This window comes from Brugia malayi (assembly GCF_000002995.4).
Source record: "Brugia malayi strain FR3 genome assembly, contig: Bm_v4_ChrX_scaffold_001, whole genome shotgun sequence".
NCBI classification, from domain to species: Eukaryota; Metazoa; Nematoda; class Chromadorea; order Rhabditida; family Onchocercidae; genus Brugia; species Brugia malayi.
The window spans coordinates 12,450,398-12,593,652 of record NW_025062479.1 but is presented as its reverse complement, the minus strand read 5'-3'; the positions used below and the strand labels follow the sequence as shown (position 1 = coordinate 12,593,652).

Below are 143,255 nucleotides of genomic sequence, written 5' to 3'. Positions count from 1 at the left end.
TTTAGTATTCTCAATTTTTTTTATTCAGACTTCTGATCGCCGCTCTGCTGATATAATTAGTCGTTCAACAGTTGACTCTGCTGCACTTTCGGACAACGGTAAGTTAATTATTTGGAATTTAAAACAGTTTATATTATTGTTCAACGGCAGCGGCAGATGGTAACAGATACACTGTGGATGAAAGAATACCATTCGGAAGAGCTGCAGCCACTGCATTCTGTTGTGCATTTTGCAATGCAGCAAACATAGCCGCTTGTGTGGTTGCCTCACTCACTGATTATGCAATGCATTTTTCGAAATGTCCTGAGATTATCTTAAAACTTTGCATGACTTATGAATATTATCAATTAACTTTAGTTTATATAGGAATTAGTAATTGCATTTTTTTTTTTTGATGGATAGGTTCCTCTGTACGATCAGATGAAGCAAATAGTGAAGGAGCTGGACGTAGTGAAAGCTCAACACCAACGCAACGTGTTTTGGCTGGTACTGCACCATCACCCCTTTTGCCAGCTTCTACCAGATGCAACCTTTGCGAAGTCAACTACGAATCTAGTTTTGATTTGCAGGTAGATCATCTTAGCAGCCACTTGCTTTTTTATGTAATTGAATTTCCGAAGTTTAATGAATATTAATGCCATTTTAAGCTCTAAGATGCATATTTACTTGCTGATTTTTACAGAAACCAACAATTTGAAGTTACGGGATTTTGAACCATTGCAAATATGATCCAATAATAAAAATTACCCCAAGAAAAATTAATTGTTGCTGTCTGCCGTGTGTTATTAATGAAGATCAGTTTAGGTACATCTTCATGCTGATCATGTAATGCTACGGGATGGGAAAGATTTTTGCTGCCCAAAGAAACAGTGTGACAAGGTCTATCCAAGCCGTGAAAATCTCAGGCAGCACATCGCGGCACATTATCATGGCAGTGTTATTACATCGTTATCAGGTTTTGTTTCCTCATTGTTGGGCTTAGAAGGAAAAACATCAGACATGGAAATTTTCTTTTTTATCTGCTGCAATTTGAACTTTGATAATTATTTTATAATTTATATATATATATAAATATATATATCGTTTACAGAATTCGGATGTGATAGTTCCAACATTATTTTTTAAGACAGTCGGGATGAGATCGAGAGTGCAGTCATGGTATTGTCAGATGTAAGCGATACATCCATAGTTCTGCACCGTAAACCAACGAATCTAACACATGGGCAACACATGCATTCTCTACCGAATCACAATCCGAATGTACTAGAAGAATCTCATGCAGCTTGTTCAAAAACATCTAATTGCAGTTCTACTGTAATATTATCGATTGATTCTGGTGTTGCGAGCAAGGAGACTGCTGTAACGAGGTTTAATCTTTAGTAATAAGAAAGGAACTTCAATAATGCGTCATGGAGAGATAATTGAAGACTCTTTTTAACCTACTATTTTATGGTACAACTGAACAAGACACAAAGAAGATTAGGATAAGAGGGCTTAAAAAATAGTTTTTTTACGCTTTTAGGTCCTTATCCAGTTATGTTGGACTTTTTGCCTTTGATTTGCGGTGAACTTTATTTCGTTATTTGCAGCAATGGATTAATAAAACAACGCCAACCAACAAAACTGAATGAAGTGGAAAAAGCGAATGGATGCGGAATTTTAGATGCTGCTATTCAAGTAAATTTGAAATCGTTATAATCTTCTTTCTTTTATATCAGTGATATCATGATATCGGTGATATACCATACATAAGATCTACATATCCGACTCATCAGAAGTAGAATGCAGCTTTTGAGTGGTATCGGAGTGGTGTCTCTGTGCATATGTGTTTGATATACCATGTATTAAATCATCATGCCAATTTGAACATTTAAAGTGGGATGTTATGTGGTCATTTGAATATTCAGGTTTGTTATTTTGCTATTTAATCGAATTGTTTTGAACCAGTTATCTTCAAATTTAGGATCGAAAATGGTCAACGTCTACGCAAGCAACTGTAACATCTACATCATTCATAAGTGCCGCAACAATATCGGCAACTTTACCTTGTGCCATCTGTGGACAGTCATTCCCGGATGCATTTGCTCTGCAGCGACATTGGCTTTCGCATGTTTGCGATCGACCACATATTTGCAAGCAGTGTGATGCTGGATTTACTACTGCCGACGCTTTAAACAGTCACACATTGACGCATCAAAACAACAGACGTGAGCGCTGATGTATATGCATGCATATATATTTATACATGTATAGATTGTTACAAAACGAGCAAAATCATGAGTTGCTGATTGTATCAATTTAAGAGATATTTGCATAGTATCTTCCAATTTATCTAATCGGATCAAACTTCAGTTAATATCTTTATAATCATTCCAATATTCAATATTTTTGTGAAACTAAACTTTGTTTGTTTCGAAATCCAAATATTAATGAATTCTTATTTCAACCTTAAACTGACTTGTAAGATCGATAAAGAATGCTGGCAGTAGTCTCCAGTATCCTGATATTGTCATATATATATATATATATATATACTTAATAACCAGGCATTATGTACGCTTTAAATTGCTTGAACTGAGTGGTATGCTCTTTCTATTCTTTTTACAATTTTAAAATCTGACTCTTATAGCGAAGTTGATTGGCTGATTATTGATGATAGGTTATACTTATTTATTCTTTATATCCTTTAATTTTTTATTATAAATACACATGGAATGATGGAAAAGCTCTAACAATACCAATAACTATTCTTTGCAGTGCAGGAATAATACAAATTCCCAAATAAAGCTGCCCTTGTTGCTCATAAAATCCGTTGCAAAAGTTTGTTGTCCTTTCCCTTTTCACTTTATGTTTACAAATTTCATGAGTACATTATTCACTGATGATTTTTACTGTCCGTTTATGAGACATTTATGAATTGTCATTCATTATATTTTTTTACGCAACTCGAATATTTGTGCACTTTTTACCCTTTTTGTGCATACCCACAGCCCTTTTTGGTAGCAGTGGATGCTCTTTAAGGACATTTCTAACATATCTTGCAAGGTATTAGCTATTCCAGATATTGTCACATATCTCATAATTTTTGTTAACCAACAAATATGTAAGTTATTAGATCTGGATGTATGCTACAGACTTTGCCTACATTTTCTTTTCCTGAAACTCAGTTTTTAATTGAGCTGCTGATTGAATTAGTTGTTACAGATAGGCAAATAATTACGGAACGTCCGGAAAGTTCCTAATAGTCCTGGTAATTGTTCTTTTACAATACAAAAGTAAAATACTAATAGCATTGTAATCTTTTTCCGGAAGTGCCACATTTCTAAATCTTTTCATAATTAATTTTTTGTTCCTTTCAATCATGTTTATTGACACGGAATTGTTGTACATTTCTGGCTACCGCTATTAATATATTTACACTTGAATGCTCATTTTCATATTACGCGTTTTCATTTGCCGGTGTTTTTCCCTATTCCACTTTTCGCGTTTGTTTGTTTTCCGAAATTTCAAGTTTGTGTTATTGACTTACTAATATAAGCAGTTTTTTTTCTTGATCTCCGAACGCTTCTCATCTTTTTAAAGTTGGTGCACATTGGCACTTGGGAAATGTTCATTCTCTTTTTCGGTTTCAAGTAATATTAACCTTACAAATGTGGAATTACTTTTAAAAGGGTGCATTATTAAGTAAAGCAGTACTCGGAACATGGTGCTTCATGTTTAGATGAATCAGGACCCCGTTTTATTTCTTCCCGTCTCAGTTAACTGTGGTTGCCATTATGTATCATGGAAAGTACATCGCATGTGCAACCTTTCAAAATAGGTATTAATCATTCCAGGAACAAACTAATCAGCTGACTTCTACTTCGAGGATTGTTTAAATTCTTCAACATTCTGTGATGGTTCATTTCTTCTGAGTAAAAGTATAGTCTTCTGACTGTGGTTGTTTCAAAATCTTCAAAATATTTCTGAATGGTCGTGTAGGCGACTAATTGCACTTCATATTGTCAAGATTTCGTGTAACCCTTACCCCCAAAGACGTTGCTGAAGGAATGGGATACTTAAGTTCATCAGTTTGGGAACTGAGGCCTTTTTTTGGGAGATCACATTCGAAGGCTATAGAGGAGTCGCGCGGTATTTCGTGAATTTTAAGATTTCTGAAATATAAATGAGGGGAATGATATGTGAAGCGTTAAAATATTTGTTGGAAATGTTCTGTGTCTTTGTACGTTTTAAACATCTTTGTTATTTTATATAAATGTATATACTTTGAGTGTTAGTTATCACCTGAGTAATTCTTTCATCAGTTATTTCAATTGAAAATTAATGAACTGCAGTGAAGTGTCTGAACCTTTAACAAGGATCAGTCCCAGTGCCACTGCAAAACTTTATTTCTTTGGGCCTCGCATTTCCGGATGTTTGCAACGTCTCTACAAGTTGCTTGCCTGTTGAAAGCAAAATAATTTTTATCCGTTCTTCAGAAAATTTAAATGCCCTCCGATAATGGAAACATGAGTAAGGTGCTAAAATTTACCAGAAAGCGAAGTTTGGATCTATTTGTTACATTAATTTAATTCTTCAGATCTCCAGTACGATCGAGAAACGCATGTCTTATGGAAAAATACGGAGTGTTTTGACCAGCCGAAGGAAATCTTAAAATCAAAGATAATTCATCCATCCATCACTGAAATGAAGAGAAGGTGCTTTTCAAGCGAATCAGTTATTCCTCTTCAAAAAGTTGGACTTCGAGAAGTGAACCATTGCCACTACTTGAATTTATCTAACTTCATTTCACAAACCGACTGGAAAATTAATATTTTTCATTCCTTCCAACTGAAAACAAGATGGATTTCCACGTGGAATATATAACCCCGGTTAACAAAATGACCATCTGTAATCTTTGATTGCCATAATAAAATAAAGTATGGAATTACCTGACATACAGAATGAACTCTAAAGACCATTTTACAGTGAAAGTTGGAAAGACTTGGCATCAAATTTTACTTCGTAAACGTAAGTAAATAGTAATAAGCATTCAGCAGATAAGGCATCATTGGCAAATAAGCTAATAGATACAGAATATTCGGATGAAATGTGATATAAAATTTAGATAAGGAACAAAGTATACGACTACTCAATTTTGAAGAAAATATGAAAGTGTTGCTAATATTTATAGGTTATTTAGCAGTAACCTCATTTTAGATACAAGTTAACATTCAACGACATCGTACGATATGCTAAAGGATAAAATAATTATCACTGAAGCATATTTTTCTATTTCAAATTCAAGGATTTGCATTTAAAATTCTTTAAATATATCGCCTGAATATACAATCATTTCCATCTTCATCTCGTTCCTATTAGCACTAACAATTCACAAAAAAAATGATGAATTCAAAAAAAAGATAAAACGTACAAAATGACAAATGTCGGTTAATAACTCCCACTGTTTTATTAGTCAAGTTTCTGATGATTCTAGAGGAATCAATGAAAATCGTGAAACTGAAACATTTGAAATGTAGCAGATACATAGCAATTTGGAAAATGAATGAATGGTGGCATTTCATTACTGAATGAATCATAACAGTCGTAACTCTGGTAACTTTATTGTATATGTCTTTTTTTGGAAAAAGGTAGAAGACATGGTAAATATATTTGGAAAAATTCAAGTTAAACTTGTGAAATGCTATTTAAATTTCTAAAAAGTCACTTGAATCACACCTAGATTATTTTCTGCGACAAGGTGTTAGTCATGGAATTCCTTTAATTATTTTTAAAACCACTGTGAGACTGAATTCCATTGGTAGTTAGACTTGTTTTTGTAGAAGTGATGTCAATAAAACTTGAAAAGGAATAAAAAAAAAGTAGGACATCTGGAAAGAATTTAAAAAATCCCCAAAAAAGTAAGCGATATAACAACAATACACCGGTAAATTAGGCTAGCAAATGACTTCAACCATATGGAATAGTGAAGGTAAAGCAGTAAAAGCCAAAATGCCTCAACAAATAAGCAACTGGATATTGAATTACGCACAACTGTAGGATGATGCTGTGAATCCATCGGAAATACACCACTCTCATAGTATTTTTCCAGCAATTCATCCTTTAAAAAAAAAATTTCAAAGAAGATAAAACTGTAAGTGCTCTTGAGGAAAATAAAGGAGATAACATATATGAAAAAAATCCTAATTAAATTTTTCTTTTGTTCGTGGAAGTGAACTCAACTTACCTTTTTTTCATAGATGTCATACAACCAATGTCTTAGCATATTTTCGTCTTTCCACTCAGGCCTTATTCGATAAATCTGCAGCTGAATATATTTCAAGCACCAGGAGAAGTTAATAAATCAAAGATAATTGGCTGATTTTAACATTATGAAAATTCGTTGAATGCGTGTGAAACACTACGTTCCTCAGTCACCATACTCTATAATTAAAATCCGCAAGGAATGTCAATCGAATATATTAAAGAATTGGATAGTTTACTAAATTAGATCATAGTTTTCAAGGGATGACTAGCCTGTTAAGTATCTTATCCTCGACTATTTAAATAACAAATAAAGTATCTACAATCCAGATGAAAACATTGAGTAGTTTATATCCGATTTACATCGAAGTTTAAAAGAAAATTAAAACTGAAGTTAAAAAGAATGTACGCGGCATGAAGCAATAAACAAAACTTACTTTATAGTGAACAGCAACATTCGGAATTCCATTCGGTAAATCTCCGAATAACCAGTTACCGATACTGGGTACATCGCCGTTCTGATATCCCAAGGTACAATCAATAATGTATTCCAATGAATCGCCGGTATCCTCAACTGTTGCTGAAAAAGTATGAATCCAAAAGGAACTGTTATGTAGTCTGATTTCATAAAGTTACCATAATTAGCAGTTGTCGTTGTTTCGATTGTAGCATGAGCAGCGCCAGTCCGTGGTAAAGCACAATGCCGAAAGATCTTGTAACCTTCACGAGCTGCGTATCGTGCATTACTTTCTTTAATCCGATATAGTCTTGCTCCTGAAATTAAAACTGATAACTTTTACTTAAAAATAGAAGCATTATAAGAATGATAATTCTAAATATGAATCACGTCAATGCCGCTCATAACGAACAAGAAAAGAAAGATTCATTTTATCCATGGAATTTTTTGACCTAAATGAACATGCTTTTTTTTTTTGCAAACTGCTTCTAGGTAATGAAATCCAATGAAGTCCCACTGAATTTTAACACAGTTATCCATTGTGTCGACAGAATCTCATTCACTGATAAAGATCGATGAATCGTCATGCTACAAATTTTCTGCTAAGTTAGCGAGGATTTTTTTACAAACTAAATAGAAGTAAAAAGTCTATCAAGAAGTGAAACGTAATGTTATTACCTTCCGGGTACATAATAATCCATCGATGATCATATTTCCAATAATTTCTTTTCAAATGTGTTTTGAAATCTTCTATCATTTGGTCTCGTTTTGCAACACCACCGTCAACAAAGTAATTGCCGTGAATCATCCACATCACACCCAGTGGTGTCATTTTCCATATATTGTATATAACCCAAAGATACTGAAGTAATTCGAACGATAACAAAACAATAACATTTTTTTTAAAAATGACATTTTTTAAAAATTTAATTTGTTTGGATTTCTAATTAACACAATTTCCTATGGGGAAAAGAGTCGGAAATAGCAAATAATGCAAAAGCTGTATTAAAAATACTTCAATTGAAAATGTGCACCTTCTCAACAACAGTTCCTTTGTTTCGTAACGCTGACATAATCACGAAATGATCAGCAAGACCCAAATGATTAGCAAGAAATAAAACCCGTTTTTCGGAAAGCTGAAATATTTTGGTTATTATGCGCATTTACGCATTTAAATTTAAAAGTTATTTAAGTTTAATGTGAATAAATTAAGCCCTCCAATTAAGTCACACTTCATATGAAGTTTTTTGCATGACCACCAAATCAGTAGTCAAGGATGAAATCTGAAACAGCGACCCCATTATGTTACGTGAAAATAAGTGACGCTCAGCACAACCAGTTACGGAAAAAGTAATTAGACGACAAGACATGAATCGAGAAATATGCGAGCTATTAGCATAAGTGGAAACAGTCTGAGAATTTTTAAATCTATAAGATAAAAGAAACCTTTGAAATATCATCGCCGTACTCCACAATATTAATACCTGCAATTTGTATAGCAGAACTCCAATGACCGTTTACCATACGGCAAAGCTTGTGATCAAGCCAGTTAAACCATGAAACACTGGAATGCTTATGGAAGATGAGTAAACAAATTCCTGACTGAGTTCAGTCATGTGACGTAGTTAGCTGTGAAGCAACAGACCAACCTGATACAGAGAACAGGTATCATGACGGTAAGGAATGTTGCAGTAATGATACCGGGAACAACAAAAACAGTCATAATAGTCCAGTAGAATGCACCAATCAGGGCAATAACTTTCCTCACATCCATCGAACTGATCATCACTTTTGTCAGAAAGCCATCCTCCGCTGTGACAGTTGGTCCATCCAGACCGATTCGAGCATCACCCGTTTGCAACATTTCCTAGTATTGGAGCAAATTTACTGTATCAAGTAATCGGGCAGATGTCACATTCATTACAGATGCAACCTACATCAAATCACGGAATCTGACGGATACTACAAATAAAATGCCCGCTCTTTGTAATGTTCCAATTATAAGTCTCTTCCAACACATTATTTTACTCACTGCATCCCGTATCAACTAAATTTGATGTACTGTGTGTGAACCGTCAAGAATGGCGAACTGCTCAGTAGATCTCTTAGCATAATTACTACTGATAACCATACAATTCTTATCAAACATACACTACTGCTAGCAAAATCTAGAATTACACAACCGCTAAGTGTGGACGATGACAGAAAACATCTGATTGGTTTCAAAACAACAGGATATCGAGCAACTCCATAACTGCACCGTGCTGTGTGGAGAATTCAATAACTCTACGTCACTCGATTTAGGAAGAGAAGTGTAGGGGCAGAGATAGTGACTATTTTCGGAGGTAATGCTGATATGACGGTGGCAGAGAATTACCTTCACGACAAATTTGTTTTCAAGAAACAAAGAGAAGACAGTGGGAAGAATCGGAAGATAGGAAACTAAGTAGTGGGAGAATGAGAAATAACGAGGAAAAGATCTGACGGAATATCTTGAAATGTTTCACTTTCAAATTCAATCGAATCGATTTCTAACACTATATAGCACGGCTAACACTGAAAATGTATGGCTTGGAAAAGTTTCTCTAACTTACAAACATTCCTCCAAACCATTTGATAACTCATCCGAACAATTTAATTAGTTTGAACAGTGTAAGTACGAAGCTATCAACTGTTTTGAATGGAAGATGAGAGCACATTGAGCAACATCCCAAAAGAGAATATGAGGGAGAGAGAGAGGAAGCCTAGGAGAAGGTCGAAAAGGGTATGTAGGATGATTCAGAGAGGCTCAACAATACTTCTATTTTCCTGCCGGCTCCTGTTGTTGCCACTATCGATCTTACGCTTCTTGCAGTCTTTCTCATCATCACTTACTGTCAACAATTTGTTTACCGATACAATCGCCACTAGTGATAGTGGAGGCCACTTTCTTGAATCATTACTAATATGATCCTTGAGAAGACATAGCATTTCCGTAAAGTCATATCATCGCTCTTCCGGTCCTTTGATCCCTTTAATCTATACAGCTTTTCCACGATACAACTGTTGCTTATTTGCTTCGTAGTAAGCTATCACAATTTGATATCTCACAAAGTGCAAATAAAAAAAAGTAAAAGGGAGAACGAAACCCGAAGAAGTTATCTACTCACCACCAATCAATCATTACACTATATGTGGCAGTTACCTGTCGAATGAGACCTAATGAGTGATTGTATAATAAATATTTGTTCCAACTATTGGGCTCCACTGAATTATGCGCTTATGATAGGTGGAGGTGAATGAAAGATGGAGGAATTACTAGCCGATGGGTTATTAGAGGAGACTTCCGGGAAATACAACGGAAGTAGCAGGAATAAATTAGCCAATGTCGAGTCTCTTTCATGGCTAGCTTACATAAGAAACGCCACACAACGGAAAATAGTTTTGGACACAACGTCGCTTGTTGCCTCTAAAATAGTCCTGTCGGGTCCAAATACTTCCAGCCAGATTGCCAGGTATATGTACTACGATGTCCCTGGAAATGGCACCGACCAGCCAAACAGAATACATTTCCACATTCGTCTATCCTAGGTCATCCTGGATTTGCCACTATTCGCTGTCGTAACCTGAAAATATATTCCGCCTATATTTAATTAGTTGAATACATCGACAACTATTACAGGAAGAAAGCATATTTCTGAACTGTTCAAGTTTCAGAAATGGTACTGGGACAGCGCATGATCATTTTACCACTAACTGCACTTCATATCGGATTACTTTTTTCAAAATCATTAAATAAGGAAGTATTCTTCAAAGAGAACTTTTTTTCTAGACTCTTTCTTTTCCGGAAATTTGACCGGAACACCCGGTAGAGAACATGTCACATTTCTGACTCTGACAATTGAATATGAAACTACACTTCCTCAGCTCAGTTCTATTTAACCGCATATCATGATACTGTGACAGGAACAAAATTTGTTTAAGCTTTGAAACGGCAATTAGAAGCAAATGAAGAGTTTAATTTCATATTCAACGATGAACTTTTTGATAGATTTTTTTTTTTTTGTTTTTTTTTTTTTTTTTGATGCAACAAGTTTTCGGGGAAAGAATAAAACAGTTGGTCTCTTCCTCCAAACAAAACATATATTTCAAACAGAACACTCCAAATACACTTTTCTTCTTTACAAAACTATCTGCTGAAAAAGTGAAACGTTGAAAACACCTCGAAGTGAACTTTTAAGCATCACTACTACTGCTTATCTATTTCGTATTTTTCACTCTACAAAAAAGGCTATAACAAATCTTACGGTTTCAATGCATGGTTCCTTACATATGTTCTTTTTATCTGAATTTATGCTAATATTATTACGCCAGCTTTTGTTAGTACAGGGCCGCTCACCTGATGCTTTTAATTTTGTTGAATTTGAAATATGAGTAGCATCTTTGAGTGGTACTTTTAATCTCAGCTTTAGAGCAACGTTTACAAAGAGAACATAGTGCAATTCAAAGCTAGGAGTTGGGTCGGACTTCGAGGACAATTGGTAAGTCATTTGAGATCAGCGAACACAACACAGTTGACAGTTAGTCACTTGAGAATGTGGTAAGCGCAAGTCGGGGATGAGTGGAAGGAAAACGACAGTGACTGTCAGAGTGATTTGTTGCTATGAAAGGCGAGAAGAGAAGGTAAAGGACATACTTCCGCACTTCTGCAGTGTGTGGAGGAATATAAATTCATCTTTGGAATGGAATAAACGAACTAAAAAAAACAAATTGTTTGAAAAATACGATTCGATTTAGAAAGTGAGGGTGAATTTCTCATGAGGAATGTGATGATGACAAGGTGAAGGTGGGACTCTTACCGGTCACTACGACAAAAAGTGAATAGGAGTTTTGAGATGGAACAAAGAAAGCTACGTCACGCAGTTTACCTTCCTCAAATCTCCACACCTATTAACATGTTTCTCCTTCCTGAAGACAATGAGAAGTATCAATTAAAGCCTTCTGGATATGTCCACTTGAAATCTTAAATAAAACAACTATGAACAGTTCAAACAGCGTGCACCATCTATGTTTATTGGGCTTTAAAAGACAAGAACGATATGTAAACAAACATTTGATACGTAAGCGTATATTATCTATTCATGCACGCATGTAGCCTACGCATTATTGTAACACGTAGAACCGAGATATCTCAGATCAGAAAAGTGACAGAACTCTCTCGCGCTATTGAATTAGTGATGAAGTAGAAAAAGGAGAGAGAGAGAGGAGGAGAGGAGAGGCGAGAAGAGTGGTGGTTCAGTTTTGTGCTGGAAAAAGGACTGACATTGACCGATGGAGGCTGTGACACTTGGAGCTTGCTTGAATCCATTTTCGGTGTGCGAGAATGAGTGAAGGGATTTGAAAGTAAATACTGACTGCAGGCACTGATAACGGTTGATGGTATCAAGGACGTAGTGTTCTTCAAGTGATTTTATCAGTTGTTATAAAAGTACAAATGTGTTATCAGTGAATCAATATCTCAAATTATCATGATTTTATTAAACAGTGTATTCAGAATATTTCTTCGGAAGTGTATTCTGTCACCCTACATATTCTGTAGTGTTGTGATGTTGTCGTTGCATTCTGTGTCATCGTTAATGAATCTTCTTTCCCGTTTCCTAAAAATGGAAATAATTGCCACTGGAAAGATAAAATGGTCATCAAGAAGTTGACATGAAGCAATGATCACATTGCATGCTTAGAAATTGGAAACATAAGACGATGTGACAAATGAAATAATTAAATTTAAATCTCTAGTTTCATAAATTTCACTGCACCAAACTCACCGGTTTTCGAATTCTGTTAATATGATGATAATGACATAAGATATGTTCTGAACTACAGCTCCAAAAAATACATTTCAATTTCTGATTATGAACAATTGCATATCTTATCACAATATTTATTACAGATGAGGCATTAATTACGGACGATACATGTATTGCCAGTCGTAGAAAACGGATATTTTCACGAATCTCAAAACGCGTGATCAAATACTTTGCCCTCACTCGGTACAAACAATGTGACAGAACTGTTGGCGAAAGCTCATTTTACCTCTCTGTGATAACCTCTGGCATAACGACTGATGCAAATTCAATTGTTATCTTATAAAGGCATTAATTGTACCAATTCTTTAATACTATTTGCAGATTGTTCCAATAAACAAAGCATTCGAGAATGAGTTAAACATGAAATGAAAGAGAGTCATCACTTAATGCACCCTGTCGGACCTACTTGATAGCGCATCGCCAGACTGCACTGACTGCTGGTCATCTTTCTTTTCAACTTTCTGTTGTATAGTGATAAAGGAAATGATATCACTGATTAAAACTGAGTAGGAAACGATGCAATAACGATATAACTTATTCGTTGCACTCAAAACACAAGTGGACCGAAAATTGGTTCCAAACTGTAACACGATTTTACTGTTCGAACAATTCTATCACCATCAAACCCAAAGATAAAACGCCCATCGAGCAATTCTGATTTCTAGCTAACTTTGCAATAGATGACAATTTGTTCTATGCTCCATGGAAAGCTTGTTTGCCTCCCAAATTGCCTTATAATGTATTCATTAATATATTAAGAAAGCTTTTTTAAACGAGTAATTTTCGACTGTCATAGCTGTCCGATGGCTTAAAAAATAAGTATCAATCCTCCAGAACACCACTGATAAATTATTATTGTAGCAATAATAAAAGTATCTTTTCGCTTTTCGTAATGGTCCAATCTTGAAAGCATTTAGAATGTTAACTTTTTTGTAATACAACAAAACTTTTGTTTTCCCCCATTCATCTCGACTTCAGATAGATGTAAAGACTTATGTCAAGGTCAAGCAATGGGACTGTGTCCTGTTCCAAAAGTTTCGAAGCAAAAATAAATGGTTTTTTATTAAAATTAGCAGGTTGGACGTCACACTTCAAGAATTGAATTCACACCCACTGCTTGGTCTGCCTTTTTACTTTTGCTAACTGCAGTGGAACTCTTTATCCATTGTTTGTTGAAGAATGTTCATCACAGGGACGCGTCACCAAAAAATACACTTACTTCACGGTAGCAAACAGTCATTCAATGGGAAAGGTCAGTACTGACGTGTGAATATTGAAAAAACCCAAAACAAGCGGTGCACGAATGATAAAACACTCGGTGTAAGGCATCAGAAGGACACAGGGTTGACTCAGTGACTTGCTGGACAAATGAATTTTGTATGCCGTCGTAAATGTTCCACCAAGACTGAGCAAAATTGCAGATATATTCATATTTTGTAAAAGTACGAGCGAATTTCTGTAAATTGTTTCTGCTTTTGGTAGGTGACACTAGTTTGTTTGGTAAGGGAGGAGGCAGACATCCGTAGCTCATTTATTCAGATGAACTCACTACTGTTCTCTCAAGGTGTCTGGATTATTCTGAACTAGGCTCATCCCAGCCAACTAGGCACATTTGCTTCTTCCCATTCTCGAAGTACCTTCTATCCTGAGAGAAAAAGAAAGGCTGTTTACCTGTGTAATACTATATGTTTCACCTCAAACAAAGCGAATTTTAGTATAAAAAAGGTCGTTATTAAAACAACGGTAAGTAGTGAAATATTATCATTTTATGTCATGCGAGGGCTTTCAAGCACAAATCATTCCCGTGTAATCGGGTCTCTAACTGAAATACAAATAACCAGTACAAAAGGGTTTTCCCATCTGATATTCACTGTTTTTCGATTTATTGGTTTTTTCTGATTCAACGACATCCCTCCTTTTGCGTTTCTCGGAATTGACAGATTAGACAAACATTTGTTAGAGGAATATATTTCCGTCTTGCAGAAATGTATTACACTGAGTTAATTGCTAATGAATTCCTATTGCAACAAGTATTTTCGCAACAAATCTGTATTCTTAGCGCATTAAGTGTCAGTGTTTTCTTATCATCGATTTTCATTGTTTACAGTTTTCTCTATTGCTTTAGCTTCAAGTACCTCATTTTCCACATCAACGATTACATCCTTATCATTTCCAATAGATGTCGTGAATTTGAAGTAACTTTTTAGTCAGAAGAGTAGATGATTTAGGCTAGTTAAGTTCACTTGACTCACTTTAAATTTGTAGAACTTGAACTGAACCTTTTGCTTCTCATGTGCGAGCGAGATCGACTCAGGTATCGTTTATTTTCTTTATAGATGTGAATGGATGGAAGGAATAAATGGTATTATTGAATAGGAGGTTGAGAAGACTGCCACCGATCGTGTCTATTTTATCAACTAATTAGAGAAGATTTTTAAAGATATAGGAAGTGGGTTAGCTTAGCAAATTAACATTTATAATGAAGACAGATGTATATTTACTATTTGAGGTTTAGATAAAGGATTCGCTGTTTCAAAAATGAGAAATAACAAAGGAATAACGAATTGGTTCATAGAAATGAATCTTTAACATTATTCTAAACACTTAATTTTTTTATTTTTTTTGTCTGATATTTTTTTGGTTTTCACTAATAAATATTTCTTTCCAGTTTTTCACTACGAAAATTTTGTCATAATTCCACAACGTCGGCGGTCATAGCTTTACTGTTCTTTCACGATACCCTACAATGTCGCGTTTGAACAATGATAGGAAAGGAACGACAAGGTGGACATTAAATTAGACCAACAGTCCACTAATTTCTTCTAAAATCATTGGTACTGCTATTGCTAAACGTCGTTTCCTGGAAGTAAATTGAGATAAAAGCAAGTATATGATTATACTGAGTAATGAGATGTCACTCTCACATGATCTTTACTCTTTATGATGTTGTGAAATAGGGATGAGTAGATTGTAGAGCTGAATAGTTAATGCTGTGAAGAGAAAGCAACCTTTATTTTATTGTGATAAAGATTATCGTTGACCGCAGTTATTGAACAGTATTAGAAAGTTTGAGCAAGTAGTGGAAGAGCGGTGAATGTTATCATTTTGCTAAGTAGAGAGCCTAACCTCAGTAAAGGTTATACAGTAAGCATTAAGACGCATTATTTTCAATACCACAGTGGAAGTCAGCTAAACAAAGTGCTGTTAACCTTGTCAAATTCTAATATAATTTACAGTTGTTAACAATAAAAGGGGTCAACTAAATACGGAGCTGGTAATGCTACAAGGAAGATGAATTTCAGATAAATGATCTTTTAGAACATTTGTCCAAGGAATATTCAAATAATACAATCCTTAGTTCTATGAATTTAATATAATTTCTACATATTATAATTCTATTTTTCCGATATGGGAATTGGTTTATACGCCAATAATAAAAGTAACTATTAAACTGGACAATCTCTATAATATTTCGATATACAGCACCTCTACAATAACCACTATAATAATTAACATTGTACGGATTATAACAAGGAAAGTTAGTTGAGTAAAGAATTGACAATCTTTTAAGAATCGAATTAGAGCAATTGACAATATATTGGTTAATGCATATAAGCTTAGTTACAATAAGAAATAATAAATGATGATAAATGATTTCTACTTAAGATATGAAATTGCGATAGCTTGATGCTTGTCTAGAAAATATTCAAATAAGATAATTTTTGATCTAGAAATTTCTATCTTATGGATTTGATACAAAATTATTTCCATGTATTATGGATTATTTCGTTTTGCGATAGATGTTTGTAGATGTATTCGATGATGATTCCTGTTTGTCTCATCTGAAATTCAGAGAGCAGTGAAATTTATGAAACTAGAGATTTAAATTTAATTATTTCATTTGTCACATCGTCTTATGTTTCCAATTTCTAAGCATGCAATGTGATCATTGCTTCATGTCAACTTCTTGATGACCATTTTATCTTTCCAGTGGCAATTATTTCCATTTTTAGGAAACGGGAAAGAAGATTCATTAACGATGACACAGAATGCAACGACAACATCACAACACTACAGAATATGTAGGGTGACAGAATACACTTCCGAAGAAATATTCTGAATACACTGTTTAATAAAATCATGATAATTTGAGATATTGATTCACTGATAACACATTTGTACTTTTATAACAACTGATAAAATCACTTGAAGAACATTATGTCCTTGATATCATCAACAATTCCTTGTTTCCAAATCAGACTACTGAGGGAAGTAGGCTATCACTTTTTTGATGTTTTTTTTCCTAAGTCTAATCCTTATCAGTGCTTGCAATCGATCCTTATCACTTTCAAATCCTTTTACTCATTCTCACAGCAATTATCCATTAGAAATTAATTTGCTGTTAAAAAAAAATGTAATATAGCAATTTATGGCGGGCAATTTCTCTTTTATGTGCAGTCTTTTAAGGAAATTTATCTGCTGAAGAAAATGACAGTTACTAATTTAAGAAAAAGATGTTTTGTTCAGAATTCTAGTTAGGTATTGTCTTCGTAGTGAGAAATAAATCTGCAATGATATTCATTCATCTTTGGTCGTCCGTGAAGGAAGAAAATTTTTTTGGCAAGTGTTAATATTCTCTGAAAGGCCGTGCTATCCGATGTCTTAACCAGTCTAATAATTACTGACGATGAATATCGTATGGCGAACATCTGCGCAGATGAGAGATGGAGAGACATAATAACGTATTCGGTGTGCACTCCGACGTCAATGTAGAAGCAATCACATGGATGAGTGAAGCCAAGCACTTATGAACGTACAAACTGAAGGGATTAAATTCAATAGTGTTTAATGCTAGTGCTCTTTGTTTAGTGCTACTATTAATTTTGCGAAGATTTCAATAAGAAATGTTGAAATGTTTAATTCATGCAGTTATAGATCACTGTTATCAGTAGATATCGTCGAATGACATTATCCGAATGTTAAAGACACTTATTCTTTTAATAAGATTACCAGAACAAAGAGGAAGTTTACAGTCAACAAAGACTGTTTTGGAAAATTCATAACTAGAGAATATTTCATAAATAAATGCTGAAAGGTACTCACCTAAAGTACAACTCACCAAAAAATATCTGAGGAGAGGGAGAATTGCACTGAGACAAAGAATAAATGAATCTTTCCTCAGTCTCATATCGCTTTGCTTAAGAATTATTCATCCATAACCAAGCTATATTCAGTCAAAGAAGTTAACACTAATCAGGCGATTATGAGGTGAGTTAAGCTTTAAGCCAGCATTAACAATTTAGGCCTGATAATCTCAAAAAGTTATTAAACGCACATACTAGTCACATTATTGCCGTGAGAAATGAAGTAGCAGCGTGTACACTTGAGGGTATTTAACAGACCGTTCCATTCTTGTCATGTTCTGACTTCTTAAACTATACGTTGTCTGCTCGTACGTAAGAGAGGTTTTGGTCGTGTCATGCACTTCCTGAAAGAGGTACGTCATACTGTCTGTCGGTAAGTTTCGAATCGCGGTGCTTCTGATCAGTGCCAAGCGAAACGGAGATCTTAAGGTCATGTACGAATAGCCTTACCTTGAGAAAAAGTTTTGCTAAATTGTGAAGAGAAGGTGAGTGGTGGGGCGTGGAGAGTGATTTATGGTTGACAGACTTAGAGCTAATATTCTGACTGTCGAGTCGAGCTGGGCTGAGTGTTGGCACGGCCTGGAGAACGAGAGCTAAGGAAGCATTGTTCACTTCTGGTTTCTTCGCCTGTTTTGTTTCTTTCAGAAAAGCACGTCTTTTTAGCAGAAAGCTCCTTCACTGGTGCACGGCAGTCTCTTCTAAACACACACAATGCTGTTACTCTGTGATCTGTTCTGTTCATATTGTTGAGATTAAAATTGTTTTCCCGAAGTTAGATTTTTTTAAATCTAATTCTTTCTGTTCGATAAATGACTCAGATGTAAACAATTTCTTCCAGATGACAGCAAGCTCTTGTAGTTCTTTTATTGCATGGAATATTCTTGTAGAACAGACGGCAGATATTGTGAACACATTTGTCACTGGAAATTGCTGACCTCATATTGCACGTATTACTTCACTTTTACTTACGCTACGAATTCCTTTTTTCATTTTCTGAAATTGCTTGACAACCGTTTATTCTGTCTTTCGGCTTAGGAAACCAGTCTTCCATTATTGTAGTGCGTGTATAATATATCTGTTGAACTCATCATTTGTTCCCATACAGAGCTGTGAACCTTTTTTCACTTCGTCATGAAATAAGCATTGAAGGAACTTTTTAACAGTGGTTTTATCCAGAAACTAGTCCAGAAATTGTGAAAGAATGAGGGCGACAGCAAATTACTTGCATCTTTACAATTCTTATGTTTAATCAGTAGCAAACAGATGAAAATTTGTTTTTCAAAATATCGTTCGCGTGAAGAAACCTGTATTTACTGCAGTTGGTAATCATGGTTGTATCTCTTCTCATAAAGCGTACTGGAGTATGGGATGAAACTTTTAGCAGCTGTTCAACTTCTGATTTGTTTGTTTATATTTTCATTTTAAGATTAATAAGCTGACATTAGGTTTTAATGTTGTAATAAGACAAATGACTTGATGGAATAAACAACTTCTAGGGTTTTTGTCTTACGTTTCGATCTAATAAGACGGTGAACCGTTCTTAAAGACACTGTAGTATATTAAAGACATATACACTTATTTAGATAAAACTGTGATTTGTACGAATCAGCGAAGAGTTTTCGGTGAAAGGAGCCTTATCCAGAAAAAGTGTCATTAATGGTCTGCGGTGGAATGGATAGTGTGATCAATGGTGATTTGAGCTCTGGTTTCGAGAATTTAACATGTGTACGGTGTCATGATGGCTTCGATTTGAATGAACAAATTGTAAATTCTTCCGGACAGGTGTGGCATTCTGATTGTTTCGTGTAAGTTTTGATCATTTTATGCGCATCAGTTTTTGCTTTTGCAAGGCTTTAAAATAGACTATAATTTCATTATTTTTTTTCTTTAGCATACATTTGGTAAATTTTTGAGAAGTTACATTTATGAAATTGAAAATTACATATGAAGTTTTGCGTTGCTTCTATGTTCGTATTCGAATGGGGACTTTTATTTTGTTAGTTGCTTTTTAGAAATCTCAGATACTTGGTAACTGACATCAGTGTTTATGTCGGTTTCTTTTTTATTATTTATTGATAACTTCTGTGCTGAATGTCGTTCACAATTCTAGTACAAAAATCGAATAAAAAATCTTCACATATGCTTAAATTTTGCGTTTTATAGTTCAAGTCATTATTAGAAAAGATTTAGCCTCGAAGAGGTGCCGTACAGTACCCTTAGAAGCATATAGGTATTGAACTCCTCTCTTTCGCTTCACAGTACTCTGGTAAGTGTTAGAAAGAGAAATGGCGGTATCAGTAGTTCAGCTGCTGCTATATTTTTGTGCTTATTTCTTCCATTCACTGCATATTTTCTTTTCGCTTTACTGAATTGGTATATCACAGTTGTTCGCAATGTTTCGAGCCATTTCCGGATGGCATATATTTCGAATTTGACGGGCGAAAATACTGTGAGCATGACTTTCACGTATTGTATGCGCCGTGCTGCAATAAATGTAGTATGTTTTCTAATTGTTCTTTTTTTGACTTCGTGCTGCATTATTTGATGCGGAGTATTGATTTGAGTTTGAAATCTTAGATTTTTCTTATTCTATTAAATTTTTTTTTCTTGTTTTTTCCTCTTCCCATTATTTATATATGGGTATCCGTCAAAAATAACATCTAAACGATATCCTAAAACGTTTCATATACAAACATTTCAAGTAAAAAATATTTATGTTGAACATTAAGAAAGCTTTTGTTATTGCATTTGTTATGTTCAGACGAATTTATTGTGGGCCGAGTAATAAAGGCAATGAACGCAAATTGGCATCCGCAGTGTTTCCGATGCGAATTATGTAACAAGGAACTTGCTGATATCGGATTTTTGAGGAATTGTGGGAGGTATGTTTGAATTCATCTTCAAAATCAAAATAATAGAAGTTAATAATAGAAAAACAAGAGAAAAAGGATAAATGATGAATTTAAAGTTATTTTATGGAAGCAATGCTTGTAAACATCACACTATTTTAGATGTATTACGACAATCGCCAAAAGAATAATACTATTATTTTAGAGCGCTTTGTCGTGAATGTAATGAGCGAGAAAAGGAAGCAGGTCGAGGTCGTTATGTATGTCATAAATGCAAAGGCATTATTGAAGATGGTGGCCATATTAAATATCATGGCGATAGCTTCCATCCATATCATTTTAAATGCAAATGTTGCGGGTAATTTCTAACTCGAGTAACCAGAATTAATTAATTTCAATTAGGATTCAAATAAACAGAAAAAGGAACGATAGATTGTGAGAACTAATGTTATCAGAAGAAGAAATATAGTTGATAACAAAGTGATCGAAGTAATATATGAAGACTTAGGAATAAAATGTCAGTATGTGTTTTGCATCTTCTAGTGTGGAACTAGAAACAAATTCACGTGAAGTCGGTGGAGAATTGTATTGTTTGAGATGTCATGATACGATGGGTATTCCGATTTGTGGCGCATGCCACAGACCGATTGAGGAACGTGTAGTTACTGCATTAGGCAAGAACTGGCATGTTGAGGTTTGAACATATCATTGGATTGTTACGATAATATTATCCCACATTCTTATTCTATTCTCATAGTTTAAATGGATATGACAATTTGAAATGTAAGAAAAAAAACAAAAAATTTGCAGCATTTCGTTTGTGCTGTTTGTGAAAAACCGTTTCTTGGTCATCGTCATTACGAGAAGAAAGGATTAGCTTACTGCGAGCAACATTATCATAAGGTTAATTTCTTAATTATTCATAGTTGTTTGTCAGAAGGCTTATATAGTTGCACAGCAAAGGAAAAGAGATACGCATTGGTGAGCATTGTTGATTTCCAGCTTTTTCCCCTCATACTTGTTATGGTTGTTTATCCATTTTTGTTCCTAAAGGTGTAAGTTTGAAATTGGATTGTCATCTGAATATTCTATTCATGAATATGACAATAAAAAAATTTCCCAGATTTTAATATATGCCTACCACCATAGTATATCAGTGAAAAGAGAAGAAACTGCCCAATAAATCATTAATCAAATACTAGTAGTTGTGATGTGTAATGGTTTTGCTATTATTTTATTAAATACGATTTGCTATTATTCAAGATCGTACTATCGATTTGAATAATTTCGAAATTTAGCTATACGGTAATGTATGTTTCAAATGTGGTAAAATATGCAGTGGTGAAGTATTCCAAGCGCTCAACAAATCGTGGTGTGTTGATTGCTTTGGTTGCAGTCTTTGCGACAAAAGAATGGATCATAAGTATGTAATTTTTTCGTTTTTTCACTTTCAAAAAGAAGTCTTGCGCTATATTTACATTTAATGCAGACGGAGAAAATCTTAAGTACGTTAGTTTAGCGTTAGTTTGCATTTTGTTTTTGTATAATATGATTTATGGTTTTTTGACAAGTGACCAGTTGTGATTGTTGTTGTGTTTTAGATAGAAATAAAAGGGTAGTTTTCATCTGCGCACTCTTTAGTAGATTTCAATAGATCTAATTCACGCTCATTTTTATAAAAAATGGTTTAAAGTAGAGTGGATATGACTTTTTATCCAGTGATCAATTTATTCCGTTTTAAAATTCTGTTTATGAAATTTCAGGACAAAATTTTATGAATTTGATATGAAACCAACATGTAAACGTTGCTACGATCGTTTTCCAACGGAATTAAAGAAAAGAATCAGTGACAGTTTGAAAGAACGAGATCTAGAAAATGAGAGAAACAAAATGATGTTGCAAAGGCGATCCACGAGTCCATTCCAACAGCAAACAAATACCTCTAGAAGATGACCTACAGAGCTGGAACTTTCTGATCACCAGTTTCCATCAACTTCTATTTTGGCGATGTTAGCGTAAGAAGTCATCTTCTTACTGAATCTGCTTTTATGATTAGAAAAAGAAAAGGAGCACGGAGAAAAGTGAATTAATTTGTAAATGGGTTATGTTTTCTAGAGTGCAAGATGTAATGATAGAAAAATTAGATTTCTGCTGTTAAAATTTGCAGCGCAATTCTTTTCATACCTACGCTCCTTTTTGTTGGTCTCTTCCTTGCATGACATGTGCTTTTTGACTCGCGAGACTTATTTTCCAATCATTCGGAGAAATTGCCAGTTTGTAGTACACGGTGTCATTGTCGAATAGATTGCCTAAACACTTTTTTTTTTTTTATCACATGGCAGAAAACTGTCACCGGTTATAAGAGATAAAAGTGGTAATAATTTTGCGCATCTGCTAATGAATCTTTTTCTGCTGTTTAGAATTTGGAAAGCATAGAAGCAAATTTCTTTAGTTGCAGACATGCGTCTTGCTGAATGCACCAGTGCTGCCACTAATGCTTGTTTCAGGTTGCTGTATAGCTAGCATCGCTTATCGTATTTATCCTTATGTTTCTTTCACAAAACTATTGCATTTAAATCTATAAATGGCATAATATTACAATTTTTCACATTTCCTCACATCATTGACTTTTTTATGTTTAACCTTCACCGATTATTAAGCTAACGTATTAATGGCTGTAAATCAATAAATTTAATTTTTGCGACCAGAGCATTTTAGTTTTTCTTTAAAGAAAGGAACTTTTACTTCTTTATTTGTGTATGTATTTTTTACAAACCTATTCAAAGCTAAATAAAAACCTAAATCCCTCATAAACTACGGTAATAACCACTTCGATATCGGTTATTAGTGATCGGTCATTTTCCGTACTTGACATCTGGCATCGAATGAGAAAAAGGGGAAAAATTCATTACTTAATACATTTCAGTACTGTTCGTCTAATTTCATGGCATTTTAAGAGTTGAAATTGTTCATAACATTTGTTAAGCGTACTTAGAGGATATGGAATTACGCAGACTGCAATAAATGTACGAGAAAAGGATGAAACTCTGAGATGGTTCTAATGAATTTTATCCACGTAACAACATTCGATGGTTTCATTGTTGAGGTTAACGAAAGCGTTTCACCGACAGCACCTAACTGGTGTGGATCTTTTGTGCAGGAACTCTGGATTTGTAATTTTTTGAGAAGGAAATGTAGAAGTTAAAGAAATTAGAGAGTCGAAATTAGGTGAACCAGTTGACTCCATTTCCAGCAGTGTTGTTGCGTGGGACATGTCTTATGGTGTAATAATTGACAAAAACTCGGACTTGTGGGTTTGGTTAAAATATTGAAAAGTTAAAATTCATGGATATAGAATTTGAACAGTCTCGAGCGATTCCGGAACTATAAGTCTGCAGCAAAAGCAAAGGGAACAAGCTGGTACAAACAACGTTCTGAAGCACACTGGACGGACCACATATTAACCTGTGTGAAGTACTGTCCGAGAGCGTGTGGCTCTTTGAAAAAGCAGGAGGTAGAGACGTGTGCTCGGTTGAAAAAGGTGCTCGTATGCTCGTAAAACAATCAAGTGTGGCAATTTGAATTGTCACTGAGAACTTTATGAAGGCTATCATATCTTTTGGCTTAGTTTTTTGATGTAAATCATTCAGAGTGTGAATAATCATGAGGAAATTGATAGTTGTTCTTATTGGATTAATTGTACTGGTCACTTTCGTTGGATCTAAAATTCACCATCTTGCTTTAAGAGTAAGTTTGCTTTCACAATACTTTTACGACAAGTGAAACGTGAAATGAGTTGACGTACATCATTTGTGGATTTTTATAAGACATGTTAATATACTATAGATTGTGCTGTAGTGCTGTGATGAGTTTTTATTTCATATATTCAGTTCCTGAATTCTAAAAATGTTAATCAAACAAGGAGGGATAGAATCCGTACGAGTTAAGTTTTTAGCACTGAACTTTTATCTGGAATTTGCGAAACGCTGTTTACCTAAAGTCGATTCAAGAAAACAGTCATTTCATTTGATTTTTTTTATTTTTCCGTCTTTTGCAAGAGAAATAATGGACAAAAAAAATTTTCATTATTATCATTATTAACACATCTTTGAATGAAGTTATTCCTTATATTTGAGATCAGCTTTTCGCTGATAACGATAAGAACACGAACAAATAATTTGGCAAATAAGCAGAGAGAAAGCAGTACAATAATGATAGCTGTTGTGTCATTTCCTTACAAGAATTTCAGATTCTTTCAATGTAAATTTAGTATAACTAAGAAAGTTTATTTTCCACTTTATTATAGAATGATGCACGCAGGAATATCTTACTGACAACATTCGGATATAATAAAGGTGGTACATTTATCTTAAAACTGTACAATTTCACAGTTCCAGCAGAATTGGTGTCACCTGATGTGACACGTGAACAGCGTAATACTGATCGATTCGTTCGTTTTACCCTTATTCTCCTCCTATTTTAACCATTATTTGCATATAGAGGGATTTTATTTAAAAATGATGAAACTGCCAAAAAGGACAAAAAGATATATGACGGAGACATAGAATAGATTTTCACATTTTAGATGTAGGTAATTACACCCAGTAATTTTATTTACATTTTCTAAACAACTTAAAGGGCAATGATTTTGAACTCTGTATTCGTTTTAGGGTGTTATTGGTTTTACACTGTCACGAGGCAAGGACATACTGAATGGTGTTAGATCGAAACCACATGTATGTCAATTATCACAATTTGATCAAGGTGATACTTTACCAAAGATTTTAAGACTCATTTTTTCCTAATTTTTATGCACTATAGACTGCAAACTTTTTCTTTAAAAAGTTTAAACACAATATGAACAGTTACTGACAAATCATTGTAGATTTTGATGCACTTTTCTTTGTCTTCAACTTTACCGAGAACAGTCTGAAAGTTATACGTACAGGTTCAGCCTACGATTTGCAACTGTGTAAAAATTTAGAAAGGTTACTGAATTTTTCACTTATCATTATTTTTGGGAATTTTTCACTTATCATTATTATTATATTTTTTTTTTTTTTTTGAGTGAATGGATTACTAAAATTTCTCATTTCGTTATTGCATTGTTTTAACCATAGCATTTAGCACACTTTTCAAAAGAAATAATCTCTTAGGTATTGGCACAAGTGCTGAAAAAGGGAATAATAGTTAAGGCCTTGTGTTCCCACCAATTAAATTAGTTTTAAAATGTCGTTTGGTTGGTTGAAATTTAAATGATTTCATTGCAGTTGTCCAGATAAAGTAGAACGAACATCATTAGAGGCATCACCCAGGGATGTCGATAAGCCATCTGTCAAAGTTCGTTTCTGCCTCCATCTTAGATTTCCAAGAATTCTAAAAACAAAAAACGCATTTACTTTAATTAAAACAGTTGAGAACTTGTTTTCATTGTCATTTACTAGAAGTAATTGTTGCAGGGCTCGCCACATACATCTGGTTTTTTCGACAAATTACACGACATATTATTCCGAACGACTGCCACAAAAATACCATATAAAGATTATCTTCCTTTAAACCTTTCTGGAGATCAGTATTCTACTTCGGTTAGTGTTGTTCAGTGAGTGATTGAAAATTTTCAATGAATAAGTTTATAATGCTGGCTGATTTGGAAAATAAATACGGAAATGTATTAAATTTGTCTGTTTTGAGGTTTGAAAGATGAGAATTTAAGGTTGCACTAAAATTCGAGGAAGGGCAACAAGGCCGTTATAGTTTCATTTACCACAACTGTTTCAATTACCGAGCGCATGGTTACAGTAACCAAGTTGCTGTGCATTTTACCGTTTGTTATTTTTTTCTCTTTATTGTTTCATCATTAAATCCACTGATAATATAAAACGATATTTGATCAATCACTACCACTCTTCACTCAGTAGCGAAGCATACTTCTCTTTCACTTACCTTTCCAACATGTTCTCTTAACTCTCTACTCCTTCCTGAACTTAGAGTGTGATGCATCTAAAAAATTGAAAAATTGAAGGTTGACATAGTCGAACGTAATCCAGGATCATATCTTCCTGCTGGTGATGTAGCAAAGCCAAAGTTGTACTTATATATGGCAACAATATTTGCAGTTGCTGCATGCGTATGGATACGTAATATCTGTCATTCAAGGTAATGCATGTTCGTTACTTCGATTACAAATTGATCTGAATATTGATATAGAGCAGTACGTTCTAATTGTTTCCTTCATTTTAGTTCGGGTACGATTTACAAAGTGCATCATTTAATGACAGCATTGGTTATCCTAAAATCGTTGTCTTTATTTTTCCATGGTATCAACTACTATTTCGTCTCAGTATATGGACATCAACGCGAAATTTGGGCTGTCATTTATTATATCACACATCTGTATCTTTTTATTTACATCTTAATTTAACTTACTTGGAAGTTTTACAGTACGGTTGGAATTTTGTTTAATTAATTATTAGTTATGTTAGCGGAAGATAGAGTTGTGAACATTTCCAAATTGATAGGAGCAACTTTCATTTTTTTACTGATTTCATTTATTTTTTTTTTTACAGATTAAAAGGTGGTATTTTATTTGGAACAATAATTCTGATTGGTACAGGTTATACATTTTTCAAGAAATTTTTGACCGATCGTGATAGAAAATTGTTTATAATTGTTTTACCACTTCAGGTTAGTTTGTTCGGGCATGGTGTTTTGCTGGTTTATAGATTGTTAAATTTGTTTTGTGAATAAGACTGTCAGAGTTGGTAAGAATTCCAAATAACAGTTGTGGTTTTATTACATCATGCAGTTAACGTTTTAATATAAGATCGGAGCGTAACAGTCATCATGAAGTACAAAATAACAAAGCTAGGCAATAAATACATTTTGATTGTATTTATTATCTTTAATAATTTGGACTAATGAAATTGCGATGATTGGTGTGCTTGAATTAGATCATTTGGAATTCCATTTCGAATTCGAAACTTAGCGAAGTATGTTTCTAAGAGATTATGCGAAAGATGGAGGTGCTGCTGCATGCATGGATCAAAATATGCCGCATAAGTGATTTGTGGATGAATTGAATACGAAAGTTTGATCTCTTTATATACTTTTTTTGGGATTATATTCAAATATTGTTGAGATTATTCTCAAGGTTGTAGGTGATCGACAATATTGCAATGATTATCATTGAAGAAAGTGAATTCGGAGAGCAGAGTTATCAGTTCTGGTTACAAGTATTTATATTTTTCGATATTGTCTGTTGTTTGGCAATAATTTTTCCAGTCGTATGGTATGAATCATCTGTTGTTACTTTTTGTTTTTGTATGAGTTTACACTTAAAGAGGGAATTACGGGTATTAGGAATTATTTATTATCATGCATAATGATCAAACACAATCGCGAAGAATTAAGATGAGCTGTAGTGAACGAACTAAAATGAATAGAGCAGTGTCGATTTAAGTTAGTTGACAAGAATTGATATTACTAAATGCAATGAGAGTGAAAATCCGAGAGTGGCTATTTGAATTTCGTGCCAAATCGTGCTCACAAATTAAAGGATTGGCTCTAAGAATAGCTAGACGAAATTGGATTAAAATGAATTTGAAATTCATGATACAAGTACATCAGTGTTTGCAAAGTTTTTGCTTTAATATGTTCTGTGTTCTTCAGGTCGATGCGTCATTTGCAGGAAGGTGCTCGAAGCGATGGAAAGGCAGCTTTTAATTTAGAGAAATTAAAATTATTCCGACATTTCTATTTGGTTATTATTGGTTATATATACTTGACTCGTGTTATTAGGTTCGTCATTGAGGTTAGCATTTTCCTACCTATTTCTTCATTGAAACTAATATTTCTTACTTTTTAGATTTTAACATACTTTTGCATCTGTACTTTTCCTGAAGTTTTCGTAACTATGGAAATTCTTTCTTGCTTCACATAAGGTCAGAGTGACTAAAGATTTTGAAAACTTATAGCGTAGTCATATATTATATATTATCGGATATTATAACATAATTGTCACTTGGCTTGTTTTTTAAGTATCACATTTCTGTACTCATTTAAAAGTGAAAGTTAATTCCACCTTGAATTATTGTGAGAGATGTATTTTGTTCTGGGGTGCAGAACGAAACCCGAACTTTGGTTGTTCGTACTTCGTGAAACCATTATAATAGAGCAAAAAAAAATTTTTCAGGCTGTAGTACCGTTTAATTATGATTGGGTAACTGATTGTGTGGTTGAATTCTCAACGCTCGTATTTTTCTTAACTGCTGGCTATCAGTTTAGGCCACAAGAAAAGAATCCGTATCTAAAATTGGCTCAAGATGATGATGATGACGAAGCGTTTGTTACTTACGTGTTTTTTTTTTTTTTGGAAATTTCAGTTTCACTTATACATCTCCAACTTTCTTTAAAACTATGTTGTTGCATATTTTTTTAATGAAATATTATCAGCTTCATATTCCTCCCCCAAAACTACTTATTCAGCAAAATGTTTGCTTGTCAAACAACTTTGTATCATTTTTCAGTAATGAATATGTATTAATAGTTTTAAGTGTTGTCATTCAATTTCAGGTTAACAAAAAATGGTATTTTCGAAAACATTTCACGTCTGAAACGAGTCTCTGTACATGATGGAACTCTAGGTGATATACCGGTTACAGTGGATGTGAATGATGCGGATTCGGAAGATAGTGCTCCAGAAGATATATTCCAGGAACGAGGGACGAAATCAACCGCAAAGTCATCAATGCTTTAAACTTTGGTGAACTTCTTGGGTAAAAAGTAATGTTCATTAAGATTTATCAACAAATTATTTAAAATTATGTTTAATATTTGAAGAACGTTGCTATGCTGCAATACAGTTTAGTAAGTAATATATATGTTTTATTATTGAAGTTCTAGTTGCATATGCACTAGCAACCATTGCAATAGGTTTATTTAATCTTGTTTACCTTTTTCTCTTTCTTCCACTCGTTTCATTTCTTAAATCATTAGCATTATTATTTAATTGACTTGCATTTACGAATTGGAATGAAATCCTAAGTTCCTCAAATTATTGTGTTATTTTGTGTGAATAAAAACTGTGCAGTTGAAATATTAAAATATAGATCCAAACTCTTCAATTTCAGTCACTCCCTAAAAATTATGATTTTTGCTTAGATAACCATTTCAGTTCAAAATTATGACATTTTTATTAATTTTGGTCTCAACAAAATTTCATAAAATGATGCGCGCATATATTGCATATCATCATGCAATAAACCTCCAATACTCATTTCAGCAAGGTCTTCGGAACTTAAGGGGAACTGAGAATTAGAAACATCTGAATGTATATGCTAAGCATATGTAAATACTGACAAATACTTATTCATATTTCCTAGCTAATGCTTCATCCTTTCCATATTCTAAAAATTAATGCAAATTTATCTTTGTTTACGTAAATCATCATTTCGATGAGGTACACGAAATTAAATAAATACATAGAAAGTTTTAAATCATGTATTTTATTACATAATTTGTTCTAATACTAAGAAATTTGTTAAAGATGAAGATAAGATCAAGTTGATAATGCTGTTTTCCTACACTTGTCACCAGTTGTAATATACTGCACTTTTTTCTTTTTTTTTTTTGCATTTATTTTTTCTTGCGTAATTCGATTGCTATGATTGCAGTTAAAGCTTGGTACAATATTAGATTTCTTTCCTCTTCATTTTTTTTTTTTTTTTAATCGCGATAAAATAGTCATCTTTAAGTGTCGGAAAACCTGCGAACGAACAAATGCTAGACATTCGGGTATCGAAATGAAATGATTAAAGATAACGGAGTCAACAACTGATGAAAGTGATGGTGTAGCGGCATGGGTACACCAGTTTTTATTAGATATTGCGAATTAAATGAGCGTTTTGTAAGATACCACTTTTCCCTTTTTGGAAATGTTTTTGTTTCATTTTTTATTTATACAATCCAATGGAAGCATTTTGTTAGACTTGGATCAAAAGAGAGAAGGCGAATATTCTTCCTTTAGATATAGGAAAAGGTTTTGATTTATATGCATGTAGCACTAATTTACATAAAGTTCAGGTCATGTACTGATATGCGAATGGATGTGGAACTAAATTTGAGATTGATATATTAATCATTATTTACTCAGTGTCATTTAGGTTCATAATTTTAGAATGAATTTCGTTTCACATACACTGGTCAAATTCGCAAAGATTTGTTAGGATTTCTCTCCTCTGTTACTTTCTCACCTGTACGACGATTGTTGCTCATTGATATTTCTATCACTCTTACGGCTAATATAACCACGGTAATATCTCTGAAAAGGCTTTACCTACTCCATTATAACTGTGGAAGTGTCTTGCAGATGGAGTGGGAATAGCTAACTTTACGAAAGCTTGTAACTAATTAACGACACTAAAGTTCAGGATATGAACAGACTAACAGTATCTTTAAAATTTCTCCAGACGTAAAATATATTTTTAGTTAATAAATTATTTTGAAAAAGAACTTTAGTCTCTTGATTGTGCATTAAGCCTTTAAAAGCGGGAAATTTCTAAGGAAATGAGAAATATCAGCGCCGCAGTACTTCAGTTCTGGAATAATGCTATGTTACCTGTATCATGCAAGCTGTCTTCATTTTCTTATTCTCTTCTAAGCGTTCGTCTTAATTTGAATTGAAATAGTGAAAAACTGAATTCAAGAAAACTGAATTAAACAAAGCTCACAATATACAACCAATGATGACAAACCTGTATAGTAGAAGCTGCTTGGCGCTGCCTAACAATTATATCCATTTCCATACAGTTTCCAAAGATTCGACAATTCGATGGCGAAGTCTAGAATAGCAATGAGTTCAGCTTAAATTTAAAGTGAAATCCCATCCTACGATTTAAAAAAAATTCTATAGCTTACAAAAACTGATGAAAAATTCAATCAATTTGCAAGTTAATTAACTTCTAAATGCCTGAATGCTTTAAATACGATGAGTAACTATAAAAGCTGCTCATGGGAATGCATGATTATTGTAAATGTGCTGAAATTAAATCAGGAGACAGGAAGTTTCACGTCATTTACGTGTTAGTAACATTGCAGGAGAACGATGTTGATAATTAAATCGGAGTTGCTTTGAATAAAAATTGTTGATATTCTTACTGCGATAAAATAGACGAATGGCAAGTGACAACAAGGGATGAGTGAATGTATCACATGGTCGATTCCTTTAAACTGAAGCGAATTTGATTAGAATAGAACTTTCCCAACAACCCTTCATAAGATACTTTGCCAAGTTCTATCATTATCTATGGGTAAAACTCCTTCATCTCTGCTAAATAAGCAGAGATGAAGGAGTTTTATTCAAATACAAAATAAATGTATGTTTATTCTTTTAAGTTCAAGATTCGTTGAATTGAAATTAGAGACAGTGACTGATCATTAAGCAAGATTTGATAGCAAATAACTGATTTCTGAACTTTATTAGATTAGCACTAATATAGATAGAAATACAAAAAGAAGGCTAGCAGCATCTGGTTCACTTCTCCACGACATCTCATCTCGCCTGCACAACCAATTAAATGCTAATGGAGACGTGGAATAAGCAGTAGCAGCTATATCATTTTATTTCACTCACACCGTAAACAAACAGATAAATTCGATGCTTGTTAATATAATTATCTCTTTCTTTCCTAACTGAAGCAGTCTGGAGGATCGGGAAGACCAAACAGGCGATCGATCGATTCCTTTGTCGTTTAGTGGTTATCAAATGATCGCGCAATGAAGTAGGCTTTTTACCCGAATTATCCAACTGCACGTGTAAACAACAGAATGTCAGTGTATAGCAGCAATTGATGATGCAAGCGTGTGTATATGGGTAGGAATAGGACGGAAGTGAGGATAGTTTACAAGGAACTCTACGTAACACTCAAATTGAAATCAGTATTTGAAAATTATTTTAAACTACAAAATTGTGATTTAGTGCAATAAATTACAGACTTACAGTGATTGGTTGAAATTGTTTCATATCTGCCCACAATGAATAAATGTATCCAGGAATGCTCCACTTAACTCACGGATGATATGGCGACCAAATCTGTGGTTTAAGGATTAAAAAGAATGTTTGTTGTTTACTAGAACAGATCTCATTTATTTTTGAAATAAATACGAATGCGAGAAGAGTAAGAAGAGGAAAATGAGGTGGTCAAGGGTATTTTTCTTCTTGGATTTATTCCCAGTTCATCAGTTTGGTAAACAGTTATATCTGCTTGTTCATTTAGTAAATAAAGGACGTAAGAAGAGCTCTGGAACAAAAGCAGTTATTTCGAGAGAGGTGCCACGAAGTCACCAATTTCCTCGTGATCATCCCAATGAGTTGCAGCGGTAACTGTGAAGTAGCTGGAGAGGACATATTACGCAACTTCCGGGTCATCGTCTATTGTGCAACCACCAGAACCATTTTCCAAATCATTCAAGTAGCGGTTATGATTTCCCAATTACATTTGGAACATATTTCGTCACTAAATGTTTGATTGACCAAATGAAACAATCTTTCAAATCTATAAGTCGTAAGCTAAAGCTTATCATAATAGGATAGCAGCGGTGTTGGTTCAATAATAACGATATCATATTCGATTTACCTATCATTCTAAACCCACAGGTACTTTAAAAAAAAAAATTGTTGTGGAAATGGGAATGGAAGCAGAGTAAAAAATGAAAAGCGAATGAGAGAAGGGAAGCCATTTTTAAGTTGGAAGGTCGATAGCTTTACCAACAAGAATGAATCAGTTTACCAACATCTAAGCCTTTAGTTTAATGTTGACAACATATACCAGTATAGCGGTTGATTTGCATCAACTAAAGATAGATTACAAGTTACATGCCGTGTCTTTTTATAATAAAATCTATTTGCTGCAGTAGTCCGCATCCTTCGATACTTTAAATTTCTTCCTCAGTGTTTTCCTTTTTTATAGCTAAGTACTTCCAAATATTCGATAAACATAGGACTGTAAAAATCTTTAATATGTCAACTACAATCGTATACATAAATACTAAAGTTATACGGTGATTCCGCAAACATTCAAATGTGTGTTTATGAAAACTTGAATAGTGATCGGTGAATGATAAGATTCCATCTGTCTTCAAAGTGAAATACTAGAAAACTAAATATTGGTCATCTCTTCCTTATAGTTACAGCATGTGAATGACTGTACTGAGAAATTTTGTACTTCTAATAAAAAGCACAAAAACACAGAAGCAGACAAAGCAAAACAAAAAAGTGTAATCACTTTTTAGCTTCAACCATGATGATGTGATAACCGAACTGTGTTCTCACTGGTGGGTCAGTATATACAGGCCTATCGACAGTACTGTTCGGAAGAGCAAATGCTGCATCCTGGAATGTACCCACCATTGATCCACGAGTCATCCAACCGAGATCACCCTGAATTAGTACGGACCATTGACATGAAAAAGATTAAAAGCAATTGTAAGCATTGCAAGTGTTCTGATCGTGTGTCTACTGATAACTGCTTATCAGAGAACAGAGAATGCAGGTATGAGTTGGAACAATAACTCCTGTCATTGTCACCACCAATACCAATCAAGTACGGTCGAAATGATGGAAAAAGAAACTAGTGTGTATCCGCATTTCCAAACCCGGAAACTAATATAAAAACGGTAGACGCATTACCCCCAACTTAGCCTTATCTTCACTGTAATTTGCAGCTACTTCATTGAATTTTGAACCAGATTTCAATTTCTCGATGGCTTCCATTGCTTTTCCCTGCAGTAAGGTTTTCATATATCCACCAAAAAAGTACCACAACACATCCATGGAGAGACAGTGATGCAACTGTTTTTTGAAAAGACAGCAAAACCAGAGATTATCAAGGAGAAAAAAACCCACCTGTTTTTCGCATAAAATATGTCTGACTTTGACGGCGGTACCACCTTTGGATTCCTTCTTTACCAAACCACCTCCTTCCGAAGTGCCATTTCCAGCAGCTCCCTTGCCACCACCCTTTTTCGACGGCATTTCTAAGATGGACTCAAGTTCTTAAGGAATCATACAAATACATAAGGAGCACTTCATTCTCTTAATGCAACAATGCTTCACAAAGCATCGGATAAACCAAATGACTGTAATTTGAATCATGCTGATCTTTTTTATGCCAACAAATGATCAATTTTCTCTCAAGCTTAAAACTGCTTTCGAAAAAGACATCATATGTTATAGTCATCCAAAAATGGCCATAATGAAGAAAGATTTGGGTCCGGTTCTATAGAACTCACTTGTTAATTCGACAAATATTCCAAGGTAATTTCAAAATATGTTTATAAACATGCTTTAAAGATTGGAATAATAACATTCCTACTGAAAGTCCAGTTCTGTACTACTTCAGAAAATCAGATAAATCTGATGGAATTGTTTTTCTAACAACAATTTTAATGCATAACAAGCATCAAGAACAAATTATTAACATTTGTAGATTAAAAGGAAATTAAAGAAAAGGTGCAGGAAGCCTTTAAAATTCATAATTATCTTTACACCGACTACAAATGTCAGAGAAAAATGAAATATACAATTCACCCAATACTCAAAACGGTTTTAGAAAGCTATTGAGAATTTCACACAAATCAAGAAATCTGAAAGGATCCAAAGCAAAACATTGTGCAATGAAGTATCATCATCTCATGAAAAAAGGAAAGATGAAGGGAGTTATTAGTTTATCACAAAAAACTCAACGTTCCTAACTTTCATGGCGCTGCAAATTCGGCCACGACAAACTACTAGCACTCATACATACCGCATATATGCAACAGAAATCCTGTTAAAATCTCGAGTGAGATAACAGATATTTTCGAGTAGTAATAAAAGTAGCAAAGTATTTCACTGTTTGATCTTACAAGCATCCTCATATGGTAAACGTAAAATTCTTCCTTTAGCGAGGCTTTCATCAAGGCGTAAGACCACGGCGAACTTCTTTTCTTCAATCGCTTGCAACACAGCTTTCGTTCCACGATACGCTCCGTTAACAATCAACATCTCACGTCCCACTGCCGGTATCACTGTCTCTACATTTTCCTGGCTCACCTTCAGTGAACAATCTAAATCAGTCTGATAAGTCAACTCGTTAAGCTGTTAGGGAAATGAACATATGCGCTGCTGATGTTTATTTACAACACAAGAAATCACCTCCCTGTGCAAAAAATCTTCGAAATATTAATAATTAAATATGAAATAATTAAAGTACTACTAATCTAATTAAAACTTGAAACTAAAATTAAAAAGTAAACTGATTAAGTCACAGTAAACTAGTGATTCATGAAGGATGAAAACTTCAGGCATGTCATCTTCAGTTTCAGTAGAAATGCATGTGCCAGTACAAACTTTCGCTTGTAATATTGAGAATTCTCAATGAAAATTTGAGAACTGTTATATATTAAATAGCATACATTCTAAAGTTCTCGATTAAAAAAATCTTTCACCGTGGATTTCGCAAAACGGAAAGCTGTAAATTCATGACGGAAGAAACAGGCCTACCGTTCACATCCAGAATGGCGGTGAAATCGTCCACTAATTGTTTTACCACACCTTTCGCTTTGTAAAAATCATTGCCAAATTTCTTCGTAATAATCTAGAATTCCAAAAGCAAGAAAAAAAAAAAGTATAAGAAAAATATTAACCAGATTTCCAACAACATTAATCCCACAGCCATGGCTTAAATATATCACACTCATACGAAAATGTCTTGAGGAAAAGTTCATCGTATAACCAATATCATACCAATCACTGTTTATGCTATATTGATGAGTACTATTAGACTTCCATTACCATTATTCTACCACCAATTCATGATGTACTGAAGTAGGACTTCATACAAACCTCACGATATGCCATTTGTTCAGATAAAGTAGAAAAAAACTCACTTTTACAACAATCCCTTCATGAAGCCAATTGTCTCGTCTATTCCGTTTTTCCTTACGACGCTCTTCCATTTCCATAATTTCATCCAAGACATTTCTTTTTGACTTCAGATCTTCTCTCCGACTTTTATTTGACCCAACAGTCGAATCATCTAGAGAATGCAGACAATAAAATATAACAGAAACATGAAACTATCTATTAAAAACAGACTCCAATTATTAAATATTACTTTTAGGAAACAAATACTTACATCGATCAGTATCACCGAAACGTCTCCACATAATAGATCGAGTATATTACAACTATAATTTACAAAAAAGAAACAAGAAGTACGTGCAGCTGTTGCAAGAAAATTTAATATTTAATTTTAATTACAATACTGAATTAATTTAATTACCATGCTCTTTCCGACAATAACTCTTTATTTCTCTCTTCAAGGTTGCTGCGCTGAACAAGTTATCCCATTGTTGATGCTTTTTAGATTTATCCAGAAATTCTAGTTCAAGCTTTGTTTCTCTTTTGATTTTGGTGTGAAATATAGAATAAGACGTCGCAAAAACCGACGTACATGGTCTAGTCAGTTCCTATAAACTTATATTAAAATATTAAGTAACTACCTGTTAGCAGGCACCCGGAGCCATTACATACTTGACTGGCTGTGCACTTCAAAAAATATAAAAACTTAAAAGTCACGTCACCAAAGCCGAAAAAAACTATATTAAAAGAAAAAAGTCAATCTTCCAGATGAAAGCAGAAATTTAATAACTCTCACCTCATCAGTTAGCTTCTTTGTCGTCAAAGAAAAAGTGACTTTCGAGTCATCACCAGCACGACGTAACTCTGTGGGATGGTTCTTGCTCATATCTGATGATTGCTGTCGTTTTTCACGAGCTCTTTAAAAACTGATACATTCTATCAGTAAAATTAAGAGTTGAAGGCATGCTCTTCCACTTCATAATTTTTAAATTTAGATTTATTATAGAGAATATAACTTCACTGAGAAAAAACAAGAGTTCCAAATCTTCTCCAAGATTTCTGCAAGTGCTACCTAGTAATAGATAGATACCTTTCTGCTTGCTCTTCCAATAACTGTTGTAATCGTTCTTCATCATCATGTATTGCTTTGACCTTATGCAATGCTTCCTGCTTTCTCAGCTCTTCTTGTTGATCAATCCATGCAATAAACCAACCTAAAGGATCATCCTGCCCACTTTTGAGATCCCAGATGATATTTACGGGAAAGCAATTATTCAAACAACTATAGGAAGGCTGTGAAATATCATCTCAAATTCATCTGCACGACTATTAATATAATTTCTTTTTTGTTTTTTTCACTGAAAAGGTTAAAAGAATTGTTCAACAAAACATACTTCTTGTTGAGAAAAGCAACAATATAAAACAAGTGAAATAAGGATTGAGAAACTCTAGCAAAGCGACATTTTAGAACTAATTTGCAACATACTGCAAACATTGAGTACATAATCAGTACCAAATGCACAAAAGAATCAAAGATACATAAAAATGAAGCATTAACCTTTTTCTGTCTGATCGACGTGACATTTGCCAGATTTCCCAAGATAAATAACAAAATTAGTTAAAGTATGCCACTTTGTTGAATTCATATGCGTATGCATTTTATCACGAATGTATTCTTGATAAACTTCATTGGCACGAACGCGTTTCGTACCAAAAGTGCTTCGTAATACCTGGAATAGATATATCAACGTTTAATAACATTTTTCCTTCCTATTACACTCTTTCTCATCTTCTGTTCCGTAACTTTCCAGAAAACAACTTCAACAAACTAAACTAATTCATCATTACAACACTGATGAAAAAAGAACAGAAATATTTGACGATTACAATAATTGCTAAGCTATGTCAAGCACAGCAAACTTAAACGAAGACATAGGCTGGTTAATCTAAAGCTCCAATATCCCAGAATCATATATACCGTGTGCAACTATGATTATACCAATGAAAAGAGCAAGAAAAAAGAAAGAAATAAACGGATAAGTCTCAAAATTTTCCAATAACTCAAAAATTGCATAAAAGTCTGCACAGAATCAGTAAAGCGCTACCTTCAAAAAGTTATTTTCAAACTCTTCGCTGTATTCTTTCAGATAAGTATTTGGGTTTTCGGCAAACAGTAATAACTGTCGCTGATGAGTTTCACTCGTTAAATGACATTTGAAGCCGTTCTGGTCGCGACACTGCTTTTTGCACATCTGGCAAAACCTGAAATATTACAAAGCGGACTAATGAATTAAGGCAATGCAAGATCTATTCGTTTTAGCTGGTACAAGAAATTCAATATAATAATACGAATTCTTGTACCATCTCAGTTTTTGCAAGCCCTTTGATTTACATCGATTGGCAATTTCTTTCGGTGTTCCTTTCTCGTATTTGCCCATTATTTATGCAAACACAATCACATTGATGTGAATCCCATTAAATCTGAAACAAAAATATAACATAGAAAACAGCCTCACCATTTCCCCACAATGTGCTTGAATTTAACTTACCGCAGCTCTGTCTCGTATGAAAACTTCCAATCCCGCAACCATTCGGGCAACAATATGAGGAGTATTGACGTGTTGCGTGGAATTTTGTTCAGGTGAGTGTCACATGTTGTACAGCTGACGTTAGTGTTGCCGCCGGAACACGACCAGCACCGTTTAAAATCCATCTAATCTTAAAGATTGTTGCTGGGGAAAGTAAAAAGTGACCAAAAGTGGATTATCAAATTTGCGATTAGCCTATTACGATTACCGTTTTCATCGAAAAAAATGGTACCAGACTAAAATATACTCTTTTCTGAATTTCTTGCACATAGAACAAAGTTTTCCACTACTGCACATCCGCTTCCTGCAGAACACCGGGCTGTAAAGAAAATGCGATCTTCAGTAGTTGCCAGATGAAGTAGGATTCACTAGCTACGGTTGAGGAAATTCAGATCCTTCTCTATCATTTCTGAATTCAGTACCAATGGTAAAACTATATCATTTTCCTACCGCTCTCCCTGTTTGAACAACCGCAGTGTTATGATGATCTCTGTGATAAAGGCCATGGACCTAGATTGGTGCTGCAGTAACCTGGAGGTGGTTTCAATTAAAAGTTTGAGCTTATGTCGTTGGCGGTGGAATACCTGAAGATAATTCCAACTGATGATAATAATTTAAATTCCTTATATCGAGAAATTTTAGTTATTTCATTTGTCATGCGTCAAACTCCAACTTTATAACTCGAAGATTCCGATCATTCTGGTCTTACTGTTCTCAATGGAATCCTGTCACAGTTGCAGAAAAGAAATTCGTTTGAGTTTTTTGAATAAGTTTTAAAAAATGAAAGCGCTTTTATTCTCTTAATTAAAAGCAGTGAATGAAATGTTTTTAGTTGTAAAATGAATAAAATAAAAAGGAGAATCATTCCAATTATTATTTGTCAAATTCACTAAAATCTCAAATTGAAAGCAGTTCGATCGAATTTTTTAAGTCGATAAAAAAAACAATTATATGCAACCATTATTGTTTTGACAAATATCTTTATTGCTGTTGAAAGTGCAAGGGAAGGCTGTTGACTCATCTAGAGTGATCATCAACCCACCTGTCGATATTTTTCCGAAGCTTCGTCTTCTCATAATGTGTCCACTATGTCCACGCAAAGTCATTTCCATCTTCCTTCCTCGTCATCTCGCGTTCATTGCTGCTATGATTCTCGCGTTAAAGTTAAATGTTGATTGCTGCAGTATTCAGATTTTGTTGATAAGAATTTTAATCTTCAATTATTGCATTTTATTATTAGGACAGAAAAGAAGTGCACAAATTAATCAATGTCAACATCCACTGATAACAAATCGAGATCGTCATGTTGTGAAGAAGAGTCTGAGAGTGGTGAACTGGAAGAGCCAAGTTAATAAGAACATTTGAAGAGAGTCTTAACATGCAGAGTCATGTAATCAATTTTGATTGATTCAGTTCTGATTCAACTGATCAGGTACTAATGATTATGTAGAAGAAAATATCTTCTTGTACATGCAATAACTGCTCATCGCATCTTGTGTTTACTTCTAATTGCTGCAAGTTATAATCACAGTAATTATAACAATTGAATAATTTTTTCTATTAAAATTCAATCTGAGTGATATCGGTGTAAATCAGTCTGAGTGATATTGAAGAGAAAAGGATGTTTTTCAATATTAGTACGTTTGTATTTTTGAACTAAAAAGACTTCATTTTTTTCCCTTCCACATTTTTTGAAAATTTTTAATTTCCATAAGCAAAATTTGATGAATCAAGTTGCTATAAGGAATGGAAATAAAATTAGTTATTGCATTTTCAGGAAATACTTCCCTTTATCTGTGAACTTTATAACAGCAATTACTTTTACCAACTCAATAATTGCATGTCATTTTTTGATTGCTGCTGAGTTCTTTTTGTGGGTAGATTTCGACGTTTTATTGATTACTTCAATAATAATTATTCAAGTAATATTCAGAACTGGATATCATTCTCCGAAGCAATTACAAAAACTGGATTACTTCTTTTCTTACTCTCATCGCTACAATGCATGCCAGAAGCCCGGCCAGCATCAACCATAGCGTGCAGCTCCAGAATAGAAGTACCCATATCTGATGATATCCTTAATATTTGTGTCACTGTTCATTTTACTTCTATTTACACTACTAACTTACATCCTACGCACGCAAACGATGACTGGGTATTGAATCTGAACTCTAGTCAGGTCTTTCGTTTTCAGATTCCTACCTTAACTTTCCCGTCTCTGTCCGGACTTTATTCAATTCCTTCTTTTTTTTCTCAGTTAATGTAATTTTTTCAGTTAATGTAAAAGCTAATGTTTTCTCAGTTAATGTAAAAGCTAATGTTTTCTCAGTTAATGTAAAAGCTAATGTAATTTTCCCAATTTTGAAAGAGTCTGAGGTGTCAAAAGAACTACAATTCAGATTTACTATCATGTGTTTATGATCGAAGTGTGTCGATAAGTCACAGTGATATCAAAAAGTTTATCAACTCTTACCGTTGGTTCAGCCTTTCGTGAAAGAAAGGAAAAGGCTCCCAGTGATTTTTAATGGTCACTCTAAACATAGAAAGAAGGGAAAAGAGGATTTAATGATGGAGAGGAGCTGGAGGATTGTAGAGATTAATGAGGTCATGGCTGTTGAGAAGGTAGAGAAAAGGAAGAAGGAAAGAAACAAAAGGTCAGAAAATACGATCACAAACGATCTTTGCGGTAAAATGCCGCAGGTAGTTTCGTCCTTGTCGCATCTCACTCGACTTCTCTTCCTGTTCTGCTCTCTACTATCGTCATTAAAGTTAGCGTCTTTTAAATGCTTTTGAAAGTTTGTTTCCAGTTATCCAAATTTGTGATCTCTTCTCATTTTTCTTCATCTAAATTCCTTGTATATGAATGATGTGCGACTAACCGTTGAGAATAACCTTTGGAATAATTCTCAAGTTCATTTAAATGCATCATTTCAGGGGACGTAACTCACACTACACAGAGAGGACAAATCAAGCGAACCTGCTATTTTCACCTCACTTTCACTTAATTATGAATTAATTTCCTCTACAGTTTGCTGCCCCAAAAATCTCTCCAAGTTTAAGGATAAGCGGAGTTGTGAGAAATGAATTTGAATTTTATTTTATTTATCGCCTTATTTTCGTTACCTTCGTTAGTAATACTGCAGAAGTCTATCTCAACGTTGATCGAATTACGAAGTTTCATTTAATTTTCATATTGATCCGTACGTAGTATCCATCTGATATTTGAAGCGAATTTAAGAAAAGTAGTACTTATGTTGAGAAAGCCTCGTTTTTGTCTTTCCTTCTTATCTTCCGTATTCATTGAATCAGACTGAACTTTTAAGTTTTAATATTGATTCGCATTTAATATTCATCTGTTTACAACCTGAAACTAGCAGGGAAACACGAGAGAATTCCGGTTTCTCATGTAATGCTTAAAAACAAATTAAAATTCGCAAACTTTGTGGTTCCTATTCCTTCCCATTTTTACGCTCAGATCATATATCATTAAAATTAGAATTGTAGCGCTGAGATTGGATTCTGATTTGGTACTGCTCTGTTTTTAGTGAGCGTGCTCCTGATTTGTATTCAAGAACAAACGTTTTGCCGAATACCAGCAATAGCGACCATCTATCGAGCTACTGGAAAGTAAGGATGCCAGTTATAAGGTGATCGAGTGTCACCTGAAACTTTTGGAAATTACTCTTAAATAGTTGTCCTAAATGCATTAAGAGAGATTGCTTATAATGCTTACCGGACGACAGTCAGATTCATCGTTCTGTAAATAATAATCGTTCGATATTGTAATCATTATTTACCGATTGGCAGACAGAATAAATTGCATACGATTTAAGGCAAAGAAGTTGAAAATTTTTAATGAAATTTAAGTATCGTTATGAACAGTGCTATAATCCAGAAACAGGCCAGTGAAGTTCTTTCCGGCAGTTCAGTCCTAGAACTCAGTTCTCCTTCTTGCTTATACTAAATTTTCATTCAGATTAACAGCTAGGACTACATCTTAAATATTCAATTTTCCTTCCATGCAACTGTTCGATCCTTCTTGCGTCATTTCCCAGCGAAACTATAAATTTCCTTCAAAATTATAGAGGCTTTCTGTTTTTTGGATATGATGAGACTTTCTGTTTCCGCATTTTAACCGTAAATGTTTATGCCATAAATTTTCTAATTTTTAATGAAATATCAATGAATAAATAAGCGGAATGATTGCAACATTACGATTTACCTACTTTTCCACAGAGCCGGGAAAAGACGAAGCACTCGGGTTCATTCTCTCGATTGCCCCTTTGCATGGACATACGACAATTAATCGTATCATTGTAGGCGCTGTATTATCAGTTGTCAACAAGCAAATGCTCAATTTTGTTTTAAATCACATTAAACTTTTGGATAGATGATTCTCTTCAATTGTTAGAATAAAGTTGAAGGAAAACGACGGTGCAGAATGGAATACGCTTAAGCGGTACACGTGGGTTCATCTGGATGAGTAGATTATTCGATCACCTAATGGAATAAAATGGTAGTCTAATATATTTTTTGCTTTTCTTCATCATCTTTTTGGCTATTTATGCAAAATATCACTTTCAAATATATTTTGTATTTTGCTTTTTTCTATTACTTTTTTTGGAAGAAATCAAATTAAGGGAGATGAGTTAATCTTCTGTTTGCAGACCCATAATTTATTCATTTCACCATTTCAGAATTAAGGCACTAGAGGAAAGTTTATTAGATATATTCCTTTATTGATAAGATCGTCAGAATAAGATCACAGAATATAATCATAGGAAGTTAGGAGTATAGTATGAACTGAATGAAGTTTGTAGATAGGATCTTAGTTTGGAAATTAGTTTCAAGATCGCAAAACCGATGCAGTTAGAGAGAAAAGTAATGCCTTTGTCCCCTCACTTTCCTCTCTAGTGACTTTTATTAGTGTCTTCTAAAAGCACTGACCACATTGTCCACTAAGGTCTGTTTTCTCTCGTTGAGTCATGCTTGGTAATTGTTGTTGAAAAAGAAACTATCCATTTACTCCAGATTTCTCGAGAGCTGTAATTTGCAATTTATTCAAAATTATAAATTTAAACTTTTCAGAAAAAAATCCCCAACTTTATGACTTTGTAAATTGATCACTTCTTTGCTGGACACTCGTGATTAAAGGGAAGCCGCAACTTTTGCTTCACGACACCGTAATCAATTTCAATTTAATAGGAATGGTGAGAGAGTCATACTGCCGAATTTTTATTTTAAATATTAATCTTGGAATCTGCGCCAATCATCAGACATTTTCAAGCAATTTAGAGAAATTGCGAGATATTCTGTCTTTATTTTCTTTCTTTTTTTCATGTTCCTTATTTTTTTAACTATATATTACAATCGAAATCACATTGCATTATCTGAGTTTATTGATCAAAAATTCTCAAACAATCAATGTAAATTTCTTTCCATTAGCTAGAGAGAAAGTATCTATTTTAATCAAATACATTCATTAATTTGAAAAATTTCTTCCTCGGATCCAACCACATATTGAAGTAACAAATTGAAGTCATTTTCAATTACTTAATGTAAACCGTATTGCAAAAATCTTTTTGCAAGTCTTATTTGAAAAAGCAACGTGATTTTGAAGTTATTGGCTGTAGGCGAGGTGAGATTGGAAAAGGAAGAAAGTGGAACAAAAATGAAATTAAAGGATTTTGTGGCAATAAAATGGGATTGAAATTAAAATCGAATTGGCAGAGAACAATACAGTAAGTTCAGTATTCTCCGTAAGGCAAATAATCATATTTGGGAACAAAGCATGAAAGAAAAGAACTTTCTGGTATTAAATATATTTTAAAATTAATTTCATACTTGCGACAACTTTCTCTATCTCACTGTGTAGAATTCAAACCATACTTAAGTTAATAAAGCAGTTGAAGCTAATTTTTCTCTTTTATACATATTTCATATTTTTCACTTATTCTTACGAATTCCAATTAATCTTAAACAAAGAAAAGTTCAGAAACCAAAAGGAATTGAATATCATTAGCTCTCATTCCGTTTAGCGTAGAACTGTTTGGATGGAAGCGAATCAATTGTCGGACAATGCCATAAAATTAAAGGACCCAACGGTAAAATAGATTCAGAAGAATAAGAATGGAAAGTGCTTTTAATATTAAATTCATTGGATTCCTTACAAATCATTAAATTAAAATAGTATCTACCTCAGGAAAAAGAAGTTAGTCAGGATGGCCAACACATACTCTCCTCTCTTCTGTTTGTGCGTCTGCTAGGCAATGAACAATCCTTTGCCTTTTTAAAAAAACTTAATTTGAAAATTATTTCAGTCACTCTGCAAATTATTTTGGAATTGTAATGCTAGCTTTTCTGGGATTCTATTTGTTATAGAATTTTAAAAAATCCATTTGAAATGAATGGACTTAAAATTCCTTTTTAAATTATCGATCTGTCAGCCATTATTATTGAATGAAGAATGCAGTATAAGAAGAGGTCTGAAAATTTGTTTCACACTTCAATTTTCATTGGTGTACACCGTGGAATATGCTTTTTCTTTCGCTCAACGGTGAAATAGAACTGACATGCTTCTTAGGTAAGAAAGTATTCATAAAACTTTCACCTCCGAAATATTCATTAGACAGGTAGGGAAGACACGACAGAAAGAGGCAGCACGGTTACTCCTCTAATTTGATCCAGTCTTAGACATTTTGAACCTACCGACTTATTCCATCGATCAAATTCAGAGCATTCCAAATTTGTTCGACACATCCGCTTGTCACCAATAAACCACCCTATTCATTCTAATCATTCCTCCTGGCGCTCAACTGGACAGTATTGCAAGGATTGCTTGAGTGTTAGCAACAAATTTTATTAGAAATTTACAATAGAAAAGAACTGACAATTAAATTTTCGGTAATAGTTAATAGTACTCGGAAAGGTGACATTCTTTCTCTTATGCACTTAGTATTTGCTAATTCTTAACTGTATTTTTAATCTTAATTACCCGGGATAGCTGTTCTGTGCAGGTTATGTAGCAAATCGTCTCCTTCTCCATTCCTCTTTAAGTGTCACTTAGTACTTTGATCTCAGATTCGACCGTAGATCAGTCCTTGTTAACACTTTTTTCTTGAAATTTTGCAAATGATTACACTAGTTTTACTGTTTGTTTCCAGTTTAATTATCTTTTTGTTACCTTTTCTGGAAGTTTTCTTACATCTCGAGGAAAGAAGACCTTAAGTAAGCCTTCTGGAGGCGGAAAGCTTCGCTGTTTCTGAACCAATTCTTGGCTTATCGCTTTGCATCTAAATACACAATGCACTGATGCATTGAGTTCAGTACTTGTCTACCACAAATTCAGAAACATTGGCAGAATGTTAGCAGATTTTTTGGAATATATGTAAACATTTATTAAAGTGACAGAAATTTTTTCAATTTCAAATTAAAAAAAAATCTGAGTTCTCCGAGAAATTTACTTGCCATCCATTGTTTTACTTCTTTGTTGAGTACAAAAACTTTTTCTCTATATGAAAGGAACATGGAATATATTTCTAGCAGTTTTAAGATTTCGAGAGAATGCCCTGTAGACGATTGCTTTAAAGTTTAGAATTATTAGAGTATATCAAAAAGGCATTTGACGAACAAGTATTAGGAACTGATATGATAAATAGTTTACACATTTTGTCCCAATCAGGAGGTACGTTAACTAAAGTGAATTTATCTCTGCTTTAGTCTTTCTACATAACTCATCATTATTTTTCACGCATAAAGAAATGCTCGCGTTTTAAAATCCTCAATTATTATTTACTTTATATTTCAATTAGCATTAAAACATATCGGAAATAATCATTTGAGATATATCTCAACGTTCCTGACATCCATGTTTGTTTATCGCTTCCAAAAATGACACTCACTAAGAATTTGATCTGTAAAAAAATTCATCTTCACGTGAAAGGTTTTCTCTTGCGAACGGTGAATGACTGCTTGACTGATGAAGTCCTACCGGAAGGCAAACAACCATGTGTAAATATATATATTAAGGCGGTTGTGAAGAAGTGTTGAAATGCAGATTTAGATATATTTGGAATGAAAAGTTAATATGAAAATTTTCAATTTGTCAAAAATTTGATTCATTTTCGGTTCTGCTAAATTACATTGTTGAATATGTATGTCATAAAGCGCTGTGAGTTTTGCAACTATCACTGCCTCAGTTAGTTCCATTTATGCCAGCTGAGTTTTATCACTTTGTGTAACAAATGATTTGCAGCTGTCGTCTCCTTTCATAACTTCGCTCACTCTCCCTCTCCTATGCTAACACTGCCCGCTAATCAAACACTACGAGTTTGCATATGTGAACATATGTAGTTCGTACACATTTTCATTTGTAAATTGGACAAACGGATTAATTGGATTGAAAAAGTTTGGTTAAGATATCGTGTCACATTATACATTCCTTTGTCGTCTTCTTCACCGATTCTTCATCCTCTCTCTCTTTCCATCATTTCTTCCTTCCTTCTTCTTCCACTATAAGTCATTTATGTTAATTGTGCCCTTGTCAAAAAGTTTCGAAATAATGGACTGTTTATTTGGCTCCCTGTTGAACCTATTCAAGCGATTTCGACATTGATAGCTGAGACAACATCGCTTCCAATGATCCGTCAACCATACATTTTTCCATTGTAGGCATTTCACCAATTTGACAATAGTCAGTCATATCGTGACGACCCGTTCGGTTTTTGCTTCATTAATTTACTGGAAGAATAAAAAAAGTATAAGAAGTAATTATAAATAAGAAGCGAAAACCAACTTTGGTGGTACTGTTTTTCTGGTTCTCCAGTGTGAATAACTGTTTATCGGTGGCACCATCGAATAATGCCCTAGTCGGAGACATTGCGACTTGTTTTATATTTCATTACATCAGTGTGATGTAGCATTTCAAAGCTTTTTCCTGCGAATTAGTTGTGCTTGGTTCTCCGTCAGTGTTTCTGCTTCCTTTCATCTTTTTTCAAATTAGGATTGGGTGCATTCCTTTGTCATTCCACAATTGAGCTATTAGCCAACTATTAAGAAAGACTATGTTCAACTCTGATGATCTCTTGTCGCTTTGCTCGTTTCGTCTTGTCCAGCCTCTGTGTCTATCTTTCCTGCTTGCGTAAATGTCCACATCAGCAGTGTGAACTGACGTGTACATCTTCCCTATTAAATGTTACCTGGAAGAATTAGAAATTTGAAAAAAGAGAATTACTCATTTGCTACCTTTTCTATTTCGATAAAGTTGATGAATTTAGTTCATTTTGAGGTCACACATATTATTTACATTTGGAATGAACGAATGATTTACAATTAGAGATTAAAATATTCCATCCATTTATCTTTCTTATAACGACCTTTTTCTTTGATTGTACTGTGACCGACCTCCATTTCTTTTTACCATTTTTTCCTCATCGAGTCACCATCCATTCTTACTGCATTTCAATAATTTATTTAAAATTTGAACTGAGTTACTATAATACGCGAACATTTTGACTGGTAAATGAAATATGGGTAGATCGGCTGGTTACGGCAGAAGTAGCATTATAGCCTTTTTTCAATTGCCATTCTTTTGAAAATTAACTTTTTGGGCAATCAGTTCTGCTGATTCATTTACACTCCGTCATCCTTCATATATTCACTTATCTTCTTTCATGGAATTATTTGGAGGATCAAATCATATCGAATTAATGAAAAGGTCACCACACGGAACTGAATCTGCCATTATCACACAAATTAAAACTGATTTAAAATCAAATCGTTTTTATCTTTAGCAAGGAATGACAGCACTCACAGATATTTTAGCATAAAAATTAAGTGTCAGATGAGATGATATTAGCAGAAATGACTCATTCCTCAAATGAATCCTCATTTCGATAGCTAGTGACCAAGCCTCATGAGAACAATATTTCGTGTGACGATGATCACATCTGTTCACACTCTGCGGCTTATTGTAACACTACATTTGATTTCATTGTTTGTGCTTCACATATGAACTTCTCCCGACGAAAGAAGCTGGAGTGTGGTCCATGACCTGCGCTAATAGACCAATTTTCAGTCTAGTTGCAGTAACTTTGGAAAAGAATTTTTCAGGCTAATTTATCTGTTATCGTAGCTTGAAGGGACTGCAATAATTAGAGGTCGGAAAGTGGAGAAAGAAAAAAATAGTCATCTAAAAGGGCTGATACAGTGGATCAGATTAAAATGGGTCAGGAATGCAGAAGTTCCCTACGTTCAACTAACGTCCAAAACTGGAGGTATATGGAATGAAGATTTTTCAAAGTAATTATTCTAGAAATTCAAATCAAAATATCAGTCACCTCATCTTTATTCATTTTTGATTATGGCCTTGATCGTGGAAACAATTAGGGTAGCAAAATTTACTATAAAACGAACAATTCGAGGGGCAGAATTGCGGAATTATTTAATCCAGTGTGCAATGCATTGAACATCTTACAAAACAGAATTTTAACGTATCTTCTTGAAGTTAATCCTGAAATTAATACAACAATTAGTAACTCTATAGCATAAATAAAACTGCGTTAGGTATTCTGAAATGGTGTTGAGATGAATGTATATTATTTATTAATAAATAACTGTATATAACGGGTTATTTAATTTAGTCTTATCAAATCAACTGAACTTCTTTTCGGTCCGATTCAAGTTTGCATTTATCTTCAATTAATTCAATTCAAGTAAGTTTAATCCAGTCAAAATCAATTCCTCTTCCTTCCATCAATTTGTAATGGATTTGAACTTTGAAGAATGTCTTTCAATTCTGCCTTCACGTTGCCGTTACTTATTTTTTGTTTATTTCTATTACTCCCTTAAATCCATCAGTCTTGCAACTAAGCTTTTCTTTGCTTTCATTTTCATTTCGTTCTACTCTTATCTTACTTTTCCCAAACTCATTCAAAGTTTGTAGCATATGAAATGTTCCAAATTGATTGACTATCAGTTTTCTGTTTTGCTGCTTTCTTTCCTCATACAAACAAATTATTTGCCAATCATTACTTCCTAAATAAATAAGCAGTTTAAGAACTTATTTAAAATTTGAGAATTATATGCCTTCAAATCCAAACAGGTATTTACTGAGCAAGTGAATACCGATTAAGATTTCGGGAAACGATTTATCTTGGCAGACGAATTATTTTAAGAGAATTGATCTTCTCCTCTCTCTTATCAATTCGATTTTCAGCGATTAATTTTCTTCCCTTTGTTTGCTTCCACCAAATTATGTCGTTCATATTATGTTAACTTCTGATTTCTGTTTATATTTTTAGTTTTTGAAAATCATAAAGAAATACTATGTACTTTTAATCCCAAATACTAATCATCCAGAATTGAGGGAAGACAGAAGACGTCACAGAAAGAACCTGAAAAGAAAATGGTAATTCACTACCACAATCCTAGAAACAATCAAGGATGACACAAGAATTTCTGTACAACCACTTACACTTACGGCTGAGAGTTCTTCTTTCATTACTTAGCCTTATCTCTCTGTGCATTCCTTATCACTATCTCAATAGACACTGCCAATGAGATTGTTGACCATTTCGCAAATTGACTTTCGTTAATATTTAATGTTTCAACGGAAAGTAAAGTTGCAAAAGTGCCGACAAAGCAACTTGCGGAAGTTTGCGCTTAAATGTTCAAAATAAGAATATTGTGAAGAAGGAGTGGGCACGCAATTTTCTCTTTCAAGACAGCAGCATCTTTCTATTCTATTCTATTCATAATGTGTTCTGGTGATATTGATGGCTGGTATTATATTTGGTGGTGCAGAAGGTGACATGTCCCATACATGTTTTTTTCCGCTCCTTCCGGTTGCTCCTGTCACTGCATACTTGTCCAATGGAAACTTCAGGTTTGAATTGGAGTAACATAACATATATTCAGAGATGGCATCATCCCTCGTAGCACTATTCTCGCTTCAAGCTTATTATTATTACTTTCCATAAATTCGGATACTATGAGTTAGTGGAGTTAAACAGTAAGGAGTTTTTTAAATAATAAATAAAAATGATAAAAGAGCTCAAATCGTGAAATTGTAGTATTATCTTGTAACCATAAAAATAATCAAACAATCGGAATAACCAATTGAAATGACTTGGGACGGCGATTCAACCAATAATAGCTATTTTGAAAGAGCGCAGCCAATATGTTTGATGCTATTTTCTCTTCGATGAAATTGTTGGCACATAGAAAGGCCGTCAAAGTTCTTTCTTTCAGTGCTCTGAGCAGTAACAACAAAGAAGAGCAATAATTAATCCATATTAATTAGATGTGTTAAAATTGTGAATTAATTGGTTAAGTGCGGGCTTCCGATCACTTCGTTATATTATCGCAATTGTACACATCAACTGCAATTGAACATTTATTCATTAATGACACAAAATCTAAGATTTTTTGTCTTCAGTTGTTGGTTCTACAGTTGTTTCTTTATTGGAAGTTTGATGCTATTCAAGCAAAGTGGTTTCATGTGAGAAATACAACCGGAAATGTGTTTCCGGAAGTAATTTCACATTATCATTCTGTTCTGTTTATTCATCCATCATCCACAATGCCAGCTCATTCGGTTTATTTCATCTAACAAGTGATTTGACAAATAATGCTTGAAGTTTCTTCTTAAAACTAATAATTAGAAAATGGAAGCAACCAGATTTGTGGGCACTTTTTGTAAAATCAAAGCTCAAATCGATAACTTTGTTCTCATATATAATTTAAATACTTTTACAAACATAAAGGCTTTTCTTTTCGTCCTTTCTGCCAACTGATACCTTGACTTCTATAAGATATACTTTATAATCTACACTAAGTGAATCTCATTTATCTCAGTTAAATCAGATCAGCGCTTAAATTAATTAGTCATTGTCATGAAAAGTGAATTAGTTTGTATATGTACTTGAAATTGGATCATTTGCAGTCTTTTCAGATTGAAAGTTCAGAATATGCTCTCATCAAATGTATTAGACAAACAAAAAAAAAAAAAAAAAATTGAGAAAAGGTTGTTGCCAAAAGAATTCAAAAATGATTTTCAAATCAGAATTCTTCTGCTGTTTCCGAGATTCCATGATATGAAATCTAGGCAATCTCGCTGTATAATTTCTGCCCCTTATCATCTGTATAATTCCTGCACCTTGTCACAATAGTATGTTACTTTCGCGAAACCTATATCATAATTGAAAAAACCGTTCCGATACTATTAGTTCTCGAATATTTACTTCTTAAACAAACATATAAAAAAGAAAGACGGACAGAATTTTAAAATACATAAATTTTAGAACTTTATTTGGTAGCATGGCTTAGGTTTATGAACGGCGGTTAGTGAATTAAAATGAATCGTTTTTGAAATAGCTTCGGAAATAGAAAGGATGACAGAAAAGTCTTAGCAAAGATTGATATTCAAATAGTGAATCCCAAGTATTGTAAACAGAGAGTTGTACTACTTTTAATGTTCCTTCTCTCTATACTTCTTCCTCATTTCCATTAAAGTTTCCATTTAATTGTATCATTAATAATGGCCGAACTAAATGATTCCAAATTCATTTCTACTTCTCTGACCCCTTACATCAGGATAGTATGGGAAATATTTTCGCAAAATTTTGATACTTTGTTGATTTTGTTTGCTTCTTCTAGCTTCATGTTACTAACAAAGGTATAGGATTCTCATCTTAGAATCCAACTCTGGAAATCCAAACCAACAGGTGTAAAAACTTTTAATTATTAACGTAATCATTTGTCGCCCTAACGGAACGTACGTCGCGATCGAAATAAAAGCGACTTGCCCCTGAAATCGTAAAATATCTTCATTTTTAAATTCCGTTCCTTTAACAAAAACAGATATACATAGTGAAGTTATGTGTTCCAATCTCAAGTCGCTTCTGAGAGACTGATCTTGACTGGATTTGGTAATATTAACAGGATTGATAGAATTTAGCATAAGCAAAAGGGCATATTACAGCTAGTTGGAAACAACTTTAATATGTTCGTTTACTTATAGCTTTCTACTTATATCCTTTCCTCATATTTCTTAGAAATTTTGTGAGATTTCAAGTTTTGATAAAATTTTTAATTGCTAAGGCGCTGTTTTGATGACTGCAGAGAATCTTAATTAGTTAATTAATTCTTATTTGTCGAGAAATGATGCATATCATTTCAATCGTTTTTAAAACCCATAAAATCTAAATATACTTATTCGCTCAGATTTAAACAATATTTTAGACAGTATGCAAAATCCCACAGCAATAATGATGAAAGTACCGCCAAATCCACCACCAAAACCAAGGATGAATCAGTTGCAGTACCGACACGGTCTTTCAAGAAGCATTGCTGGTAATGTTAGACTTCAGAACTTACCCTAAATTGTCGCGTACTTGTTTATTGCTATTGCTAACAAACATTCTCTCTCCGTCATCTAATCACCTGAAAGTCGTAGGAGATCCATTTTAGACTGAGAAACATATAAAAATATGAACTGGAAGATGGCACTCAATTTGATAGCTATGGAAACGCTTTTAGTTAGTTAAATATCATAACAAAATGAAGCTGATGGTGTTGATCCGGAAAACAGGGCTTCAATTTATCCTACTATGGATTGATAGAAATGATACTTCCACAAGCAAAAGAGTAAGACAAACAATGACATGTAGCATCAGGTAATGGTATCAAGAATTAAGATACGAACAGGAGAAAAGGATCGGTGTGAGGGTTGTTTCGTCTCTTAGGCTTCTTTTCATTCAGTCTCCTTTTCCAGTCGTATCCGTTCCGTTCATTTAATTTCATCATTCTGTCTCTCCCTCTTCTTTTGCCCTCTCCTACTTTCCTTCCTACTACATTCTGCCTCGTTTTTCCATAGTTGAGGAATATTTGTCGAACAATTGCAACAAATTTGAGAATGAATTTCAGTGTCATTTTGGACGGTTGAATGCATTTAAAATGTGCGTCAGTTTCTTGATTGAATGAATCATCTATGATCATTGAATCTTTACCGCATTGATTTCTTGAATAGAAAAGAGATGGTACTCCGAAACGTAAATTGAACGTAAATTAGAAACGTAAATTAGTATAGTGATGTTGCTGAAACGTAAATTAGATGAATAGTTAAGATGGCCTAGGTTTACATTCGATTCGCTCAGGAAAAGTTCAGCTCTAACAGGAAGCAGAAAAACTGTTTGCATCTTGCGATGGAATACTAATTCACAGGCATTAATGTAGTGAAATTGCAATACAAATTAACATCACTATAAATTAATATAAATTACCTTTGGCAAAATGATTTATAGGTGGTGGCCAATTACCTCCGCAGCCAGGAGATAGTGATACGGATTCAGGTATATGCGCCGACTCGGACAATCAATTATCACCACGGCATATCGATTCAGGGTTTTTTGATAATAAATCAAAAAAGCTACAACGTAAATTTGATATGCCCGTGTATCGCGAGTATTTAACACCAAAAACTGCGTGGTATGATCTACTTGTGCGCAAATGTGTGAAGTTGTGACTGTATCTATTTGCTAAATCATTTGGCTCATGAAATTTACTACTCCATTAGACTCTCGATAAGTCATAATTTTATAAGAAAATAACCGCTTATGACTAATACTTTGATTTTTATAAACTTCCGAATGGGAAAACTTTCATTGTTTGACGTGTGGAAGATTTTAAAGTATTGGAAAGAAAAGCAACAAATGAATAATGTAATGAAAACAAAGATATTGGAGATGAAGGGAAGGAGTTATCGTTAGAATTAAATCAAATAGTAAAGCTAATAAACTAAAGAAGTGGTCAAGAGAAATATCTCTTTATCAGAGTAATTTCTCAGTGAGACTGTTACTTCCGGTCACCATCACTATTTGTTGGTATTGCTATTAAAATGGCTTTTGAAAGAATACCGGGCGATCGATCAGTTTAGTTGCCCTGTCGGTATTGCGTTGACGGATGAGGAAATCATTATTTTATTTTGCATTCCTCCTTGCCACCAGTGCTACTACTAATTGAACAGTTTTGTTTGTAGCTGGACAAGGACATATGATAATGTCATTCATACTGTCACTACTATTCACATTTCTCATAACAAATTCTCTCTCTCGTAGATTTGTCCAAGCAATATTTGTAGGAGGAACATGTGTTTTGGCATATATCGGATTAATTAAATCTAATTGTTTTTTAGGGGAGTGCACACAAATTTATCTGCACTCCCGTACCAAAAATGTTTACCGGAAAGACTGCAAACGAACCGCAATAGCCAAACATCAAGGAACGGAAAACAACACCGAGTTCGATTTGCAGATCAGGTACCTGCAGTCCTCGATTATTCTTTGTTCCGATTCAAATTTAGCTATTACAAAAATTACGGTGTAGCTGTCTCAACTCGAAATATAGCGGAAATAAATTTTACAGAAGACTTCCTAACAAAGTTGCGAATTAGGTCGAGATATGACTCAGAAGTAGAGAAATGGGGAAGGACTTGTTTCAAAGATTAAAGAGCGAATGAAGAACACAACTTGAAGACGAAGACACATAACTAGCACTGTCCATGCTGTATGTAACTGTGTTCAGGACCAAAGTTTCGAGATTTCAGTGTCTTCAGGTCCTTAGTCCAAATTTATGCTCAGGAATTGAAGCGATTTGTTTACTAATTATCTTCATTATAATTATTACTGGAAGGTGTTATCAATGGATGGTAGTTCCTTGTCCTCTTCATCCGGCTTCGATAATATCAACCTGGTATCTGTTAATAGTTGCGCTAATTATTCCGGCTGTTCTCTTCATTATCCGAGCATGGAGACAGCGACACTGACATCACCAGTGTCTTCGAATAATCCTGATCTGGTACTACCCGCAGTCGTTAGCAGGAGCAACAGTGGTACCATCAATAAGCTTTCAGGCCAACATCATGCCATCGACTACCAATTCAACTTCGGTATTCATTTGAAGTAGTAAAATTTGTTAAATGATATGAATGCTTGGGTTCAAATTTTTTGATCCGAAATCGAACCAGATTTTTCTCATTTTTATCAAATTATGTCAAGGACAGAAACAAATAAATGCACTAAACTAAATTCGCAAATAGAATCCGGATTCAGTCACTTTCGAATTTACCGGAAATATTGTTGATATCTAACATAAGTGTCACATTGTCTGGATATCCCCTTATGTGTTTCAAGAAATTTCAAAAGGAGACAGCACTCGATTTATTTTAGTAATTTCAGTACTTGAGTTTTTCAGTACGAGAGAGAGAAAATACCACATGACTAGTGTACGGTACCGTCTAATATGTTTGCAGGTTACAGTAGCCACTTGCAGTCGAGTCATGACGAGGACGATCGAACTTTGCCGGGCTATTCTGCGCCCATGACAAGACTTATACGTAATGATGACCAGTGCATCACTCATCCAAACGTATCATTTTGAATCTTGCCCTAAAATAATTCTTAATGAAAGTAGTTTTTTGAAACTACTTCTAACAGCAACATTTCCTTTTGAAATCGTTGCTTGTTTTGAACAGATAATTAAATAAAGAAACATGTGACATATCAATCCTGAATAGTTAAAGCTGCGACATTTAGCAAAGTTATAGGAAGTATGAAAATATTTATGTCTATTCTCAAGCACATATAGCCATGAATTCTCTTGCAACATTTGCATTGACTGAGTTGACATCTCCAATGTAAGTGACACCAAATAGCTTTTCAAATGAAATTGCTGGGCTACAAATAGCATTTTTTTTTTTTTGCAAATAACAAAAAACGTTGCACTGCAATAGCATTTTATTTGGAGCTCTTTTTAAGCAAAGAATTTAAATTATAGAAAGCACAGTGTGTTAGAATCTCCTTCGCCCCTTAAACTTTCTTTCAGGAACCATCTTATCGAATAATGCGACGTTTCCGTAATCGTTCGGCATCATTACCGCGTGGTATGCATTGTGAATCGTCGGCTCTAGAGATGCGCCGTGGATCCATTGACTGGTGTTATCCACCCCAAAGCTACTCATCATATAAGGTGATGAGTTAAATAATGATTGGCAAAAGTAGTCATCGAGATTACTTTGCATCAGGTTGAAGATGATTATTTAACAATTTCGTCAATTGATTTGGCTCACATTAAATACTCAGACAACATACTGTAAATTTGTTTTGCTAATTGGGCACTATCCGACAGTTGCTAAAGCAATGATGGCAAGATATAATTTCGGAATTTCAAGTGGTCTGAAATTATTTTCTAATGCAATAAATCGGGAAATGCAGCATTAGAAAAAGATAGAATAAAATAAATGAATTAGTATTTCTCATTGTTAACACACCAAGAATGTTCAATTGTATCATAAGAAAATACGTATTGTACAAGGACTTTTCGGACAATCCATTGATTTTATTGAATACCTGGGCCATTTCAAGTTTGGGCGAGCCAGTTAATTAGTTAATATGGGATGCAATTGAGACTGAATTAATTGAGCTGACCTGTCAACTACTGCTAACAAAAGGAGTAGCTCAGGTAGCAAAGGAGTAACTCAAGCGGAGTGGGTGAAAGGATAGAGGGCAACATGAGTATTGGTTGATAGTTGAAGAAAATAAAGTTAAGAGATTCATTTTTTTGTCTTCGTATTACATCCTTCTTCTTAGTAAGATCCGTATCAGATGACAGCTTTGATTCCGAAATTGAACTGAAACACAGTTGTTTACATAAGGTTGTTTTTGTTGCAGCCAAAAGATGAAGCTACCATTAATAATTCTTACCTGATGCGTAGCGTTGATAATCTTAGTGTTATGGAGGGAGGTCATGATTCGGTTACGGATGGCACGCGCTTGAGCAGCGGATGTCGCCTTCCGGATTTGTCGCTCGATTGCACTGTGTATGATGGAGCTACTCAGCAGCAGCCTATCTTTGATAGACAAAGGTTTGCATTTCACTTCTTAAATTTTGTAGGAATTGGCATGCACAAACCAAATCTTCCACTTTCTTCATAACTGGACCAGGTTAAAAATGTTCCTCGATAACAGGGAAATAGTGAAGTTCTAAATAAAAGCTGAGATCCCGAAGATGCTGAAGGAATCCAACGAATTCTTAGGCCTTCTGAGCTGGAAAATGTTTCGGAGATGAACTCTGAAAATTTCTCGAAAATGAAGTGAAGTGAACTTCAGCATTACAGGAGGGTACGAAGAGTTAGCGGTCGTTCACAGAGTGTTGGTCGGGCGTATTGCGCATTCGATTCTAAAATGGCCAACAGCTATATGAATAGCTGCGTTCCTTTATTTCATCGGTATTTTCATCTTTTTGCTTAGTTTTTTTTTTTCATGAATGACCTCTCGTAAGTGCTTCTGACTAAGCACCAGAACATGTAGTTTAAGAAAGTAGTAAGTTTGATGGCTAATTTGAATATCACGGTAAGTGCTCGAAAATAAATATAGACCATCAATCTCTCTTATCCTGCAGGTCACATTTACCGACTGTTCGAGCCCAGTTAATTGCTCTCGATCACAGAGGCTTGCGAATTGTCCTAATTGAAAAGCTTCAGCCAGGTCCATTCGGTTTTTATATCGCTACTGGAATATTTAACCAAAAACATGGTATGTTTTTTCTTCAGTGCGGAATATTTTCTAGAACCCGCAAGTTCCGAAGATTAATCTAATTGAGTCCCAATCACTGCGGTACACCAATAATCCCTCTAGTTAAATCCTCTAGTCAAATACTAGAAGATTGTTAACTTGTTGATTTTAAAAGCATGTTTCACAGCTGGTATAAAGAAAACTTTAAAGAACAGAAAGCTAATCCAGTAAAACCCGAACAGCCAATATCGTTACTGAAAGTTCAGATCTGTCCACAAATCTCGAGTTTTTTCAGGAATCTTCGTTTCCCGAGTATCATTACCTTCATTGACATCGGTACTATCGGTGGGTGATGAGATTATCTATGTGGAAGACGAACTGGTTAAAGGTGAAGATCTAGAATATGTTCAGGCGTTAATTGCTGGCAAGAGTAGTGTGAAGATAGTTCTTTTACCGATAGTCGGACCAGGTGCTTGTTGACATACCATTTTCTTTTTTCTGAACCACCTATGTTTGCTGAACAAATAAGATTGCATGCTTAAACATCAAACAAATTTACCCAGCTTCAGTTTCTAATAAATACTTTCTATGGGTATACTTATTATTTTATATTCGGTTATTTTGCACTGAAATTGTTCTGCTAATGAAAACAGATGTCAGACGGCACACTACTCGGACACTCACACTCACATCTCATTGATCCTTATTGCTTGATCAACTAACTATTCTTGATCGTTCTTGTCATCTCACCAACTACTGTTTGCTCCATCGCGATTTGTTCGTTCGTTTGAATCTTTTCCTTCCTCTCAAATTTCATTGAAATTGCTAGTGGCTATAATGTTATCTCCCAATAGTAAACTGTTGTAAAGTCTAGTCGTGGATCATTTTGTTAAAATTTCCAGAAATAGTTATAATGAGCAGAGACAGAAATTTCTTCGGGAAAAGCTCAGCACTTTTCTCTCCAGTCTATTCCAGAACTTGCGATACTAGCAAATTATCTCGAATCAGGTTTAACTCTACAGAAGGAGTTGAAACTGTTGTTCATTCAGCACACCTCTCTACACGACAATACTTGATATAAGCGACTGGATAGCTTTCCGGCTCGCAACTGGTCGTCTAGCATTTTAACGACTTTAAATTTTATCTGTATTAAGCTACTGAAATTCCATTATACGTCACAGACATTTCTCATATGCAATAATGTAAATATTCACAAGAGTTAGATTGTTCAGCATACTTCCTTCCTCCAAAGAAAACTGATACTTTTTACTATGACGTTGACAGATTATACAAAACCATTAAGTCTATCCAAATGTCCTTACTTTCAGTTGTTTAGTCCATCTTTCTCTTTTTAAAATAACCATAGGTTTTTTTTTTTTTTTGTTTATACATAGCGAGCACTGCCGATTAACAAGATTTGTAAAACGAAACAGTTACAAAGATTAAACTGGAAAACACTGTACGAAAAGAAAAACTGAAAATCACCGAAAAAGACAGCGCCAATTTCTGGTATACACAATATGGATAAGCTTATTGTAAAGTAAAAAATATATCATTTTTTTTTTTTTTTGGAAATTAGGCGATAATCGGAAATATATACACTTTATGCGACTATTTGCAATCTTGTATCTGTAACTTTATTCTTTAACCCACTTAACAAAGAACTTTACTGTAAATCACAAAATTTAGCGTCCCATTTATTTTATGTTATTGATAGTTTCATTGATTGCTTTCGCAACGTATTCAACATTTTCTGGATTTAATCCACAAACATTTATTCGTCCATTCTTCAGCAGAAACACTTTATACTTCTTGATAAGGTGATCAACTTGTTCCGCTGGAAAATCAGAAACAATAAGATACATTTTGTGTACTTTTTTACTTCCTCATGACAGCCATATCCTAATTCCATGTACTGGCTTCAAGAATGAAACACAAAGTTCTCGCTGGCCCCTTTTTCCCTTTTCCCTCTTTTGCCCAAATATTCATCATTTCCATATGTCCTTATCCATTTATATACAAAGATAAACGCACTATTAAGACCAATAAATGAAAACATTCCAATTTGCTGTGTAATATGCTCCCATGTTCCAGGAGTACCAAGTTTTTCCAGATTGTTTCGCAATGCATATCGCATATCCTTTATGCGCGAAGACATCGTCTAGAAAAATAGTATAATTACGATATTACCACTCATCACTAAGTAGCGAGATCATACTCTAGACCCATAAGACTTCAATTACCACAAACAACCTGCTAGTAGGTAGGAGAGGATGTGATACTTATCCATTCTTTTAGTTCGAGATATAAACATGCTTACGATCGCAACTTCCATCTGGATAAGATAGATATCCTTTTTAATACAAAGATGACAATGGCATCACTTTTAAAATTCCAGTTTCATTTTCATTACTGTATAGCTGTCCATTAATCCATGAACAACCCATCTTTTAATGCCTATTCATTCAGATCCACCATACCTGCAACAACAAAAATTAGTAACAAATAACTAACCTTTATAGCATCATGCCACTGAGCGCACATACTTGGCGAAGTTAATATCATGTGCACAATTCTTGCCCCATGACTGGGAGGATTAGACCAATTAGATCGAATAACCAATGACATCTGTGATTTAATACTTGCTAGTACCAATGGATCCGATGCTACAACTGTCAGATTACCAACTCGTTCATCTGAAAACATCATTTGTTAGAAATAATATAAAAATACAATTCCCTTATAATTCATCTTGTAACAATTGAGAATCTTACAATTGTATATTTTACACTGAAAAAAAAAAAAAAAACGGTCAATTTTGTCCGGTTAAATCCTGAATAAGTTTTGTATAGCGAATTACTGCGTCGGAACGGTTTGTGTAGGATGATATGCATTATCATGATCATTAAAACTGTAATATTAACGTATGGATGTTATAACATTTTAACGGCGTCCAAATTTCAACTGATCATATAATTAATGATTACAAAAAATTTACTATAAAGGCCAAAATTCTTAGCAAATGACTGCGCACAAAACATCTCCAATCCTTGCTCAACAAAATATCGTACAGCCCAGGCATCCGCGTCCAGATCACCACTTGCAAAACCTTGATAAGCAAGATCGAAGAAAGGAAATAGATGCCTCCTCTTAAAGAGAAAAAAGCAAACAGTATGAAATAGGACATCTCGGATTTATTGAATCACCGCAGTTAGAAGAAAATAACTGAAATGTCTGGTAGAGAGAAAGAAAGAAAAAATATCTTTTAATTCTAACACATGCCTTAAAAACTTCTGCAATCTGTTTCCACTGGTCACGAGTCGGATCCATACCCGTTGGATTATGAGCGCAACCATGCAAAACCACTACAGCACTAAAACAAAAAGCACACAACTTTATTATAACATATTTAAAACCATTAATGGCTTTTTAAATTCTTTCAGTGCGTAGCTCGAGAGCTTAACGCCCGCACCTTTTCTCAAGCCTGTGTTCCTTATTCAATAGCATTGTTATAGAGTTTAAACGTCAAACAATAGTAGAGAAAAATGACGACATAAAATAAAGGGAGAAAAAAATACTAGACAAAAGAACACTTACTTCTCAGGTGCAGTCTCAAGATCGGCCAACATATTTTTCATATTAATACAACGATTTGTTGAATCCCAGTAATAATATTCACGTATATCAGTAAAACCAGCTCTTGCAAATATCAATTTATGATTGCCCCTGAAAATTCTAACAAATAAGAAAATAATATATAACAAAATATATTAATTACTGCTTTGAACTTTGAATAAAAGCAGTACGAAGAAGACTGAAATAAGAAACTCGCTATAGTAATCATTGTCAAGGTTTAGCTATAGGACTTAAAACAGAGAAACTTTTCACATCCGTCTAGAAGCAAAGATGGTAAACCCACAAACAATATATATCTATAGCAAAGAGAAATCTTCTTTGTTTATCATCTTTCTTATTTAGCAGAGTAATATTAATCAACTCTTAGGTCTAAAAAATAAGGCTAAAAAAATTCATATGTTTTGAACATGTTCTTCCTCAGCAACTCTAATAGACTAAGAAACGATTCTTCCTGTCAGTAACAAACTTACCAAGTAGGTTTGGAAACATAAACCGTTTCCATTTTCATGACAAAACTGAGAAAATCGGCTCCAGCTTTTAGTGAACCCGTTCCGGAAAGACACTGCACACCTATGGCCTGAAATTTTCCATGAAAAGAAAAGTGGGAGAGGCAAAGGTTATCAGTTATTTCCAACTGAAGTATTCTTGCTTGGTACTCAAAAATGTGTATTTTTGTAATCTTCCCTGTTTACGCGCACATTTTTCTTTTCAAGAGCATGTACTCAGCTCAATACGATTTCAAATTCTTAAATTACAAACTTTTCCAGCTCTGATAGTCGATGAATTCTTCCCAAGAACTAGTTCCACTGCTGCACTACAGAATGGTTCATAGCCAAGCACTGGTAAATATTCATGGCTAATATCATCTGCAAGTCGTTTCTCTGCTTCACGTACCACCGGTAATACCCACGGTTGACCTTCTTCCGTACGATATGCTTTAAAAGGAAAAAACAAGTATAAAATACTAATATGATAAAAAAACAAAACAATGGAAGTTATCCATAAAACTTGATATCCCAAATAACCTTTCAAACAATGACGTGTTTTTTTTTTCTTGAAGTGAAGTTTAACACACCTCCAACGGTTAAGTTAACTTTATACTCCGCTGGTTCCTCATGATACATTTTGTTCATATAAAAAACTTCAATAGGAGATGCAATCTCGATGTTCCCGAAGAAAGACGCCATTTTTGTATTCCTACAAAACTAAGGGATGTCATATTTGTAAAATCGGAAAGCAACAGGAAAAAGCGCCTTACAGCAGCATTTGCATATATACTGAATTAAAATAAAGGAACACAGTAAGTCCGTATTAATACATTGTCCGCTCTCCAACAGTACTGTACATTGACCCCCAATAAATGAGAAATTTTAGGAATGAGAAATGTTTGTTATATTTGTGGTCAAACAGATTTATACCAAAGCAAGCAGTCTGATAGCAGATCAGATGACCACTGCGAAACCAGACCCCCACCCGCTATTTCATTGAGAAACAGATAATTCAAAAGAATTGAATTCGTCCTTTCCGATAAATGGTAAATCACGGGCTGCGGTCAGTGAGAACAGCAAATCCGAAATGTTAGATGCAAAAGTGACGAGAGGTCCCCAGCAAAAACGAGAAATTTTAAGAGTGAGAAATGGTTGTGTTATTTGTGATGCCTGAAGCCTGAAGCTTTAATTCTTAGAGAAAGAAAACTGGACATTTAAGCTTGAGACTGTTAAGCATGGAACTTTCCTTCATGAGGCAAATTAACATATATTCCCACTATTCGATCCTGAGTGAATGATAAAGCAAAAGCAAAGCACCTGTAATGGGAAAGTAAGATGACACGAGTGACAAACACAGCTACCAATACTGGCCCAGACTTCGAAACATTATGTTTTCGTGCAATTACAGTTATGGTAAACCGAACTTAAACAAGTTCAACAGTAAGTAATGGCCTAGTGAAGAACTTTTTCCTTCTCATGAACTAGGATTGAAAAAAGGAAGAATGTCTTTCCTCTCCATCCCTTTTTTATTTTGTTTTTATTAGTTAACTGCTTATTTAATTAGCTAATTTGTTGTAGTTAGCTCTCTGCACACTTTTGCTCCTAAACTTCCATAATTCGGCTTATCAACTTGACTTCTCGTACGATTTTCTGTCGTTTCAGCATTACTTTCAGGCAGCAACGCCACTTTCCGCGCTACGAATGTGGATGACTTGTTTTATTTAACTGTCTTCTCCGCACCATTCTGCTCATTGGACCCAACTGATGATTTCGAACATCTCAAAAACTTGAACAGAGCGTGAGGATATGCTAAACAAACCGGTGCAGGTGGTTGCTTCTGTAAAATTTGTAGGTCGAAGGCTACCGCTGGATCAAAAGGAAAACCTGAAGTTGAATTAATGAAAATAGAATGTAGGAACTGGTATACTGCACGGGTTAAAGGTCATACGGTTATGGGTTATGAATAGAACAAACGAAACCAAACGTCTTCCTGGGTTCAGCTATTCAATAATTAGGGATCTAAATACTAGTTGCGAAACATCACTATGAAAGGGAGAGATGTCAGAGAAAGCACAGAAGAATTAACTATTCCACTGAAAGTTTTCTGCAGGCAATCGCTTGTTCTATTAATAGTAGTACCTTTGTGGTCAATAGTGGCGCGTCCAAATTCTCACGGCGTAGGATCGATCTATCGCGACAAGTAGCAAACAAAATGGCCACACGCAGATCAGTGGACTACAGCAATGAGTATGGCATGCACGAACGGACTCCCAGGCCCGGCGCATTGCTCCAGGCTGCCTGGTTGTAGACCGTGAGGTATGCGTCACTTCCTGGGTGACCTGGGGGATAACGCGTGCCGCCTCAAGCAAGAACGCATCGTATCAGTCAGAGGCAGTTCCTAGGCTTAGGAGAGGGTCAAACACAAACAACAGTGTGCAGTCTCCACCACGCAAAACAGTTGGATGGAACACATCTCGGACATCCGCGCCAGGTTAGGCCCGACATCTCCACCAAGGGGTGTTGGATGCCACTTTTTACTTTCTTTAGTTGAGAAGTCTCCACCTTTAAGTTTTAAAGCAATCACTTCAGATTATTTCAGCAATTTGACTTACAAATAAACATTCAAGAAACGTTAACGATATCTTATGAAAGCGGGCGAATTCATTTAAAATTGACTGCAGTTGCTAAAAATGCGAAAGTAATATTGTTTTCGGGCTATTAGACAATACTCTCAAGTGAAACGAACTTTTCTTAATTCCCAAACATTATTCATTGATATCTTTATATTAAAGTGATGTAAATAATACGAACTTGGGTTTCTTAAAATTTTCTCTACAATTTTTTAAGAATTTTGTTTCGCCAACAGATTTTACGTCATCCACATTTTGACATTCTTTCAATAAAAGCTATTATTGACTTTAAGTCCGGTGAAAGATGATGTCTGAGGGTCACTTCTCATATATTGTGGTGAGGGGAATGGAAGTCATAAGAATTACCTCTAAAAATGTTTTTCTTACAAATACATAATCTCATTATGAGCCTTCGCAAAATCTAGCTATGACAATTAAGTTTGCATTTAATACGGCTATCATGAGAGTTGTATGATAGTGGCAATAATAAGGGTGTCATCGCTCTGCCTTGCAAACGATTACTATCATCAACTTTTTTTATTAGGCCAAACAATCCTATGTCTGAAGACTGATGTAAGTGCCAGAAAAATTTGGAATTCATTATGAAATGTTACAAAGGAGCTGTATTCAGTTGTAAACTGAGCCACATATATGTTACGCACAGATGCCGTCATTACAGCTGCCAGCAACACTATTGCCCGGCAAAATAAAAAACACCGGAATCACTTCTGCTATTTATTCCTTCCAGCGACATTCCCTTCGTCATTTCTACTACTCAGCTGTTTGTGAACTGACTCAAGTCTGAATTGATTGATAGTGCTAGCATCGGTGCCACTAAATGCCAATATTCGGGCTTGTCACTGTATAGCGTGCATAACATAATATCGGCTACGACGTGGGCAACAGCTTATGAGCACGACCAGACGCCATTCCTGGACAGTATTTCGTGGAGCCAGCCAGTTTACCAGAAATGGTACCATTAGCATACCAATCGTTGATAACAACTGAAATAACAAAAACACAGAGTTAGCATGATAGCAGGAATTCAGGAGGAATTCCACTGTTCCTGAACGGTCAAATTTTTCTTTTTATTGTTTTTTCCAGTGATCCAATATTTCTACTTGTGCTGTCGCAGGAGGACTGGTGACACGTATTTTTAATATTTCGAATGAATCCATTGTGGTCATGATTCCATTTCGATAACAAAATTGATAGCCTACGGTGCGAGCTCTCTGCACTTCAAAATTTAATGACATATTATGTTTACATACTACCATCAGACTTGCTGTGTAGGAGAAAAAACTTTAGGACATATCTGAGCAACACCCATGAAAAACTGCGTAAAATCTCGACTAATATGACACCATTCATGGATCCACATGTTTTAAATGCCACACAACTTATGCTGGCTGAAGCAGATGAGAGCTGCCACATCATCCTTTCGCTTCAAAAATCCCAGTGGCAGCAGCCATAGGCCACAACCAACCATAGAAAGGATGTTGGAAAATTGAACCTTGAACCTTTCCTGAAGAAAGAGGCGATTCGATCTAGACAGACTGATTCAAAGGATCTCGAGTGTCACATGGGAATAAATTAAGAAAAGAACAAAACCATAGGCTTACAACCAACCATAGAAAGCGTGCATAAACACCCAACAATCTCTGTTTCTTTCCGGCTGTTTTCAAATTTACCTACGCTTGTTAATGTTTATATCATACGCTGTCAAAGTTTATGTGGCTCATCCACTCATTAACGTGACAAAAGTGTCATTCATTTCTTGTAGCAAACAAGCAGTCGCTGAATCAGCAAATTTTCCAAAATTGAAAGGACAGACAAGTGAAGACTTGTTGCTTCAAAGGATTCAGGGTGTCGCAAAAGAAATAAGAAAGGAATCGCTTTATTATTTTATTCCGTTACGAGTGCTGAGAGAGCACTCCATCTGAAGGAATAAGAATGATTTCTAGTTCGCCTAGAAGGAATAGCTCCATGACTATCCGTAGCCCCGCTGATAGAGAAGGATCTTGGAACGAATATACGAATAGCTTATGTTGAAGCAATCAACGTGATCAGCAGCTACATCAAGGATTAATTTAACAAGTTGCGATACAGGAGGTATCATCGCCGATAAGCCAGTTCTTCGATAGGTACATTCAATACCGTATTGCGATCCATCTGAAATTGTGGGCATGAATTATAGGAATGCAGGAGGATTTACCGACGTTGGATACTTACACGTAAACACTTATCCAGACAGTTCCTTTTTCTTTCCAACTGCATTAAAATTTACTCTATGATTCAGAGTTTACGTAGCACATGTCAACTGTTTTCCTGGTCATTAACTGTGACAAAGACAATCTCACAAGATAATTGCGTCGAGGTCATTAACTGTGACAAAGACAATCTCACAAGATAATTGCGTCGAGGCATAACTTCTCGCTGGGTCAGCAAAATTCCACAAAATTGAAGGGGCACAGAAGAAATAATTGCTAGCCGCTTTTCCGAGTCAGATTTTATAGTGAGTTTAAATCGGTTCACTAGATAATATCAGCCGAATATTTTATTTATCTTGTAGAAAGCGAATTAGAAAAGAAAGGAAACGATGTTTCTCGATTAGAGAACATACCGTCATAATAAATACCGAAAGCATATTTCATATTGCTTTCCGAAACTATCACTTTCCGGTTATTTTGATTTTCTCTCTTACATCCCGAAGAAAGATAGGGGTACGGTCCTTTTCCCCTTTATATTGGCAATGACTAAATGATGAAAAGTGTATACTTTGATAACAGTTTTGTTAGCAGGTAAATTAATAATGAAAATTTCATTCTTTTACTGCTTTCAGGGAAATCAGACTGAAATTCGGAATTATTCTAAAGAAATTATATTTGCGATTGTGATTCATTGAAGATTCTTAAGGGGTTTAATTCTGCGGAATAATTTATCACAAATTTTATAAGCAGAGTGCGGTTTGTTGCGATCTCTTTTCGTTTTGCTTAGATTTATGGCACATGCTTAGCCGCCTACCGGAACACATAGGGTCAAGCAGCAAAAAGAATGTTAGAGCACTTTTCTCCTTATTTGGACTACCTTCTAGATTGCAACCATCTTGCGTATGCCGTGTCTATCTCCTACCTGATAGTGAACTGAAAACCGAATGAATTCCCAAAGAATGCTATCCATCTAGCCCAAACAGCCGTCGAGGAAACAATAAGGCACGGTAACCTCTCGACTTTTAAAATTTTAGCTGGAAGAATGCCCATTGTTCAGGTAAGAAGTACAAGCTCTGACCACTAATCAAAGGGTTGCAATGACATATCCTAGAAAAACAGAAACTCACCCTGTAAACTTGGCTGTAACGGGAGGCCTTCAATAGTAAAAAAAACTTGTCCCTTCGATGTCTTATTCTGTCCCGCTAACATTCGGGTATATATCAGTGATAGGGTGTTAGGGACGCAAGAAGCAAAATGAGGAACGGCGATAAATGAACTGAACCAGATGGGTAAGAATAAATTAAAAGGAGTGAAGAAGAGTTAAAGTGAAACTTACTATGAAACTTACTGTAGTTATCCTCGAATATTCCTCCTTTGAAACAAATAACCGCCAGGTAATATATACATAATTTAGACTATTGCTAGATGGAATTAAGTTTTCTTCATGCGAGAACTAGCATTTCTACTCATCCTTCTCCAAGATGCGAAACTGACCCAAAAAATGGGAACCACAGCAAAAAGACAAGAAAATTTTATTTTTGATCTTAGTTTGCTTATCACGAAGTTCAGCAGAAATCTCTTTTCCGTTTTCATGCTCCTTAGAATTAAATCCCAAGCACTAAGTCTCTAGTTGGTTAAGCAACTCAGACGGAACTGGTCGTGCTTCGGTTTCTTCCGAGGAACTTCCTGATGCTAGCTAATGGAGCATAATCGCTTACCAAAGTGGAAATAACACAAAAATTTCTTTTTTCCTTTTTCTAAATTGCAAAGAAATCTATAAGAGAGAAGTGTTGAATAGATGGTAATGAATATAACAGGATCCTGGCAAATTCAGGTACAGATGATAGCAGGTAAGCCAAAATGTGCTGCAGCAGGCATAGCTCAGTTGCTAATGCAGATACAACCACCAGTACGGGAAATGTGGTCCATATCCCGAACCGATAAAGCAAAACAAGCAACCGGTAGACTGAATACGGCTACGCCAACCACACTGCTTGCAAAAATAATGCTGCTGTCATGTGGTGATAGTAATATTGGCTCAATATGAAATACACAACAACCGACTGATGAACTTCTCATCGACTAGTTCTGATAATTACTTGATCAACTACTGGAGCTGGCACAAAGAATTCTCTTTCCCTTCTTCATTTTCTTAAGTGCTTTCTTTCATTCATTTACAAAGCTTTCACTTTCCACTCACCTGTTTTAAGATTCAAACAAGTTGCTTCTTTAAGCAAATTTTACGAATGATGAATTTTTTGAAATTCATTTCAGACCAAAATCCCGAAATGAGTAGAAAGATTTAAATGAAATTAACCCCGATAGTTGTATCATTGGCAGTCATGCAAATGACCATCATATTGAATAGCATTTCATTGGATCATATAATGGTCATGCACAAAGTATTAAAATTAAATATCGAGTATTTCCAAATAAAGGAGTCATTGAAACTTCTTCCCAGTTTAGTTGCTAGCATTTTCAGATGAATTTGGATATCCAATTTCCTGAATGGCGAAGTTTTATAGTACTGGGAAAGTCAATACATCATATAAAAGATGTAATTGGTGCTTAGAAAGCCGTGAGAAGTTGGGCACCATTACGCGACTTCAAAAGCAGTCGCAAGTCAAGCACCGGTCGTGGTGACCACAAATATGGACCATTTAAACCCTTAATTATTTAAGCAGAATTTTTTGTGAAAAAAGTAAAAGAGAGATAGCAGTGGATATGTCTGTTTAAGATAATATAGTAAAAAGATGGACGTAATTGGCTGTCACACATTCTTCCTGTTTTTAAGAATGGAAAGAGATTTCCTCTTAAACTTCACTGATAGAGAAAGTTAATTGCACGGCACCTTATACAAAGATAACGAGAAGTGAACCAAAGAAGACTATAAGATGAAAGATTGAAATAACTCTTAATGAATTCGATTGTTCTTCATTTCGTTTTCTGAACTGAATAATGCCAGGACTTCCTTATTACTGGTACTTTGAAGCATCGCTTTCACTTCACACTATTGCAATGTGATTGCACCTGTGAAATTCTTGGAAAGAGGAAAAGGTAAGAAATAGAAGCAAATTTTTCAAAACTGATATTGTAGTGCATCCTATCTACGAAACTTCCTTCAAATGAAACAGCATTTTTGCAAAACTATCCAAAAGACTCTATCCCACGTTCACATCGAAACATTACTGTTTGCTTAGCCTTCTGATCTACTCTCATTAGTATTATTGATAGGTTCGTTTGACTGCAAATAGAATCAAAGCTTGCTTCCCAAAATCCCTTGAATTGGATAACTTTTAGATTCTTCGCGAAATCAATGTAAAACCCCTCTTCCCCTAACTTTCATTCTACAACATCTTCCGTCATTCTTATACCAAATTGAAAAATTACAGCGTCTCTTTGTCGATTTGGTTTTTTTTGCAGATTCATTCAATCCATTATTTTTAATACCTGGAAAAGTTGACAATTTCTTCCATAAACTTCTGTTATTAAGCTTTATCAAGATGTCGTGAAAAGTTCATTTGCAAATGTAAATTTTATCATAGACTTCACCGATACTTAAGAGATCTTTCAGCGGAAAAACAAAAAACTAAGTTTAATGAACATTTACATTAACAACAAGCACTTTGCTGCAAACCAAAACATGGACTGAGGGCATATGACACAGGAAACATCGTAACTCTCTTAAACACTCGTAAAAGATTAAGAAGGGAAAAATACTATTTTAGAGAAAACAAGGTTAAAAAGTGAGGAGATAAGAGGAAAACGGATGAAGCAGTGAAAGCAGTGATCAAATGATTAGTATCCTATCATCTCCTCATAAATCATCTGGTCGATTCCTTTGACACCTAGCGGTAATTACACTATAATCAAACAGATTAACATTAATCCCCTGAACAGTGTCAAATTATTTCAAATACTAACGGAAATCAAAGATGAAAGATAAAGACGAAATTTACAACTTAATTTTGAAATAAAATTGGTCAGCCAAAACATTTATCACATATAACGTGTACTTCATTCATATATCTTCCCCCATTATTACTAACAGTTACAATTAGTTAATAAGAATCGCAGAGAATTTCCCCAATATAATATGGAAAGTAGTATTGAAAACCGAAACAAAGAAATAATCATGTGCGAACTTGAAATCTTCCAGCTTTAGTGATATATTTAACACCTTTGAACGGCTTATATTTTTCACCATACAAATCCAAGCGATTTACTTTTAATCCAGACACAGCCAACTGATTAATTTTGAAATATACAGTAATCGGTGGCGCCTCGACATTTGCTGTACCGCTAACTGAGATCTAAAAGTAACTATAAGCTATTTTAATAACTCAGAATAATCAGAAAATTGATGTAGTCATTCTTAAACTGTACATTTCTCAGCAGTCACATTCATCAGAAAACAATCAAGACAACATTTTTTTTCCAGTTCCTATTTCTTGTTTTAACTATTAAAATGGTTTGCTGAATTGGTTCCGATAAGAGAGCAGGAACTAAATTCATTCAATGATTTCATGATGAAAAACAGCTGTCAGAAAAATTATGTGAATCCTACTAATGCATATTTATACGAAATTCGACATTTCGTTTGTAACCTTTCTTTTCAGCCATATTCCATGAAAGCATTAATCGAAATATTAAAATAAACGCTTAGACAAAAATGACCATAAAGAAAGAAAGTGAATTGGCGCTTCAATAAACTAAAATAGAAAGGAAGATTCAAAAAGTATTTGTAGAGAAGTGGAAGGAAAACATAAGAAAGAATAACGTACAGTTCCTTTTAAAGTCGGTGGTTTACCCAGTTCAATCTTTCCAACATTCCACTGCAGCAGTTTCGTTGTAGGATCAAAGGAGCATTTTCCAGTGCTCGATATTAACATGCAATTTTGCACTGCTTTCGGCATTGCCATTTCCACGATAACATCTTCTAACTAAAAATCGTGATTATTCAAAATTGCAAATTAAAACAAATGACATTACCCATTTTGCATATATTACTACATCTCGTGCCAACACTTTAGTGAAACTATTATTGGAAATTGTAAGGAGTAGTGAAAAATATCAAAGAATTAAGAAAATGTATGAAACATACGTTCCACATAACTATTTTTTAATATTATTATTTGCTATCACTCTACAAACTAACACACAAGTCACTAAGAAAAAATTTATAGTAAACCAATCAAACTTCAATTCATATTAATTTTCTCTCGTCATAATTTCAACAAAAAGAAACAAAAAACACAAATAATACACAAAATCAAAGAAGCTAACACTCACCACTTTACCCATACTTTGCTTTGGGCCAACTGTTAGTTCTATTCGTCCAGTAGTGCTTGGCTTAAGTGATATATTATGACGCACGTATACTGGTATTGCAACCATACTGAAAAAGATGGAATATTGTGTTTAATAAACCATAAAAAGCATAAAATAAATCCTGAATATTCCAAAACTTTTTCTCTGAACATAATATAAAAATTTGAAAATTGCTAAAAATAAATATTATCACTGAACTAACTTCTGAGAACCAATGTGATAGGAGAGTAAGCGGAAATTTCCATCTGGTGGCACAAATGATAATACTCGCTCATTCTATTGAATTCATGAAAACCATATTAGTCGCAAAAAAAGAAAAAAGAAAAAACGTTAGAACATCTATTAAATGTCACCCTACCAAATAAATATTCTACATCTGTGATTTGAGACCTTCATTATTGGAATTGTTATTTATAAACTTTAGAATGGACGAAATATAATGGCTTCAATAAAGCTGATTTTCCCACTAAAAAATGCAGTTATTTTTTTTCTGCATTTTTTGAAGATGTGAAAAGAAGTCTTAGAAAATAAAATAACGAAGTACCAACTTCCCATCGCTTGAATCTCACGCATGGGTGAAATGAGACATCATCTAACAATCTTGGATTAATTAATGACATTGTTAGATCAGGCATGCCGGAAAGTTTACAGCAACAATCTATCTGAAGAAATAGTTTTCAGAGGTCTATTTGACTGACGGCACTGTAGAGGCACAATGAACATTTACGCCCACAACATTTTACATAACTCTTTTGATGCAAATGGAAGCATGAATTAAAATTCATGAAATAGTTGCGCAAAAAATACTAAAATAAAGTTTGAGAATGTAGAGATTGCTAACAATTAGTGCTACAAAAAGGAATTTGAATTACTAACGTATCCTTGTATTTCAGAGAACACAGTAGCTCCTTGACGGTCAATTATGGCATCAATCTCTTCAATAACATCAAAGTAAGCTTCATTGTTTGTATATTTAACATCAGCTCTTCTCCAAGGTATATTTGACAGTTGCCCGGTTGGTAATACTTCCGAAACATTCGTCCGACCCATCACCTACGAAAAAAAAGGAACTGCTCCCACATGCACACCGTCGCAGTTATTCAATTTTTTGATTTCATAACCACATTTGATTACCATGCATTTAAAACGATAATACTATCAAAAAATCTGAAATGCTGGTATTTCTAGAACCAATTCATCTAATCACTTGACCGTCAAATTAATTATAAACATTACTTGATTAGCGATAGTTCGGAGAAAATTAGGTGGTTTGATAAGCTCTTGCAAAACGTTCAATTCTGTAGCCAATGGGAAACCATTATCAAGCATTTCATCTAACAGCTGGAAAACAATTACATGTCAATAAGGAGAAATGAGAAACACAGTTTTTTTTTTTCGGATACTCATCGGATACCTCTCTGAATGAAACGATGCAATGACTCAAACTAGGAAGGTATAACAATTTCTATCACAGTGTAATAATCAAAATGAACCGTAACAGGGAATTAATAAGATCTATTCATATCGATTCATTACTGATATTATGATAGTGACACATAAAACATACTTCGAAAACCATAACACAATTTTCCTTCACTGCATTGTCGGTGAATTCTTCAAAATATTCCACAAATGTAGCGATGACACGATGCAAAAACTCGATTACCATTAATGGCGGAGCTAGAAATCGTTTCTTAATAAATTTAAATACTGTTAATTTGTATGAATAGTATGGATACAAACATATGATACAGCATAATTGTATTTAAAATAAGGCTTAGTATTTAAACGATAATCAGAACTATCTATATAGACTCGCTATTAGAACAGCCCAATTTAATAAAAAAAAAGGAAAAAAAGAACTCGACAAGTATTTAAAAATTAATCAGAAATATGCAAAAAAGACGAATAAATAAGGAACAACTTTATAGAATATAATGATTCAAAAACTAAATTCATTTTATTACATAAGTTACAGTTATTGCAAGTGAAAGATTACTTTCAGACACAGTTACAGCAAGGAGATAAAGATGGTTATAATAAACACTGATAAGATAATGGTGAGGTGTTGATATAACTGGTGGTACATCTTCCGGGTAAGATGCCTGAAAATACTGGTAAATTTTCGTTAAATATTCTCCGTACTTCTACCAAATATATGAATATTCTACCAAAAATATATGAACAATAATGAACGGAAATGATGATATGTGAATTGAAACACATCATCTAGCAGAAACATGCACACATATATTCTATATATTAAATTCAACCAATAATTCACAATGATAAAAAAAGGCTATTAAACTGATGTTAAAATGGACAAGCTTGAAATAGCTCTTAAATATTAAGATTAGTCTCAACCAAATAGCATACAAAACCTTTTTTTGGGCATCAAAAAAATAATCGCATATCGACCGATGAATAACAGATTTCCAGTGTTTCTCGAGAATAATGTCGCTGAAACAAAACAGATAATCAGCAGTCTAGATCTACATCAAAATATGTTTGCTTCTGGTAAATCCCAGTGCGAGGAAGAAAATGAAATTGCAAGGTAGTACTACTTCTATGCGATTACTTATAGAAAATAGGAGGGATTTCATCTTGCTATCGTACTCCGGATCCTAATTTCCATTGTAAGCTCGTTTATCCAGTCCATCAATAATCTTTGAACTATTGCTTGTTTTTTGCATTCATTTCAACTCGCAACAGACTGGCTTCCTTAAACTTCCCAAAACAACAGCTATATCGCTCACTCCAAACATGTGCTATATATACGTCCATGAAAATCTTGATGATCATAGATTGCCAAATTTGGCATTATTCTCAACTTCTTTTTTCTTTCATTACTCTCGATTACCGTCAGTTTGGAGGCTGTCTGAAATTTCGTCCGTCACATATAACTTTAAAATGAGTATCTAAACCACAAGGTTTATCGACAACTTATTCATTGAGAAAAACTCACCCATCATTTCCATCATTTCAAACTGTTTCCTTCGACAGCTCCATCATGCTTACACACACTCATTAATACCGACGTCACTGTCCACTGTTACATATAAGTGCTGACCCCACTCCTTTCCCCTGAGGGAGCTTTTAGCTTAATCTGAATTACGGCCATGTCCAGAGTGACCGTTATCTTTTGAGGGAGATTTTGCACTTTTTCCCAGTACATAGATTCCATAAAACTTCCATATAATTTTCCAGGGGTTTGTCGATTCCCTTTTATTATTACATCAATTATTCCTTTCCTGAGTGAACTATTAGCTTGATCTCAACTGCCGCATTATACTTGTCTTTGACCATAACTTCTTCAGACTGGCGTTTTCCATACACAAAAATCCCCTCAAACTGCTAATTACAAAGAGGATTGGAAGTTGCTAAAAATTTTCACTTCTCCACCATTCACTTTTATTCTAGCAGTCACCGACTGGCCATACTTCACTTATGCCATCTGAATTAGGCATATACTAGACAACTTCATTACCACAAAATTACTGAAATCAAAGAGTCACATCACGGTTCAGGACGAGTATAGGTAAAATTATTCCCTCTACTACGGGCCGGGATATAACATAATGGTTCATTAATAACAACATACCCAGAAGTATTCACAATAAACAAACTGTTCAGCATTTTTCTTTTATCGGAACGTTCATCAACGACGAAAAAAGGTCCAACAGAAACGATTCCCCTCAATTTCGCAACGGCATTCACATTAAAGCTCGCAAGAAACCGTACTGTCTCTGTAAAAAAAACCGAACAGAAATAAAGTATCTAAATGTAGCCAACACAATAGATAAAACAACTTCATTGCTATTATCATCCATTGTTTCTTGAAATGTACGTCTGAAGTGCACACAGAAAATGGTACATGAAATGCTGCCAACAAAGTTTTATTCACAATCTGCAACATGATAGACAAAACTCAACCGACTTGAAAAAGAGAGATTAACAATACCTTGACTATTTCAGAAATTTGAATAACTGTTAAATATTCGCAGAATCATAATATAATACGCATGTTACATCACTAGAATGCATTAAGTATTAATCAGTATCTGCACTACACTTAACAATCCACATAGTTTCGAAAAACTGATGCAGATTTTGAAATCAAACATTTGTTTTCTGCGAAAAATAAACAACAATGACTGCTCCATAGTTAAAATAAAAAAAAAATAATAAGTGCAATAAATTGTCACAAATTAAAATGTTTGTTCCGAATAAAATCCAAATCTAGAGATTAATTACAAAAATTAAAAATATTAAAATTAAAAAAATTTTTTTCAAAAAAAATTAAATTTTGTATTTCAATATCAGCGAAACAATCCAAAGAAACAAACATCAAATCAGGTACAAGACGACATAACATTATTGAAATGACCTTCATAGAAAATAACGATTATTTAAGGATGAATTTAAAGTCTTATACTAGGCAGGTAAACTGCTCATACTCATGTCTTATTTCTTTCAAAGAATAAATGACTTGAGCGTTCCACCATCCCAAAAGATGTGAAACAAAGGTCATGCTGAAATGGTCGAAGTCCATTTTTCTCCACTGCTGCTGAACAAAAAGGTGACTGACGCGCTGAATTTCTGCAAATCATATCTTTTTTTTTACTTTTTATTTTTGTAGAATTTCAAGACAAATAGGACTGGTCCATCATCCAGTCATTTAGCGCGAAACATAACTAGCAACAAATCATTCAAAAGTTATTTGCCATTCAAAAGCAATTACAGCATATCGTAATCTCAAGTGGGGCCTTCAAACAACTTACTGTTCAATATGACTATCTACTGTACTACCGTCGTACTGTTTCGAACCATTGCTCCTATTATTCCTACATTTTGGTCGACCATATTTTGAAGAGTACCGTGCTTTTTTGTTTCTTGGATTACCGAAAATGTGTTGACCTAAATAAACATTATGAAGTGTTGCATTAGAAGCATTAGCCATATCATGTGAACAATTTTGCTACAAATTCAAAAACTATGCAGAAAAATACTATAAAATTGAGAGAAACTTAATGGTCATTAGTAGGAAAAGCATTGTTATGCAAATTTACTAACCTCTATCGCTGACTATCATAGATCGATGCTTTGCTTTATACCGCTGTTCGACTTCATCATCACTAAACGCTAGCATATCATCGGGACATTCACCTTCACCATCCCAACAGCCGTCAGTGGCTTTCTCTCTGAAAAACGGCTCGTTATTAACAATTATTTTTCACCCCATTTAATGTCGACCATTATTCATTGTGTTATAACTCAGAACTGGCTTTAACAAATCAAAACAAACAATTTAGCAAACAGAAAACCTTTAAGATTCAGTAAATTGCTATTATTGTAAATTTTTCTCGATAATGCTACCTCAAAACCATACTACTAGAGGCCATACCCTATGGAATGTTCTTAATACTGTTACCACCACAGTGACGAAACATCTTAGGTTTTCTCTTTGATGCCTTCAATTTTATCACATTTACCAGTGCTCATTCAAATAATGAAAAACTTGCTGCCTCAATTTCTCGGTAAATATTGTATGAGTGAACTGGGAAGCACCTGGTGCATAATACATTACACTGTCCACTCTCCACTCACTTGCTTCCTCAACATCGTTGAAAAGAATCGCATACATTGGCTTAGCAACCGGTCCGAAGATGTCAAACACCTAGAATTTTACTTACGAATTTACTAAGTAAAAACATGACGTAATGGAAGAAAGAACAATTCTATTTATTCTGCAACTTGACCAAGACGAAGTCAAGCATGAATCACACCGTGAACTCCTTATCAACGTTCCATGTTTATTATGATAGAATGTGAACAGCGTTCATCAATTCTGTCATATACATCAAGGAGATCCAGCAAAAAGTTCTTCAATATTTACAAAGAAACTAAAGATCTAGATAGATTCGTTTCCTTTATTCTAATATAGAAAAAAAAGAGCAAATGTACCCGTCCTACAGCATTGCGTTCAGAATCAAAAATAACACTGTCAAAATCAAGTGCGGTATTTGAATCAGCTTCAATCACTACTGAAATAGAACAAGAAATTACATTTATATTAAGCATTAACATAGTGCCTAAATATTAAAGTAGGAATGTCAAACCTATACAGTCAATTCATTAATAATATAAAAGAAAACATATTCATAGTCTATTCAGTTCGAGACTTCACATTCCTCAGATGATACATTTCATCAATAATCGGCTCTAGCTGCAGTTCATTGCAATTAGCAAACGTCCCAAAATGTTTGTATTACCTAATCTATCGACGACGTTCACAATTCTCCCAAAATGTTTTAAGAGAATGTCTTCTTCAACATGAATCCTGAGCTCCTCGATAGCAGGCATTGTGTCATACTCATGATGAATAAGTTTTACACTTGTTTTCGTTGAAGTGGCAATATCCACATCATCATCTTCCTCTTCCGGCTGTAGCGACATTTGCCGTCCAGTACTTTTCAAAATTCTAAAAAAAAAAACCTAGAACAGCATTCCAACTAATCATGATGAAAAAATAATAAGCTAATTATTCAAAAGTGTCATTCAAATCAAGCTGCTCAAAATTTGAATCTGAGTTGAGGTCTAAAAAAGTGTGGCATTGAAAATTTAAATGATACAAAGAGTTAGATAAAACAGACCATATCTCTAACTTATTAAATTTGATAAGACGAAACTGCTCTGCATGTTTAACCAATCCTTAATTTCTTTAAATAACTATCAAATATGTTCCAAAAATCAATAATGGTATAAAAACATGGTAATCAATATCAGTGAGTGAAATAAGGAAACAAACCTATCGAATTCATCATCCGAACTATCACTGCTCGACTGAACAGTGAATGCACTTTTCGATAGTTCATTATTTCTCGTAGACTGAGTAATTCTTAAAATAGCAACAAATATTTGAAAAAAAAAAAAAAAAAAATCTACTATGACCATAAAAAGTGTTGACTTATACAAATTTTGGAATGATTCTAGCAAACCTAAAACTTGCTGAGCCGACAATATTGAAACGATCAAAAAAGTAATCGAATGACATACATCCCTTACATACCAAATCAACGATATTACTGACAACTTCCGCAACAACTGCCTGCAGTAGATTATCCTGAAATGAATCTTTTTATGACTGATGCAATCAGTGTATCGAAAATCCATATCAGTGCTGCCAAAACTAGCAAAAATTTGAACCCTTTTCCTTTGTGCATATTCCCATACCCTACTAAATTCCGAATATTGTATCCAGATGTATCGGTACTGTCAACCCTTACAGTAGGACTTACAACCTCAAGAGATACATGAAATCTTAGTATCCCAGAACAGCGATCAAATGCAAGAAAAAGAAGAGACCTTGCTAGCTTCGTTATTCACACGTATCGTTTTTATGTTATTTTTGTGATCAATCCAAGCATCAATTTTATCGGAATTCATTACGATACCTGAAATGAGGTGTGTAATGATGTGAAATAGGAATGCGCATCACTGCGTCTCCTTTACTGAGCTTAATATTCAAGTACCACCGCTTTTGTTTAGGACAGAATTATAATTTACACGCCATTGTTACATGCATTACGAAGTAAACGCTGCAAAGCATATAATTAAATACCGTGCGTGTAAAGTGTTATTAAGAGTGAGAAGCATGTAGTAAGTGTATTGAACCAACTGTTATATGGCAACTTCACGTGTATTCATAATACTACTACTACTATAAATTTGAGATTTTTTAAAGAAAACTTCTTCTGAAGACAAAATTTTAGACAAATCTTGGGAAAAACCTTAAATTCCACAGATCTCAAAAACGTAAAACCCAGGAAACCAGAAACCTCGAGAAAACAAATTCCCGAAAGCTCGACAATCAGGAACATCACCCACACGCCTAGCAAGTTAACATTTAGTAACATCTCATGCGGTCCTAAGCAGGACCAACATGACATAGCTTGTCTCAGTTGAGTCTATTTTGGTCTATGAGCTGATTTTAGTGGAAATGAGCCGGGAAGTTTTGGGACCATTTTCTTGTGTTGGTTAGCAAATAAGCATAGAGTAGCTGTTTCTGGAGACTATATAATAACGGACTATGCGATCTGCTATTGCCTGCTACCCATTTCAGCATTTGCAGGGCTTAGATACCTCGTATTTCGTGCACCCTGTAATATTGCTAAACATTAGATGCTACGCGTTCTGTTCTCAAGTTCTCTGCGTACTTGTTTTTACCTCACCAATTATGTATAAAACGTATTTTGTATCAATACCTAAGTTTGCATCTTGCAAACTGCGATTTCCATTCACATTGATAATTGCAAGTTCATCCTAAATTACTAGCAAATCGGTGATCATTTTGATATTACCATTTATTGTCATTTATGCAGATCTTCAAAAAAAAAATCCAAAAATAAAAAATTTCAGTCGAATTTTGCAGAATGGTGGAACTGCGAAAACGCGAAAAATTGGAAGACCAAGGAGGTCGCCAACCGGAATCATCATCCGAGGCTACATTAATGGCACCTCCGGTGGTTGACTATGGTAGCGCCGCAGCATACGCGACTGAGCTACGTAAATGGTTATTTACGACTCACTGCTGGGCATATTGTCATCAGATGGCAACTATGCATTCGTTAGCATATTTGGCATCATGTAACCGGCCGGATAACATCATATCTCACGCACCATTTGCTGTCACATTACCAATACAGAATGCTTCCTCATCAAGTGCGAATCCGCGGAATCCAAATCACTTCATTCAGCGTCACACAATTCCATCTTTTACACGACGTATCCTTGCAGAAATCATCGATTCTATCTTTGCATTTGTCGCAAAATTATTAATTGTCTATTTCTTGGTAGAAATTGGTGTTGTGTAAGTATCATTTCCACTTCCTTGACTTCTCTTATAGTGATAGATATTGCTAAAATCCTCAGTTTCTTCCACGTATAGCATTTCTTGACATTACTTGTTGTCTTTAGAAAAATACAGTGCTATGCGCTAAGAAGCTGCAATTTCTAGAGCACAAAAATGTTTCTAGGTAAAATAAGTATCGAATAACATTTCAACGTTGCAAAAATTACCCAGACATTTTCAGGGATCTAGATAAATATGACCGATTATTGGGTGATGACGCTGACTTGCATGCGTTGATTGACGTAACTCAACAACTGTTTCCTATTGAAATGCTTGCAAAAGTCGTCGTTAGTATTGTCGAAGTCCGTGTGTTCCAGTTACATATTTTATTGTTTTAGAACAATTTAGAAAATCTGCTAGCACAGGCGAATTTAACTATGATAGTCGACACGAGCTGTAGCCCTGTCTTTCATATTTTCTTTCCTAGCTAAGCTTTAAATTCAGTATTAATTCACTTGAAGTACATTTTTTCGTCTCAATTTTGATTAAATTATTACAAACTTTTCATTCTTATCAGACTTCACTAGTACGACAAGTTTCGCTTCAGGCTTTATTTGTATCATATGGTTTTGGATCAGTACCTGCTGGACAAACACCGGGGAAAGTTGCGTTAAATATTCAAGTGATTACTTGTTATCAAGTGATACCGATAGCAGGTAGCGAAGACGTGAATATCGTTCGGACGCTTGGTGTTCCATTCAAAAAGTCAGTCCCTTTTTTGCGTACTGGTGAATTTTTTCGCTAATGTGATGATCGTTTGATTTTACATTCCGTGATCTCAGATGCAATGTCGTAAACGTAATGTCCAAAAGCTTAGCATTAAAAGAACTTGTTAGTAAGACACATACTTTGTCGTGTTCGCACGTTTGCACTGTAAGGAAATAAAGATTTTTTGTAAGAAAACGATTATTTTTGCTCATAAATGATCTTTTTCGTACATCCAATAGCAAGTATTTCAGTTCTTTGCTACGATCATTAACGAAGAATATGCTTATCAATCTACTTTTCCCGCTTAGTGCAGCAGCTTATGCGTTTACCTACAATCGTGCTGGCTATGATATTGCTGCGAGAACGATCGTTGTTAACGCCTAAAATCATTTTCTATTGTTTTCCATTACTTTGTACAATTTGATTACAGTATAAAGATTGCATGTTGCAAATCAAACCATCAGCATGAGGACATGAATCGAATAGATTGGACAGTTCATATTTTAGCGGCAGGTCTTCTGCTAATGACATGACTAATTCTAGTGAACATGGAAAAGCAAACTTCCGAAATGGGATGGATCGCACAACAAGCTTTTTGTTTGATTATACCACCACTATTGTCTTCCGTAGCTATATAACACATACAACAGGTCTTATTCCTTGTATCTTCATAACTATCCTACAATTAAAATATTTTACCAGTGCCAAGAACTGACTACTGAATGGCTTTTCCTAAAATCTGTCACATTTCTTTTTACACTCACTAAGTAACCTATGGAAATTTGCTAAAACATATTAAGCCAATCCAGTTTCTCATGATGCAGTCAAACAAATCCCAAATCAAGTAAATAGTTATTTCAATAATACGAGAGTAAGTTAACGATTTGGAGGTGATGGCACTGGTTGTACGATACGCTGTTTTTGTTGGTAGACCTGACGAGCAATATTACGCTGTAAGCGGCTCAATCGATCATGCACGTTTTGCAAGACGTTCCCGGCTGCTGTAACTCGTTTTTTAGAATCATCCAACTTCCGCACATATAAGTCTAAATCATACGGCGCTTGTTGCTCATCCGAAATTTCTTTCAGATCTATAAATAACCGTGAAAGTTAATTTCACATAGTCTTCCAGTGAACTTTCAGTTTCAGTGAAGCTAATACTTTCAGACTTCTCATTCTAGACTATTATCCTTTATCAAGATAGAATCTGATCATCCCAATTAGTGCACTATTGAAACCCTCCAATGCAAAATAGCTGACTAGCTTCTATCCATTCATTTCAAAGATTTCAAAAGCAAATATCATTAACTTACATTGCGCTAGTTCTCGTATATGCATATTCAGAGTATACTGACTAGCACGTGCGGCATGAACTTGACTGTCTAGACGATCCACCGCCGGCTGAACAATTCCCATAATCCCATTACTCAGCAGTATAGCACTACCATCAACTACTTCATCTGGACTTGATTCCGCCATTCAACTCTTTCCAGACAAATAACTTGGAACTTTGACTTATCCAAACAGCAATATAACTCCGACGTAATAGTACTGGGAAGCTGCAGTAGAGCAAAAAATAGAGCTATATCGAACTCCTAGTCTTCGCCGTTAATCCTCCACTACTTCTTTCCCCATGAACAACAATCATGCTAAAAATATCAAATATGGTAGAGAGAAGCGACGACTCCATTCACTAAAGTTCCCAGTGACAGGATCAATAGCGAACTGTTTTGGCACTTATAAGCTCTATTTAAAGCATTATTTAATGGTAATAAAACACAGCCAGAAAGAGACAAGTTTCCAAAAATCTTCCCTTCACTACCAAAGCATCACAAAGTTAGTAAAGCGATAAATAGATCTTAAGATTTCATTTCAACAAAACAAAACTGAGTTATAAAAACAGTTCTTCACTTATATGATGAAAATCCCAATCTTCTCATGAAAAACGCTATTGAATATTAGAGAACTACTGCTCGACTCTTTCTACTCATGTATTAATAAACTGATTTCAACAAGTTAGAATAATTCTTTCCTGCTTGCATATCATTCAGAAGACTTTTAAAACAACATGATACAGAAATCATAAATATATCATTTCTTCTTTATTTCTGCGGTGGAAGTTTCATAAATAGGATTCTTTCTGAGGATTACCAATCCTTCCAAATATGGCGTTAGCGAGATATCTGAAAACAAAGTATTAAGTAAAACAGTATGAATAACTCTAAACGAAGCTCAATGAATGAAATATTTCCGAGATGTTAAACTGCGATTTACCCACTTAACAAGTAATTGTACATTAACATTAAAATTAGTTATCGATATACAAAGTGCGGTATTTCCGAAATTACCTACAAATTGTTGAAATACAAATATTCGAAATCAATTCCTAACAGTGGGTAAAGTGGTCTTTTAAAAACCTTATGTTCCCGAAGTACTAAAAGACCTTGAAATTCTGGTGATTCTTCTAAAAAAGTTAAACAAGGAATTATCTAAAATTTATGGCCAAGGAGGCCGGAAATTAACAACAAAATGAGCAGGATTTTCCGTCTGTAATAAGCGTGATTTAAATGAAAAATCCAGGAAATAACTACTTGGACAGAAAAATAGCAGGAAAGCTATCATTCAGAAAAGTGGGCAGAATTTTTGTTAAGATATAACAGTCAAACAACTTCGAGGAATTTTAAGAAATTACACTTACATTCTTCATTAGCAAGCTCAGCTCTTTCACCATAAGCCATCAGAACCGGCGTTGTATGAGTCTGAAAGCCAGTGATTGTTTTCGGTTTTCCAGCCTGAGCAACTACATCAACAGCTTGTCCTACCCGGACGCTCACATTTACTTGTTTCAAATTCTCTGGATTCACCTCATCTTCTACCAGAGTTATTAACAATCGTGGTTGCATTGCCAAAGTCAACGAATATAGCAAATAATGTTGTCGATTATTCAATACGGCTATAAATAAACACATATATTTTTCATATCCAAAAGTTTTAAAGCTATTTGATAAAGTGATAGCAATCACCGAAAACCATAACAAGATTATGATCCAAAATTGGTATGATGAACCGTTTCAAGAAAGTATCGATTATGCAATCCCGCTGTGAGCAAAACACCGGATAATTTGAAGCCTTAATACAAGATTTCAGACATTTTGACGGACTCTGACGTTCTTTTTTGCAAACCAAAAAGAACTTACAATTATTGGCTTCCAGAAAGGCGTAGCAAATTGTAAGAAGCCCAGCAACTGCTGCAGGACACATAAGTTGACGATCAGAATGAAATGGATTCAGTGTCATCGTCCCTTTACCCATATGTGTCATACCTTGAGCCAAACGAACCAACATTAAGCTTACCTAAACTACGTAGAAGTTTAGCATACCTGTGAAAAGAAAACCAAACTAAACAGATCAATCTAACGAGCAAGCAATTTACATGTATAAACAGCATATAACATCTGTTCAATTACCAACAGACCACATACGGTACTGAATGATATAATTAGAAATGAGTGTTTATTTACCTGATCCTTATGATGATAACTTGCAAGCTGTCGTAACATCGAAACAAGCCTTGCATTATTAGTACCAGCACCAACCAAGCCCATCGCAAAAATTGCATTGTGAGCCGTTTCTGCATCGGCATCATGTGAAAACTTTGAAAGCGATTCCAAAATTGAAAGCTGAGGATTAGACGTACTAATTAAGGCTAATGCCAGCGGTACTGCACGTCTGATCACTGGTTCGCCGTAGCGAATCTGGAAAATTTCATCACCAAATTATTCAAAATACTCGCACCAACGAATGAATTAAATGACAATAGTCTTAACGAAAATTTGCAACATAGAATGAAATTCACAAGAAATTTGCAGCATGATATTTTGAAATATCTACCAAATGTCCAAACATCCTCAAGCTCATCTGTGCTCCAATTTCTTCACCCATAGCGATAAGACCAATACCAAGCACAGCAACCGCCTGCTGTGTCGAATAATCCGGTTTCTCGCTCGAAGCATCACCTTCCTTTCTAATGTCGCTTTTATCTTCTTTATTTGTCTAAATTATACAATAATGGACTAATCACGGCCATGAAAAACAAATAATGAATGCAAATTTATGAAGAACAAGCTTCTTAGTCATGAGAACTATAAGACAGAGATATAATTCATTGAATTCATGTTTTCAGATCTTTTCAGAAGTACAAGCTAGCTGATCTGAATGAAATCACTGACTTTTTTCAATTTTTCCTTCTAATCTCCTATACCACAAAACACATCAAATAGTCTGAATCGTTTTCATTTTCTTCACTCCTATCAGAAAAAAATTTGTAATAAATAATGAAAAATTCTGCAACTATTTCAAACCATACCAACCATAATCATATTATTGAAAATGTTCATCTTAAAGTGCCTCACTATCAAGATCCTATCATAAAGGGGAAAAAAATTAAACATCTACTAAATTAATATGCAAGTATTATTCCCTGAATCATGCACATTTCGGTCCAATTTCGCTTTTTAAAATAATGCTAAGTAAAAGCATAAATAAATAGCAATAGAACACTGCAATAATACAGGCGAAAGCGAATGAGTAGAAGATGGAAAGCATATTAAATGAATGGATAAAAGAAACAAGGTAATCGATCAAACACAAAAACTCAACCTTCCTTTTCGCTTCTTTTGTTTCTTTGGTTTCATAATGTTCGGAACAGATATGAAGAAGCTTTTGTATTTTCAGTACATTTCCAGTTCCAGCATAAGCACACACATCAATTAGCGTTGAAAACATCGTTCCGAAAGGATCCGGCAATGCTCGCACCATTTCAACAAATACTTCACTCTTTTGCTGAGCACCTAAGAAAAAAACAGAATGAGCACTACCCTTCAATCCTCATACAACCAAAACATTCAAAATATCCAAACACAGAGAATAACGTACCAAGGAAAATTAGAGCAATTCCAAGAGCGACGAAACGATAATTTGAGTCCTGCATTTCTACAGCGGTTTTTTCATTTAGATAATTGAATAACTCACATGCTGTTATATGATCGCAAGTACCGACCAAGATGAATCCTATTGATAATGCTGCTAATCCTTTTACCTAAATATTTCAGAACCACTTGGTATCAAAATCAAAACTATTGGTCAAAATTATCGGATATGATTGATCACCTAGTGATAATAAAACTTATTGAGTTTCCTACGGACGCCCTTCACACTGTTTGCAAAATTATTTCATTTAACTCACTATGCTGCTATTGCTTTTGCCATCTGCCCACAGTAAAAAGAAAAAAAAAAAAAAAAGGCTAAAAATTACTTCAGGTGTGGCGGATGGCTTTGTATCCAGTAACAGCTTTTTAAGCTCATATACGACTCCACCATCCTCTTTCTTCAACACTGCAAGCCTCTTCGAATTTGCATATGCTAAGCCTAAGCCAAAAACAGAACCAATTCGCATAACCGCACGATCACTATTTATGTGATCCATAAGAAGTGCAGCTGCGGGATCACATGTATCTTGGATACCTGAGGATATAATTCCTATTGCCAAAAGAGTGCCTGCCTGAAAAATAAATGAATTGATATGAAGAGGGCAAGAAAAACCGAACAATCCACATTTGTTTCATCACAATAACCGGAAAATAACTTTCGTAACTTATTTTAGCAAAGTCCAGCATCACTTGTAACTCATCTACCTTAATAAAATCATCGTTAACATAAAGAAATCGATCGCATTGCGCTAAACCAGTATCGATGTCCCATCGCCAAACTAATCCCTGACTTGCAGCTGCTGACAGCATCCCTACAAGAAAAAAAGTTAAAAATCAAAAAATCCACTACCAAAACACGACAGCAGCGATGAATAAGTGTTCAAAAAATATCTAGAACAAAACCTACCGTATTCTTTATTTTTATAAAACCAACGACTTGCATCTTCCGCTTCCGTCATCATTTTATCAACTCCGAAGCCAGTATTGACAAATCCGTTAACAAATGCTGCTGCCAAATTTGATCGCACACTATCTGATGCGGATGAGCCAGCAAACGGTCCTGGAGGATAATTATAATAAAACAGATTATAAATCTTTACACTGTGAATAATTCATCCTTCTGATAGTGGTAGACAATGTCGTTCACCAATCACTTTTTACAACTATAAAGGAATCGTTACAAAATGTACTCCAAAAAAATATCATTACAAAACAGAAAATAAAGACCAGAAAACTCACTACTCTGCTCTAAATGGCTTTTATAAATTCCTTCCGGAGTTTTTGGTTCCATAATGTCAAGTTCTCGGGCCAGTGAATGAAAATATGTATGTAAATTAGCATTTGAATTCAATTCCATCAGCTTTTCGCCATTTTCAACACCTTCTAGATCAAGGAAAATTTGATGTCGACCCAGTAAGATTGCCATCTGTTTCTGTTCCAATCTAAGAAAAAGATGAATAAATTTGACCAGAGCCTTCACTTTTTTGAACAATTACTTTATTTGTGTCTTATTAGCTTTCCAAAAAATGTCCAGCCTTATAAAAAAAAATGTCTAAATTCAATCTGCAAGGCTCTTTTTTAAAATGTTTTTCCTCCTACCATTGTTTCATTTCTAACTATTTCAGATAGATACCCGAAGCTTACAGATACCAACCACAAGTATATTACACACAGACTTTACAAAAAAAAAAAAAAAAAAAAACGACATGAAGCATAGCCATACATATCCTTTGTGCTAAGGACTATTTCGCGCATTATTGGGACAGCATTTAACATAATAGCACATCTTAAAGCATCGAAGTTCTTTCCAAATTTCCGGTAGATATTCATAGCTGTTTTGATCAAGATCTCATTATCGGGATCTGGCATTAACGGTGAACAACTGAAAACGAGTATTACCAAACAAATTGAACCTCCTGGAAGGATCCAAATAGGTTGATCCAGTAATTCCAAGGTATTTTTTATTTTAGCAAAATCCAGCAATAACTATGCCATATCACATGATCAGGAAATATCAAGGCACAAATAGGGAAGAAATCTTTCACCACTGCTCCATGTGATCAACTAGGATTCATAAATAAAATCGGACTTATCGACATCTTAATTAGGTAATTTTTTCAAGATTCCCATCGCTAATCCATTGTAGTCAATGTATTAGAAGGAAAGCTGACTTTTCTAAAACATTACTACTGAAACAATGACATACCTTAACAAATATAAGCAAACTCGACCATGGTCGACTTCTTCGACATACTCAGACAGCAGATCAAGTCCTTCAATTTCAATTAATAAATCACATGCTTCAACTTCTGCGTTATGTTTCATATTATGTAGTACAATTTCTCGAGTTAGCGTCAATAACTGTTCTCGACGTTTATTATGAACATTGGTACCATCGCTGCAGGAACGCCATTCTTCAGCCATTTCCATCGCTAAGTGTCTGAGCATGTAGGATTCACTATTAATTATAAGTGCTATTCTACAACGTAAAAAGGAAATAAAATTCAGTTCAAATAAAATTCAAATATAATAGATCTATTTCGCGAAAATTTTATCAGCCATGTTTAGTCTATCTAATCTACCACATTATCTGCTAGTCCTAATATATGGATATATTGAAATGTATCAAAATAAGCGAGGCTTTCACCTCACGTATTCATGTCCCCAGTCACCAATTGGTTCATGCCTTCCCATCATCCGATAATTGATACAGTCATTTTTGCTATCCGAAGTCATCGCCAGCACTGATATTATGTCCGCACACAATCTCTGTAACCAATTGAAAATTAAAAATTGAGCGTAGTACAACAAAACGACAAACAGGTGGTAAAAGGAATCCATATTATAAATGATATTCTGCACTTGTTGCTAGCCCACTGCATGATTGCATCCACCCCACGAAGTGGAAGCTCTGTGAAGAAAATAAATTTCCATCTTACAAAATATTATTCGAATAAGGAAACTGAATGAAATAGGCACAGTTTATGTTTAATAGTTTTATTCTACTAAAGTGGATGCAAAAAAGATAACTATTCATTGAATAATCGTTGCTACGAATCATCACGAAATGTAAGTTTACAGTACCCCAACTCAGACAAGCTCCAAGTTAGATTCTTGGATAATTTCACTGGATCGCAGTTTAATAATAACAAGGATTGGATTGGACTGGATTTGACTGGATTCAGCCTAATAAATTGTACTACACAACAACGAAGACCAACTTTTGTAGGTCCTTCAGCCATTTTCTTGTGGATTTCTTTAATTGTAGCATAATGTGGACGCATAAATTTCAACGGTTTTGGCACCGATGTCATGGAAGTTGTTGAAGCACGAATAATGCTTCGCATTGTCTCCAGCGTGGGTTGATACAGCGAAATATCTGCTTCCTAGAAAAAATCCTTTCCTCGATATTCGATATGGGCTTTAAAAAATGTTTATTAGCATTTATCTGACAGTTTTAAAGTAATTCTTTCATTATATACGTTTTTCAGATATTTAATAAAAAATTTTCTTCTATTTTATAGTTCTTTTATTAAATTATATTGCAATTTCCGCTTTAAAAAGATTTTTTTTTTTTGAGAATGAAAATGAAATAATAATATCGACGAAATAATAAAGAAAACCTACATTCAAACGCTGCATCAACATTTCTAAGTCTTCTTTCAGCTTAATATCTTCCTCAGTCTGAAATGAAAAAAAATCGAAATATTAATTTACGAGCGTTCAAAGTTTCACTCGATAATTGTTCAGAACTGATTTCTGAAAAGATTATGTTGGATTATATGCATCACAAGGCATTTATTCTTGTAATAAGCATAACGACAGAATAAGACATAGTTCCTCCCCGTTCTGCGTTATCTCGGAAAATGGATAACACTCAAAACCCTACTGCTCCAAGGACTTTTATCAGAGAAAAACATCAGATAATCAAGAAAATTCAAGCTAACCATTTCATCTTTTCCTTTCTTATCTTCCTTCTCATCTTTCTTCTCCTTGCTATCCATTATATTTTTCTTCATTGATGGGTTCTTTTTCTCTGACGTTGATTCAGTCTTCTCTTCAACCATGACTTCTGGAACTTTGAATTTAGTCAAAACGTGGTAGACTGAGGTAATAAGAAATTATACGGCAACGAAGTAAGAAATGAGTAAAATAAACGTGGTCAAAAGTTCTCCACGCATACAACACAAAATTTCTTTACACATACAACACGTACACTAACTTTATTGGTTCACATTTCTTCACTCATCGAAGAAACTATTTGGTCACGAGTGGCTTACACTTGAATTCGCATTCTACAATATGAGATGACAAATTCTACATATAAATTCGAAAATTTTTATACGTTTTTATACGTAGAACAAAAACCCTTGTACCCTCATAAGAAGTGAAAAATAAAAAGTAATCTCCTGCAGTTTTATGAAATGAAAGTCTTGAGCAAAATTATGAAAAACTAGATCCTAACTTCAGATAAAACCAAGTCAAGATCTAGTTTTTCATTTCGTATAAAACCAAAATTCGCATAAAATGGGAGTTGCCGACCAAATGTGTCGATCAAAGACCTTATTTCAGCGGTTACAAAATTCCCACAAATACCTGTATGAGGTGGCAAGCTATCAAATGGAAACTTCCTATACCTTTTAACAAAAAAACTTGACTGGAAGGGGAAAATGAAAACTTCACATATTAAAACAAAAAGTCACATAAAACGCACAGCAAGAGTCGTCGTTTGTTTTCAAATGAAGTAAGAATGCCGCTCTTAGTTCCTCATAATCCTCAGGATAAAAACTTTTACGTGTTTCGACGTAAAGTGAAAGTCTTCCTATAAGCTCATGTAAGGTTGCATTAATTAAATCTTGCTTTCCCTGACAGTTTCAAAGGGAAAATCTGATAACAATTTACATGAAACGTGGAAATCTCCATGAAACCTGAAGAACAAACGAGAGGCAAAGTACAAGCAAACTTGCGTGAACCTCAGCTGACAAGTTTTCAGCAGATGCCACGCACAAACAAGTCAGGACCGCTATCATTTCATCCCGAGTACTATTTCACGGATAAGCGCTTATTGCGACCAGACTGCTCACTTGTGCAGGTTTGTTGTTTTGCGCCCCGTCATTTTTTAGATTGTCACGTTGCGGTCCACGTTCCTCATCTGTAGTGATTATGATGGTATAAGCTGAATTCCTCTTATAAATCACTTTCACGCTTTCAAATTCCTTTAAAAGGAGTTTTAGAATCTTTTAAGTTTCTCATATAAGTAGTGTTGTAAGCTTATTGTAGTTAATAATGTTTATTCGTTTCATGCTCGTTTTGAATTTAACGGCCAGCATTAATTCTCAGAGAATGTATTTTTGGGATTTCTGGATGAAGACTCGGATGTTACAGGTCACTTCTACACTTCTAGTTCTTCTGTTTTTCCTGTGTAATGGCAACAAGAAGTCGAAGAAGCGCAATAGGTAGTGATTCTTTAAACCCAGCAATGATACAGTTATATGACACCGGAAGATTACGTCGAGAACTGAGACAGAGAGGACTTGACACGACAGGTACCAGAAATGTACTCGCCGATAGATTGCAGGTTTAAAACTTTCGTCGAATTTTGAAGTTTTTTGTGTAGATGCTCCAATTATACTTCTGTGATAAGTTAATGAAAATTTCATTGATACTACTTTTACTACTATTATTACCACAGTTCAAACATATTTAATTCCATGGTATCAGTAATTAAAGTGGTAAAAAAAAATGACAGCAATTAAGATGGTGACAAATAATATAATTGCTTGCACCGTTGATAACAATGTGTTTGAACAGTGGTAATAACAGTAGTAAAAGTAGATGTGATAGCTTGAATTGGTTTTCAGTGAAAGTATAATGCTTTGGTGTCGAATTGGACTCCTTATGTAACCAAATTCGAAAGTGTCCTCTAGCTTCCCATTTGGAATACCACAACTGTGTTATAATTTACTGTTATATATATATATATATATATATATATATATATGATAAAGTTTAACGTATAAGTATTATTATAGGAAGCAGTTCTTTCGGAACGTAACGGTCGACAGGCATATTCTCCGCCACCTCAAACAGAAAAAGCTGTAAAAAAAGGAGCACGAAAGTCATTGAAGGAGGTAATTCTATTTCTTTTTAAAAGGTCTTTCGATATATAATCGTCTCCTGGATCTATTTTAACAACAAAGAAGGTCGATTTAAAAACAGTTATATAAACTTCTTGTGGCTGTAAAATTTCATTGAGGTCTCATCAAAGACTTGATTTGCCTTATTGCAGGGTGAAGAAAATGAAAATGAAACTGGATTGGACTCGGAGCCTGTTATATCCCCAAAAGCAAAGAAAAGTCGACATAGCGAAGAAATTGATGAAATCAATTTGATAGAAGAATCGTTTTCTATCGAGCTTTCGGTAGAATCATTTATTTTTAATATAGCTGTTACTGGAGAACTAAAAATGTTTCCATCCGGGATATCTAGACCATCAATGCCACAAATGGTAATTAATGCTTACTAATCACATTCTTTCTTTTTTGGATACATTTAGTTTTTTTTTTTTTTTTTTTTTTTCAGAATATATCCGCGATTGATGAAGTGCAGATGGAAGCAGAAAGGGCTTTCGTGCCACACTCCATATCCAGTACTACTGTAGTTCATGGAAAGCCTTTTCATGTGCTAGAAGTTGAAAAACCTTTAATATCGAACGATGAAACAAATTCTAAAATGGAATTGGTTCCATATGAAGTGAAAATTCTTGAAGTGTTTTTGTAGTTTAAAATTTAACCAAGTGCTGCTCATTAGCTTTGGATCTCGATTAGCGTTTGATCGGAGCTTAACATAAATCAGTTTCCATTCTTTTCAAACATATTTTGGTTGTTTGCGGTTTTTGAAGTATCTTTTTTTTTTTTTCAGTCAAAAAAGATGACGTCTTTGGATGAAGGCAAACATCGGGGGTCGAAACATGGAAAAAAAAAAATAATGGTTGAAGAACTGACTAGTTCTAGTGATGATGAAGAATTAAAATGGCTTTACAAAACAAGAAGAGGGAAGAAACCTCGAAAAAGTTTACTTGAAGGAAAATATGTGTTTGTCGATAACATCAGTAAAAACGAAAATGAAGCGGGTGAGAAGGGTGAAATAAGTGAAAAGGAAGATGAGAGGAATGATGGAGAACAGAGTTTGAAGTCCTCTTCTTTAGAGTTATCAAAAGCAGTAAACGTTGTCAATATGAATGAGAAACCATCCAAAACGTTAGTTCAAAAGGGTTCAATCAAGATCAAGTTCAAAACTAATCTTTTAAACATTGGAAGAACGTCGGAATTGAAGCAGAAAGAAGCTCTTCCACCTGTTTCCACCGGCTTAATCGCAAAAGATGGAAAAGTACATGCTGATGTAACACTGGTCTCTGCAGCACAAGTGGTATGTTGTTTACTCTGTAGTTCTTGCATAACTGAAAAGGAAGGCAATAGATTGTTTTTTTTTTTTTTTTTTTTTTTTCAGAAAATTAGACTGATTTTTGCATGTGCAACCAGACAGCACTTAAAACTGGGATGAAATATATATCTTCATTGTAACCTTTATATTTATTCAATATATAAATTTGTTTTTAGGAAAAAACAAAATGTCCATTTGCTCCACCACTATCGTCACCAAATACTGAGAAGTCAAAAGACCAAGTTACCCGTAAAAAAATTCCGTTAAGGATGCAAGCACCTATTGATGTATTGGATACTATTTTCGACAAGCAGGTAAAATTCTGTTTATTGTAAAGGATGATAATTTATTCACCTTATCATCAGTAGTGATAAATGGAACACTCAAGGAGCAGTGATGGTCAGTTATTTCTACCTATCGAAGGTGATGAGTATTTTCCGTATAGTTGTGAAGTTCTTTTAGGCCCAACTTTTGTCAAGCAAATATAAAACAGAACAGGAAAGAGCTCTTGAAAGGCAGAAGCTGGAGATGGAAAAACGGCGTCAGAACGCGATTCCATCAGTAATTTCATTATCCGTCACGTCTTCTGTAGGACAAGAAAAGCGCAAACATGTCGATTTTGTCCTTCCTTCTAAACTGGCATTGGAGGGACGTGTCGTAAAGCAGCATTCCAAAAGTGAGTGTGTCAGAGCATTTTGTTTTTGTTCTTTTAGCTGTATTGAAACTTTTTTTTTCTTTGATGCTATTACAAGAACAGCACTGTTTAAACGTTGAATACCAGTGCATGAATTGATGGTTCGAAAGAATTTGGTGTGGGAATCTCCTCTGTTGTTATTTCTTTTCAAAAATTTTTGTCGGCCTCTTTTTTACATTTCTTGTGAGGACTGTGAAAGTTATATCTTAACGGTTAACACTGCAGTTTTTTTTTTTTTTGAGAGAGTTGTACATTACTCATAGACGTGTTACTGCATTGGAAAATCTGGTAGAAACCGATAATGTGACAGTTATCTGTTATTTTTTGGGACGTCGTTTGTTTATGTGATCATATCATATTTGACTCAATATTTTCTATTTTTCTTACTTCACAGGCATTTGTGGTATTTTTACTAAATAATTGGAACCTTGTTATAAAAGAGTCCTTTCTTATTGTTTGATGATGGAAGGATAACGTATTTTCATGCTCATTTTGTTCACCAGTTTCAGATGTTAATATGGACGAAAAACGCTTGTTGGCTCAGCTGCCACCGCCTCCACCACCACCACCACTTCTCTCTTGTTCTAGAAAAGCCTCGATACCTTCCACATCAAGTGCAGCTTTCGATAGCACATCAGCAGTAGAATATTCAAAAGATGAGAATACCGAGGAAAACTTAGTAACACTGATGACTCAAACAACTCCGTGTTCAGGCGATTCTCCACTGTCTATGAGGACTCCTCCATCAATCCCTTGTTATATGAGCCCGTCGGAAACATCGATTGAACCTCCACTCTTAGTTGAGACGTGCACTTCAAGTACTGCTTCAGTTACAAAAATTGATTCGGAACGAATAAAAGAAATGGCTTCCGCTTTGCAAGCCGTATTTGCCCGTTTAGGTAATGTTCCACCGCCTCCAACTGCTCCTCAACTTGATACAAACGAAAATAATACGATGGAAAAGACAAGTGTGTTGGATGAAAATCTAACAATTCCCAATATCGAGAAGCGTATGACCAGTGAATCGGATAAAATCGAAACTGGACTGGAACATACTGATACGACAATGTCTGGGACTTCAATGATTTGTACCACTAACTATAAATTACCACATTCAGCAGGCATTAAACAAGAAACATCTTTAGTATGGAATAATTTGCTTCAGGAAAGCAATGCTTCAACTTCGCTGCAGTCAATGTTGGGTCTGAGTGATACAACTCATTTCGTTGAAGAAGTGATTTTCACACCTAAATTTATTCCGAATTTGTTCTGAATTCATAAAAAGCAACCCTAGGGGGAACAGTACAAATAGAATGATTGCGTAAAACTTGTATACATGATTGTGTTCGACATATATTGAGTACAAGGCAGTTATAGTTAGCTCTTTTGTTTGGTAATTTAATGAGATGTGTTTAGTAAATTAAAATGAATGCTTATTTATTCTTTATGTAGTGAAAAATCCGCATTTTATAGTGTCGTTTTTTTCTCTAGTTCACACTTGGTTTGCCAGCAGAAATTGAGAATGAAATCGAAGAGAACATTGTCGCGTCCGTTGTCGAAAAAATAATATATGCCATAGTGAATGATGATGTTCCGACATTCAGCAGTCATTCTGGAGATAGGAACAAAGAAATATCAGCCGACATTGAGAACAGAGATGAGATGGAAAAGTAAGTGAGCAAGCTGCATCTTTAATTGGGAAATAGCTATATCTTTTGTTTTTGCTGTTAGAATTGTCAGGTTTCTACATTCAGAAAACCAGATATATCGGAAGATTTACTACGAAATCCAAGACGCTTACTGCAAAAAGCAAGTGATGTGCTAAAAAGTTTGCAGTCATTGGAAATAGCAGCTGAACACGCATCTGCAGGTTTGTAGATGTTGCTTTAAAATTTTAAGTATTTGTCCAGGTTGCATGTTATCAGAATCATTCCCATAAGCATTGTCAAGTTACAACGCTTCTGTACCATCAGTAGAGTGTTTTGAACTACCCAGTTTTCGTTCCACATATCCATCAATCGGGATCTTTACGGTTTTGTGATGATAGCAGATATTTTGTCCTTAATATAAATGCATTACAGAAAAGCAAAATCAACAGCAATACGAACAATTACCTTTGGACGAAAAATATGAGGAAGATGATAATGAAGATAAACCGTTACCTGATTTCCACGGAGAACCGGTACCTGATTCAGATGATGAGATTATAATCGAAGGTGTAACTCGAAAACGAATCACCAAAAAGAATGCAGTACAGGAAGAGGAACCGGTACCCGGTGATGAACAAATTGAAGTTGACTTCTGTAATTTTTTTGCGAAGCTTTTCATTCATGTATAGTTGTACATTACGATTTAGTTTACCTAGTTAGTGATATCTTCGTGGCTTTGTTGAAGTTGTGAAATATGCAAATTCATAACCCAATTATAGGTTCACCTGATTCTCGATCATTTAAAGCTTTCTAGAGGGAGCACTGAAGCAGCAGGATCATTCTAAACATCAAATGCATTTTTGGTTGTGGCACAAAGCTATACTTTTAGTGTTTCTTGAAAATAATTGAAGGTTCCGGTTGTCAAAGCAGTTTAACCATATAGCTGGCTGTAGTTAATTTATTGTACAGTTAGAGTTACTAAGCTTGCATATTTCAGAGGATTTCTTTCTTCCAAATTTACTTGAATTGGAGTTGGAAACAATCAAAATTTGAACTAGGTTAACACCCAGATTTGTGATAGTTGTTTTCAGACAATGCAGATTTGAACGTTAAAGCAAGTGAGACCTGTCAAGAAATCATCGATCCAGACAATGGCGATGGTTTTGCTCTGATGTGGGGCGGGGCCAGGTCGACATATGGCATTCGAATTTCTTCAGATGTAGTTAATTTTCCTGCTGTTATGTTCCAAATTAAGGTTTGATATCTGTTTTGCCCACTGTTCCTTTATTTCTCATAACTTTTCATTCTCAACTTATTTTTGTATATGTAATTAATTGCGTTTCAAATTCTCGATTTATTAGTACTATTACAGCTTTTACATTGTTTTTTAAATTCATTTAATTAACAGCAAATAAAAAGCTATTTGTAGCTGTTGGACTGTTTGCCAATTAAGCATCTACCATTCGAAGAGATAGATGCTCATAATGTCCGCGTGGGATGGTCAACTCAGAATTCTACAAATATTGTAATTTTTTTTCTCTATATTTAGCTTAAAAAATTTTACATTATAATTATTTAAGCAGATATTTTCCACCTTTCCATGCCATTGCACGATTTGAAAATAGTTAATAACTGATAATTTTGCATGTCCTACTTGTGTCGCCAACTCACTAATTATTTTCAGTTGGGAGAAGCACCCCACTCCTATGCATATGATTTACTGGCGAAGAAAGCTACAAATAATTTTTTCACCGATTATGGTGAACCTTGTCAAGTTGGCGACGTTATAACTTCATGTTTGGTAAGTTTTTAAATAAGTTTTATTTTTTAATGCAGTTTGCCATTTTATATAACGAAAGCGAAAAGTACTGTTCATTTACTCATAAAGTTTTCAGGATTTGGCATCAGGCAAAATACATTTCTGGAAGAATGTAGAATATTTGGGAGTGGCTTTTTCAGAAGTCAATTTCAATAAAAACGACATTGTTTTTCCCCATATCTGTACGAAGAATTACAAACTGTCTGTGAATTATGGTGACAGTCAGTGTGAAGGATGGATGTCAGTTGCGGAACTACAGAAAAATGGGGTATTAGGCATTGACACCTCACTCATTTACTTCAGCAAGTTAGACCGGACAGTGCTTGTTCGCGGTCTAATACCACCATCAAGCAAAAGCGAATGCACGGTAAGCGAAACGTAGCGGGTTAATCACTGAATATTCAGAACCAGTGTTGTTGAACTCCAAATAATATGAATAAGACTAGAACATTTCTAGGTTTTAATGATGGTAGGCTTGCCAGGAGTTGGCAAAACAACCTGGGTACGACAGTATCTTCGTGAACATCCGCAAGAGCAGTGGACTTTATTGAGTACTGATACAATACTTGCAGCAATGAAAGTTAATGGAGTTCCAAGAAGTAGGGTCCATCAGGTAAATTGCTGAGTATGTGTAGTAAAAGTTCTGTCTGGTAAAAATCATCTCCAACTAGATTTTGAAAATAATGACTGTGTTTTAGTATTCAGAGAACATTGTTTATAGGGTAGGTGGGATATGATAATGGGACTTATTGCTAAAGCGCTGAATCGTTCCTTACATTTGGCCTGTAGGCGACGTAGAAATTATATCATTGACCAAACTAATGTCTCAAAAGAAGCAAGAAGACGAAAGCTATCTCAGTTCAAAGATTTTCAAGTAAATTTCCTTTCTTATTGTTGGATATTCGATGTTTTTTCTAGTGTTGTGAAACAGGGCAAAAAAAAGAGTTTCAGTAAAACTTTCCTTCAGTTGTTAATTCAGCAGTCTGTTTTTATTACTTAAACTATAAATTGTCTTTTAATCACAACATTTTTTATTTATTGCTTCTGCACAATTTGCGACCTTGTTTTGAAAACTTTTAGCGCAAATGTGTCGTTATAATTCCATCAGAAGAGGAAATGATTGTCCGACAAATGAAGCAGTCACGTATGGATGGAGCCGGACCAATACCCGTAGAAGCAATGCTGGAACTTAAAGGTAGTTTTTTTTCGCATTTTCAGCTTTGAAGCGCAGTTTTTGTAGAGTTCACTAAATTTGCATTTTGAAAGCAAAAAGAGGGAATATTTATCTTGTAAAGAAGAGCAAATATTTTATTTGAAGCCGTATTTGTTATTAGGATTTTGTAGAAGTTAAAACGGCATATATTTTTTTTTCATAAGAGAAGTTTAGAAGTTTACATTTCCTTGAACTTTCATTGTTCACATAGTACCCATGGGACTATTTTATTCTCTTCTGCTTTCGGCGTATTTTATATTGTGTAGAAGTCCCTTTCAGTTTCTTTTACTTTTCAGTATTTATTTTCAAAATGATTTGGGTGCAAGTTATACTTTGCTGAAAATAGTAGTGATTTTTGTAATATTTCAGCAATGTTATCAATACCAAACGTTGAGCTAGAGCCTATTGAAGATGTTTTCTTCGTGGAACCACCGCTGGAACGGATTGGTGATGCCATCGACCTTGTTCTACGGTATAGCTTAATTTTTATCTTTAAACTATTTACTTGAGAAGCCCTATGTTTTTGCAGCTTGTATTGATTTATAATGAAAATTATGTAGATTCAATGATGAAGCTCGTCCATGGTGTCAGAAGCGACGGAACCGTCGAGGGGAACCATTGCGGCAGAATGATTCAAGGATGATGAATAATTCAAGCATACGAATATCCAACGGTTATTGCTACTTTAATTGCTTCGAATATTGTATATCGCGTGCTTGATTAGCTTTTTTTGCTGAAGGAAATGTTTAATATTTTGTCACTTTCAGAAATTTCCTCAGCTGCAGCGAATACAAGTGTTCATGAGGGTAATCAGTTGAACGGACAGCCGTCACCAGCAGAGACAAGGTTGCTTTTTTGTACATTTGGCAGTACACGAACGTCCATTTGACTCGTATTCTATTGAAGAGTAACTTAAGTAAAACATCTAATCCTTTTAACAAAAGATCATTGTTTGATGTCGGGACTTTAAAAATTTTTTGAAGTTTATAATGCTGCTGCTTGTAAAGCAGTAGATTTATTTTGCACTTAATAAGTCCAGCTTTTAACCTTCCAGTGATTTCAGTTTTAAAAATTGTAGTAACTCGTAGGTATTTTATAAATCACACATTTAATAGTAAATCATTACCACATAGATAAGTCACATCAGTTGATATTTCATTACTTTTATCTGTTCTTTTTTCTTTTGCAAATCTTCATAGTACTAATTCCTTTTAAAATCCGTATTGTGTTATCACATTTCTTGTTAAACTTCTTGCATGGAGAAGTTGCTATATCGATTCGTATAACTTCTTGCTTACATATCACCATTTTCAGATCAAACGAAGGCTACTGCGCTTTTGAGCGAGAAGCACCGCCTACAGCATCTTCTTGGGCAGAGCGTAAAAGTGCTTCCACCAGTTAAATATACTCTTATAAGCTGTGCATAATAATTTGGCATTTTGTATTTTGGAAATTTTTCATATCATAATTTTTTTTGTTGTGTAGGTTTTTGAATATAAATTTACTTCTGTGTTTTTTTTTTTTTTTGATTACATATCAATATGTTTCACTCTTAGATGCAAGTCGCTACGACTTTACTTTCTGTGTGTGGATGAATGCCTCTCCATGTTCAGGTATTTTTAGGCAGAAGTCGTTGTAATTTTTACACTTTAATCTGTCATTTCACTGCCCGTGGTAATTTTTGACAGCAAAATAACACAGAAGACCCTTCTACAAAACTTTTTATTCATTGTTCACGAGTTTTTCGTGCTCACATATTGTATAACTTTTTCAGTATATTTGCGTATTATTTTCATTTTCAACAGGATAAGGATGCCAAAGTCTTATGGAAGTTTTAAAAAATATCCATATTCGCCTTTATCAGTTGCTTACAGAAGATGAGCTGCAGACACGAAAGATGCTTAAAAAGTAAAAAAGCTGTCCATTTAGCATTCTGTCTATGTCTAAAAGATCTTGCAATCATAGTATAGTGTAGAGTGACTGATACAAGGTGAATATGGATGCTTCTTAAAACTGTTAATTCCAAAAGATTGTTGAAAGTAAATTTTTGTAAGTTAGAATAAATTCTATCATTGTTATGGATTTCTGAGGTCGTCTTGTGGAGCTTTTAAAAATCCGGTAATGATATTCATCTGTCGAAAACTAAACTATCTAGGAGCTCATCAATCAAGTCTGATTTTATTCTGATAAAATTGTACTTAATATAAAACAGTTGCGGGTTGATGGATTATTTTAGCCAAGTGTGGTTAGTCCTTCGGACAAAATGGGACTGCGGCAGTGAAGGGCCATTCTTCGTTTAGAAGATAAAGTGAAAAAAATAACATTTTTACTGAGATGCAACTACTGCTGCATTAATGATAGGTGATAAAAGAAATGTTCCAAATTGAAGAGTGGTGAAATCACATACCTTGTTAGCTTCCCCTTACTTTGGTCCTTCCTATAATGTTAAAAAACATCTCTATTTTGAGTCGATCTTGACTTATTAGTTGTAATCACTTCAATTGAAAGGATCTTTCCTAATCCACATCATTAATACATATTATCTTAACACGATTATCTCACTGAGTCACGAATTTCATGGTTTGGTTCAACACTTACTGTTCAAATGGCCTCGTTGATTTAAAAGATCCAGCAAATTACCAAAGCAAACCAAAAATATTACCGAAATTTGGTCTTATCAGTTGAACATCATATCTATAGCATTAGATTATGATATCAAATGTTGGTATAAGATAAGAAATAAAATCTCGAAGAGACTTGAAGGTCATCGCGAATTTTGTTCCTTGCGTTAGAAGTGGGAATGTGGAAATTTAGTTTAGTGTTTTTTTCTTCGTGTTTGAACTTCCACCAGAAATTATTGCCTTAATTTTTGGGAAGTGTGAATGCGAAGGGAATTCTGCGTTTTCTTTGTCAAATGATAAATTACCTAGTGAAGAAGAATAAATACATCACTTTGATATCCGTGTCAATCACGTGTAGAATTTAACGCTTCTAAGATTTGTTTTCTCCGCAATTGTAGAATACTGGAAAGAAGCTCTGTGTGACATTCGATATTTTTGCATACCTACAATGGGACACGACATTTACGTCTTCTGATCTGGTATTCAAAATCTGTCTACACTTTTTAATTGAATAGTTTGTTGTGAGAAACTTAGATGCGACCTCAATGACTGCCTTTGAGAGCAATGCAAGTGCTGGAGGATATTGTCCACTATTACTTCACGACACTAAGACTAAGAAAGTAAAACAAATCAAATGATTTTGCAGAAGTCACAGTGCTGGAGAAAACATTGTTGGTTGGGAGTAGGACAATCCAATCCCTGCATGGATCTCAAGGATCTTTGTTCCTTGGCCATACCTACCTTTTATTGGCCAGAATCTACAGAAATTTGCTACAATGAAGAAATATCTTAGAAGACATAATCTCTACCAATGCTATCTTTTCTGTATTTGTTGGCGTAAAATGAAACGAAGAGAATGAAAAAGGACGAATAGATTAGAATGCATAGCCCACTGTAGCTTGTCTCACACTTCTTTCTGGCATTTATAAATTGGCGTATTTTGATAAGACCAAACAAGCAAATGGGAAACTGTGCCATCTGGATTCCGTTGATTACACGTGCGCTGCATGTACGACGTTTCCAAATACAACTTTGAGCTGCCAGGTAAGAGTAAAGTGCGGAATGAGCAGCAAGATTGGTGGTAGCAATCCAACGAGCCACAGCACCGATACGCTGATAAGCGCAGATCATCGAAATGGAAACAACGATGTGATGAGCCACGTGAAGATGATTCGTTTTACGACCATCCAATATCAAAAGTACGGTGTCCAATAATTCCCACATCTTGCTGATGTGAAATGTGAATATTGCCTTTCCCGACCTTGGGTTCTTGTAAAGGTCAGCATTTAGACATAAACTTGAGTAGAAGCCTTGACGAAAAGAACTTAGGAAATCAGGTAATAAGGCAAGAAGCAGGACAATATCCGCCAACGCATTAAAGGCGTTCCAACAAAAAATGATCGTTGCCATGCCTTGGCTTCTTCTGCCTTTACAAATTGGCCGCACACTAATAACAAATAACGCGTACGCAACTATGAGAAACGTAAAAAGAGGACGGTATTGTTGCATCCACTCCATCGACAACTGCGCGTCATAATGCAGTCGTTTTCTGTCCATATTTTAATTAGTGTGAGTGAGGAGCTGGCGACAATATCTATTGGAATGGAGGGAACGAACTGCGCCGATTGGTACGCCCTCCATAATTACAATGCGCTGTTGGCCGCATGCGACTTCTATTAATTTAAATACATGTAAATGAGTAAAATGCGATGATTAACTTCAATGACAAAGGATTAACACAAGGAAGCGAGCACTGTTGGACCCTAATGAAACTCGTTGAGCCTAACGCATTGAATGTTCATTGTAATATCCCCACTGACCACCAGCAACACAAAGGTTATCGATCTAGAAGGTCATGGTCAGATTTTCTTTTCTTTGGTTCGTTAGATGAACTTTAGAAACATAACTGATTCAGTAGGATGTTTGGCTCAATTTAGCTCAGTGTGACTGAAATAGGAGTAATGAAGTGAAAAGTTAAAATATTTCTTTGTTACTGTTAATAAAATTTTACTGATATTGCGACAGAAGCATATGCCTAAAAGGGAAGAATTTGAAAGGGAAAGTTACAGTTACAAATATTTCGATTTTTTTCTCTTTTTGAAAAGACAAAGAAGACAATGTCTTAAAAATCTTTTTGCTGTCACACTTAATTAATCGGAATTCGGGTAATACAAAGATGAAATTTCGAGCTCAGTAATGAGTAATCAAATCGATTGCTTATTTTTCTTCTAAGTTTAAAATGATGCAACAAAAATTTTAAAAAACATTTTACATTACAGGGAAGCTTTAAAGTATATTTTTTGAAAATTATACATGCTGAGAGATTTAAGTAACTATCGATCTATAGTTGGCATTTTTCATTTGTATTTGTTAAATGCCGTAAATTAAAATTAACTCAGTAATGATTTCTTTGTCCGGGACTTCATAGTGTAATGCCGTATTAGCACTCGTCTCGGAAGAATTATTACGTAAGATAAGTTGAGTAAATAGACATATAGTTGGAATCAACAAATAGAAACTTCCCACTATTTGGAAAAATATATTCTTACCAAACAAATATAAATATCACCGTATCGAGCGGTTCATCTGTTCGCAATTTTGCATATTTAAACAGATGCTTTGAAATTAAAAAGCATATCATGGGAAATGATTTAATTTTTCACCATATTAATTTCAGTTTACTTATCAAAGAAGGATCTACGTGAATTTCGTTTTTGTTTGATCCACCCGTCAGTAAACAAACACAGCAGCAAAGCAATAAAATAACGGAATAATTTATTAAATGAGTTCTCATGCCAGCACTTAGTAATTGTTGCTTTTCCATTAATTGTTCATAAGATGATATACCGTTAGAATTTCTCGGATTATAAAATATATTTTCATAAATTTTGAATGTTGCGACACATTTTTAACTTTAATTTCTTTTTCTGACATATTTATGAAAGACGGAACAAAATTTATAAAATTTTGTTTCTACTTTTATTGGTTAGTTTAATGTGGTTAAAACTTAGAAAATGAATTGATACTTAAACATAAACACTGTGTATGAAGTGAATATGATACTCTAATTAAAATGAATGCCATTGTCAGGGTTGTTTGATGTTATTTTCTTTTTTGTACATTTCAAAAGAGCGGTCGAAATGTCTTCCAATCAGAACCTTTAATGAAGTATCGAATATAAAATGTTTTCTATGGGTGCCCACCTCTGTTCGTGAAAATAACATTTAGTTCTTAATTTTACATTGCAAGTCCTAATTTCTTCAATCGTTCAAAAAAATTAACAAGAAAAAGTTGTTGACGGAGATGAAGGCACAAACTTCTGAATATTGCTTATTGAATGATTTGGAAACTTCTAGTTATTATCAGTGCAACCGCTTAAGGTATTTTTGTTTGTGAATCCTTGAAATTGCGAAAGATCACTGAAATGCCTTCAAAAGTGTTAACGCTGATGTAACTACTAATAAGGATGATGAGGTGTCATTAAGGAAAAGAAAACGAGCAGATGAAATGATTTTTAAGAAGAAAATTAATGAATGCTTTAGTGATGATGATATGACCTAAATTATTGATATGCTAATAAGAGAGATATGCACATATCAGCTGGATTCTCAGCAGTGATACAACCGAAAAACAAAATGGTTCATTCGTTAAGCTTTCAAGATCAAAGTTTTTTTTTCCCAATTGCACTGTCAAATTAATTAGATCTTGTTATCAAATGCTAAAAAATAAATCGAATTACCTTCGATGTTGTTGCTATTTCATGTACTCTACTCACTACTTAATAACGAACAATTTTCAAAGCTAATAACATTCTGCTGATGATATGATCAGAAAAATTAGGTGTAAGATGAATGGAAAATGTCACACTAGAATTATTTATAAGTTTCAATCGTATTCCGTCAAATAAATACTTTACGGAGCCTTTTGCTCCCATCGTTTCGGCTTTCTCTGCCACATATTTCTAAAAAATTTTTATCTGTTTAAACTAAACATTGCCATCATAAAAACACGCCATAATAGCCCTTATTAATATTTAAAATTTCTGTATTCAGAACAAAATGATTTTCAAAATGATTAGACTGTTAATGATAGTTGCAATGAACGATATTATAATGGCTCAATTTTCCTGCAAGAATCGTAACGGAAAATCTGTTGATTGGTTTGTTTTCGTCCCCTTAAAAGAACTTTCTTTTGCACTTTCATCAGCGAACTGATTAATTAATTAACAAATCAGTTGTTATTAGATTTACCAATTTTTTATTAGTTTACATTTATGCTTAACAACACCAAAAAAATTGATACGATTGCTGATTTGAATTTAGTACTAAGTAACATCCTCGGATGCCAGCCTTGTGAGGATGCAGTGATTCTGAAGAGAGCAAAGAATATTGCTAGGATTTGAAAGGATATTCAGGTTCGTCGGATATAAACAGCCCAAAAAGGCATCACAGACATATCCGGGTGTAACATTTCATTACGCTGATAATGATTCCAAAGAATGGGGTCCAGCAGAAAATTTGAAATCACCAAAGAATGCTATTGCTGTAACGCTTAAACAATATTATGATAATAAGAATAACAAAAAAAAGGTCTTCTTTGATTTACAACAATAGAAATGTTGGAAGTCTAAGAAAGAAAGTTTTCAAGTTTCTCTTGGCCGTCTTGAAATTATTTCCAAAAATTGCTTGTCTACCGAACCTTTAGAAAAATTTAACTTTATAACTGTTATCATACAACAATACGAGTTAATATTATTGTATCAATATTACAATTATCACTTACAGGAATTATTTTATCTCTTTTACAATGACCAAGCACCAGTTAACGAAAAAAAAAGTCATCTAAACCGCGCGCATGCAAAAGGGGTCGCTGTTTTCGGTAACACATCCGGTTTCTGGCTTGTTCATAGTGTACCTAAATTTCCTTCACTTAAACGCTATTCATATGCTGAGAACGGTCAAACTTATGGGCAGTCATTTCTGTGTGTCACATTGAAAACAACATCCATCAAAGTATTTGGTAAGTAATTACTTTAAAGGATTTAATTGTTCTGAGGTAATTTAACTTATTCATTTAAATGATTGGACGCAAGTAGAGTTATAATTGGGAATTATCTAATTTCGAGAATTTAGCGAATGCGATGAGATATATCTATCCGGAAGTGTACGGTATCACTGTGCCCAGAAATTTCTTGAATAGATTCCCATTGTTGGAAGATCTGAAAGAGTTAAAAAAGAAAAGAATTTCCAATATGTCATCGTTGCTTCAGAACTTTAAGTCGAATGGTAATGTGGATTTCTTTGCTTTCTCAAAGACTGGAAAATATAACAAAGGTATAGCTTTGCAATTCGTTTCAGATATCTTTGAATAAATGCAGACTATAAAAAGAAAGAAAAACATCAAGAATATCTTGAAATTTCTGAAAGAGAAAAAAGTTTGGAAAGAAAAAAGCACATGAGAAACCTCAGGAAGATAAGTGAAAAATCTCAAATGACTAAACCTTCTTGGATTTAAACCTTTAACTAACAATAAAAGCTAAAAAGTTGTTATAAATTGAGTTAATCTTTATTTGAATTTGATTTGTTCAGATCTTTATTTGGATTTGATTGCAAAAGAAATGAATGTATCACTTTTTGCTGAGACATGGATGAACGGTGCTGCAAAAGACTTAAATTCGGAATGCACTACTAAATATAAAGTAAGCTCAGAAATTACATTTTCACTTAGATTTCAAAATTAAATTTCATCTAACTTTGACTCTACGAATAGAATCCACAACTTAGATTTTCGACTTCCGAATTTAAGCGACTCACTCAACATTCCTTTAAAGAAATGACGTTGTAAGAATACTACGACAAGTTCTGAGAAAATTATATAATAATAGAAAATCAAATACGCATATTATCTTCTATTAATTTCCATCAATTACCTTAGGTAATAAATGTCAAGGAATTGAATGTCGCGGGTGACAAATTTGCCAGCAACAGAGATCATTCAAAGTGGGCCATTGCCGAAAACAAGACAAAACCACTTGTATGCATTGGTGACATTAACAGGCAGGTAAGTATGGGATTTTGGATGGAATGTAAGTCTCAAGCTGCCCTTGCGAGAAAGGTTCAATTGCAAGATGAGCTCTTATCACAAGTATAATTTTGGATTTCAGAATTTTCAGGAGGGAATAAATCACAATAAAGTGGGGAACTGATAAGCAATTTTTAACAGAATCCTCGCAACATTCTTCAATTGGATCAGTGCAAATAATTTTAAAAAATCAGCAAAATGTTCTTTTTCTAGGAATCACAGAAAAAGCGAGGAGGTGGAGCAGTATGCTTATTGAATAAGAATATTTGGAATTTATATAATAAATCAATTACCGATGTAGAAAGTTGTAAAGTTAAATGAGGGAAGTGGGCAGGACTTCTCGTTTTTTTATTTTGTCATGAAACGGAAACTGGCTGGTATCTGAATCGAATAAATAATTAGATCGAAACAATCTTTGTTGCAGTTGAAAGCATTCCCATAACTTTGTTTATTCTCCATTTCGCTTCTTTTTATTTGTCAATATGTGAATGGAAAACAAATGGAACTGTAAAGAAATTAACTTGAAAAGTTAAAATATCACTTTTTCATAAACTGAGAATTTGAATCACTTCGAAGGAACAGCAATTAGCTGCTACGACTCATTTTATTAATTGTCGTAAGTATTTCATGTCATTCTTTTTATATTTTTTTGGTGTCAAAAATAACAGTACCTTAATGTCTTTTTCATTATTTTCTAAACTGGATTAAAAACTTTCATTCTCTTCTAGAATATTTTTTGGTTCCGGTTTCACTATATGAACAAAATGAGATCACTGAAACGTTTACTTTTATCAGTCGTTACTGTCCCTTAATGAATGATTCTAATAATCATAAGATATTAGCATTGATAATTAGCTGATAACTGTGATTTCACACAGGAAACAAACTAAAAGAATGAAAGCTATAAAAGCGAAAAAACGATACACCAACAAATCAGAAGGACACAATTTGTTTAAAAAATTACTTAGTGGTTGCACTTCAATGAAAAGTGTTTAAATATTTTCGGATTGTTATTAATTTCGAAAATCCCACATGGAATGGCAAAGAATAAACAAAAATTAAGTCGTAGTTTTGTTTTTTGATAAATGTAATTAAATAATGGAGGGGGTAATTATTCAAAATTGATTGCTATAACAATTAGTTTCTCCAAAATAATAGCTGACAGTTATACGTAACGGGTACAGTGACGTCATGTGGTGAAAATGATGATATGTTATGTGATCACGATGATATGTTACGTGATGAGGATAATCTACATGTCACTAAATTAAAGCTAAGCATCTTTTGTTAATACAAAAAATCTGCAAACCATTACAGGACATTATTAATTAAACGGTAGCCAAAGCAAAACAGTACAAACAATAAGGAATTACAGGACAATAAAAGTTCCTCATTTTTAAAGAGAAATTTCAATATTATCAGATCTTATCTCCAATTTGTGTATGAGCATCATGTTTCGATATCAGACTATAGGAAAGCTGAGAGCTACCTATAATCTGCTCAACATCGATATCAGAGTAGAAGTTGACAGATGGTGTAAGGAATGAACCCGGCACGGTTGGCTCGTAATAATCGTATTCCAAATCGTGATCGGTATTAAATGAAAGTGATGAGTGCTCGTCGTTACGTGGTGTAATTTGTGGTGAATTAGTTGTTCGAGACCATCGTAAACCTGGAATAGAGACAAGATACCAAAATGTTTAATGTTTAATAGCCTTAACAGAACAGGATGTATTTTTCCATAACACTTAAAGTAATCACTGACTTTCAGGAACATTTAAACTTTATTTCTTTTAATCTTGAAAATTCTGAGTTTAAAAATTTTATTGGTGATGGCATAACAAACTCTGACTTTTCGTAAATTTTAACCTTTCTCGCGGGGGAAACGTGGAGTCGATGATGCCGAAAGCTGTATACCGATAGAACGTTTCGTGACGATGGTTCTGTTTGATCTGATTTCTGTAGTGTCTGTTTGTCCGGATTGTACCATACTCACATCAGGCCTGAAATAAATTTTAGTGAGCATAAAATCTATCGACAAGGCACATTTTGTCACAAAAATATCACTGTAAGCTACAGGTGCAGTTAGTAGTTATTCGACTAGACATATTTGACTAGTGAAGAAGGTGAAATTCCTGACTAAAAAGATACCTGGGTTCGTCCAACGAATTACCGATGCTTAATTGTTGATTTCGCTTCCATTTTGTTTTTCGAATAACCGATATGGTAGAATAGGAGCACAGAAGTGGCGGAAGAGATATAATTAAAATAATGAATAGACTTGATAGGAGGAATGACAAATCACGATGACAAAACATGCAGGAATGTGACAATGTCAGTGTTGTAATTGATGACAGCATATGATCGGTTGCTGCAATAAAGCAAACTGAATATAAATCCTGCAGTCGATCTAAAATACAAACTTGTATCCGTGGAATATTGTCTGATGGAGACGAGTTAGCCGTCATTGAGATTTCCTATGGGAGATGTCGTGTTCATGTCTTATGTTCAAAGTGGAAGTAAGACAATGCTGGGAGACACCTGCTAACCGAAGTGGTAATTCAGCTCGTAAACAAGCACACTCCGATGAATTCAGTATCAGTGAATTATGCACCCATCACCAGTTTTCCAAAAAGGCCATAGTAAAACTTCGCATTTATGAAATTTGGGGATTTTTTAGGTTGAATTCCAGAATTTGACTAATTTTTGTATTTATGAATTATTTTACGATGCTGCAGAATAGAATAACGACTAACCATTCTTCCATTCAAAGCCTATTTCTATACCCGAGTTGATATTTGATGAGCTATTCATTTTCAGAAGTGAAATAACGAAGTAATCTTTGGAAGTGAACTGTAAACTGCTTTTATGAGCATGGCTGCTTATTACGGAATCATAAATTAACTCCTGAAAATAACAATTGACGTCAAAATCTTCAACAACAGGGAATTTCATGATTCTATGATGAGAATGAACCTCTTTTGTTAAACCGCGATAAATTGCAAGTCTAAATTGATTGGTAGTCGCGTCGTGTTTTAATTTCAGATACAGAAATCTTCCGTGAGATTTCAACGTCCAATCTGTGATTTCCTCGCACGTTCGAGCAAAAAATCTTCCAGCCGTATGATTAATTAGGCATCCACAGGAGCATAATGTGTCGTTTACAGTAATTATCATGGCTTTCGATTCTGGAAAGCATCCGGTTTCAATGGATAATTCTGTCTTGCTTCATGTTAGTGGAATTAGTGTTTGAGGAAAAGTATTAGAAATTTTACCTGTGCAATTGCGCGTATCGCAACTCAAAGATTCCACGAAACTTCCTCTGCATAAATTTCCGCCATTTTGAGGAATGGGCGAGTCGCATAAGCGCCATCGTCGTTGTAGCCCACGTCCACAACTCACGGAGCACAAGCTCCATGCAGACCAATTTCGCCAGCCACCTTCCACCTGTCCTACTGAAATGTTATAATAGTTTAGAAACAAAACACAGAAACTGCATAAGGTATTCAGCAAAGTACAACGAACTATTTAAGACCAAAGATACTACTCTCATATAGCCACTGCAATAATTCCTATAACGTTATCGATGTCTGTGCTCGGAAACTTCAAACGAATCTCAGACCGCACCGAATACTTTCAAGATTGCTTGCTGGTATATATTAAAATAATATGCACTCATACAATCAGTCTTCATTTCTCTGTGTTTCTAATGAATAGTAATCACTGTCAAGGCTTAACTATAGGATTTAAAACAGAGAAACTTTTCATGTTTGCCGGGCATTTCCTTCTTTGTTTATCATCTTTGTTATTTAGCACAGTAATATTAATCAACTCTTAGGTCTAAAAAATAAGGCTATAAAACTTTCACGTATTTCTACATATCAGTTAAAAGTCCTCCTGATAAAAAATGATTCGCCGTGACAGTTTTCGGATCCCTTGTCAAATGGCTGATAAGAGCGCGACACGAGTAACCTCAAGAGTTCGAGCTATCCCTCCTGTTGCTGAACTCTTCTCTTTCCCTTTCACTAATAATAATTATTATCATCAACTATTTATCGTTCACTGACAATTTCCTATAATGCACTGAATGGAAACAATAGAGCGTATAATTGCTTTCGTGTCCACTTCTAGCCATATGTTTCTTCCTGCCTCTCCCAACTTTCCTGTCCTAGGACACGGTGTACCACGTACCACACTTTCCTGCTCTTTACTTCTTCCGTTGGATATCAAACATTTTTGGATATATATTTTCTGAATCAATGAACATTCCTCTCTATCTACGCTCCATTAAGTCCGTCTAATCTAGCCTTACCTGGCCAATACTCATATGAATAGATACCTTTCGCACACAAACGAATGAGGTTGTAACACTAACTTTTTTACTGGAGATGTGCCCGATCGATTAACTTTCCATTTGCTTTTGTGAAACACTAGAAGCGTACAGTATTCACATTAAAAGAAAAAATTTACGAAATGTCAGACATCATAATTCCCTTAGGTAATCAATGGTCAAGACAGAGATTTAAATAGCTGGGCTATAATAATTATTCCAGCCCATTAATCAAATTTAACTGTTATTATCTCAATTCTTTTAAAATCTAAGCATAGCCATAGTCGTTTGAACTGCTGTTCAGAGCTGAGATAATGATATGATAAGATAAAATGGTGAAAACGACAGAATAATATAATGCTTTAAAATGCCATTTGTTTTCATTAATATACATAGAAATAAGGAATATTAAAATGATTTGCATGAGAAGAGTATAATAAATGAATAAAAATAAATGAATGGAAAAATTAGGAAATAATTTGAAATTACCAAGCAATAATTCTAATTTTGTGAAAGAAAATTGATTTGCACTCAGATAAACCTATGTCCTTTTTGTTGATAAGTACTTCAAATTCCCTGCAATTATAATGAGAAATGAAAGCGGACTGTCACGCTAGCCTTCATCACATGCAATTATTTTCTATTGGTGCCTGAGTATTTGTCCCAGAAGAAATCCTTTTTCCATCCTGCTGCAAATGTTTTGATGAAGTTACACACACTTCATCGGATTAAAATTTGAGAATTTAGAATTCACAAATTGCATTCTTCAGCTGTAGAATCAAAATAGAATGATCATTGATTAAATTTCATTTTGACTGAATTTTTTGCTTCTGCAAAACTTCCTCCCTTTGATGAGCCGATGCTTTCTTGCTTCTTTGCTACAGCTTTGAACTTTAGCAGTGCGTAGACAGTTCACTCTAGCACTGATTGCTGTTAACAGTACTAACATTCACCAAAACTGTCAAAAGCATCGATTCTCACTCAGTCCGTTTGAATAATGCTTGCAACAACACATTGCGATGTGACTTTTAATCAATTCAAAATCGCCGAAAATTATTGTAATTCGTAAAATTACGTTGTAAAATATTTAAAGTAAGGCGGCAGTTTGCTATTCAAATTGACTTCACACTTATAAGCTGTGGAATAATATGGGACTTTTATGTTATCTGAGATAAAATATAGGGTGAAATGCTACTCGAAGAATGGAATATCCGTTAAATTTTAATAATTCATGGATGGACTGACTGCAAAATGAAAATATAAAGGAAGCAACATATGACGAAGACAGTGCGTAAACAAGTGCTTCATTTTAATTTAGTTGCATTGAATGATACTAATGAAGCTTATCTAATAAACCGACACTGTTCAATATCCAATGATAATTGGGAATTAGTATATAATATATAAATGGCAATAAAGTTACAGCTAGTAACTGTACGATGAAGTGAAGTTAGGCTTTGAAATTTAATGAATGACCCTCAAGGGGTAAAGGAGGTCATAAACAAAATGATTAGAAGTTCGCTAGCGAATCACAATTATCAGCGGGAATACTGAGGTTCAAATAAGATTAATGATTAAAAATTCGAAATTCAGAAATTCTGCCACTTATGATAACTTCAATAAACACGCAAAAAAAGGAAAAGTTAAAAACTAACAATTTTCAGTGTAAACGCATTTTCGTGTCCATTCACTGAAGCGTGCAGTAAATTTTTCCACTGATACAATTTGAAAGCAGAATTGCGCATGAATAATATCGAATTGATAACATGGCAGCTCGAGTGATTGCTGTGATAACTCTTAAAAGAGGAGTAAGCCAATCTTTTCCACTAATTTTAATTAAATATATTAAATACAAGCCTAGAGCATTACAGCCACCAAAACATCCTTCATTTATCCATCTTCTAACTTCATATAACGGATTAGTAGTTCGCAACGGATGCGAGCAATGATTTCCAAAAGCTTCCAAAAAACGAAGAAATATCTTCCACTGATAATCCAGTGAAATTCGATTGTATTCAAGGAAAGCCTTGCCAGTCATTCCATATAATCTAATCTCTGTTGTTAGACTTTCTCAAACTGTGAAAATTTCAAGCATAAAAACTAATCTGATTTTGAATAAATTTTCTTTAAAAGTAAATAAAACAGTATTTATTTGATTAACAATTGCACAGAAAAAGATCAACGATTAAAAAGTTGATGGCGAAAGAGGTCAGAGGGAAATTAACCATAGCTATGTGAGAGGTCTGCAGTCGATGACCAACCCTTTTTTGTTTGCCGGTAATATGGAAAGATTTAATCGAATGAAAGAAATGCAATTAGCAGATGTCTTTTTTAAGCGAGGAAATTTTATTACTTCTCTGAAGTTTAGTCATTTTATTGAAAAGTTTTCGAGTGCAATGATACCTTCCGTCGTCTGACAGTCAACGTTTTATTTTGGCTGAAGAGATAAATGCGACTTTTTATAGGTTTTACTCGTTGGAAAGCAATACTTTAGAGAAATTAATTTCTAAATTGCCATTGAATGAACAGTTTAGTTTCTACAATTTGCCCATTTGAAATTTAGTCTATATACTGAATTCAAGATTAGATAAATATTGCACAGAAAGGATATCTTTGTCAAAGTCTGAACTAATTTAATCTTACTGAATTCAAAAATACTAACCGATATCGTATTCTTCCATATAGTATAACTGTTCGGAAGTGGAACCTACCGGAACAGCGAAAACACGCATTTTAAATTCCAAATCTTGGACTAGGCATGATAAATTGGTCCAGGTTATCTTTAAGTAATCGAAACAACGAGGAAAGATATATGACCTTGGTAGGTTAATTGAAATTTCGTTCGTTTGCTGTAGTTTAATCGCTTTACTTTCCTGCATTGTATAAAAAAATAAAGCTAGAGTAATAATTTAAGAAAGAAAAAAAACTAATTCTATAACTGGGATTAATGATTTTCCTAAAATATTAGATGCAAATTAACAAAAATATTTGTGACGGTTAAAGATGGAAAATAGTTCCGTTATTTTCAGATAAAGTTGAAATATGATTGTCTCTATTGCCGCCCCAGTTTCAGCAACCATACTGAAAACTGAATTATGTATGGAGAGACGATTAATCATGCTTGTAAATAATATTCTTTGTGAAACTGTGTCTGATGTGGCTGCCTTTCCCGTGTAGTTTTAATAATATAATATTTGTTAATAACTTTATCGAGTTGTTGACGTATTTTGGAATCTTTAAAGGTTGATATTAAGTAGTTGCTGTATTAGAATTCGGTTAGTGGTTTATTAAATAAGCTAAATGATAAAAGAATGTAAAAGAAAACGATTAATGCTAGTTTCATTTTTATGTACCTTGCATAAATGTTTGTTGATGGTTCTGTAAGCTCAAGGTCGGTACTGTTTTGTGATGCTTTTTATGCTAGCAACTGTATGACCACATATTTTGTATTTCTTTTAAATCTGATTCTGAAACTTCGAGTAAATTTAAGTTGAATGGAAGTTGTACCTTGTTAACGAGCTTTAAACTTGTTTCAAAATATTGCAGATAAGAATAAAAAACGTTTTCCCTTATTGTTCTACGACTTTTTAGTTTTTCCTCATTCATTATACCAAGAAACGGAGTTTGTTTTACAATTATCATGCCTTGTTGGCTAGACAACGTCTCATTCGCTGTTGTGCCAATCTCTCGCCAATTAAAAATATCCAAATCATGCGGTAACTGCTAGCTTTATTTTGAAAAATTGTGATCTGAAAACATTGTCTCAGGCACAGTATTCATAACACTTCCAAGAAATTTGCAAACACGGCATTCCTCTTTTGCTAAGTTTCAAAAATAACAGTAATGAAAAGTAAGAAGGACAGTTGTCGTAGTTTGCTTAAATAATCCGCCAGCCTACATTTTGCAGCTTCATTAGGTTATATGACTCACTCTAAATTGCTTTCATCTCGAATTATTATAGAGTAATGACCACTTTTTTATATCTTGAATTATAATATCCATCCCTTAATTTAATTCCGTTCCCGAATCATAAACTGAGATTGATTGTATGCACCGGAAAGAAAGGTTCGATTCCGCAACTTCACTCATTGTGTCATCCACGAACAATAATTCAGATAGGACGACATATTGTGCATGCGTTTGATTATTTCGGAAAACATAGTGATTACTAAATGAAGCACTGAGTCAAGTAGTTGTAGTTGAGAATGAATCGCCACTCTGTGAAGTGATATTTTTTAAAGCAGAAATCATTAACTTTTGCTGGGATATTCCCCTTCGTACTTTTTTAATATTTTTTTAAATCCTTCAATTTTTTTCAAGTTTTTTGTTTTTAATATTTTGCCATCACGAAAGTGTGAAAGACGGACATTCTTTATCCATTGCTTCTTCAATGGACTTCAAATGATAATTACCTAGTGAAGAAGAATAAATACATCACTTTGATATCCGTGTCAATCACGTGTAGAATTTAACGCTTCTAAGATTTGTTTTCTCCGCAATTGTAGAATACTGGAAAGAAGCTCTGTGTGACATTCGATATTTTTGCATACCTACAATGGGACACGACATTTACGTCTTCTGATCTGGTATTCAAAATCTGTCTACACTTTTTAATTGAATAGTTTGTTGTGAGAAACTTAGATGCGACCTCAATGACTGCCTTTGAGAGCAATGCAAGTGCTGGAGGATATTGTCCACTATTACTTCACGACACTAAGACTAAGAAAGTAAAACAAATCAAATGATTTTGCAGAAGTCACAGTGCTGGAGAAAACATTGTTGGTTGGGAGTAGGGACAATCCAATCCCTGCATGGATCTCAAGGATCTTTGTTCCTTGGCCATACCTACCTTTTATTGGCCAGAATCTACAGAAATTTGCTACAATGAAGAAATATCTTAGAAGACATAATCTCTACCAATGCTATCTTTTCTGTATTTGTTGGCGTAAAATGAACGAAGAGAATGAAAAAAGGACGAATAGATTAGAATGCATAGCCACTGTAGCTTGTCTCACACTTCTTTCTGGCATTTATAAATTGGCGTATTTGATAAGACCAAACAAGCAATGGGAAACTGTGCCATCTGGATTCCGTTGATTACACGTGCGCTGCATGTACGACGTTTCCAAATACAACTTTGAGCTGCCAGGTAAGAGTAAAGTGCGGAATGAGCAGCAAGATTGGTGGTAGCAATCCAACGAGCCACAGCACCGATACGCTGATAAGCGCAGATCATCGAAATGGAAACAACGATGTGATGAGCCACGTGAAGATGATTCGTTTTACGACCATCCAATATCAAAAGTACGGTGTCCAATAATTCCCACATCTTGCTGATGTGAAATGTGAATATTGCCTTTCCCGACCTTGGGTTCTTGTAAAGGTCAGCATTTAGACATAAACTTGAGTAGAAGCCTTGACGAAAAGAACTTAGGAAATCAGGTAATAAGGCAAGAAGCAGGACAATATCCGCCAACGCATTAAAGGCGTTCCAACAAAAAATGATCGTTGCCATGCCTTGGCTTCTTCTGCCTTTACAAATTGGCCGCACACTAATAACAAATAACGCGTACGCAACTATGAGAAACGTAAAAAGAGGACGGTATTGTTGCATCCACTCCATCGACAACTGCGCGTCATAATGCAGTCGTTTTCTGTCCATATTTTAATTAGTGTGAGTGAGGAGCTGGCGACAATATCTATTGGAATGGAGGGAACGAACTGCGCCGATTGGTACGCCCTCCATAATTACAATGCGCTGTTGGCCGCATGCGACTTCTATTAATTTAAATACATGTAAATGAGTAAAATGCGATGATTAACTTCAATGACAAAGGATTAACACAAGGAAGCGAGCACTGTTGGACCTAATGAAACTCGTTGAGCCTAACGCATTGAATGTTCATTGTAATATCCCCACTGACCACCAGCAACACAAAGGTTATCGATCTAGAAGGTCATGGTCAGATTTTCTTTTCTTTGGTTCGTTAGATGAACTTTAGAAACATAACTGATTCAGTAGGATGTTTGGCTCAATTTAGCTCAGTGTGACTGAAATAGGAGTAATGAAGTGAAAAGTTAAAATATTTCTTTGTTACTGTTAATAAATTTTACTGATATTGCGACAGAAGCATATGCCTAAAAGGGAAGAATTTGAAAGGGAAAGTTACAGTTACAAATATTTCGATTTTTTCTCTTTTGAAAGACAAAGAAGACAATGTCTTAAAAATCTTTTTGCTGTCACACTTAATTAATCGGAATTCGGGTAATACAAAGATGAAATTTCGAGCTCAGTAATGAGTAATCAAATCGATTGCTTATTTTTCTTCTAAGTTTAAAATGATGCAACAAAAATTTTAAAAAACATTTTACATTACAGGGAAGCTTTAAAGTATATTTTTTGAAATTATACATGCTGAGAGATTTAAGTAACTATCGATCTATAGTTGGCATTTTTCATTTGTATTTGTTAAATGCCGTAAATTAAAATTAACTCAGTAATGATTTCTTTGTCCGGGACTTCATAGTGTAATGCCGTATTAGCACTCGTCTCGGAAGAATTATTACGTAAGATAAGTTGAGTAAATAGACATATAGTTGGAATCAACAAATAGAAACTTCCCACTATTTGGAAAAATATATTCTTACCAAACAAATATAAATATCACCGTATCGAGCGGTTCATCTGTTCGCAATTTTGCATATTTAAACAGATGCTTTGAAATTAAAAGCATATCATGGGAAATGATTTAATTTTTCACCATATTAATTTCAGTTTACTTATCAAAGAAGGATCTACGTGAATTTCGTTTTTGTTTGATCCACCCGTCAGTAAACAAACACAGCAGCAAAGCAATAAAATAACGGAATAATTTATTAAATGAGTTCTCATGCCAGCACTTAGTAATTGTTGCTTTTCCATTAATTGTTCATAAGATGATATACCGTTAGAATTTCTCGGATTATAAAATATATTTTCATAAATTTTGAATGTTGCGACACATTTTTAACTTTAATTTCTTTTTCTGACATATTTATGAAAGACGGAACAAAATTTATAAAATTTTGTTTCTACTTTTATTGGTTAGTTTAATGTGGTTAAAACTTAGAAAATGAATTGATACTTAAACATAAACACTGTGTATGAAGTGAATATGATACTCTAATTAAAATGAATGCCATTGTCAGGGTTGTTTGATGTTATTTTCTTTTTTGTACATTTCAAAAGAGCGGTCGAAATGTCTTCCAATCAGAACCTTTAATGAAGTATCGAATATAAAATGTTTTCTATGGGTGCCCACCTCTGTTCGTGAAAATAACATTTAGTTCTTAATTTTACATTGCAAGTCCTAATTTCTTCAATCGTTCAAAAAAATTAACAAGAAAAAGTTGTTGACGGAGATGAAGGCACAAACTTCTGAATATTGCTTATTGAATGATTTGGAAACTTCTAGTTATTATCAGTGCAACCGCTTAAGGTATTTTTGTTTGTGAATCCTTGAAATTGCGAAAGATCACTGAAATGCCTTCAAAAGTGTTAACGCTGATGTAACTACTAATAAGGATGATGAGGTGTCATTAAGGAAAAGAAAACGAGCAGATGAAATGATTTTTAAGAAGAAAATTAATGAATGCTTTAGTGATGATGATATGACCTAAATTATTGATATGCTAATAAGAGAGATATGCACATATCAGCTGGATTCTCAGCAGTGATACAACCGAAAAACAAAATGGTTCATTCGTTAAGCTTTCAAGATCAAAGTTTTTTTTTCCCAATTGCACTGTCAAATTAATTAGATCTTGTTATCAAATGCTAAAAAATAAATCGAATTACCTTCGATGTTGTTGCTATTTCATGTACTCTACTCACTACTTAATAACGAACAATTTTCAAAGCTAATAACATTCTGCTGATGATATGATCAGAAAAATTAGGTGTAAGATGAATGGAAAATGTCACACTAGAATTATTTATAAGTTTCAATCGTATTCCGTCAAATAAATACTTTACGGAGCCTTTTGCTCCCATCGTTTCGGCTTTCTCTGCCACATATTTCTAAAAAATTTTTATCTGTTTAAACTAAACATTGCCATCATAAAAACACGCCATAATAGCCCTTATTAATATTTAAAATTTCTGTATTCAGAACAAAATGATTTTCAAAATGATTAGACTGTTAATGATAGTTGCAATGAACGATATTATAATGGCTCAATTTTCCTGCAAGAATCGTAACGGAAAATCTGTTGATTGGTTTGTTTTCGTCCCCTTAAAAGAACTTTCTTTTGCACTTTCATCAGCGAACTGATTAATTAATTAACAAATCAGTTGTTATTAGATTTACCAATTTTTTATTAGTTTACATTTATGCTTAACAACACCAAAAAAATTGATACGATTGCTGATTTGAATTTAGTACTAAGTAACATCCTCGGATGCCAGCCTTGTGAGGATGCAGTGATTCTGAAGAGAGCAAAGAATATTGCTAGGATTTGAAAGGATATTCAGGTTCGTCGGATATAAACAGCCCAAAAAGGCATCACAGACATATCCGGGTGTAACATTTCATTACGCTGATAATGATTCCAAAGAATGGGGTCCAGCAGAAAATTTGAAATCACCAAAGAATGCTATTGCTGTAACGCTTAAACAATATTATGATAATAAGAATAACAAAAAAAAGGTCTTCTTTGATTTACAACAATAGAAATGTTGGAAGTCTAAGAAAGAAAGTTTTCAAGTTTCTCTTGGCCGTCTTGAAATTATTTCCAAAAATTGCTTGTCTACCGAACCTTTAGAAAAATTTAACTTTATAACTGTTATCATACAACAATACGAGTTAATATTATTGTATCAATATTACAATTATCACTTACAGGAATTATTTTATCTCTTTTACAATGACCAAGCACCAGTTAACGAAAAAAAAAAGTCATCTAAACCGCGCGCATGCAAAAGGGGTCGCTGTTTTCGGTAACACATCCGGTTTCTGGCTTGTTCATAGTGTACCTAAATTTCCTTCACTTAAACGCTATTCATATGCTGAGAACGGTCAAACTTATGGGCAGTCATTTCTGTGTGTCACATTGAAAACAACATCCATCAAAGTATTTGGTAAGTAATTACTTTAAAGGATTTAATTGTTCTGAGGTAATTTAACTTATTCATTTAAATGATTGGACGCAAGTAGAGTTATAATTGGGAATTATCTAATTTCGAGAATTTAGCGAATGCGATGAGATATATCTATCCGGAAGTGTACGGTATCACTGTGCCCAGAAATTTCTTGAATAGATTCCCATTGTTGGAAGATCTGAAAGAGTTAAAAAAGAAAAGAATTTCCAATATGTCATCGTTGCTTCAGAACTTTAAGTCGAATGGTAATGTGGATTTCTTTGCTTTCTCAAAGACTGGAAAATATAACAAAGGTATAGCTTTGCAATTCGTTTCAGATATCTTTGAATAAATGCAGACTATAAAAAGAAAGAAAAACATCAAGAATATCTTGAAATTTCTGAAAGAGAAAAATTTTGGAAAGAAAAAAGCACATGAGAAACCTCAGGAAGATAAGTGAAAAATCTCAAATGACTAAACCTTCTTGGATTTAAACCTTTAACTAACAATAAAAGCTAAAAAGTTGTTATAAATTGAGTTAATCTTTATTTGAATTTGATTTGTTCAGATCTTTATTTGGATTTGATTGCAAAAGAAATGAATGTATCACTTTTTGCTGAGACATGGATGAACGGTGCTGCAAAAGACTTAAATTCGGAATGCACTACTAAATATAAAGTAAGCTCAGAAATTACATTTTCACTTAGATTTCAAAAATTAAATTTCATCTAACTTTGACTCTACGAATAGAATCCACAACTTAGATTTTCGACTTCCGAATTTAAGCGACTCACTCAACATTCCTTTAAAGAAATGACGTTGTAAGAATACTACGACAAGTTCTGAGAAAATTATATAATAATAGAAAATCAAATACGCATATTATCTTCTATTAATTTCCATCAATTACCTTAGGTAATAAATGTCAAGGAATTGAATGTCGCGGGTGACAAATTTGCCAGCAACAGAGATCATTCAAAGTGGGCCATTGCCGAAAACAAGACAAAACCACTTGTATGCATTGGTGACATTAACAGGCAGGTAAGTATGGGATTTTGGATGGAATGTAAGTCTCAAGCTGCCCTTGCGAGAAAGGTTCAATTGCAAGATGAGCTCTTATCACAAGTATAATTTTGGATTTCAGAATTTTCAGGAGGGAATAAATCACAATAAAGTGGGGAACTGATAAGCAATTTTTAACAGAATCCTCGCAACATTCTTCAATTGGATCAGTGCAAATAATTTTAAAAAATCAGCAAAATGTTCTTTTTCTAGGAATCACAGAAAAAGCGAGGAGGTGGAGCAGTATGCTTATTGAATAAGAATATTTGGAATTTATATAATAAATCAATTACCGATGTAGAAAGTTGTAAAGTTAAATGAGGGAAGTGGGCAGGACTTCTCGTTTTTTTATTTTGTCATGAAACGGAAACTGGCTGGTATCTGAATCGAATAAATAATTAGATCGAAACAATCTTTGTTGCAGTTGAAAGCATTCCCATAACTTTGTTTATTCTCCATTTCGCTTCTTTTTATTTGTCAATATGTGAATGGAAAACAAATGGAACTGTAAAGAAATTAACTTGAAAAGTTAAAATATCACTTTTTCATAAACTGAGAATTTGAATCACTTCGAAGGAACAGCAATTAGCTGCTACGACTCATTTTATTAATTGTCGTAAGTATTTCATGTCATTCTTTTTATATTTTTTTGGTGTCAAAAATAACAGTACCTTAATGTCTTTTTCATTATTTTCTAAACTGGATTAAAAACTTTCATTCTCTTCTAGAATATTTTTTGGTTCCGGTTTCACTATATGAACAAAATGAGATCACTGAACGTTTACTTTTATCAGTCGTTACTGTCCCTTAATGAATGATTCTAATAATCATAAGATATTAGCATTGATAATTAGCTGATAACTGTGATTTCACACAGGAAACAAACTAAAAGAATGAAGCTATAAAAGCGAAAAAAACGATACACCAACAAATCAGAAGGACACAATTTGTTTAAAAAATTACTTAGTGGTTGCACTTCAATGAAAAGTGTTTAAATATTTTCGGATTGTTATTAATTTCGAAAATCCCACATGGATGGCAAAGAATAAACAAAATTAAGTCGTAGTTTTGTTTTTTGATAAATGTATTAAATAATGGAGGGGGTAATTATCAAAATTGATTGCTATAACAATTAGTTTCTCCAAAATAATAGCTGACAGTTATACGTAACGGTACAGTGACGTCATGTGGTGAAAATGATGATATGTTATGTGATCACGATGATATGTTACGTGATGAGGATAATCTACATGTCACTAAAATTAAAGCTAAGCATCTTTTGTTAATACAAAAAATCTGCAAACCATTACAGGACATTATTAATTAAACGGTAGCCAAAGCAAAACAGTACAACAATAAGGAATTACAGGACAATAAAAGTTCCTCATTTTTAAAGAGAAATTTCAATATTATCAGATCTTATCTCCAATTTGTGTATGAGCATCATGTTTCGATATCAGACTATAGGAAAGCTGAGAGCTACCTATAATCTGCTCAACATCGATATCAGAGTAGAAGTTGACAGATGGTGTAAGGAATGAACCCGGCACGGTTGGCTCGTAATAATCGTATTCCAATCGTGATCGGTATTAAATGAAAGTGATGAGTGCTCGTCGTTTACGTGGTGTAATTTGTGGTGAATTAGTTGTTCGAGACCATCGTAAACCTGGAATAGAGACAAGATACCAAAATGTTTATGTTTAATAGCCTTAACAGAACAGGATGTATTTTTCCATAACACTTAAAGTAATCACTGACTTTCAGGAACATTTAAACTTTATTTCTTTTAATCTTGAAAATTCTGAGTTTAAAAATTTTATTGGTGATGGCATAACAAACTCTGACTTTTCGTAAATTTTAACCTTTCTCGCGGGGGAACGTGGAGTCGATGATGCCGAAAGCTGTATACCGATAGAACGTTTCGTGACGATGGTTCTGTTTGATCTGATTTCTGTAGTGTCTGTTTGTCCGGATTGTACCATACTCACATCAGGCCTGAAATAAATTTTAGTGAGCATAAAATCTATCGACAAGGCACATTTTGTCACAAAAATATCACTGTAAGCTACAGGTGCAGTTAGTAGTTATTCGACTAGACATATTTGACTAGTGAAGAAGGTGAAATTCCTGACTAAAAAGATACCTGGGTTCGTCCAACGAATTACCGATGCTTAATTGTTGATTTCGCTTCCATTTTGTTTTTCGAATAACCGATATGGTAGAATAGGAGCACAGAAGTGGCGGAAGAGATATAATTAAATAATGAATAGACTTGATAGGAGGAATGACAAATCACGATGACAAAACATGCAGGAATGTGACAATGTCAGTGTTGTAATTGATGACAGCATATGATCGGTTGCTGCAATAAAGCAAACTGAATATAAATCCTGCAGTCGATCTAAAATACAAACTTGTATCCGTGGAATATTGTCTGATGGAGACGAGTTAGCCGTCATTGAGATTTCCTATGGGAGATGTCGTGTTCATGTCTTATGTTCAAAGTGGAAGTAAGACAATGCTGGGAGACACCTGCTAACCGAAGTGGTAATTCAGCTCGTAAACAAGCACACTCCGATGAATTCAGTATCAGTGAATTATGCACCCATCACCAGTTTTCCGAAAGGCCATAGTAAAACTTCGCATTTATGAAATTTGGGGATTTTTTAGGTTGAATTCCAGAATTTGACTAATTTTTGTATTTATGAATTATTTTACGATGCTGCAGAATAGAATAACGACTAACCATTCTTCCATTCAAAGCCTATTTCTATACCCGAGTTGATATTTGATGAGCTATTCATTTTCAGAAGTGAAATAACGAAGTAATCTTTGGAAGTGAACTGTAAACTGCTTTTATGAGCATGGCTGCTTATTACGGAATCATAAATTAACTCCTGAAATAACAATTGACGTCAAAATCTTCAACAACAGGGAATTTCATGATTCTATGATGAGAATGAACCTCTTTTGTTAAACCGCGATAAATTGCAAGTCTAAATTGATTGGTAGTCGCGTCGTGTTTTAATTTCAGATACAGAAATCTTCCGTGAGATTTCAACGTCCAATCTGTGATTTCCTCGCACGTTCGAGCAAAAAATCTTCCAGCCGTATGATTAATTAGGCATCCACAGGAGCATAATGTGTCGTTTACAGTAATTATCATGGCTTTCGATTCTGGAAAGCATCCGGTTTCAATGGATAATTCTGTCTTGCTTCATGTTAGTGGAATTAGTGTTTGAGGAAAAGTATTAGAAATTTTACCTGTGCAATTGCGCGTATCGCAACTCAAAGATTCCACGAAACTTCCTCTGCATAAATTCCGCCATTTTGAGGAATGGGCGAGTCGCATAAGCGCCATCGTCGTTGTAGCCCACGTCCACAACTCACGGAGCACAAGCTCATGCAGACCAATTTCGCCAGCCACCTTCCACCTGTCCTACTGAAATGTTATAATAGTTTAGAAACAAAACACAGAAACTGCATAAGGTATTCAGCAAAGTACAACGAACTATTTAAGACCAAAGATACTACTCTCATATAGCCACTGCAATAATTCCTATAACGTTATCGATGTCTGTGCTCGGAAACTTCAAACGAATCTCAGACCGCACCGAATACTTTCAAGATTGCTTGCTGGTATATATTAAAATAATATGCACTCATACAATCAGTCTTCATTTCTCTGTGTTTCTAATGAATAGTAATCACTGTCAAGGCTTAACTATAGGATTTAAAACAGAGAAACTTTTCATGTTTGCCGGGCATTTCCTTCTTTGTTTATCATCTTTGTTATTTAGCACAGTAATATTAATCAACTCTTAGGTCTAAAAAATAAGGCTATAAAACTTTCACGTATTTCTACATATCAGTTAAAAGTCCTCCTGATAAAAAATGATTCGCCGTGACAGTTTTCGGATCCCTTGTCAAATGGCTGATAAGAGCGCGACACGAGTAACCTCAAGAGTTCGAGCTATCCCTCCTGTTGCTGAACTCTTCTCTTTCCCTTTCACTAATAATAATTATTATCATCAACTATTTATCGTTCACTGACAATTTCCTATAATGCACTGAATGGAAACAATAGAGCGTATAATTGCTTTCGTGTCCACTTCTAGCCATATGTTTCTTCCTGCCTCTCCCAACTTTCCTGTCCTAGGACACGGTGTACCACGTACCACACTTTCCTGCTCTTTACTTCTTCCGTTGGATATCAAACATTTTTGGATATATATTTTCTGAATCAATGAACATTCCTCTCTATCTACGCTCCATTAAGTCCGTCTAATCTAGCCTTACCTGGCCAATACTCATATGAATAGATACCTTTCGCACACAAACGAATGAGGTTGTAACACTAACTTTTTTACTGGAGATGTGCCCGATCGATTAACTTTCCATTTGCTTTTGTGAAACACTAGAAGCGTACAGTATTCACATTAAAAGAAAAAATTTACGAAATGTCAGACATCATAATTCCCTTAGGTAATCAATGGTCAAGACAGAGATTTAAATAGCTGGGCTATAATAATTATTCCAGCCCATTAATCAAATTTAACTGTTATTATCTCAATTCTTTTAAAATCTAAGCATAGCCATAGTCGTTTGAACTGCTGTTCAGAGCTGAGATAATGATATGATAAGATAAAATGGTGAAAACGACAGAATAATATAATGCTTTAAAATGCCATTTGTTTTCATTAATATACATAGAAATAAGGAATATTAAAATGATTTGCATGAGAAGAGTATAATAAATGAATAAAAATAAATGAATGGAAAAATTAGGAAATAATTTGAAATTACCAAGCAATAATTCTAATTTTGTGAAAGAAAATTGATTTGCACTCAGATAAACCTATGTCCTTTTTGTTGATAAGTACTTCAAATTCCCTGCAATTATAATGAGAAATGAAAGCGGACTGTCACGCTAGCCTTCATCACATGCAATTATTTTCTATTGGTGCCTGAGTATTTGTCCCAGAAGAAATCCTTTTTCCATCCTGCTGCAAATGTTTTGATGAAGTTACACACACTTCATCGGATTAAAATTTGAGAATTTAGAATTCACAAATTGCATTCTTCAGCTGTAGAATCAAAATAGAATGATCATTGATTAAATTTCATTTTGACTGAATTTTTTGCTTCTGCAAAACTTCCTCCCTTTGATGAGCCGATGCTTTCTTGCTTCTTTGCTACAGCTTTGAACTTTAGCAGTGCGTAGACAGTTCACTCTAGCACTGATTGCTGTTAACAGTACTAACATTCACCAAAACTGTCAAAAGCATCGATTCTCACTCAGTCCGTTTGAATAATGCTTGCAACAACACATTGCGATGTGACTTTTAATCAATTCAAAATCGCCGAAAATTATTGTAATTCGTAAAATTACGTTGTAAAATATTTAAAGTAAGGCGGCAGTTTGCTATTCAAATTGACTTCACACTTATAAGCTGTGGAATAATATGGGACTTTTATGTTATCTGAGATAAAATATAGGGTGAAATGCTACTCGAAGAATGGAATATCCGTTAAATTTTAATAATTCATGGATGGACTGACTGCAAAATGAAAATATAAAGGAAGCAACATATGACGAAGACAGTGCGTAAACAAGTGCTTCATTTTAATTTAGTTGCATTGAATGATACTAATGAAGCTTATCTAATAAACCGACACTGTTCAATATCCAATGATAATTGGGAATTAGTATATAATATATAAATGGCAATAAAGTTACAGCTAGTAACTGTACGATGAAGTGAAGTTAGGCTTTGAAATTTAATGAATGACCCTCAAGGGGTAAAGGAGGTCATAAACAAAATGATTAGAAGTTCGCTAGCGAATCACAATTATCAGCGGGAATACTGAGGTTCAAATAAGATTAATGATTAAAAATTCGAAATTCAGAAATTCTGCCACTTATGATAACTTCAATAAACACGCAAAAAAAGGAAAAGTTAAAAACTAACAATTTTCAGTGTAAACGCATTTTCGTGTCCATTCACTGAAGCGTGCAGTAAATTTTTCCACTGATACAATTTGAAAGCAGAATTGCGCATGAATAATATCGAATTGATAACATGGCAGCTCGAGTGATTGCTGTGATAACTCTTAAAAGAGGAGTAAGCCAATCTTTTCCACTAATTTTAATTAAATATATTAAATACAAGCCTAGAGCATTACAGCCACCAAAACATCCTTCATTTATCCATCTTCTAACTTCATATAACGGATTAGTAGTTCGCAACGGATGCGAGCAATGATTTCCAAAAGCTTCCAAAAAACGAAGAAATATCTTCCACTGATAATCCAGTGAAATTCGATTGTATTCAAGGAAAGCCTTGCCAGTCATTCCATATAATCTAATCTCTGTTGTTAGACTTTCTCAAACTGTGAAAATTTCAAGCATAAAAACTAATCTGATTTTGAATAAATTTTCTTTAAAAGTAAATAAAACAGTATTTATTTGATTAACAATTGCACAGAAAAAGATCAACGATTAAAAAGTTGATGGCGAAAGAGGTCAGAGGGAAATTAACCATAGCTATGTGAGAGGTCTGCAGTCGATGACCAACCCTTTTTTGTTTGCCGGTAATATGGAAAGATTTAATCGAATGAAAGAAATGCAATTAGCAGATGTCTTTTTTAAGCGAGGAAATTTTATTACTTCTCTGAAGTTTAGTCATTTTATTGAAAAGTTTTCGAGTGCAATGATACCTTCCGTCGTCTGACAGTCAACGTTTTATTTTGGCTGAAGAGATAAATGCGACTTTTTATAGGTTTTACTCGTTGGAAAGCAATACTTTAGAGAAATTAATTTCTAAATTGCCATTGAATGAACAGTTTAGTTTCTACAATTTGCCCATTTGAAATTTAGTCTATATACTGAATTCAAGATTAGATAAATATTGCACAGAAAGGATATCTTTGTCAAAGTCTGAACTAATTTAATCTTACTGAATTCAAAAATACTAACCGATATCGTATTCTTCCATATAGTATAACTGTTCGGAAGTGGAACCTACCGGAACAGCGAAAACACGCATTTTAAATTCCAAATCTTGGACTAGGCATGATAAATTGGTCCAGGTTATCTTTAAGTAATCGAAACAACGAGGAAAGATATATGACCTTGGTAGGTTAATTGAAATTTCGTTCGTTTGCTGTAGTTTAATCGCTTTACTTTCCTGCATTGTATAAAAAAATAAAGCTAGAGTAATAATTTAAGAAAGAAAAAAAACTAATTCTATAACTGGGATTAATGATTTTCCTAAAATATTAGATGCAAATTAACAAAAATATTTGTGACGGTTAAAGATGGAAAATAGTTCCGTTATTTTCAGATAAAGTTGAAATATGATTGTCTCTATTGCCGCCCCAGTTTCAGCAACCATACTGAAAACTGAATTATGTATGGAGAGACGATTAATCATGCTTGTAAATAATATTCTTTGTGAAACTGTGTCTGATGTGGCTGCCTTTCCCGTGTAGTTTTAATAATATAATATTTGTTAATAACTTTATCGAGTTGTTGACGTATTTTGGAATCTTTAAAGGTTGATATTAAGTAGTTGCTGTATTAGAATTCGGTTAGTGGTTTATTAAATAAGCTAAATGATAAAAGAATGTAAAAGAAAACGATTAATGCTAGTTTCATTTTTATGTACCTTGCATAAATGTTTGTTGATGGTTCTGTAAGCTCAAGGTCGGTACTGTTTTGTGATGCTTTTTATGCTAGCAACTGTATGACCACATATTTTGTATTTCTTTTAAATCTGATTCTGAAACTTCGAGTAAATTTAAGTTGAATGGAAGTTGTACCTTGTTAACGAGCTTTAAACTTGTTTCAAAATATTGCAGATAAGAATAAAAAACGTTTTCCCTTATTGTTCTACGACTTTTTAGTTTTTCCTCATTCATTATACCAAGAAACGGAGTTTGTTTTACAATTATCATGCCTTGTTGGCTAGACAACGTCTCATTCGCTGTTGTGCCAATCTCTCGCCAATTAAAAATATCCAAATCATGCGGTAACTGCTAGCTTTATTTTGAAAAATTGTGATCTGAAAACATTGTCTCAGGCACAGTATTCATAACACTTCCAAGAAATTTGCAAACACGGCATTCCTCTTTTGCTAAGTTTCAAAAATAACAGTAATGAAAAGTAAGAAGGACAGTTGTCGTAGTTTGCTTAAATAATCCGCCAGCCTACATTTTGCAGCTTCATTAGGTTATATGACTCACTCTAAATTGCTTTCATCTCGAATTATTATAGAGTAATGACCACTTTTTTATATCTTGAATTATAATATCCATCCCTTAATTTAATTCCGTTCCCGAATCATAAACTGAGATTGATTGTATGCACCGGAAAGAAAGGTTCGATTCCGCAACTTCACTCATTGTGTCATCCACGAACAATAATTCAGATAGGACGACATATTGTGCATGCGTTTGATTATTTCGGAAAACATAGTGATTACTAAATGAAGCACTGAGTCAAGTAGTTGTAGTTGAGAATGAATCGCCACTCTGTGAAGTGATATTTTTTAAAGCAGAAATCATTAACTTTTGCTGGGATATTCCCCTTCGTACTTTTTTAATATTTTTTAAATCCTTCAATTTTTTTCAAGTTTTTTGTTTTTAATATTTTGCCATCACGAAAGTGTGAAAGACGGACATTCTTTATCCATTGCTTCTTCAATGGACTTCAAATGATAAATTACCTAGTGAAGAAGAATAAATACATCACTTTGATATCCGTGTCAATCACGTGTAGAATTTAACGCTTCTAAGATTTGTTTTCTCCGCAATTGTAGAATACTGGAAAGAAGCTCTGTGTGACATTCGATATTTTTGCATACCTACAATGGGACACGACATTTACGTCTTCTGATCTGGTATTCAAAATCTGTCTACACTTTTTAATTGAATAGTTTGTTGTGAGAAACTTAGATGCGACCTCAATGACTGCCTTTGAGAGCAATGCAAGTGCTGGAGGATATTGTCCACTATTACTTCACGACACTAAGACTAAGAAAGTAAAACAAATCAAATGATTTTGCAGAAGTCACAGTGCTGGAGAAAACATTGTTGGTTGGGAGTAGGACAATCCAATCCCTGCATGGATCTCAAGGATCTTTGTTCCTTGGCCATACCTACCTTTTATTGGCCAGAATCTACAGAAATTTGCTACAATGAAGAAATATCTTAGAAGACATAATCTCTACCAATGCTATCTTTTCTGTATTTGTTGGCGTAAAATGAAACGAAGAGAATGAAAAAGGACGAATAGATTAGAATGCATAGCCCACTGTAGCTTGTCTCACACTTCTTTCTGGCATTTATAAATTGGCGTATTTTGATAAGACCAAACAAGCAAATGGGAAACTGTGCCATCTGGATTCCGTTGATTACACGTGCGCTGCATGTACGACGTTTCCAAATACAACTTTGAGCTGCCAGGTAAGAGTAAAGTGCGGAATGAGCAGCAAGATTGGTGGTAGCAATCCAACGAGCCACAGCACCGATACGCTGATAAGCGCAGATCATCGAAATGGAAACAACGATGTGATGAGCCACGTGAAGATGATTCGTTTTACGACCATCCAATATCAAAAGTACGGTGTCCAATAATTCCCACATCTTGCTGATGTGAAATGTGAATATTGCCTTTCCCGACCTTGGGTTCTTGTAAAGGTCAGCATTTAGACATAAACTTGAGTAGAAGCCTTGACGAAAAGAACTTAGGAAATCAGGTAATAAGGCAAGAAGCAGGACAATATCCGCCAACGCATTAAAGGCGTTCCAACAAAAAATGATCGTTGCCATGCCTTGGCTTCTTCTGCCTTTACAAATTGGCCGCACACTAATAACAAATAACGCGTACGCAACTATGAGAAACGTAAAAAGAGGACGGTATTGTTGCATCCACTCCATCGACAACTGCGCGTCATAATGCAGTCGTTTTCTGTCCATATTTTAATTAGTGTGAGTGAGGAGCTGGCGACAATATCTATTGGAATGGAGGGAACGAACTGCGACTTCTGGAATTTAAATACATGTAAATGTCAAGCGATGGATTGATAATCACATAGCAGATCGTACCCAGCTTTTCATCATATTCTGCAAATTTTAAACTTGGTGAAATTACGAGGTGAGCAGTCATGTTTTAGAACATGAAAGTTCCCGTGGACCAGTTTCTTTTTCAGACGCAAGACTGAATCGGAAGAGTGTCCCTTTGTATACCACGGGCAAATCCAATCTTTCTGGGCTGATTTAATTCCGAAAAGAACTTAACCATAGTTTTCACTGGGTATACCCAATTTCTGATATCCTATAACGCACAATATCAGAGATATTCACTTTGTTGATTCTTCTGGATTATCTATCCGTATTATCTTTCGGAGCTTCCCGTTCCACATAAACGATGGCAGTGAGTGTGCGTGCGTCAGTGTGATTTTTAAATGAATCTTTGCTCAGACGAACTTTACTGATTGGAAGGAAGAAATTGTACTTTATCGTTCATATTCCGATCGGTATATCAGCTAGAGATGCACAAAGCTTTTGATAGAGTCGACCGTACGTTCCTAGCCAGAGATCATCCGGTGTTATCTTGAATGGAAATGTCAGTGGAAATCAGACAATCAAATGAAGAATTCGAAAAGGAAGCAAAATAAATCTCGGATAAACAAATCAAAAATGCAGACTAAATTTACCTATTCAATGAAACTTGATGAGAAGCTAACACTATCAGATATCCAGAGCTTCTAGACTGATCAATGCCAAGAAATAACCGGACGAAATGCACTACATAATTTTTGACATGTGCCTGATATAGAAGACGATCGAGCATATTTGCGGAGAAAACACCACTTTGCGCAAATGACAATCGGAATGTATGGCATCGAAGACCCACGTTTGCATTCCTTCTGAAGAGCAAAGCAGTACAATTTGAATTCAGGAGACATATGTGGTTTTGCTAAAAAATGAAGTTCTCCGCTACACACCTATCGTTGACAGAGGAAGTGTAAAAGATTTCTTACTGCCCTGTTTCCTTGTAAAACAAAGTAGGTTTCCTTTCTTGATGGTTCAGATCATTGATTTCATTGTCTTTGATACTGATAGATTCTCGAATCCATACTGGTCCCATTCTGTGTATGTGTAATGTGGAAGTCTTCGTGAAATACTTTATTATTCAAACCTCAAACTTGGGTAATTAAACCACAGATTAATATTACAAATTATACAGCATTACAATAATTAATTGATACATACACACAAATGTAACTTAATTATAAAACATTTAAAGATATAAGCAGGCTAGACACCTCGCAACCGAGCCGTATTAAACAAGGAACTATAATGAATGGCTTTGTAAGGAAGAAAATTGGGAGGGATTTTATGGGTCTTAAGGTTACAAAGTGGATTAAAATCATTTAAAACAATAGCCTTTGTTTATTAGGTTATAGCTTCGCCATTGTGCGACAGGAAGCTACAAATATCACACTAGTATCAGGCATACAAATATCAATTTCCAATGAAGAAAAGTCAGAACAATGGCTAGATCACGTTTAGAAGGAAATTAGAGTGAAAAATTACGAAGAGATCTGTGGCTAGAAGTATTCGTTAAAGAAACGCCAAAATTTACCTTTTCATATTTAGACTGCTGAAGAGCGTACTGATCATCGGCATCGACCTGCATGAAGCGCATATTGCTAGCGTGAGTAAGCTCTGTGATGATCCGCAGTCTTGGAAACATTCTGACAGGAGTGAAGGATTTAGAGAAGACACTTGCATGCTACTACTTCCCGGCGAAAAATAAATTTCTTGGCTGGACTGTCTCCCAATCAAAGACCGAGATTTGTAAGTTAGAAGGCAGGAAGTCCCCACATTAGCAGCTATTCTCAATTTGCTAGATATCCAGCTTTCGCAATACTTGCACCATCAGAATTACATGAACTACCTGTGTATTTTCTGAACTGTTAAAATTGTTGTGCAGTCAGCCAAATGCTCCTCAACCACTGTTGCACCTTTCTTTAAAACAACCACACTGTCCGCTAGACATACGCCAGCTTTCAAAAGATTATCCAGACTAAAATGTGAACCTTTAACAAAACAGTCATCGCCATTAAAGAATTTCTATTTCCGATATTATAGCAAAGTTAGTTTTGTAGTTCTCATGCACGTAGTGCAGCAAGGCTGATACTCTGAGGTACCAAGTATTTGGAAAGGAGATGTGTCTAGCACAAGTGGTGTGCAGTAGTGGATACAACACCTACTCCGTTATGCTCTGCCTACCTTGATATTTTGCCTTGCATCCAGTAGACAGAGGGGAACATGCGATCACGTCTAAGAACGATGGATTCGGTCTGAAAAATGACATAAATATAAGTGATTATCCCAATTTTCTTCAACGACTGTCTTTCTCCAACAAATCGCCGTCATTCCCATACACAACTGCTTTTCATTTTCCTGCAATTCAAGCAGAAATATAATGGGTTGAAGTTCGTGTACTGGCCGATAAGTGCGTAGAGGTATAATCAAGTTGTATAGGCCAGAACATGTCCGGTCAGCTGCCACAATCACTGCCGGACTGTTCCAATGATATTCACTCGCCGTCCGAAAAGAGCAGTGCTCACAGATCTAAAACGTTTTTCATGATTTGCTTCAAAATATTGTCCATAATATTTAAAAGAGCTATTATTTAATCAGATTTTGATGTGATATGAAAAATTTGTTGCTTACAGAAGCAATTTCCAAACAACAACTCTTTCAGTATATGGCATACAGTAAATCCAGTATCAATATATGAGACCAGTAGTGGATAGGTTATCACTATCCTACAACTTCATTTTATTTAAGCACTCTAGCAGTCCTCGTTGATGGCCTTGCTTAATGCTAGGTTATCCTGTTAGTTATTCCAAAAATGGTGCTAAGACAAATCACTTGTTTCTTAAAATATGTTGTTGTCTTATTCGGATTCCAACAAGCAATTCATTCTTTTCCTATCTTCGAAATTTCAAAGATCTGCTCTACTCAGCAGTTTTCAATTCTATTAACAAACATCCTGGCAATACATTCCTCGTGAGAAGCAAAAATCACGCAAAACTGAGATTCCACGTCACATCCATCTGATTTAATTGTCGTTTCCAAAACGCCACCGACAGATCTCTGATTAAATGATTCACTTGTGTTTTGCAACTGTTAAAACAGATATATCAAAAAAGAAGATATTAAAATAACGAAAGAGTGAAATCAGAACTGACAATACAAGTGACTAAAAGTTTTAAAAGTTTCGACGCCTTATCAGTGTCCTTTATTTTAACATGCAAAAGTCGTTAACGTTTTTTATGCCTTTTCAAGTCACTGTCTTCTATTTTTCTATTTCACGTAGTTCCTAAATTTAAATATATGTGTATATGGAAATCTCTTACGACAAAGTTTCAACATGCATATAAATCAAAACAGAAAAGAGTGCATGAACTGAAGACAGATAGTAGCGGAAATTGAGGTCAGGAAAGACACGAAAAGAGATGCAGACAACATTTTCGGAAAGCCATGGATATATTTAGTTCTGATTGGAGAAAAATAAATATATTGTCGAAATTTCGGATTGCACGTTCCTATCTCTAGCTTACACTATCATGGACGATAATAAATTCATCTTTGTTTGATATTTGAAAAGTATACTGAGTCAAAGGATTTGTCGCTGAAACTACTCACCCACTATCATAAATTGGCACATTCACACTTTTTTTTTGTTTCAAGAATTAAGCCGACAATTCGTTTTTCATTTCAGTGAGTGGAGCAGAGGACGAGTCGGTCATCTCATCTCACTTCTCCTCAAGACATTCTGCTCCTACCCCTTATGATATGCACCTCATATAAAGTGCAAAAAGGTGAAAAAATGCCCAAGAGCGGGTGAGAGATCTACTGAATAAATTTTTAGTTGCCTTCTTTCTGTAGTATTCATAACTGATTCTCCTTATCTGCGCTACTCCTCATTTAATTAAAAAGACCTCGAAACTTCTACTCAAAAATCTCGAAAGCTACTAGTTACTGTTCACAAACCGAGAAATCACCAATATTTGCAGTCACTGCATCCAAACTGGTCCTTTGCCACTGTGCGTTTAATCCTTTTCGGAGATTATACAGTGATTCTTCGTTAGTTAGTGCCCAGGTACGCAGTGTCTGTAGGATTCAAACAGTAATACTGACCAGGATTGAGGCAGATTTTCTCAAACGATCCCTCTGGTTTGACTGCAACCAGGTTCCATACCTTCAGCAGGTCGTCAAGATTAAGGCTATTCTCTTAGACCATAAAAAATCAAATGAGACAATGAATGGATGATGCTTTTAAAAAATAGACAGTGTTAGGATGCATATTTGCTTAGATTTTGGTGTGATAGTGCATTGCAGCACTGATAATCTTATTACTGAACCACCTGACAACAAAATATTTGCTGCTTTTAAGAAATTCGGATGTTAACTTATGTTTGATAAGCAAGAAAAGACGCAAATGAAAGATTTCCCAATAAAACTGCTAAAAAAATGACTATCCGCAATTTTAATATCATAAATTTCATTGCCCGAATGAAATCCATAAACTTTGTGTCAAGCTTCCGTCGACTTCTGACCTTCTCTGCAAGGAACTGATAAAAAGCTTCTGAGCAGTATTCAAATCGCCTCACATCCATTACTATTAACGGAAAATGGAAATACCCGGACAAATGCAATTGTTTGCAAGAAGAGAATATTTGAATTCGTCCTCGCAGACCAAAAATTCTGAAAGTGATAGTGGCAAAAGGCAGACTGAAGCTGCTGCTGAACTTCAAACCTCAACTTATCAACTTTATCAGCTTGACCACACCTCCATTCCAAATTTACAATTACCGTCCTTATCTTTTTTTCTTCGCAGGATTGAACCCTACTGAACAAATAACAAACCAGCATGCTCTTGTACATACAGCGGAACATTCGGAGCAAAATCTTTCACCGCCATGAGCATAACACTGTGTGTTCATCCTGCAACTGACTGCTTGTTGAGATTGCAGAAGCATGCAAATCTCAGGATATCACTGTCAAACATGACTCGCAAATTATTTGTGTTTCCAAATAAATTCTTTTAGCTTTCAATATTTCAAAATTCAGACGAATATGGTACTGTATGGATTAAAGCATTACCGCTTTTGTTTTTTGTCCAAGTAGTCATTCCTTAGCGCAGAACCCCGGATATACAATACCTTGGTTGACCATATATTTTGAGAACCATCCTCATCTAGTCATCCATTTTACATGGCGAGAGCAAGATCACCAAATAATTGTATACATTAATTGACTTATCAAAAGGTTTGAATCTTTGCAAAAGTTGCAAACTTGAAAGTATTGCCTTTTGAACCGCTACAGAGGCATCTTTTTTCCACTAATTTAAAATAATTAAATATTTGTCAAAGGAGACAGAAAGTTTGGAAATATATGGAGACACTGCATCTAGTTTTCTCAGTAGGCTTATCTGGTGTTCAGGATGAGCATAGAATTCATTAAGGAATTCTGAAAACTGAGCCTCCAGATGTATCTACCACATGCTTCTTATTAGTGGCCCAACTTTCGGTATATTCGCCACCTGCTTCCTGTCGTTCCACGTAGGTTTGGCCAAGACCTTCAATCTGAAATTCTTTTCGGTATTTTATTCAAAAAAAAAAAAAAAATCGTCTTTACATAATTTTGTTCTTTTTACTTTAAATAATCACTAAGATTTTTAATTATTGATCAAAGGTTGCATTTGAGGCTAATTATCATTGAATGATAAAACCTGTTTGGGAAGTATAACAAACGCAACGAATATAAGAATAACGGCAAAAAGTCTGGACATCCATGTGTTCGGGTACTAATCACCATAACCTGTAAATGATGAAGGGTAGATCAGCATCCAACACTGAGAAATAATATGCTGCGAACATACTGACAGAACCCGCTTGCATCAACCCGGTACACGTCAGTCTAAATGGTGAAATGACAAGCTTTAAGCTTATGCACCTTTGTTAGAATCTTGAAATCCATTAAAATTCTACAAAGTTTCCTCAGCTTAGAAAATATATGTGAAATTGTATACTAACCGACAGTGGAGAAAGTGACCATAACGAAGTAAAAGAAAGTGAAAAGGCCAAAGCGTTGCTCACCAGCTCGCTGCAAAAGTTCAGTGCCACATGTGCCCGTGAACACCAGGCACAGTAAAGTGGAAAATAAAATAACCATTTGGCGAACCAAAGCTGACTGTCCGACTAAAGTTGAAATTCGATTTGAATCATGCTGGAAAATAAGTGTTGCAATTTTATTTTCCTTTCGTTTGTTTAGTCAGCAGATGTCTCCAGAAGCGTACTAAAATCAGGACACATGGAGATTTCTACATATGAATCCGGGATTAATAGATAGTAAACAGGTGTTTAAGAATGGGCAAGTTGAAGTAGGAAGTGCGCCAGACTAGATGCTTCGATGGATTGGTCGTGAACCTCTTAACAAGCGGAATCGGTGAAGTTATCGTTTTTGCTGACGAATTTGGCTATGAAAAGATAATGAGAAAGTTAGTTGAGAGATTACAGCTTAGAGTGATGGAAATACACAAAATATTTTCTGCAAAACCTCAGTAAACATCCCGAAATTTTAACCGCTCTAGTGGATACGACTTATCACAATCCTTGCAGGCGCTTTTTGCAAGCCAGCAGTTCAGAAATATTGGCACGTAAAGTTTGGGTCCAAGTGATACGAATATCTGCAAATATATTCCATAGGGCATGCGATAAGTTGAGCAGTTTCATAGCAATTTTATTTAAATGTTAATTTCATTATTGATTTAAAATAGTAACGAAAGCTAGCAGTGAAAAAAAGAAATTGCAGTATCTACCGTAGCGATCAATGGCTACTGGTTGTTAACTCCAGTATAAAATGCAATTTTAAATCAACCCGAAAGGTATTTTTCCCTGGAAGAACAGTTGTAAGTTATAAATTCCTCCGCGTGTCGAAATGTTTATTACTTAAACTAAAAAAAATATCTTTCAATACAAGTAATAAGATGTAAACTTACTTTGTAACTTAAGAAAAATATGATGACTGTTTGTAGTACGCTTACCAATGCTTGTGTGATCCAAATTGGAAATTTTCATCAATCCATATTAAGTACTAGATGGAATTATGTAATACATTCTGCAAGTCCAATGAACGTTATTCATACTGCTTGCAATGCGAATGCAAGCCATATGAAATGCTTAGTTTGATTGCAACTTTTGTTTAAAAAAAAAAAAAAAAAAATGAAGAAAAAAGTTGAATTATTGATATTATCATTTGCTATAAATGCATGGAAGAATAAGCGTATCATTGCTGTTGGATAGGAAATTGAGATATGGCAGAACCTGAAAGAAAAATATAATTACACTAAGAAACAATTTGAATTAAGAATTTTTCAGTAAAACATTTCGATTGGCATTAAATGTGTTATCATCAGTATTGATGTCCAAACTGGAAGAACTTTTTCGAAATTTTCACATTTCTGATTACTTTTTATTGCAGTGAAAACAATTCGAAAGTTGTAGTAAAATGTAACTAATTTTTCGACAATTCTGGTGGTAATTTCTCCAATAGAATTAAAATATTTATAACAAAGTTGGAATGAACTTTTGCTGAATTCTGTGCAAGTGAATGAACTTGTTTGTGTAACACAACAACATAATTTTCCTTTAAAATTTTGACATATCCCCTCACTTCAATCAAACGGATTCTTCAAATTCATAATAGGAAATCTTGAATGTAGAGCAAAAGTCTTATGAAGTTGTTCTTTAACATTGCCTCAGCTACTTACATTTCTTTACTTTAAGATAAAAAATATGAAAAGTCACTGGACGTATTGAGCAGAAATTCCGTCTTAACTAAAGCGAAAGATGACTCATCCTAACTGCAACAAAAATGTCCCATACTTCTTCAGCGTATTTGTACAGTCTTCAAATTCACGTACTTATACAGTGAGACATCTCGGTATTTTAAGAGGTGAAGTCTACTGCTGCATGACAAAAATTCGCGGACACCAGATGCAGTCATCTGTCGTGTGTCGCCAAACTAAACTTCTTTTCAAAGTTCAAGAAACTTACAATTTTGAATTGATCCTCGTTTACTGAACTTCATGAAAAGACTTACTACTTAATTTCATGGGGCGCATAATAATTCGGCTTTGTGTAACGCGGGAGATAGCCGTTGTATTAACGACCCACACGCAATACAAAACACACGAAAGCACTTTGATGAATAAAATGAAAAGCCGAATCCGGAAGCCTAAAAAAGCAGTAAAAAATAAAAGCATTGAACTGCACAGGTGATTGCATCTGATGTGACGAAAGAATCTAATTTAGCATCGAACATATGCCTGTTATGCCTGTCTTCTGGACTTGCACTAATCAGCAGAGTTGCTCAGCGTTATATTGTCCGGCAGGTGTCATCTCTACCTTCGTCTTATCACTGCCATAACTACTATTCTTTTTTAGCAGCCGAGCTTCAATTTTTATGATCTGACATTTCATTTTTTCATGTTGATCATCCTTCGAAAATATGAATACGAATACCCAATACTATCTTCTTCTTTGGTCACCGACATAGCAGAATATTGCTGTCCTGTCTTTGAGTTTTGCTATAGTTTGTAACTTCCCACAACTGTCTTTCTTTACTAAGATTTTATTGAACGAAGTCCATTTTTGTGTGAACTTCCAATCGCTTGCTTATCTACTGTCATACTAACATCGTTTGTCCCGATAAATAGTTTACTACGCGCTTCTACTCTCAACTGCCAAATGACCAGTATCATCCTTTTGAAACATAAACAGTCAGTGCAACATTTTCTTTATTGGTGCATTTGAACGTTCCAACATTTCCTTTCATAGGAAGTTCTAATCGGCCAAGTGATTCAAAGTGATCAGAAAAGACAAATTTTCATCAGTAACTTCCATTCCACTCGCAGTCCTCTTTTCTCAAATTGATGTCCCATTCCATCGTCAACCACTCACTATTAATTAAATTAACTAGCAATGGGAAGGTCCTCTATTCCATATTCTCATTCCCTTTGTAGAAGCAAATTTAGAATTTCTTTCTTATTGCCCTGTTTCCTTGTAAAACAAAGTAGGTTTCTTTTCTTAATAGTTCAGATCGTTGATTTCATTGTCTTCGATACTGGTGTCGCGAATTATAATTTCGCGAAAACTTCTAACCAATTTCATAGTATCATAAATCATCTCTCCTTTTTAAATTGTAAACAATCCTACGGTATTCACACATGTAATTTTAATCTCCTTTTTGTAAACACCTCCAATTCTTCATGCATGTAATTTTTTATGTAAAATTGAAATTAGCTTTCATTTTAATCTTTTCTTTGTAAACACCACGAATTCTTCACACATGTGATTTTTATCCTAGACACGCCCAATCCTCACTTATATAAATTCAATTCTAACAAACAAAAAAGAATCATTATCATTATTGTCGACTGTCCTCTGTTAACCAATATCAATTCCTCCGATCTTCTTTATTATAAGTTTCTTCTCTCCTTTTACTGCTCTGTTTATTAATACTACGTTTGCGAAAAATAAAGGCTTATTAATCTTTCTACTGTATTGCAAACAATTCGAATATCAACCAACAAACCCTTCACGACAACAAATTTATTAGTGCCACGAGCCGGGAACATGTCA

General features: G+C 34.5%; 23 protein-coding genes and 1 pseudogene across 30 annotated transcripts in view; 10 read left to right on the top strand and 14 right to left on the bottom strand.

Moving 5' to 3' along the window:
- The window catches only part of Bma-sma-9 (Uncharacterized protein), a gene marked incomplete at both ends in the record, with an annotated part of 12,121 nt that extends 9,903 nt beyond the window's left edge, over positions 1–2,218 (top strand). Inside the window, 6 exons of the mRNA XM_043074633.1 lie at positions 29–98; positions 403–569; positions 805–955; positions 1,127–1,367; positions 1,590–1,677; positions 1,964–2,218. Of these exons, the coding sequence (XP_042930567.1) occupies positions 29–98; positions 403–569; positions 805–955; positions 1,127–1,367; positions 1,590–1,677; positions 1,964–2,218 (972 nt within the window). The remainder of the gene's footprint in view (positions 1–28; positions 99–402; positions 570–804; positions 956–1,126; positions 1,368–1,589; positions 1,678–1,963) is intronic.
- A 3,663-nt stretch (positions 2,219–5,881) lies between these two features.
- On the bottom strand, positions 5,882–8,564 carry Bma-acl-12 (Uncharacterized protein; the record flags this gene model as incomplete). Of its 2 annotated transcripts, XM_043074631.1 has the most annotated exons (8): positions 5,882–6,100; positions 6,227–6,301; positions 6,681–6,823; positions 6,880–7,017; positions 7,379–7,562; positions 7,735–7,836; positions 8,147–8,264; positions 8,350–8,564. In XM_043074631.1, the coding sequence occupies 8 exons, from the start codon at positions 8,562–8,564 to the stop codon at positions 5,882–5,884; spliced, it is 1,194 nt and encodes a 397-aa protein (XP_042930565.1). The 2 variants fall into 2 exon arrangements, with proteins under 2 accessions (XP_042930565.1, XP_042930566.1); XM_043074632.1 differs by lacking the exons at positions 8,147–8,264; positions 8,350–8,564 and having other exon boundaries at positions 7,735–7,773.
- Positions 8,565–9,985: 1,421 nt separating this feature from the next.
- Positions 9,986–10,270, top strand: Bm8581 (Uncharacterized protein; the record flags this gene model as incomplete). The annotated part of the gene is made up of 1 exon (XM_001897560.1): positions 9,986–10,270. One exon carries the CDS (start codon positions 9,986–9,988, stop codon positions 10,268–10,270), a length of 285 nt encoding a protein of 94 aa, XP_001897595.1.
- Positions 10,271–19,346: 9,076 nt separating this feature from the next.
- Bma-unc-97 (Uncharacterized protein) lies at positions 19,347–22,492 on the top strand (the record flags this gene model as incomplete). The annotated part of the gene is made up of 8 exons (XM_001897561.1): positions 19,347–19,495; positions 20,075–20,187; positions 20,452–20,572; positions 20,745–20,897; positions 21,083–21,233; positions 21,350–21,442; positions 21,838–21,962; positions 22,303–22,492. 8 exons carry the CDS (start codon positions 19,347–19,349, stop codon positions 22,490–22,492), a joined length of 1,095 nt encoding a protein of 364 aa, XP_001897596.1.
- Positions 22,493–24,202: 1,710 nt separating this feature from the next.
- On the top strand, positions 24,203–29,294 carry Bm2225 (Uncharacterized protein; the record flags this gene model as incomplete). The annotated part of the gene is made up of 14 exons (XM_043074630.1): positions 24,203–24,286; positions 24,846–24,989; positions 25,210–25,303; positions 25,425–25,527; positions 25,810–25,879; positions 25,999–26,124; positions 26,253–26,363; positions 26,562–26,695; positions 26,780–26,932; positions 27,106–27,223; positions 27,697–27,827; positions 28,208–28,349; positions 28,731–28,879; positions 29,111–29,294. 14 exons carry the CDS (start codon positions 24,203–24,205, stop codon positions 29,292–29,294), a joined length of 1,743 nt encoding a protein of 580 aa, XP_042930564.1.
- Positions 29,295–33,815: 4,521 nt separating this feature from the next.
- Bma-pinn-4 (Uncharacterized protein) lies at positions 33,816–34,568 on the bottom strand (the record flags this gene model as incomplete). The annotated part of the gene is made up of 3 exons (XM_001897563.2): positions 33,816–33,974; positions 34,224–34,316; positions 34,440–34,568. 3 exons carry the CDS (start codon positions 34,566–34,568, stop codon positions 33,816–33,818), a joined length of 381 nt encoding a protein of 126 aa, XP_001897598.1.
- Positions 34,569–35,423: 855 nt separating this feature from the next.
- Bma-dxbp-1 (Uncharacterized protein) lies at positions 35,424–38,875 on the bottom strand (the record flags this gene model as incomplete). 2 transcript variants are annotated; one of them, XM_001897565.2, is made up of 9 exons in its annotated part: positions 35,424–35,641; positions 36,078–36,171; positions 36,464–36,612; positions 36,859–37,045; positions 37,234–37,354; positions 37,528–37,651; positions 37,996–38,167; positions 38,543–38,699; positions 38,799–38,875. In XM_001897565.2, the coding sequence occupies 9 exons, from the start codon at positions 38,873–38,875 to the stop codon at positions 35,424–35,426; spliced, it is 1,299 nt and encodes a 432-aa protein (XP_001897600.1). The 2 variants fall into 2 exon arrangements, with proteins under 2 accessions (XP_001897600.1, XP_042930563.1); XM_043074629.1 differs by lacking the exon at positions 38,799–38,875 and having other exon boundaries at positions 38,543–38,689.
- Positions 38,876–53,271: 14,396 nt separating this feature from the next.
- Bm2106 (uncharacterized protein) lies at positions 53,272–59,073 on the top strand (the record flags this gene model as incomplete). The annotated part of the gene is made up of 10 exons (XM_001897568.2): positions 53,272–53,377; positions 54,328–54,511; positions 55,218–55,341; positions 55,715–55,970; positions 56,334–56,449; positions 56,906–57,049; positions 57,751–57,944; positions 58,197–58,307; positions 58,481–58,614; positions 58,889–59,073. 10 exons carry the CDS (start codon positions 53,272–53,274, stop codon positions 59,071–59,073), a joined length of 1,554 nt encoding a protein of 517 aa, XP_001897603.2.
- A 1,217-nt stretch (positions 59,074–60,290) lies between these two features.
- Positions 60,291–63,416, bottom strand: Bma-got-1.2 (Uncharacterized protein; the record flags this gene model as incomplete). Its single annotated transcript, XM_043074628.1, has 9 exons — positions 60,291–60,430; positions 60,628–60,754; positions 61,108–61,289; positions 61,592–61,742; positions 61,876–61,966; positions 62,191–62,319; positions 62,700–62,806; positions 62,998–63,164; positions 63,305–63,416. The coding sequence occupies 9 exons, from the start codon at positions 63,414–63,416 to the stop codon at positions 60,291–60,293; spliced, it is 1,206 nt and encodes a 401-aa protein (XP_042930562.1).
- Positions 63,417–66,204: 2,788 nt separating this feature from the next.
- Positions 66,205–66,728, bottom strand: Bm8579 (Uncharacterized protein; the record flags this gene model as incomplete). The annotated part of the gene is made up of 2 exons (XM_043074627.1): positions 66,205–66,351; positions 66,651–66,728. 2 exons carry the CDS (start codon positions 66,726–66,728, stop codon positions 66,205–66,207), a joined length of 225 nt encoding a protein of 74 aa, XP_042930561.1.
- An 805-nt stretch (positions 66,729–67,533) lies between these two features.
- On the top strand, positions 67,534–69,604 carry Bm8577 (Uncharacterized protein; the record flags this gene model as incomplete). The annotated part of the gene is made up of 2 exons (XM_001897570.2): positions 67,534–67,581; positions 69,392–69,604. 2 exons carry the CDS (start codon positions 67,534–67,536, stop codon positions 69,602–69,604), a joined length of 261 nt encoding a protein of 86 aa, XP_001897605.2.
- Positions 69,605–71,690: 2,086 nt separating this feature from the next.
- On the bottom strand, positions 71,691–74,557 carry Bma-apm-3 (Uncharacterized protein; the record flags this gene model as incomplete). Its single annotated transcript, XM_043074626.1, has 8 exons — positions 71,691–71,870; positions 72,342–72,500; positions 72,850–72,955; positions 73,091–73,164; positions 73,437–73,550; positions 73,765–73,941; positions 74,125–74,229; positions 74,456–74,557. 8 exons carry the CDS (start codon positions 74,555–74,557, stop codon positions 71,691–71,693), a joined length of 1,017 nt encoding a protein of 338 aa, XP_042930560.1.
- Positions 74,558–77,345: 2,788 nt separating this feature from the next.
- Bm3593 (Uncharacterized protein) lies at positions 77,346–80,334 on the bottom strand (the record flags this gene model as incomplete). Its single annotated transcript, XM_001897571.2, has 9 exons — positions 77,346–77,487; positions 77,670–77,805; positions 77,962–78,085; positions 78,407–78,565; positions 78,853–78,932; positions 79,161–79,369; positions 79,697–79,786; positions 79,887–80,011; positions 80,254–80,334. The coding sequence occupies 9 exons, from the start codon at positions 80,332–80,334 to the stop codon at positions 77,346–77,348; spliced, it is 1,146 nt and encodes a 381-aa protein (XP_001897606.2).
- A 986-nt stretch (positions 80,335–81,320) lies between these two features.
- On the top strand, positions 81,321–82,891 carry Bm8576 (Uncharacterized protein; the record flags this gene model as incomplete). Its single annotated transcript, XM_001897572.2, has 4 exons — positions 81,321–81,757; positions 81,981–82,101; positions 82,347–82,504; positions 82,759–82,891. The coding sequence occupies 4 exons, from the start codon at positions 81,321–81,323 to the stop codon at positions 82,889–82,891; spliced, it is 849 nt and encodes a 282-aa protein (XP_001897607.1).
- A 492-nt stretch (positions 82,892–83,383) lies between these two features.
- Bma-snpn-1 (Uncharacterized protein) lies at positions 83,384–83,986 on the bottom strand (the record flags this gene model as incomplete). Its single annotated transcript, XM_001897575.1, has 2 exons — positions 83,384–83,598; positions 83,821–83,986. The coding sequence occupies 2 exons, from the start codon at positions 83,984–83,986 to the stop codon at positions 83,384–83,386; spliced, it is 381 nt and encodes a 126-aa protein (XP_001897610.1).
- Positions 83,987–84,598: 612 nt separating this feature from the next.
- Bma-rpn-1 (Uncharacterized protein) lies at positions 84,599–91,562 on the bottom strand (the record flags this gene model as incomplete). Of its 2 annotated transcripts, XM_043074624.1 has the most annotated exons (17): positions 84,599–84,690; positions 85,206–85,460; positions 85,705–85,861; positions 86,029–86,262; positions 86,399–86,560; positions 87,167–87,357; positions 87,443–87,605; positions 87,822–88,067; positions 88,201–88,307; positions 88,403–88,555; positions 88,735–88,937; positions 89,219–89,377; positions 89,702–89,935; positions 90,143–90,264; positions 90,717–90,881; positions 91,123–91,179; positions 91,443–91,562. In XM_043074624.1, 17 exons carry the CDS (start codon positions 91,560–91,562, stop codon positions 84,599–84,601), a joined length of 2,820 nt encoding a protein of 939 aa, XP_042930558.1. The 2 variants fall into 2 exon arrangements, with proteins under 2 accessions (XP_042930558.1, XP_042930559.1); XM_043074625.1 differs by lacking the exons at positions 90,717–90,881; positions 91,123–91,179; positions 91,443–91,562 and having other exon boundaries at positions 90,143–90,231.
- A 1,358-nt stretch (positions 91,563–92,920) lies between these two features.
- Bma-hrpu-1 (Uncharacterized protein) lies at positions 92,921–101,715 on the top strand (the record flags this gene model as incomplete). Of its 2 annotated transcripts, XM_043074623.1 has the most annotated exons (22): positions 92,921–93,073; positions 93,528–93,626; positions 93,785–93,916; positions 94,078–94,248; positions 94,417–94,923; positions 95,115–95,252; positions 95,401–95,614; positions 96,142–96,866; positions 97,124–97,302; positions 97,387–97,502; positions 97,714–97,935; positions 98,373–98,536; positions 98,711–98,806; positions 98,966–99,082; positions 99,177–99,467; positions 99,558–99,713; positions 99,822–99,974; positions 100,181–100,295; positions 100,683–100,785; positions 100,874–100,986; positions 101,081–101,159; positions 101,628–101,715. In XM_043074623.1, 22 exons carry the CDS (start codon positions 92,921–92,923, stop codon positions 101,713–101,715), a joined length of 4,131 nt encoding a protein of 1,376 aa, XP_042930557.1. The 2 variants fall into 2 exon arrangements, with proteins under 2 accessions (XP_042930557.1, XP_001897613.2); XM_001897578.2 differs by lacking the exons at positions 92,921–93,073; positions 93,528–93,626; positions 93,785–93,916; positions 94,078–94,248 and having other exon boundaries at positions 94,732–94,923.
- Positions 101,716–103,723: 2,008 nt separating this feature from the next.
- Bma-elo-2.2 (Uncharacterized protein) lies at positions 103,724–104,491 on the bottom strand (the record flags this gene model as incomplete). Its single annotated transcript, XM_001897579.1, has 1 exon — positions 103,724–104,491. The coding sequence occupies one exon, from the start codon at positions 104,489–104,491 to the stop codon at positions 103,724–103,726; it is 768 nt and encodes a 255-aa protein (XP_001897614.1).
- Positions 104,492–106,992: 2,501 nt separating this feature from the next.
- Positions 106,993–109,336, top strand: Bma-crn-7.3 (Uncharacterized protein; the record flags this gene model as incomplete). Of its 2 annotated transcripts, none has more annotated exons than XM_043074622.1 (7): positions 106,993–107,093; positions 107,349–107,478; positions 107,719–107,953; positions 108,067–108,267; positions 108,523–108,632; positions 108,869–108,994; positions 109,229–109,336. In XM_043074622.1, 7 exons carry the CDS (start codon positions 106,993–106,995, stop codon positions 109,334–109,336), a joined length of 1,011 nt encoding a protein of 336 aa, XP_042930556.1. The 2 variants fall into 2 exon arrangements, with proteins under 2 accessions (XP_042930556.1, XP_042930555.1); XM_043074621.1 differs by having other exon boundaries at positions 107,349–107,523.
- Positions 109,337–110,433: 1,097 nt separating this feature from the next.
- Bm3240 (Uncharacterized protein) lies at positions 110,434–116,224 on the bottom strand (the record flags this gene model as incomplete). Of its 2 annotated transcripts, XM_043074619.1 has the most annotated exons (8): positions 110,434–110,687; positions 110,885–111,018; positions 111,167–111,386; positions 111,772–111,922; positions 111,992–112,203; positions 112,291–112,470; positions 115,001–115,141; positions 116,008–116,224. In XM_043074619.1, 8 exons carry the CDS (start codon positions 116,222–116,224, stop codon positions 110,434–110,436), a joined length of 1,509 nt encoding a protein of 502 aa, XP_042930553.1. The 2 variants fall into 2 exon arrangements, with proteins under 2 accessions (XP_042930553.1, XP_042930554.1); XM_043074620.1 differs by lacking the exons at positions 112,291–112,470; positions 115,001–115,141; positions 116,008–116,224 and having other exon boundaries at positions 111,992–112,192.
- Positions 116,225–121,501: 5,277 nt separating this feature from the next.
- Positions 121,502–123,846, top strand: Bma-crn-7.2 (Uncharacterized protein; the record flags this gene model as incomplete). Its single annotated transcript, XM_043074618.1, has 6 exons — positions 121,502–121,602; positions 122,228–122,463; positions 122,577–122,777; positions 123,032–123,141; positions 123,379–123,504; positions 123,739–123,846. The coding sequence occupies 6 exons, from the start codon at positions 121,502–121,504 to the stop codon at positions 123,844–123,846; spliced, it is 882 nt and encodes a 293-aa protein (XP_042930552.1).
- A 1,160-nt stretch (positions 123,847–125,006) lies between these two features.
- On the bottom strand, positions 125,007–126,886 carry Bm8575 (annotated as a pseudogene). Its single transcript has 5 exons — positions 126,790–126,886; positions 126,491–126,702; positions 126,272–126,422; positions 125,669–125,887; positions 125,007–125,520 (listed from the first exon to the last, which is right to left on the bottom strand). Coding segments are annotated over exons 1-5 (1,193 nt in total).
- Positions 126,887–133,692: 6,806 nt separating this feature from the next.
- On the bottom strand, positions 133,693–134,680 carry Bm18115 (Uncharacterized protein; the record flags this gene model as incomplete). Its single annotated transcript, XM_043074617.1, has 3 exons — positions 133,693–133,801; positions 134,247–134,459; positions 134,574–134,680. The coding sequence occupies 3 exons, from the start codon at positions 134,678–134,680 to the stop codon at positions 133,693–133,695; spliced, it is 429 nt and encodes a 142-aa protein (XP_042930551.1).
- Positions 134,681–135,112: 432 nt separating this feature from the next.
- On the bottom strand, positions 135,113–139,785 carry Bma-slo-2 (Uncharacterized protein; the record flags this gene model as incomplete). The annotated part of the gene is made up of 7 exons (XM_043074616.1): positions 135,113–135,290; positions 135,494–135,622; positions 135,829–135,899; positions 136,045–136,173; positions 137,602–137,721; positions 139,110–139,189; positions 139,647–139,785. 7 exons carry the CDS (start codon positions 139,783–139,785, stop codon positions 135,113–135,115), a joined length of 846 nt encoding a protein of 281 aa, XP_042930550.1.
- Positions 139,786–143,255: the final 3,470 nt, after the last annotated feature.